We start from the raw sequence: 123,144 nt of genomic DNA, 5'->3' as shown, positions 1-123,144 counted from the left end.
GGGAGAGAGAGAGAGAGAGAGAGAGGGACAGAGGGAGGGAGATGGCTATTCAGAATAGCATTTAGGGAGACTATCTAGATAAGTTCATTTTTGACACGGGGTAAGATTTTTATCCAATAAAGAATTATATCAAAAATCTCATTCCTACCTTTTCTACCTTATATCCACCTCATGCTTGGGTATTGACTTCAACAAGAATTGAACCTTCTATTTCCTCACACCAATGGCAGAAGATGATACCACCATTTTTGCATAATTTTTGAATTTACACAAATAAAAACTAGAAAGTTTAATCATTGAGTGCTTGCTCGAATAGTACTTGGGCAAGAGATTGGATTGGGTTCTAGTTGGAATCGAATTCAAATGGCAAGGCCAGTATAAGATAGAAAAGATGAAGATTAGCCCCTCTTACTCTAAAAAAATAGTTTAATAAATATACCTTTTTAACATGATCAAATTTAATATACCTAAAGATCTTAACTCTTAGTTTCATTATTTAGGATTAATTATATAAAATCAATGAGATAGGTGATATATGTAATAGAAATAAGAGTGGATTGAATGAAGCGAAAAAGTGCTTCTAGAGTGTTAAATAACCAATGCATACATTGAAGAGAGAAAATTATATAAAATAATAATAAAGCTTACAAATTTATATGACTCCAAATATTGGATAATAAAGAGGTCATGTATACAAAGTGTGGAAGAAATAGAAATGTTGAGATGGAGATAGTAAAACTAGAAAAGATAGCTGAGAAATGAATATATTATAGAAATTGTCAAAGTTGCACAAATTATGAACAAAGTAATAAAAAATCGACTAGGATGGTATGTATGTATACAATGTAGATTTGAGAGTCTTCAATAAAAAATACTTTGGGTTGTGTTAAAGGTGAAGGTAAAAAATGGAAATATCCAAGATAATATAAATAGAGCTTGTGAGAAAAATACGGAGAAGCTTAAAATAACGTTAAAGATGATCATCGATAGAAATATTTGACAAATGATGATCCACAAAGAAAATTCCAAATAGTTGAAAAAAGGATTGGGTGGTTGTATGGTCACTATTCTATAATTATTATAATATTGTTAAGGATACCAACTATTGTAGTTTCTATAATTATTATAACATTGTTAAGGACACCAACCATTGTAGTTTACAAAGTCTTTGAGGATTCTCAACTAAGAGTCTAAGACCTGCGATCGAATCCCACCCACACCTCAATTTTAGTGGGTGTTTCCTTCAAAAATAATTATTATAAAAATAATACAATAATGTTCTTTGAAGCTATATTTGCAAAATTTTTAAAGGACGAACCCCTATTTGGGCACACAGCATAGGCTAGGGATGATATAAAAGTAGAAACTTTATTAATTTTACAAAGTTGTAAGCATTCTTTATTAAGGTTTGAAATTATGTAAGGAGTATAATTACTTAAAAGTACACTACAACTACGATGATATCCTAAAGAGGAAGGAAACTCATCCAACAATGTCGGTGCGGCTTGATCAATTGAAGAAAAACAACAAAAAAATAACTTAAAAGCTCATAAAGTGATGGGTACAAGAAATCAAAAATAAAGTCATCTATCTTTTACTTCAACTTAGTATTGAATTTAAATAGCTATTATGGAGCAGTGAGATATGATCCAAAAATAGCAACAAAAAAAAACTCATAGTTCATAAAAAATGAAGAAAAAAATTATAATTAAATTTACTTGCATTTTACTTAAAATACATGTAAAACCTAGCACTCAATATATCTTGTTGCTGGAAATTGGACCCGGGGGCGACCGTTGGCTGGAAGGGGGAGGCTCCGCTGCCTGAGTGGCGGACGGCGGCTTGTCGGCGAGCTGCGTCTTCCCAGAGGCCTGCAAGAAGCCGGTGGCCGGGCAGTCCGGCGCCGGCCCTCCGATGCTTAAGTCAGCAAGAAGTCTATATGAGGAAGGAGGGGGGAGCGAGAGAGAGATTAGAGCCAGAGGGAGAGAGCCTCCTCCTGTGAGTGGAGAAATCTTCCTTTTATAGGGAGGGCCGGATTACCTGTGACTGTGACAGAGCAGGTCATACGTTTGCTCAATTGGCCATTAATGCTCGATCATGTAAGTCAATGCTATCATTGTACGAAATCAGGCCGGAGCCTTAAGCCATCGAAGAGTCATGCCATCATTTGAAGGCATGCGTATCTGCCGTAAGAGGCTCGGTGTCCGTAGGTGATGGAGGCCATACACTTTAATTGTTGAGTGAATCAAGTGTCTGCGCAGCCCATACGCATTAATTGATGGCAAACGCAAGACGTAACCCTTTGATCGTCTGGAGAGGAGATAACTTCAAGCTAAAGGGGGTCTGCTCGGTCGGCCCCCGCTCGGGGGGTCTGCTCGGTCGGCCCCTGCTCGGGGGGTCTGCTCGGTCGGCCCCTGCTCGGGGGTCTGCTCACCGAACTACGGCGATGTTTTTTCCCCCTAACACTACCCCCCGACTTCCGAGCTCGAGCTGCTCGGGAGTTCGAGCGCGGAAGTAGTTTAGGTTTATATGTGAGGGAATTTTGAATTATCGCGCGTTTCAAGGCGCCTTAAATAGGCGGCGACTCTCCCTCTCCGAAAATGTTTTATCAGGGTACCCTTCCGCTTTCCGAAGCGTCCTCGCGTCGTGGGCTCATGATGAGACCACACGATCCGACGAGACGCTTCTGTGTTCGAGGTGTCGGTTCGAATTGAGTGCGGCTCTTTAATTCTGAGTGGACGCGTGTCACGATCTGGGCGGAGAGCAGCGCTTTGCTCCGCAAATCTGGGTCGTCGGAGGAGGGTATATATATATACATATCCCTCAGGTCGTTCTTCCTGCTTTCTCCTTCCTATTTTCCTCCTAGTCTGAAGTAACCGTTCTCCGGCGAACTTCCGACAGGTTTTTTCTTTATTTGTTCGGAGTCTCTCCTTCCTCTCCCTTTCTTTTCTTTTGCAATGGGGTCCGGTCCGAACGACTTTGGGTCCACCATGACTGAGGTCGAGGTCGAGGTCGAGATAGCCGAGGAATGGTTTTTTCCTTGGCGGGGGTTCCGCTTGGAACCCGCCGGACCGGGGGATCGAGTATCGAACCCCCCGGAGGGTCGGATCGGAGTGTACCGGGAGGCACTCTGGGCCGGCCTACGGTTCCCCCTCCATGGGTTCTTGAACGAGCTGCTCACGGAGTACCAGCTGGTCCCGGCACAGCTCGCTCCGAACGCATGGAGGACGATCGTCGGGTTCCTATCGCTATGTTTGGCGTACGGAATCCCGACCTCGGTCAACGTTTTTCGGCGGCTTTTCATGTTAAAGTCGAATCTGGGAGACGGAGAGTGGCTTTACGTCGCCCTCCGGGCGGGTCGGCCACTCTTCCACGGTGCTCCATCGTCCATTCATGACTGGAAGAAGAAGTTTTTCTTCTTGGGTTCTGAGCGGACGTGGGGGTTCGACCCCAGGTGGAGGCCGTGCCGACTCAGGGCCGTTAACAAAACCCCTAGGCTTTCCACGCGCGAGCAGGGAGCCCTTGACGCCGTTCGCAGCCTCGGGGATGGAATTCTCCTAAACGGCCTCATAAGCGAGGACGCTTTGGTGAACGTGGGCCTGAGCTCGGCGCGTCCTCATGGTAAGGGTGAAAGTAAGAAGCCTTAATCTTCTCTTCTTTTTCTTTTTTTTTAATCTTTTGATACTTCGAGTCTCACCCTGCTTGTCTTTGCAGATATCGCAAAAATGGTTACCAAGAGCGAAGTTATGTACGCTCGGTACAGGAAGAGAGCGGCCGAGCTCGGAGGGGAGCCGCTCGAGCCCAAAAAGAAGGCGAAGGTCGCTCCCCGAGTCGACCCTCCCGAGGCCGCTAAGGGGGGAGGTTCGAGCTCCGAGCCCGGAGGCTCGGGTGGGGCGACCCTGGCGCTCCCGTGCCCGGCGCCTATCTCCCGAGTTCCTGATCGGCCTCCTGTCCGACCCGAGGGCTCGGCGTCCGAGCCGGGATGCGGCCAAGGGGCTGCAAAGCCAGAAGCGGCGGGGGCCGGCCTTCCCGACCCGGCGAGGGATCAAGAGCGACGATCCTATGTCGTGGAGTGGACACTATTCGAGGACGATTCGGCCCTCGAAAATATTGAAACAGCGCGGCAACTTTTTCGAGTCGCGCTCCTTCCGGCCGACAGGGCGGGGATTCAGGCCATGAGCCAGAATCAGTTCTTGGACTCGGCCCGCTTCTCTGCAATTCGGGTAAGTTTTTGTTCGGTATTTTCTTCGCACAATTTTTTGTTCCCTTGGCCTAACTTTTGTTTTGTTTACAGCATCTCCACGAGACCGAGACCCTGATCGCCCTCAACGCGGACTACCGAGATCGGGCTCGTCGGAGTTCGCAAGCGCGGGAGGCGGCCGAGAAGAGGGTGGCGGAGCTCGAGAAGAAAGTGGCAGAGCTCGAGCTTCATAAGAAGGAGCTCTTGCTCAGAGTAGGCGCCGGAGAAGACGAAGTCAAACTTCTGTCGATGGTGTTTGATGAAGAGAAGGCCGCTCATGCTCTGGCTAGATCAGAGCTGCGGGCCGCCGAGGCTCGCCTGGCCGAGGCGCGGTCCCTGCTCGTCGCCCGCGAGCAGGCTATAAGGAGCGCGGAGCTCAAGGCCGAGGAGCTCCAAGCTCGGCTTGGAGCCTAGGAGGAGGAGGCCCAAGAGCGGGCTCGGAGCGCTGTTCAGCTTTTCCGAGAGTCGGAAGAATTCCGGGAGCTGCTCGAGGAGGAAGCTGTGAACGGCCTCGTTCAAGGGTTCACTGACTTCCGGAATCAACTGCGCCGGCTTTGCCCCGACTTCGATCTCGACCTACTTCAGCCCGGAGCCGGGGTCGAGGGCCTTGAGGCGGAGTCGGCTGAGGCGACTGGGGGGGCTCTGGAGGCCACTAAGGAAACTGCTCGGGGAGGCGCTTCCGAAGCCATGTCCGAGGGGACCGAGGTCGGCAAACCCGGAGCTGCTGCCGAAAGGGCCGAGGTCGAAGTCGAGCACGGGGAGGTCCCGGCTGAAGACGTCGCGGCAACCGCCCCTTAAATTTATACTCATTTTGTAAGAGGTCGGCCCGCGTCTATCGCGCGGCCGAACCTTAATTTTGTACTTGGCCTCTGGGCCTTTAAATGAAATACTTTTCCCGACTTCTTAGACGTTAGTCCGAGCCACCAAGGCATTTTAGATCGGACTCGGACTTGCCGAGCGCCTAAATTTAGATGCAGTTTCGCAATCGTAAGGCCCGGGGCCCTAGCTAGGTAGCATCTTGCTTTAATCATGGGACCTCGAGCTCGGGACCAAACTTTACCGAGCGGCCGCAAAACCGAGCTAAGGTTTAAGTAGACGCGTTTGACCAGACTTCTGGCTGAGGACCCCGCTATCAGTCGAGGTATTCATCAAGGATATAAGAATGAACGGAGCATGCGTATCGAGCAAGGCGGGTGCTATCGCGGCGTACCTTTTCGGGGCTATATGCCTCGTGCCGCGAATGTCCATGGAGAACGGCCCCGAGCTTAGTCCAAGGCACGGGGTCGTAACTTTTGTTGCCCAGATAGACAACCCAAGAGGGGGGGGGGGTGAATTGGGTTTTAAAATAATTTTGCAATTAAAACATTGTGGATGACTAATTAATGCTTTACCAAGATGATTAATTAATTGCTATGTGCTGTGAATGAAATGAGAGTAAAAGAAAGAGACAAACAATCACAAACACAAGGCTTTTATAGTGGTTCGGAGCTAACCCTTGCTCCTACGTCCACTCCCCAAGTCTCACTTGGGAATTCATTATAACCCCTTGGATTACAGCCGGTTGTTTTACAAGCTCACAACCAAACTTGTTGTTTTACGAGCTCACAACGAACTCGGTCGGTTTTTCCTGGCTCACCGACTAGAACCACCCCGATTGTTTTTCCGGGATCACAATCGAACCCTTACATGTTGGTTTTACACTCGGCTCACCAACCAACCTCTACACCCTTGATTCAATCCCCCGATTGAACCAAGCAAAGACAAGATGGAAATAATGACAACAAACAGAAAAACAGAGCTTCTCAAAAGCAGATAAATAACAATATAAACTAGAGAGAAGTTAAGAGCCCTCAAACACGTTTGAGTTGGAGTAGAGTAGGGCTTCTTGAACTTCGGGTCTCCTCTTGAATGTCTGGTCGACTTGAATGCAGGAGGAGATCTCTTTCAATGTTTGGGAAGAGGTAGTTGGATGGAGTTATGGCGCTCTTCCCTCTTTTCGTTGAAAAACCACTTGCAGAGAATGAATGCTTGATTACTTTGAATGGAATGGTGTGTCTCTACCTTGCTACAGTCCTCTGTGGCTATTTAAGCCATCCCCCACGGAAACTAGCCGTTAGACACCTTTTTCTGCCCGTTCTGCACACTCTGCACAACCTGACAATATGTCCGTTGGGGGTCGGAGTCGACTCGCGCGATCAGGAGTCGACTCGGCTGTAGCGGGAGTCGACTCATGCTTTTCTGGAGTTGACTCAGCAACTGTTCCGGGTTTGAATTAAAGTAGCCTCTTCGACTGGGAGTCGACTCGTCTTGACCCGGAGTCGACTCGCCAACTTCTGGAGCTGACTTGGCATTTTCGGAGTCGGCTCATCTCATGAAATCCATGGAGCTAATTTTCAACTTGGCCCACTCGAGTCGACTCGACAATCCTGGGAGTCGACTCGGCGCTCAGAGCCCGAACTCCCGATCTTCTGTCTTTTGGCTCGTCCAGTCTTGGAGTCGACTCGAATTTTCCCGGAGTCGACTCGGCTCTCAGTTTCCGAAACATAGCCTTCTGCCTTTTTGGTGTAGCGCTGCCTTGGAGTCGACTCGAGCTGTCTGGGAGTCAACTCGGCTCTCAGAGACAGTAAATCGGTCTTCTGTCTTTTTGGGGTCGCGCTGTCTCGGAGTCGACTCGCGTATTGCGGGAGTCGACTCGAATCTCAGAGTCCGAAAACTCCTCTCTGACTTTTTGCCTTGTGTACCACTGAGAGTCAACTCTCGCTTTCTTTGGAGTCGACCTGTTAACCATCGGAGTCGACTCGCGTTCCACAGGAGTCGACTCGAATCTCAGGGTCGAAAATCGCTCTCTGACTTTTCTGTCTATAACTCCTTGGAGTCGACTCATACTACTCCGGAGTCGACTCGGTAAACATCGGAGTCGACTCGCGCACTTCAAGAGTCGACTCGCTGACAGGTTTTGAGTTGATGATTTCTGCTCGTCTGTCTGTTCTCAGTCGGAGTCGACTCGTAATGATCCGGAGTCGACTCGAGCCCGTGCCAGTGATTCTGATACGCTTGGAGTCGACTCGTAATACTCTGGAGTCGACTCGAGTCTCAGACTTTGGTTCAAACTGACTTCTTAACTTATCCAACATATTATGAACCAAGTCTAGAAACACTTTAGACAAGATTTTCACTGAAACACTCAATTGAATTCATTAGTAAACAAGAGATATACTCAGATACTTTGAGCTCATCAAAATCAAATAGAGTTATGATCAATCACTCCACAATCTCCCTCTTTTTGATGATGACAAAACATTGAGTATATGTAAAGTGAATTGCTCAATAAACAAGGAAATAAAATCCATAAATGAATTCAAGTGTCTGGTTATTTGATTTATCCAATCTTGAAAGGTGTGAAACAATAAATTTTGGAGTTAAGGCTCCCCCTTTCATTTGGAATTATATAAGCCTTCATATCATGCAATCAATTGTTTGGCTTATATATATTTAATGATTTAGCTTTCTTAAAAATTCAGATTCTCCCCCTCAACATATACATTCAACTTCGTTTTGATTCTCTGAATTTCCTTTTAATGCATTGAAGTTTTTGAACTGAAATTTTTGGTTTTTAGAGGGAAAATCTGACAATTTGTTCTTGAGTTGGATTCAACTAATCTCCGAATATCCCTTGAATAGATTCTGGAGATTACTCCATTAGGAGCCCCAACAGAGAGATAATGAGCCTCGAGGTACCAAATCCACTAAGAACAAATTATGTTTGAATTCTCATTATTCTTTTTATGTTGATTCCATTTACATATCTGTTAAGTATTTCTCCCTCTTTTTGTCATCATATCAAAAAGGAGGTAAGCAGAACAAACAATCACTTAGAGATCAAAGTGCACACAATTGAAGAGAATATGTCTACTCATTGTATTGATGTGTATGTAAATACATTTGAGAATACAATAAGTAAAGCAAAAAAAGTACATGTCAAAATAACACAAAATGATCTAAGGCTTCCTCGAGGAGGATGCGGCTCCTCCTCTCGAGGATGTGGCTCCTCCTCTCGAGGATGTGGCTCCTCCTCTCAATCTGTTCTGCTCCATGAGGAGGGTGACCGCATCTGTAACATGCCCAAGCTGAGAGATAATGGACGAAGTGGCCCTGCTATGTGTAGTGGAGAGCTCGGTCACCGACTTCTGAAGTGCGTCCAGCTTGTCGATGAGCACGTTCGACAAGCGCTCGGCCCCCTGAGTAGTGGTGCTCATGTCCTTCCGGATGTCATCGCGCATCTTCCGAGTGATGCCCGTGACCTCACTCATACTGGAGAATTGAGCCTGGATCAGGCTCCGGACGTTGTAAATCTCTTTCCGTACATGGGCCGTCATCTCAGTCACGGCTGTCAAGGAAGGGACCAACGCTGACGAAGGTGCAGGAGTGGGAGCAGGCACTGAACCCCGGAGCTCCCGAAGTAGATCATCTCGCAGATCTCGGACAATCTCCTGCCGCAACTCCCGGAGCTGCTCAGGAGCGATCCGGACCTCCATGACCTGAGGAGCTGAGGAGGAGGGTCCGGCTGAGGTGGTAGGAGCAGAAGTGGAGGGAAAGTCAGGATAATCTGAGTCTGGCTCAGGACTAGGGGAATGTCTGGTGGTATGTGTGGAGGTGGAAGACTTCCTAACCCAGGTCCCCTCTACCTTCCGAAACCCCATCCTGTGTAGGGTCCCCGGACGCATGCGATCTGTCCATCGCAATGCGCGAGAGGGTTCCCCCTCAGGAATGGGAATCTCGGCCTCCCTAAACAAAAGGGTGAACATCATGCCGTAGGGGAGGGTGAGCCTAGGTCTATCTAGTGGCTCACATAGATATCTAAAAATAAGTTTTGGGAAGTTGACTGGGGTGTCCTGGAGAATATAGAACATAAGGGCGAGGTCCCTCTCAGAAACAAAGTCGAAGCGCCCAGTCTTCGGGAAGAGGGACCTAGACAGGATGCTCAGGAGGATCCGCACCTCAACTGGAAGTGAGCTAGCGGATACCTCATCCAAGGGGGACTGGGGTGGATGCCCTAGAATGGCCGTAAGGGCCTCAGTCCTATCCTCAGGGTGTGCGGGTGCCACCCCAACTTGGGGAAGATGGAGGACCTGAGCAATGATATCCTCCGAAATGAATAATGGGACACCGGCTACCGTGCCCTCTATACCCCCATCGCCCCTATGGACGGTACCGTAGAACTCCCTAACTAGTCCAGGGTATGTGGAGAGATCTAAGGTGAGGAAATACTCTAAGCCCTGGGCCCTAAGTCTCTCTCCTATCGTAAAGCCCTCCCGGGAGAGATAGTCGAAATCGACGTATCTCCCGGTGGAGACCGCCTTCCCGGCGCACGGCCTCGAGGGAACCGCCCTCGGCGGGGAACGAGCCGGAGGTTGTGGCCTCGCGGGATCGTTCCGAGCCTTGGAACGTCGCTCGGTGCCGGTTGCGGGTTGGGGCCTCTTCCGGCTTGGGACAACGGTTTTACGAGGCATGGTCGACCTAGAATGGAGTAAAACGCTAATGGATGGTGAAAGGTCGACGGGAAAAGGCTTAGGGACGGCCGGAGACGATCTAGGAGTCGGCTCTAGGGTTTTGAACAGTGGCGGCGGTGAAAATAAGTGTTTTCTAAACGATGGAGTTAGGGTTAAAAAGTCGGATCCCGACTGCGAGTCGACTCCAAAATAGGCGCGAGTCGACTCTCCTTATGTGCCTGTTAACCTCGAGTCGACTCCCGTCTGTATGCGAGTCGACTCCCCCTCTGCTGCCATCGATCTCGAGTCGACTCTCGCAAATGCGCGAGTCGACTCCCCCTTACGAGCCGACTCTGAAACTTGCTCGAGTCGTCTCGAACTCTGGCACACACCTAAAAATCATGCTATGTTCGTGCCGAATGAGGGAAAATCACTAAATTATGATCTAATTTGATGATCATTGAAACGAAACTCTATATTAATCACAATCTAATCATCAAAATCAAATGAATCTAGTGGAAAATATCACTAGGATGGATCAATCACTCCTAATCCCCTCCTAAGCACACTAAATCTCTCTTTACTTAGGAGTTTTGTAAAAATGTCAGCTAATTGATCATCAGTACAAATAAATTGTAGTGACACATCACCATTCAGTACATGATCTCTTATGAAGTGATGTCTTATCTCAATATGTTTAGTTCTTGAATGCTGAATTGGATTCTTAGTTAGATTAATGGCACTTGTATTATCACAATTAATGGGTATTTTATCTTGTTTGATGCCATAATCTTCTAATTGTTGTTTGATCCATAAGATTTGAGCACAACAACTCCCGGCTGCAACATATTCAGCTTCAGCAGTAGATAATGCAACCGAGTTTTGTTTCTTGCTAAACCATGAGATTAAGTTTTCTCCTAGAAATTGACAAGACCCGCTGGTACTTTTTCTATCAAGTTTACATCCAGCAAAGTCTGAATCTGTGTATCCTATTAATTTTAGGCTAGATTCTTTAGAATACCATAAACCTATATTCTTAGTTCCTATTAGGTATTTAAAGATTCTCTTAACTGCAATTAGATGTGATTCCTTAGGATTAGACTGATATCTAGCACACATGCAAACACTAAACATGATATCAGGTCTACTTGCAGTAAGATACAATAAAGATCCTATCATACCTCTATATAGTTTCTGATCTACAGATTTACCTGATTCATCTTGGTCTAATTTGCATGATGAGCTCATGGGGGTGCTGATTGACTTGTTCCCCTCCATATCAAACTTTTTAAGCATCTCCTTAATATATTTGGCTTGATTGATGAAGATGCCTCCTTCAGACTGTTTGATTTGAAGCCCGAGGAAGTAGTTCAGCTCTCCCATCATGCTCATCTCAAATTCACTCTGCATCAAATCAGCAAATTCTTCGCAGAGGCGATTGTTAGTAGCACCGAAAATAATATCATCAACGTAAATCTGCACTAATAACATATCTTTGCTTTGCTTTTTCAGAAATAGTGTTGTATCTACATTACCCCTAGAGAACTCATGTTCTAATAGGAATTTGCTAAGTCTTTCATACCATGCTCTAGGTGCTTGTTTCAAACCATAAAGTGCTTTGTTCAATTTATAAACATGATTAGGGTATTGATGATTTTCAAAACCAGGGGGTTGTTCTACATATACCTCCTCATTAATATACCCATTTAAAAATGCACTTTTTACATCCATTTGAAATAGTTTGAAGTCCTTAGAGCATGCATATGCTAATAATAATCTAATAGCCTCAAGTCTAGCTACAGGAGCAAAGGTTTCATCAAAATCTATACCTTCTTCTTGATTATAGCTCTTTGCTACTAGTCTAGCCTTATTCCTTATGACAATTCCATTTTCATCAAGTTTATTTTTATAAATCCATTTGGTACCTATAATTGGATATTCAGAAGGTCTTTCAACTAGATTCCATACTTTGTTTCTAGTAAATTGGTTTAATTCTTCTTGCATTGCATTTATCCAATTTACATCTTTTTCAGCTTCTTCTATGCGTTTAGGCTCAAAATGTGAAACGAAAGCTAGATGATTGTTTAAGTTCCTAAGGGATGCTCTAGTCCTAATAGGTTGAGATGGATCATCTAGAATTAATTCCTTAGGATGCCCGTGAGCATACCTCCAAGCTTTAGTTAGCCCATGATCTACTATAGTCTCTTGGCTTGATGATGCATCTTCAATTAATTTTTGACTGTTATCTTGTAATTTAATCTCGTCAATCTTTTCTTCAAGAATTTTCGTATCATCATCAAAATTAACTCTCTTATTAGAAGAGATATCGCTAGAATCATCGAAGACAACATGTATGGATTCTTCTATAACTAGGGTTCTTTTATTAAAGACTCTATATGCTTTACTAGTTGTAGAGTACCCTAAGAATATTCCCTCATCAGATTTAGAATCAAATTTTCCTAGATTATCTTTCCCATTATTATGAACAAAATACCTACATCCAAAGATATGAAAATAGTTTACCTTTGGTTTTCTGTTTTTCCAAAGTTCATAAGGTGTTTTCTTTATAATAGGTCTCAATAAAACTCTATTTAATATATGACAAGAAGTATTAATGGCTTCTCCCCAAAAGTACTTAGGGAGGTTACTTTCACATAACATAGTTCTAGCCATTTTCTCTAGAGTTCTATTTTTCCTCTCCACAACTCCATTTTGTTGTGGTGTCCTAGGTGCAGAAAAATTGTGTGTTATCCCCTTTTTACTACAAAACTCATCAAATAAATGATTTTCGAATTCGGTACCATGGTCACTTCTAATAGCTATTACTGAAGTATCTCTAGCATTGGTTACTTCTTTATGAAATTTCTTGAAAACTGAAAAAGCTTGATCCTTATGAGCTAAGAACATGACCCAAGTGTATCTAGAATAATCATCTACAATAACTAGACCATATTTATTTCCACCTAGGCTTGTGGTTCTAGTTGGTCCGAATAGGTCCATGTGTAGTAGTTCTAGAGGTCTAGAGGTTGAGACACAATTTATAGATTTAAAGGAGTTCTTTGATTGTTTGCCAAATTGACATGCTTCACATATTTTATTCTTTTCAAACTTTAATTTTGGCAAACCTATCACCGAATCTCTTTTAACTAGTTTAGATATTGTGTCCATGCTTGCATGACCTAACTTATGGTGCCATAACCAACTAGCATCATTGTCCTTAGTTTCATTAACAACTAAGCATGGGTTGTGTTTGGCAAGATCCTCAAGGTCTACAACATACACATTTCCACGTCTTATTCCTTTAAAAACTAAACTATTGTCATTTGGGTTTGTTACGATGCATAGTGATGGTTTAAACATAACATCATAACCTTTATCACATAATTGACTAATGCTTAATAAATTATGCTTAAGACCGTCAACATATCTAACATTATCAATAAAAGTAGAAGGGGTAATTTGTACTTTACCTATACCAATGATGTGACCTTGGTTGTTGTCTCCAAAAGTCACAGCACCTCCCTTCTTAGCTTCAAGGGTGAAGAATTGATCCTTGTCACCCGTCATGTGTCTTGAACAGCCACTATCCAAGTACCAGCAATTTTTGTTGACCTTAGCTGCAAGACACTCCTACACAAGCAGATCATATAATTTTAGGTACCCAAGTTTTCTTGGGTCCTTCATGGTTAGTCATGTTGGTTCCTTTTGGAACCCATATCCTTTTGATTTTTCTTTTAGTTTTTCCTTTCCCATAGTCACATACATTTGCTTTATGTCCTACAGTTCCACAACAAAAACAGGTTATTTTCTTAATTTTACTTTCTCCTGCTTTAACAAAGAAGTTACTAAGAAGTTTTTGCTTGTTTTTAGGTTTGTATCCTAGACCTGCTCTATTGAATACAGCTCGTTGACTATTAAGTATCATATTTAATTTTTCAGAACTATATGTAAATTTTTCAACCAAGGGTTTGTATTTCTCAAGTTCTTTAGTTAGTGTCTGTTTTTCTGCTTTTAGATCATTTAGTTCTTTTGTGATACTCTCATTTATATGTTTATAGTTTTTGGGTTCTAATGTTTCTTTGTTCAGCCTTTCATTTTCTTTAGTTAAGGTATTATTCTTTTGTATCAAGATTTGGTTACTTGTTTTAAGTTCTGCATTTTCTTTGGTGATACAATGCTTATCCTTAACTAACTTATCGTATTTATGTAGGTAAGATTGATTAGCTATTTTTAGTTCTTTATTCTTAAGATTTATGGCCTTATATTCAATCATTAATTCATTAAATGCATCATACAATTCATCAAAGGTAAAATCGAGATGCGTGTTGGATGTTACCTCATTTTCATTGGCCATGAAACAGAAATTGGCCTTTTCTTCTTGTTCCTCATCCGATGATGAAGATGATGCATCGGAGTCCGATAAGGTGGTGACAAGGGCTTTCTTCTTCTTGTACTTGCTGCCCTTCTTTAGTAAGGGACACTCAGCTCTGATGTGCCCCGGCTTCTTGCACTCATAACACCCAATCCCCTCATTTTCCCTTTCCTTACCTTTATCCTTGCGATAGGAATTTGAGGGGCCTCTCCTTTGATGATAGGACTTCTTGTGGTTGATGAATTTTTTGAACTTGCGCACAAGAAGAGCCTCATCATCATCTCCCTCATGATCTTATTCTTCACTGCTGCTACTGCAAGACAAATCTTTGTTAGATGATGTAGATTTGAGAGCTATTACCCTTTTTCTTATGGGAGGACTCTTCTTCGCTGTGCTGCTTTATTGTTAGCTCGTGAGTCATTAGGGATCCAAGGAGCTCTTCAAGTGGAAGCTTGTTCAAGTCTTTAGCTTCTTGGATTGCCGTCACCTTGGCTTTCCATGACCTTGGTAGACAGCGAAGAATTTTCCTGACAAGATCACTGTTAGTATAGTTTTTGCCAAGGCTTTTTAGGCCATTGACAATGTCAGTAAACCTAGTGAACATGCTAGTGATTGTCTCATTAGAATCCATCTTAAATAGTTCATACTTATGAACTAATATATTTATTTTGGACTCTTTGACTTGATTCGTGCTCTCATGGGTCACTTCAAGTCTGTCCCAAATCTCTTTTGCAGAATTGCAAGTAGAGACTCTATTGAATTCATTCCTATCTAATGCACAGTAAAGCACATTCATTGCTTTAGAATTGAGTTGTGCATTTCTCATGTCATATTCATCCCAATCCTTTTCTAGTTTAGGTACAGTGACACCCTCTACATAGATGGATGGGATGTATGGTCCATTTACTACAATGGTCCACATCTCATAGTCTTGGGCTTGGATGAATATTCTCATCCTAGCCTTCCAATATGAGTAGTCGGATCCATTAAAGAATGGGGGTCTTTGGGTGGACTGACCCTCAATGTGGGAAGATCCAAATGGGGTTGTCATTTTGATCTTTTACTCTTAGGGTAGAAGAGTTTAGGCTCTGATACCACTTGTTGCCCAGATAGACAACCCAAGAGGGGGGGGGTGAATTGGGTTTTAAAATAATTTTGCAATTAAAACATTGTGGATGACTAATTAATGCTTTACCAAGATGATTAATTAATTGCTATGTGCTGTGAATGAAATGAGAGTAAAAGAAAGAGACAAACAATCACAAACACAAGGCTTTTATAGTGGTTCGGAGCTAACCCTTGCTCCTACGTCCACTCCCCAAGTCTCACTTGGGAATTCATTATAACCCCTTGGATTACAGCCGGTTGTTTTACAAGCTCACAACCAAACTTGTTGTTTTACGAGCTCACAACGAACTCGGTCGGTTTTTCCTGGCTCACCGACTAGAACCACCCCGATTGTTTTTCCGGGATCACAATCGAACCCTTACATGTTGGTTTTACACTCGGCTCACCAACCAACCTCTACACCCTTGATTCAATCCCCCGATTGAACCAAGCAAAGACAAGATGGAAATAATGACAACAAACAGAAAAACAGAGCTTCTCAAAAGCAGATAAATAACAATATAAACTAGAGAGAAGTTAAGAGCCCTCAAACACGTTTGAGTTGGAGTAGAGTAGGGCTTCTTGAACTTCGGGTCTCCTCTTGAATGTCTGGTCGACTTGAATGCAGGAGGAGATCTCTTTCAATGTTTGGGAAGAGGTAGTTGGATGGAGTTATGGCGCTCTTCCCTCTTTTCGTTGAAAAACCACTTGCAGAGAATGAATGCTTGATTACTTTGAATGGAATGGTGTGTCTCTACCTTGCTACAGTCCTCTGTGGCTATTTAAGCCATCCCCCACGGAAACTAGCCGTTAGACACCTTTTTCTGCCCGTTCTGCACACTCTGCACAACCTGACAATATGTCCGTTGGGGGTCGGAGTCGACTCGCGCGATCAGGAGTCGACTCGGCTGTAGCGGGAGTCGACTCATGCTTTTCTGGAGTCGACTCAGCAACTGTTCCGGGTTTGAATTAAAGTAGCCTCTTCGACTGGGAGTCGACTCGTCTTGACTCGGAGTCGACTCGCCAACTTATGGAGCTGACTTGGCATTTTCGGAGTCGGCTCATCTCATGAAATCCAAGGAGCTAATTTTCAACTTGGCCCACTCGAGTCGACTCGACAATCCTGGGAGTCGACTCGGCGCTCAGAGCCCGAACTCCCGATCTTCTGTCTTTTGGCTCGTCTAGTCTTGGAGTCGACTCGAATTTCTCCGGAGTCGACTCGGCTCTCAGTTTCCGAAACATAGCCTTCTGCCTTTTTGGTGTAGCGCTGCCTTGGAGTCGACTCGAGCTGTCTGGGAGTCGACTCGGCTCTCAAAGACAGTAAATCGGTCTTCTGTCTTTTTGGGGTCGTGCTGTCTCGGAGTCGACTCGCGTATTGCGGGAGTCGACTCGAATCTCAGAGTCCGAAAACTCCTCTCTGACTTTTTGCCTTGTGTACCACTGAGAGTCGACTCTCGCTTTCTTTGGAGTCGACCTGTCAACCATCGGAGTCGACTCGCGTTCCACAGGAGTCGACTCGAATCTCAGGGTCGAAAATCGCTCTCTGACTTTTCTGTCTGTAACTCCTTGGAGTCGACTCATACTACTCCGGAGTCGACTCGGTAAACATCGGAGTCGACTCGCGCACTTCAGGAGTCGACTCGCTGACAGGTTTTGAGTTGATGCTTTCTGCTCGTCTGTCTGTTCTCAGTCCGAGTCGACTCGTAATGATCCGGAGTCGACTCGAGCCCGTGCCAGTGATTCTGATACGCTTGGAGTCGACTCGTAATACTCTGGAGTCGACTCGAGTCTCAGACTTTGGTTCAAACTGACTTCTTAACTTATCCAACATATTATGAACCAACTCTAGAAACACTTTAGACTTATGATCAATCACTCCACAACTTTCGAGCTTGCACACGGAGCGACCACGATTCAGGATGCATAGATCACTTGGGCCTGACATCGGGACCAAGTGTTGATAGCCGGCGAGGATGAGCCGAGCCCGAAGGCTAATGGAGAGAGACGAGCTTAATGGTTGGAGATCGAGCCGAACTCTGCCTGATGGAGATCGAGCCGAGCACGATAGTCGATGGGGATCGAGCCGAGCTCGATAGGTGATGGAGATCGAGCCGAGCTCGATGGTCGATGGAGATCGAGCCGAGCTCGATAGGTGATGGAGATCGAGCCGAGCTCGATGTCTGATGGAGATCGAGCCGAGCTCGATAGATGATGATCGAGCCGGGCTCGATGGTCAATGGAGGTCGAGCCGAGCTCGATAGGTGATGGAGATCGAGCCGAGCTCGATGCCTGATGGAGATCGAGCCGAGCTCGATGGTCGATGGAGATCGAGCCGAGCTCGATAGGTGATGGAGATCGAGCCGAGCTCGATGTCTGATGGAGATCGAGCCGAGCTCGATAGATGATGATCGAGCCGGGCTCGATGGTCGATGGAGGTCGAGCCGAGCTCGATAGGTGATGGAGATCGAGCCGAGCTCGATGCCTGATGGAGATCGAGCCGAGCTCGATGGTCGATGGAGATCGAGCCGAGCTCGATAGGTGTTGGAGATCGAGCCGAGCCCGATGTCTGATGGAGATCGAGCCGAGCCCGATGGTCGATGGAGATCGAGCCGAGCTCGATAGATGATGGAGATCGAGCCGGGCTCGATGGTCGATGGAGGTCGAGCCGAGCTCGATAGGTGATGGAGATCGAGCCGAGCCCGATGGTCGATGGAGATCGAGCCGAGCTCGATAGGTGATGGAGATCGAGTCGGGCTCGATGGTCGATGGAGGTCGAGCCGAGCTCGATAGGTGATGGAGATCGAGCCGAGCTTGATGCCTGATGGAGATCGAGCCGAGCTCGATAGGTGATGGAGATCGAGCCGAGCTCGATGTCTGATGGAGATCGAGCCGAGCTCGATGTCTGATGGAGATCGAGCCGAGCTTGATGGTCGATGGAGATCGAGCCGAGCTCGATAGATGATGATCGAGCCGGGCTCGATGGTCGATGGAGATATTGGCGTTCCGAATTTTGCTGCGGTGCCCGGCTTTGCTCGGTTCTATTTGCATCCGAGCAGGGGCGAATATATGAGCTGGGCCGGGTCGCCTGGAAGTATGTAGACACCAGGAAAAATTTAGCAGAGTTAGAACAATTGCAAATGAGATTTACAATTGGTACGGAGGACCCTTCGGGGCATTATTGGTAGTACACCCGAAGGTTTTCGGAGCTCCAACTTCGTGGAATGGGAGTCCCGTCAAGGGATTTTAGTTTATAGGCTCCGGGTCGCTGGACACGCGCGATCCGGTAGGGTCCTTCCCAGTTCGGGGCCAGCTTCCCTTGCTCGGTTGGCTGGGAGGCTTCCGCCTTTCTGAGAATGAGGTCCCCCTCTTTGAAGGATTTGATCTTGACTCTGGCGTTGTAGTACTGCGCCGTCCTTTGCTGGTACTTTGCCATGCGAACTCGGGCGGCTTCTCTTACTTCCTCGACTAAGTCAAGATTATTTCTGAGCTGCGAGGAGCTGGAGCTGGCATCAAAATGTTCTACCCTCGAAGAAGGGAGCCCGATCTCCAGGGGAATGACGGCTTCTGTCCCGTACGTCAAATTGAAGGGAGTTTCACCGGAGGGCACCCGGAATGTGGTCCGGTAGGCCCACAGGATGTTGTACAGGTCTTCAACCCACTGTCCTTTGGACTGATCGAGCCTGGCCTTGAGCCCCTGCAAGATGGTTCGATTTGTTACCTCGGTTTCTCCATTTGTTTGTGGATGTGCGACCGAGGTGAAGCGGTGGTCGATGTCAAGTTCGGAGCAGAATTTCCTGAAACGGGCGTTGTCGAACTGACGACCGTTATCTGATATAAGGAATCGAGGGAGCCCGAACCTGCAAATGATCGACTTCCAGACGAAGTCCCGCATCTTTTGCTCGGTGATCCGGGCAAGCGGCTCGGCCTCCACCCACTTCGTAAAATAGTCGATGGGGGAAAGGGCGAGAGGGTTTTCCATTCAGTCCTTTCTGAACTCACTGATTGCACTTTTTGGTAATGGAGCTATGGGCGACATTGAGAGAAAACTCGACTACTTTGAACCTGAAACTAGGGCTGATACGACAAGTGGAATAGCCGAAGAAAGAGCGGCAGAAGGCCTAGTACCACCAGTGCGACAACTATAAACTTCCTTTGTCCGGTCGCCAAAGGGAATGGTCCCAAGATGTCGATTCCCCACTGGGCAAATGGCCAGGGGGAACTGATCGAGGTTAGCAGGGCCGAGGGTCGTCGTTGGATGTTGGCATTCCTCTGACACCGGTCGCACCTCTGGACGAAGCCCAGGGTATTCTTCTGGAGCGTCGGCCAGTAGTATCCTTGGCGCAGAATCTTGTGCACCAATGCTCGTCCCCCCATATGGCTTCCACAAATTCCCTCGTGGACTTCGCGCATTGCATATTCCACCTCGGATGGGCGGAGGCACCTGAGGAGGGGAGAGGTAAAAGACCTCCGATAGAGTTTACCTCCGTACAATGTGTACCGGGCGGCCAAGCGCTTGACCCGGCGAGCCTCGCGTTCGTCGCTGGGGAGGACTTCATCTCGCAAATAGTTGACGAGCCCATCCATCCAGCTCGGCTCAACCTCGATGCAAAGGGCCGGCTCGGGCTCCTCCGTGCTGGGTCTTTGGAGATACTCCAGCGCTGCTGCCTTCGGAAGTTCGCTCATGCGGGAGGACGCCAGCTTTGATAGTTGATCTGCTCTGAAGTTCTCCATTCTGGCGATGTGTTGGATGTGGAAGGAGTTCAGAGCCGAGGCGAGATCCCGCACCTTCCGAAAATATTCCTGCATAGTGGGCTCTCTGGCCTCAAAATCACCCAAGATTTGGTTCACGACCAACTGGGAGTCACTGAAGGCCCTTAGGTCCTTCACTCCCAGCTCCTTGGCCAACTTGAGCCCGGCGACAAGTGCTTCGTACTCTGCTGCATTGTTGGAGGTGGGGAATTCGAAGCGCAAAGCCTGCTCGGCGACCACTCCATCTGGACTGGTGAGGACGAGGCCTGCTCCGCTACCCCCCGAGTTCGAAGAGCCATCAACATGCAAGGTCCATGTCGAGCTCGGAATCTGCTCCACCGGCGCTGGCTCGAGCTCAGGCTCGTCCGGCACGGTGCACTCGACTATGAAGTCGGCGAGTGCCTGTGCCTTGATCGCCGGCCTGGGTCGATACTCGAGGTCGAACTCCCCAAGCTCGATAGCCCACTTGGTGACTTGTCCGGCTCGATCTGATCGCTGCAGGATCTGCTTCACCGGTTGGTCGGTCAGCATGACCACCGTGTGAGCTTGAAAATAGGGCCGGAGCCTCCGGGCTGAGACGACCAAGGCGTAGGCGGTCTTCTCCAGCTTGGAGTATCGGGTCTCAGCACCCCTCAAGACCCGGCTTGTATAATATACCGGCTTCTAGAGCTTGCTCTCCTCCCGGACCAGGACCGAGCTCACTGCTACAGGGGAAACAGCTAAGTACAAGTAGAGGAGCTCACCCTGCTGAGGCTTTGTGAGCAGGGGAGGAGAGGCGAGGAGATGCTTGAGCTCCTCAAAGGCTTGCTGACATTGGGCCGACCATAGGAAGTCTTTCGGCTTCTTGAGGGCCGCAAAGAACGGGAGGCAGCGCTCGGCCGATCGGGAGACGAATCTTCCGAGGGCTGCGACCCGGCCCATAAGCCGCTGCACTTCCTTTACTGTCCTTGGCGGCGTCATCTCCTGGAGCACTCGGATTTTCTCGGGGTTGGCCTCGATTCCCCGCTGAGAGATCACGAAGCCAAGAAACTTGCCCGAGGTGACTCCGAATGCACATTTGGCCGGATTGAGTTTCATTTGGTACCTTCGGAGTATGGAGAATGCTTCGCTGAGGTCAGTCACATGGTCTTGCGCCATTTTGCTCTTTACTAACATGTCGTCTACATAGACCTCCATGTTTCGACCTATTGATCTTTGAAGATTCGACTGACCAGCCTCTGATAAGTCGCACCAGCATTCTTTAAGCCGAAGGGCATCACTTTGTAACAATAGGTGCCCCCATCAGTGATGAAGGCCGTCTTTTCCTCATCCTCCGGCGCCATCCGGATTTGGTTGTATCCGGAAAAGGCGTCCATGAATGTCAGCAGCTCGTGTCCCGAGGTGGAGTCCACGAGCCGGTCAATGCTAGGGAGTGGGAAGCTGTCTTTCGGGCAGACCTTGTTCAGGTCGGTGTAGTCCACGCACATGCGCCATTTTCCGCTGGCCTTTTTGACGAGGACCACGTTGGCGAGCCACTCCGGATAGGATATCTCCCGGATGAAGCCAGCCTCGAGGAGTTTGTCAACCTCCTCAGCTATCGCTCGTTGTCGCTCTGGAGCGGCACTTCGCTTTTTTTGCCGCACGGGCTTGCTGGGGTTCACTTGGAGTCGGTGGACCGCGACCTCCGGATCTATCCCCGGCATGTCTGTTGGCGACCAGGCGAAGACGTCCGCGTTGTCCCGCAGGAAGTTAATGAGGCGATCCCTCTCGCGAGCGTCAAGGCCGGAGCCGACCTGCACGGTTAGCTCGGGAAAATTTTCTTGGAGGGGAACTCGAATGAGCAGCTCACCAGGCTCCACCCGATTCTTCTGCGGGCCGACCCGCGCCTCTAAGGTTTCGGCCAGGAGTTCGTCTTTCGTTGTGGTCGATGCCTCGGCCGGCTGCCTTGCCTCATGGGTCGCCATGTAGCACCGTCTGGCTACCATCTGGTCTCCACGAACTTCGCCGTCCCCTTGGCTGGTGGGGAACCGCATGAGCAAGTGGCGGGTTGAGACTATGGCTCAAAGAGCGTTGAGTCCTGGTCGCCCGAGAATGGCATTGTAAGCCGAGGGCAGGCGCACCACGAGGAAATTCATCTTCACGGTGCTCTCTCGGGGGGCGAGTCCGACCGTGACCAGAAGGTTGACCTCACCCTCTACTGGGACCGAGTCCCCAGTGAAGCCGACCAGCGGGGCGTTCATCCTCCGCAGTTGATTTCCCGTCATTCCCATTCTGGAATAGGCATCAAAATACAAAACGTTCGCCGAGCTTCCATTATCAATCAAAACACGCTTTACATCAAATTTGTTCGCAACCATGGAGACGACCACGGCATCGTCATGGGGAGTTTCAACTCCCTTCAGGTCCTCATTTGAGAATGAGATGGCCTCCGAGGCGCACAAGCGTTTTGGGGTGGTTCCCTCTGGAGCTCCTCCAGCCGAGGCCCTGCCTCGGATGGTGTTGATGGTGCCGGCGATGGGCCTGTTGGCATTTGGATCTTCGGACTGTGGGGGATTCTCCACTGGCCTTCCTGCGGGCCGGTTCCGCACGAACCGGTCAAGCACTCCTCGGCGAATGAGTGCTTCAATCTCGTCGCGGAGCTGGAAGCACTCCTCCGTATCATGGCCGTGGTCTCGGTGGAAGCGGCAGTACTTCCGGAGGTTTCGCCAGGCCCCGGGATCCCGCCTCGGGGGCGGGGGTCGGAAGTAGTCCCGGTCCTCGATCTCCATGAGGATCTCGGTCCGGGGAGCAGTGAGGGGAGTGTAATTTTCGTACCTCCCGTTAGGTGTGCGGGGCCGTTGTGGTGGCCTCGGGCGAGAAGGGGATCTCTGCCGAGGCGGTCCTTGCAGCCGGGGTAGGTGCTTCAGGCGAGGCGGGCGCTCGGCTCGGTGCGGGGACGGGCTTCTAGGGCGGCTGCGGTCCTCGCGACGCCTTTTCTGTTTCTTAGAAGTCTGCTCGACCCCGCTCCGCCTAAAAGCCACCGCTTCCTCGGCTTTTGCGTACTTTCGCACCCGAACCAACATCTCCGTGAAGTCAGCGGGGAAATTCTTCTTGATGGAGAAGAGGAATCTATAAGACCGGGCCCCAGTCTTTAGTACCGACATGGCGATTGACTGGTCGAGCTCCCAGACCTCCCATGTCGCAGCAGTGAAACGGTCCAGGTAGTCCCTGAGAGATTCTCCCTCCTTTTGCTTTATGTCGAGGAGGGAGTCGGAGGTCCGCCGCTGGGGTCGGCTGGCAGCAAAGGTGCTGGCAAACTGCCTGCCGAGCTGTTCGAAGGAGGAGACGGTGCTAGGCTTTAGCCCAGTGAACCAGAGCCGGGCCGCTCCTCGGAGTGTCGCTGGAAAGGCTTTACAGAGCAGGGCCTCCGAGGCTCCCTGCAGGGCCATTAAGGCCCGATAGCTTTCCAGGTGGTCGAGAGGGTCGGTCCTGCCGCTGTAGGGCTCCACTTGGGGCATCTTGAACCTTGGCGGGACCGGCTCATCTTCGATTTGCTGGGAGAAGGGGGATCTCGTGGTGAATTCAAAGTCACCATCGCGTCCCATCTTCCTGCCACGGAGCACCTCAATCTGACGCTCCAGGTTCTCGACTTTCTTGTCGAGCTCATCACTTGGAGGGACCGCCGCGGCGGTCCGCCCCGGCGCAAGTTGTCCTGGGACTGACTCGGCTTCTGACGGCTGTGGCCAGTCTCCAGGACCCCTCACCGGGTGTTCCCCTCAGGGGGAGGCCGGAACACGGTGATCTTGGCTTGGGAGAGGCGGTCCACTCGCAGGGAGCGCCGGTTGAACTGGGGCCGGAGGGGGCGGCACCGTCGGGACGCCCCTGGGTTGCAGGCCCTGGATAGCAGCGGCCAAAGCCTGAACCTGCTGTACCAGGGCATCGAACTGCTCCGGCCGAACTTGGGGAGCCGGGTCTTCCGGAGGTGGCGAGTTCTGGACAGAGTGTCCAGGGCTTGGTGGAGGACGTCGGGAGGCATTGGAAGCTCCCTTGCTTCTCAGTTTCATGGTCGCGACTCGGTCCCTTCCTCTAGCGCCAACTGTTGCTGGAAATTGGACCCGGGGGCGACCGTTGGCTGGAAGGGGGAGGCTCCGCTGCCTGAGTGGCGGACGGCGGCTTGTCGGCGAGCTGCGTCTTCCCAGAGGCCTGCAAGAAGCCGGTGGCCGGGCAGTCCGGCGCCGGCCCTCCGATGCTTAAGTCAGCAAGAAGTCTATATGAGGAAGGAGGGGGGAGCGAGAGAGAGATTAGAGCCAGAGGGAGAGAGCCTCCTCCTGTGAGTGGAGAAATCTTCCTTTTATAGAGAGGGCCGGATTACCTGTGACTGTGACAGAGCAGGTCGTACGTTTGCTCAATTGGCCATTAATGCTTGATCATGTAAGTCAATGCTATCATTGTACGAAATCAGGCCGGAGCCTTAAGCCATCGAAGAGTCATGCCATCATTTGAAGGCATGCGTATCTGCCGTAAGAGGCTCGGTGTCCGTAGGTGATGGAGGCCATACACTTTAATTGTTGAGTGAATCAGGTGTCTGCGCAACCCATACGCATTAATTGATGGCAAACGCAAGACGTAACCCTTTGATCGTCTGGAGAGGAGATAACTTCAAGCTAAAGGGGGTCTGCTCGGTCGGCCCCCGCTCGGGGAGTCTGCTCGGTCGGCCCCTGCTCGGGGGGTCTGCTCGGTCGGCCCCTGCTCGGGGGGGTCTGCTCACTGAACTACGGCGATGTTTTTTTCCCCTAACATATCTATATTCATTCATAGTGAGAAAGAAGTGAGATCTTACAAATATTTTCTTTTTAAAAAAAAGAAAAATCTCTACAAACATGAAATGAAAAGGGAAATAAAATCAAACAATCTATTCATGGTTCGATTTTGCAATCAATGGGGATTTGATGAAATCGATGATCGATTATAATGTTAAATGTCCAACATCAAATGTTCCATTCTATCTTTGGCTAAACTCGGTGATGCTAGCTCTATATAAGCCATGTATGTATTATATGAGAAAGAGAATATTCTAAATTTTAAAACATTCTTCTACAGATACAATCTCTCAAGTTTTTGGACAAAAACATCCTTTGATAATTAATTGAGCATATACTGATCTTTATTATTGATAATCTTAAGAGTTAATCATGAAAGTAATATATTAAACCTCTCTCACATTTATATGTTTTTAAATGGCATCCTTCTGCAAACAAATTAATTGTCTATTTCTATATGTGGAAGGAAAATTTGATCCTTATCTCAACATGTTAAAATCATTTCAACTCGAAGAACCAGAGAAGGGCACATCATGGCGTGTGTATATGATAGCATTAATCTTTTTTTAAAAAAGAAAAGTATAAATCTAATCTTTGTCTCCTTGATTCTTTTTCATGATTCCACTTTTGCAAATTGGCTAATTGGTAAAGTTGGCATGCTACTAATGACTTGGGGTCAAATCCCGCCTTCATCTAATCCTAGTTCAAAGGAAAAGGACCTTTTTTTGTAGCATGAACCATAATTGAAGTATATATTTTAGTTACTAAACCTTTCATCTTCACCATGGATAAATAATATTTATTGGTCTTGTTATTAAGAGAAATTGGAGGAGGATTATCCTAGCTATACACATAAGAAATCAAGAGATCTAACATCTGCCAAGGCCTGATGCATCACCTTACAAGTGAAATCATGGATCCACCAACTTGCAAAGTTGCATGGAATGTTAGTAAGACAATTAGTAGCCTTAGTGCCCTTCCCAAGAATGTGAGAACCATGGAAATTGGTGCAACCGGCCCTCATGTGCTTGAGACTTCTGAGATACCCATGAGCTGAACCATGTTGGCATTTATCCAGCTTATTATAGCGCTTGAATCACCATCAACCCACAATCTGAAAGGGTGGAAAGTTGACAATGCCACAGTGATAGCCTTCACACTGCCTGTAGCTCTCAACTAATGGAACCGAACTAGCTTCAAGTAATTGCTTTAGCCTGACCATCATCCTTTAGGGCTTTGTTAAAATTAACCTTATAAAACCCTGGTTGTAGGAGAATGGCGAGAGCAATGGAGCACCACCAAATAAAGCACCCAGGATGTCGTGGTTGACATGTATGATACTCGAAATATTCTAAGGCAAGAGAGTGAGCAAAGCGGACTAAATGTTGATAGAGAGATATATCTAAACATAAAATAATTTGATATGTACCAAAAAAAAAACAAGTAATTTGATCATATATTTAAACATTTAATCCATGATTTTGGCCATGCACTGCACATGCTTGGTTTTTAGTTTCATGATTTGTTTCCTAACCTACTTTTTTTTGAAGTCAAAACCTTTCTCTTCCGGGATTACAGGAATAGAACACTCAATCTCCTGCCCGCCAAGTGACGAGATAATACCATCCGAGCTAGCACTCGGTAGTTCTCTCACAAGAATGAGTACAAAAGATTCTAAAAAATCTTATGATATATGAATTATGACAAAAATGATAGATTCTAATTCTCTATCAAAAATACTTCATTACAATCATATTTTTAAGATCAATTACATGTATTTTTTTTTCCTAGCAACGGATCAATCTGGACTTTAAACATGGCATTTTCAGGAAGGTCTCATCTAAATCTTTGTCCTCGCACTAACATGATTTTCACATAAATCACAAATAGTGTAGAGCATCAAACCCCACCACAGAGAGCTTTCTTTAAAGCAAAAGACCTAACCCAGGTCCAAGTGATGTTTGTCGGCGGTGCTTCGATGATATTCTCCTCGCTCAAGAACTCCTTCAATTCAAAATACCAGCAATACTAAGCTACCAGTGAAGTATTTCATTATTGTCAAGCATGACATTCTATCGCCTTCTCAGCAAAAGCATGACATTCTATGGAAGCTCTGCCACATGCTAAGATTAAAGCTTTGCCCATATGGAGAGCAATTGGGCAAAATGGCACCAGATCATTTGGCCAAAACACAGTTTCTTCAGATGCTCTGAGAATGTATTATATATGCTAAGTGGCCAAGATTGATTTACCTTCAACTTTGAACAATATTTTGACCATCATTTATGACCTGCTTCCATATTGTTCCCCATATACATTTCTGGTCATCAAAATTATGCATTGAATATCGTAAAGAATTGCAAAAGAACGAAGGTGAATGAATTTTATAGGACAGGTTAGGCTACTGATCCTCTGAGCCTCTAGTATCACAACCTAATTCGAAGGTTTTAATTGACAATAATTAAATTGCACATCTGATTGATGTCCTTATATAACATACCATGTTACAACTTATGAAACCTTTGTCGCAGCCACACTACTTGATTGCGAGCTTGCAATCCTCAGCAACAGATGTGGTGGGAGGAAAGATGGAATAACCAATGCCAGCACCAGACAGAGGAGACCTGCAATAGCTACCAACCAAGCATCATGTGGAATCCCGAGCATTAATTCATCACACACTGCAAAAAGAAAAGAATATTACAACAAAAAATAAAAGCAAGAAATTCCAAGGTGTATAAATTGCAAATTCTCCGCGTTGATCCTCTACAAAAAGAAAAAGAATATTACTACAATTAGCAAGGAGACTTTAAGAGGGGTAATCTTATAAATGAAAGAAAAGTCAAGGTCATTTTTCCCAGATTTAAATGGCTCTCTGTTTGCATTCAGCCAGCAAATACAAAAACATTTTACACTATAAAACATTTGGAAACAGTATCCTAATGGAACTATGCATGTGTGAACCCCCTACTCCCCCCCCCCACCCCAAAAAAAAAAAAAAAAAGAAGACCACCCATTCCACCAAATAATACCAGTATAGTACATATTTAGTAGGAGTTCAGTATATAAATGATAGAAGAGGGTTGGCCTTGGTGCGACAGTAAGTTTGCTTTACTGTGAGTTGAGTGTCGTGGGTTTAAAACACAGAAACAGCCTTTTTGCATGGGGTAAGGCTATGTATATCTAACCCTTCTCAGGCTCTATAACGGTAAGAGTCTCATGCATTGGCACACCTTTTTTCCTATAAATCATATAGAAACAAGTGATAAATTGTTTTACTGCTTTGATAACACAAAATAACCAATTGAGCCAACAGCATCTTGTGATGACACCTATGATCAGTGTCGCATGCTCTCAGTAGAAATGTACGCACTAGTTTACCTTCTCATTTCTTCCAAAACCACATTATGTTATATCTAGAATTTCATCTGCATCACTTTGGACTTTTTGTTTCCTCTTGCTCAATTAGTACCATTTTCACTTTCTCCTTCGTTAACAAGTTGCATTGAACTCAATCAAGAACACCTTGTTTATTGGAAATTACATATACACCAAGCAGTGAAGGCTAAAGCATCACCGGACAGCACCAGCTTCATCTGTAAGTGATTCGAGAACATCTTTGCTGGAACATCCTGAAAAAATCAAAGGCTTTGTGGAATACCATACCCTTCCCAGCTAAGTTACCAACTAATATGAATTACGAAGCATCTCTGTTTCTTCCAATTATTGTTCACCTAGCTTCATTTATGTGATGGGCCATAAGGATATTTTCAAGTCCAGTTCTTGATTGCCCAATCAATTTAATTTTACTCATAGAACAAGCTTTACAGGGTTCTCAATCAGTGAAGTTATTTGGCCACCGAAGATTGTAAGAAATATGACTTTAGCAACATAACCCTTGGCGAGATTGATTACTAACCTATACGATTCACTTATAAAAGTATCAGCAGCACTCGTGCAGACTCAATTAACTCTAAAGACCACATGAGCTAGTTTGTAACTATTTTAAGTTTTTAACCTTAGGCATGTCTCTTAAGGTTTACATCATGCTGTTCAATCAACCCTAGATGCTGCAGCTTGGTTGTTTTAATAAACTGACATAGCAGATAATGGCAAATTAAAACTTTGTGACTACTATGCAAATTAGTTAGCTCTCCAGTCAAAGCACCTCGGTTTTCCTCCACCATCTAGAAAAAATGAAAGTTTTGCTTCAAATACATGACCTGTTGATTTCTTTAGTTTCATCATTATCTTGGTTCACATCTGTCCTACTTTATCCTTCAAGTCCAGTAAAGCATATTTTGTTCTGTCCCTTTTCACTGAGTATCTCATTAAAGAATTTAAGTGACGATAGTCAGACTAACAAGAATTACTATTAATCTTCCAATTAAGATAAACATTTGGCAGATTGAATATCATAAAGTTTATCAAATTCCAATAATTTGAGAGTCTTCTAGTAGTGCTAAATTGATTTTCATTTTTTTGGTACTAGGTTCTTTCAAGGTACAATTGAGATTTATATCTTTTAATAGCCCTCTCTGTGCTGCCCGTATTTTCAGAGGTTAATCTTCAAATTGATTATCAGTAAACCGAATCTTTCATGTTAAAATGAATTGGGATTCCTTACGGGTATATCCCTTTGTGTTTGCTTCAATTTTACAAAATTATATAATATAAACAAAGAATCATAGTTTCACAATTCAGAACCCTACTGTATATGAAGCCTATTGGATTCAAAAATTAGAAATCCATGAGATAGTATTACTTGTTCAAATTTCTCATGCCACCATTTGGATGTTCGCTTATGTGTAGAAAATACAGCAATCTACACACTCTGTATTCCTTGATGCATATTTAAAAAATATCTTTCAGATTCAACACAACTTTCTTCATCCTACTCTCTACTAGGAAATATAGTTTTTTCATCCATTTGATGGATCCTTTGGTCATAAAGGGATGCAAACACAATTAACAGATAGATGGTGGTTCTCCTGATAACACGATAATAGGTATCTTAAAGATTAATGTTTTTGTGCTCCATAAATCCCTAATCTACTGATCTACCCATGTAATTTTCATCAAAACAATTTGTTCTGATTATTCTACAATATTTATTTTCAGGCCTTAGTCATATTTAGGAGGTAAATCCAATGAAACTTCTTTTGAAATATGGAATTCCAGTGTGGTGGCAACCTTCCAAAAGTTGGTGCCCTCAAGGAATTCAAGGATTTAACACCCATATAAGTTATAGGTCCATTTTTTGTCAAATAGTTGGAAAAATCTGAAGTGTATTATTTAGTCCAGTTTACGTCTCTATGGTCGGGGATCAGGCATATGTTTGCCTTCAGGTGTACCAGTAATTTCATCTGGAGTACTTTATATATCTTACCCTTCATATTTTATCAACGAATATTGCATCTCTTGATACAAATGTAGTATCGATCCGTTTCACATTTCATAAACTGAACTGTTTCAGGCAAGGCCCAACATACACATATACAGATGGTTTTGATTCTTACTTTTGGCTGGTGGAACACCTATCTGGATCAGACTGTCTCTTAAGAATCTTAGGTCGAGTATCCTCTATTCCCAAGCTTTATAATGTGCTCAAATGAAACTAGATAAGCTACTTGCTCACCTTCCTTAATCTTATTGGATGACATGATTTATTATGTCCCGAATGCTTATTTCCCTGTCAGCGACCACATTAGATCGGGATTGGGTGTATAAATAAGACATGGTTTAACAGACAACGGCAACGTCCTTGTAAGGGGTGATGATTATTGATATACATTCCCCTACTAGAATAAAAATGCCATGATATTTCTGCTTAGCAGGTCCTCACACAAGCCTTAATAGATTGGAATTTGTCTAAAGTTTCATTCATACTATGAATTAAGTATTGAACAATTTTTCTTTTGGTGATTATGTACAAATGTAATGAATTGTCGAGAAGTTCCTCTACTTATCATCTTGACGATTGCTATTTTCTTTTATGATTAGTTTAAAAAGAAATGGAGTTTTGATGTTTTGATTTATAAATTCGATTGAGTTTGAATTTTAAGTCCATATCTATTGATCTTCATAATATATTTGTGCTCAACATTCTAGAGACTCATGCCAAACCTCACATTGTTTCTACAATGGAAAAAAAAACAACAAAGAACAATGATAGTTACATTTGACAATAGTGTTCAGCAAACTAGCAAACTATACAATATATATCTCATCCTTCTTGCCAGAAATAAACACACATACACACACATATGCATATATTATTCAAAAAAGAAGTCTGCCTTGATTATTGCAACCACATTGGATAAAATTAACTCATAACCAAGACCTGCGAAGTTTCTTTCTAAATCTAATACATGATATACTTGGTGAAGAGAGAGAAATCTTTCGGAAATAAATGTAAGCTCCATGCTGCCTTCTTCCAGAACTCATCATGATAAGTTTCAATTATTACTACACCTTTCCCTCTGTGACCTGGTAGGTTGAACATAGAGATGTGAAGATCAATTTAACTTTAGCAACAATATCAACCTCCCTATCAATGTATCAAAATTCTAGGTGAATCACATGGTTAATGATTTCAAATTATTCATTAGGTATGATGGTTCTACTCTCCATAGTCATGTCATTAACCTAAGAGGCATGGATATTGGACGGATTGCTTGACTATTCACCTTCAAGTATATGGCTACATTTCTAGGAAGAAAGTGATCAAGTTTCCCAAAGTTATAGCATGCCGTCCAAGTTATATTGTTTTAAAAATTTTAGCTTGGGTTTAGAAGATTAAAAAAAAAAATCTTCTGTTGAAGGGAGTCAGCTTGGAGTCAAAATTTTCTTCACAATATAACCAAACAATTATTTAGTTATCAGAATGTACGGGTTTGAAAGTTCTACTTATATGCTAAGGGAGGTTGTCGGATCATCAAAAATCACTCTTCTCATAAAGGTATTGCATGCTAATGGTATGTCATGACATGCCACTGCTTAGACACCCTACCAGATTTATGTGCCAAGCACTAGCTGCAACTGGTACATCACAAGTGCTGAACTGGAAAAACAGGAGCATGATACATACCGTGCTGTATCTTACAAGCCTACTGACATTTTAATCCATGATTGAAGTTCCTACAGGGAAGAACTGACTCGTTTATGAGCATTCAGATAGGTATGACTTTAGCAATGATTCTAACAGTAAAAGATTACTGTTCATGTACTTGTTCAAGCACAAAATCAATTTTCACAATTTACAAATCAAAATGTCCCATCTACAATATGCTTCATTGTTATCCCTTGTTTTCCTGCCCATAATTCCTTTCTAGAGTCAGCAGCACAACCTGAGCCAAAAAGATTAGCTTGGTGCTTAGAGATCCCACATTGACAAAGAAAATTATGTTGCACAAAGTTCCCATGCTGACTCGACACTTTGAACTAGATTTCACCTTCCACTTTTTGAGGGGGATTCTGGTAATAACACATAATTACTTGGAGGGGGTTAGCCAGTAATGCATGTTTTGCAACTAATTTTAAAGGTCTCTTCAAGAAATCCAAAGCTTTTATTCCAACGTCAATGTTATACAATCTTTATAAGAGCTAGAAACATACGAGACAAAGAAAGTGGGTTAAACAACTTTTTCGAATTGTCCAAGATTGTCCTCTGAGATTGTTGCATGAACATTAACATCTGCAGGCATGCAATGTTTTAGAGGAAGCTAGAAAAAACAGTAATAGAAATAATTGACAAATGCATAAAAGGCCTGGTGATCACCGGCCATGGACCTTAGTACTAGGAATGCGCCTTTCAAGTTGAGGTAAAGTGTAACAGGAAGAGCGAACATGGAGAACAGATTCTCCAAGTTCAGACATTCCGACAAAAAGAGGAGGCAAGAAAGCTGAAGAAACAGATCGAGTAGATCTTAAAGTGCTGCCCGGTGTTCAAAAAAACAAAACATTTCATCTTATCTGACAATGGCAAAAAATAAATTTTGCTCCCCCTCAAAAATATTCTCTTTTTTAGCTAGTTAGATAGCTCCAACAAGACTCAAGAGATCAGTATAACTTTCATTGACAATATCTTCCCCACCTTTTCAAAATCCATATGACAAGAACTACATTGCATAACTCTCATCTCACCCAAGTTAGCCCGAACACATTTAAGTTTCATAGAAGCTAGAGAACATGCAATCATATGAATAACAAGAATCAAATACAAGTCAGCAATATGCTATATTCCTATTGCCCTGTCCGTTCATTTCAATAATAAGAGCAAAAGAAAGCAAACAAATACACAATGACGCATCCGAAATGCACAAAAACAGGAGCAATCCACCGCTTACCAATATTAAAGACCGCCAGTTCCCTCTCCTTCAAATTTGGCTTCGCCACAAACCCCTCGGCCTCCACAGTCACAATAACATACACCTACACGCAGATCATAAATCCTCCGAACATTTCACACCAAACCAAACACATCAATCATCCACAAAAACCGAATACCAACCGGCCTATGACCGTCGGCCTTGAAAATTAGCTTCTCGGTGTTGAGCAATCTCCGGTTCTTGCGCAACCAAAGCTCCGATTCACCAGTCTTCAATTGAATAGAAAATCTAGCAGGAATCTATCATTACCAGCTTAGCGCAATGTCAGTGACTTCAGAGTCATGGAAAAATCAGAAGCATGAACTCGATGGGGCAAAGGATCATACAGAAAGCGGGTAAGAAATCTTCACTTCATACCAAGCGGATTCCCTGAGGCCCCGCAGCTCATAAATGCGCTGGCCCATGTGTAAGGGCAGAGGGTCGTTCTTGATCTCATCTCCAACGGTCAATGCCTTTATGTCTGCACTGAAATCGTCAAGGAATGGAGTCAGACACACATACAGAGAGAGAGAGAGAGAGAGAGAGAGAGAGAGAGAGAGAGATGAAGGATAAGGAATTAAAGGGTGGGTGGGAAACGGACCCGAGAGGAAGAGGGAGAGATAGAGAGGCGGTGAAGAAGAGGCAGTGGAGGAAGAGGAGAGCGGGCCATGGCGGATAAGCCATTGGGAAGGGCGCCGAGAGAGAGAGAGTCAGAGAGAGAGAGAGAAAGAGTGAGAGAAGGGTTGGATCCGAATATCCGATTTGTGAGGCCCCACTGCGTTGTGAATCGTGATCGGTGCAACGAAAGTGCTTCGCTGGAATCGCAGAAACTCGAGAATCTGGTCGAAGGTTTTGATAGAAAGGAAGAGAGTGCTTTTTTTTTTTTAATAATTTTTTATTTTTTATTTTTTTTTAGAGAAAGGCCTTGAAGCAAGAGGGTAGAGGTTTGTTTAGCTATTCATATTCTTTTAGAACTAATATTTTTATTTTTTAAAAACATAATTTTATTACTTTAAGAAAAGCTTATTTTAATTTTTTTTAAAGAAAAACATGATTTTTTACTTCAATCACCAACTCTACAATTATCTTCATCACACTTTCACTATAACTATTGCTATATTGTTACCGTCTCGCTGCAACCAGCACCGTCATCATAATTCTTACCACATTTGCTATACTATTGCCATCACGGTCTTTAGCATATTATTGCTGCCATTCCTCCAAACAATACAACCATTTTCATCACTATTACCGTTATTTCGTCAGCCATACTATGCTTATATTTTTAAAATAATTAACTATACCAAATATTTTTATATTTCTAAAAATTAAGAAAATAAAAATAAAATTATTATTTTTTTGGTTATGGAACGAGAAAAAAAATGAAAGTAATAGTAATGAACATCTTAGTTTGTTGTTAATGTCCTAGATATTAGTTTTAGGTAGATGATTTATAAGGACTGCAAAGATCTAATTTTTGATCATCAACTATTAATGTACTGCAGGACGACTAAATTAATGGAGCATGTGCTAATGAATGAGTGCATAGACTGTGGGACATGTACTTGATGGATCTTATTCAATCATCAGTCTTTTTATTATATAGGTAATTAATGGTGAATAGAAAAATTGGGCTTTTCCAAAATAAAAATCAATCTCTAAAATAAATCTCACACACACATATATATATATACACAGATATACAGACGTGTGCATGATAGCATGGTTACAAGTGGCCATAATTTATAGGGTGAGTTTTATATATACTACCAAACCTCAAGGTCAAACATGTATGAGACAGATTGCATATACTATCCATCTCCATGGAAAGATCCAAGAAAAATTAAACTATCAATCATGTGCGAGGATGCGTTATAATAGCTGATAAGATCATCGTCATTAATTTATACTCCATCATGATCGATGATATACAACCCAAACATTGGCTTCTATTTTTGGAGGAGCACGGTGTGCAACCACCACCATTTTCATCGAGAAATTGAAATGATACATAAGAGAATACAAATAAATAAGAGAGAGAAGAAAAGAAAAAAATGGGAGAGAAAAGTGCAACCAATATATATATATATTGAATGGAACTAATTATATGTTATATTTGTTCTTTTTGCAAATCAACTTTAATGAGCTGCATATAATTGCAACTTTCTGGGTTTGTTGTTAGCAAAGCATTCTCTCTTGCCATCTCATAAATTAGGATTATCGTAAATTTTCACACAAGTGTGGGGTCTCACCATGCATTTGGATGCACATGAGTTTGGTACCATACAAGACAAACGAAAAAAGGACATAGGAAAAGAGGAGTAAGGTGTTTGCAAAAGAAAAGAGAGGTAAGGTGACTGAATCAGATTTAATTGCATGACACCATCTTGCTTTGTCACAATGAATTTGTTCAATTGGTGGATTAGATAGAGTGAAGGACTCTATTTTGAAATTATAATTTTGGTTCACTCTATCAATTAGCATGAGAACATTAACCACAATTCGGCACGAGTACATCACTGCTATAAATTCACTAATGACATATAATTTGCTTGCTTAATTTAGTATAAATTCTCCATCTATTGCACATTCCTTTGTCCCAATAGTTGGTAGTTAAGTGGCACTACCAGGCTATTGGGGTAGATCATATGAAATTACTAATCTATTAGGCTTAGATAATTCGCTAAGTTCTCCTTTATGTCCACCTGAAGCTTCATTTTTTCCTTGGAATACCAAAATGCCAGCACTTGCTGCATTTTAAAAAGGAGAGTCCAAGTGTAGTGGGGTGAAAAGGAGCTATTACTTTTAACGTCTCCTTATTTTTTCTACCAATTCTCCTCCAAAATAATCTATTGTATATAGAAGGCGTCATGTAATTAGTGGTTCTCTTTAGTTGTAGGATTAATGTGTAGTTGTCGTGAGTTATAAAAGATCTCAAAGACATGCATGAAAAGCTACACATCCGATTGATATAGAAATATAGAAGCTGAAGCAATTAAAATCCTAATAGATGCAATTTTATTAAACGGAGAAAAGGTATCAAAACAGCCAAAATCTTCTATTTTGGTAAAACCTTTAGCTACCAATCTTGTTTTAAACTTATTTATAGAACTATCTATTCTTAATTTCTTTCTAAACATCTATTTACAGCCTATAGGTTTGCACCCTTCATGTAGATCAACAAGAACTCAAGTTCCATTATTCATTAAAAGATTTCATTTCATTATTAATAGCTTTTTTCCAAAATATAGAGTCTATTGAATTAATTGCATATCTATAATACTTAGGATCATCTTCTACCAAAGAGATATAAAAATCATTTCCATAATTCTTTTCATTTCTTTGTCTTTTATTTCTTTTGGGTTCTTTTAAATTTGAGGAATTAGTATTTTCACTAATATCCTTTATATTAGAATTGCTACCAAAAAATAGATTAGAAAGATTAAAAGATCTATTAACTTTACTTTTAAGAGGTATAATATTTTCAAAGAAAACAATATCTTTAGAACCTATTACAATATTTATATCAATTCCATTAATTTCTAATTTTATGATCATAATTCAATAAGCAGTAGTATTTTGAGAATATCCTATAAATACCCCATCTATTGTTTAGGATCTAATTTTCTCGTCTTAGTTTTTTGAATTTTAACCTTGGCTAAACGCCCCCATGTTTTAAGATGATTCAAATTAGATTTTCTACTTTTCCACAACTCAAAAGGTGTTAGGTCATAATCTTTGTGGAGAATCGTATTAAGGATATAATAAGTAGATAGAAGAGCTTCCCTCCGTAAATTAAAAGATACAGTAGAACTGGTAGTCATAGAGTTAACTATATCTTTTGTTTCAGCCACTCCATTAGACTAGGACTAATAAGGTGAGGTAATTTCATGAACGATACCATTTGTTTTACAAATATTATTAAGCTCATTTAAGGTATATTCTCCTCCTCTATTTGATCTAAAAATTTTAATTTTTTTATTAAATTGATTTTTAACTTTACTGTTATAAATCATATATTTATTTGAAGCTTCATCTTTTATTCTAATAAAAAATAAAACTATATTTAGAAAATCATTTATAATTTTTGTAAACTATTAGTGATATTAAATCTTTCTTATTTAGTAATTTTGACATGAAGGATCTAGAACCAGCCGTTGTAATCCTAGAAATTAAATTGATAAGATCATCTCAAAGGATTACTATTACACAAGCATATTATATAGAAAAAATGTTAAATAAATTTGATAAGTTTAATTGTAAATCCCACCTTATGATCATAGTGTAAAATTGAGTAAAAAATGGGGGTAAACCAATGACACAATTAAAGAGCTCAAAGTCCAATATACTTAGTAAATATACTTGTTCTCCTAATGCACAATAATGGAAAGTACTTGATAGAGTAAGATATTTAAAATAGACTATGTTTTATGGTATTCACTGTATTGGTTATCCAGCTATATCAGAAGAATGTAGTGATGCCAATTGAATTGCCGATTCAAAGAGCTCAAAGTCCACTACTAGATATGTGTTTACACTTGGTGGAACCACTATAGCTTAGAAACGAGCAAAACAAACTTATATATCACATTCCTCTATGGAATCAGAGATGATTGCACTTGACAGTACCCGACTGCATGCATAATGGCTTAAAAGCTTGTCAACCGTCGCTTATAGAGAAACCAGTTCCTGCGGTATCCATACAATGTGACAATCAAGTGACTTTAGCCCCAAGCAAAAGTACTCTAATAAACCTAAGAGACACATACGTGTGAGACTAAAGATATTATAGTACCTTCAAAAATATGGAGTAATAGCATTGGAGTATATAAGATCTGGTAAGAATATAGCAAATCCACTAACCAAAGGACCCGCGAGAAGGTAAGTTATGGAATTAATGAAGAGAATGGGACTAATGCCCATTAATTGGTCATCCATTAATGGCAACCTAACCTTAATGATTGGAGATCCCAAGAAAAAGGTTCAATAGATACTAAGTTGTTTTAGGATGGTAGAAGAAGCACAATATAATTAGGAGATAATTACTCCATAGTCCTATTCTAGCTAAAGTGCTTTTCAAAGCAACAACAAGGGGAAGAATAGTTATCTTTAATGAGTCCTTGGCTAATTGTGCTGGATGTTCATCTATTGCAGACACTTGTGAAGTACTTACCTATGAGATTGGGTTAGCTCTAGAGTACTCATAAATCCAAGATATTAGTGCAAGGCCAAAAAGTATTAATCCAAATAGATTTGATAATAACCAATACTATATGTGTGGCACGTGAAATTGCATTAAAAATTCTAGTTCAAGCTTCTGTTTGCTACGGTCTCTACTGATGATATGGATAAAAGAGAATATGGATAAAAGAGGAAGGAATAAGAAATTTAGTGACCAATATTTTAGAAAATTAAGCTAATTCTAAAAAAATATTTTAATTTATATCAAACCATTAAACATTGGTCAAGATATTTATTATATCGTATAGAGAATATTTTAGAAAATATTTTAGAAAATAAACCCAGATCTCGGTCGAGATGTTGACCAAGGAGCGAATCTTGTAACAAAGTTTTCCTTTGCAAACAATGACAGCACTAAAAAGGGGCAAATTTCCATTTAAAAAGAAAAAGGGACATATGACCGTTTGCTTTTAAATCCTGGTGCAAAAAGTAGTGCCATTAGCCTCGGTAGCCATAAAAAGGTTTGACAGACTTCCAAAAGTTCAAAAGGAGGCTTAATCCGCTGTTTATTCATTCCACCGCCTCCTCATGCACGCATATGAGAAAGGCATTTGACATGGATGATCATCCTTGGGTCAAAGATGGTATAGATGGTCAGATTACTATATTTGGTTGTATCCTAATAATTTTATGAAAATTTTTAATTGCTCAAACATAGCATGCCACAATAATTTTAGGTCATTAAAAATTAAATTACTTTGAGATAAAAATCATCAGTAATCTAGAATTATTTTTTTGATCTAAATCTATTTGGATCACTAATCGCCGCAACAATAAAATTTTATGAACTATTGGAAAGAATTCTATTACATTTTTTTTTGGGTACAACGGCAGCTCATATGCGCCGGATATGGGTACAACCAACAAAATCAGAAAAGAGCAAATAACACAAAGACTGGGGCACAAACGCATGGTCACCCCAAATGAATCCTTATGAGTGGTGGGCCACAAATGAGGCCACCCAGTCGGCTGCGTTGTTTGCCTTCCTGTAGACGTGTGTGGCCCATGAGAGGCCATTCTCGTCTAAAAAGCTACGAACATCACGTAGCATCAAACTCAAACTCATGTTGAGACACGGCCCCAGATCCACTCTATCACCATGGCCGAGTCTCCCTCAAATACAATGCGGTCCGCACCTAGCAGCCGCCTTGCATTGATGACTCCCTCTCATGCAGCCCTAAGCTCAACACATACCACAGACATGTCAAAAATCCGCTGGCCTCCCGCCGCAATCAGTCTGGTCTCGTGATCCCTAATGATAAACCCAACACCTCTAGTACAACCTTCCTCATCGACACTGCCGTCAAAATTCACCCGAAGAAAATTAGGAGGTGGGGGCTCCCAAAAGATCTGTACGGTTCTGGACGCTACAGGAACGAATGGAGAACCCTAGATTTCTCTAACTGTCCCAAAGGATGACGGCATCGCGACACGAGAGATCTCCTCCATATGAAGAATGGCCCTATCCGCAACCGACCTCAGATGTACTATGCTATCTACATTGATTCTTTCCTTAGGACAGCGCAACTCAAAATCCAGAGACGGCGACCCAATGCATCTCACTCATCTCATGCGTGCCATCTATTCCCCTACTAGTTAATTAATCATCTAATTATCTAATCAAATTAATCCATTATAAATACTCAAACAATAGAAGAAGCTAAATAGACTATATCTCAACATCCGTTTCTCCCTGTTCCCTTCAATTTTTTTTTTTGAAATCTTATTACTTAATTAACTCGTATCTATAATCTAACACTTTTGGGCCGTTCTTTGTTCATCTCCATCTAATCTGTCTTGTCTTTATATTTGTCTTAACTCCTCTTTATTGCAGCATGACGGACCTTGCAAGGTGTCACCTGTGGCTCTTTACGTAGACTTCAAACCTGCGAGTCCAATGCCTCCATGGCTCTCGAAAAGGGCGCGTGTATTCTTAGTCGGTGGGTACGTGTCCATGTGAAATAGGTATGCTGTTCGGTGCTGGATAGCAGATGGTGTGATTCAACGGTCGGTGTCGCCTGTGTTCGTGTGCTTTGGTTTTTCCTTCTTCCAAACGCCTTTGTAAGCTCTTCTTCGTTCTTTCCTCCTTTGCCTAATATATTCATTAAAATATATATATATATAATTTTTTTTAAAAAAGCCAACCTTAAACGGCTGGCTTTCCTCTTTAGTTCCTCACTCCCCTTCTCCCCTCCTTCCTTATTCGGGGAAAAAATTATTGGGAATTAGGGTTAGGGTTTGGAGATTTTTAGTCTTGTTTCCCTTCGATTTCTCTACTCCAGCTTTGCCGAATTTGACTGGAATCCAGTTAGGGTGAGGGTTTGGGACCGGTTGGGGCTCCGATTTCTTCCACCGATCCCCGATTCTTTTATCCGGGGGGGGGGGGGGGGGGAAGTAGCGGGAGCCGGGACGATGAGGAGATCGAAGCTGGACGTGATGCTTTCCCTCAGCCGGCAGCGATCACTCCAAGTCCTCCTCGCCCTGGCGCTCCTCTATGTTGCTGTCGTTTTCTTCTTCGAGTTCCCTTTTCTCTCCCGCTGGATCGCCGGCGGGGGCGGGGTCATCGGCGGTGGGGACGCTATGACGCGTGTTCGCCACCTCGACATCGAGGAGGCGACGGAGGAGAGGTCCGCCCCCGCAAGACCATCCAGGGGCTCCTTCCGGCTCCCACAGTCTTCCGGCCCCATCCACCCCCGCCCGCCTGCCGATCGCCGGCGTCACCTTCGGTCCCTCATCGTCTCAAGCCTTAACTTCGTGGAATTCAACGCCACTGGTCGCGGCCCTATCTCGGAGCTGCACAAGTCTGCGAGGGACGCGTGGGAGGTCGGGTCGAAGCTGTTGATTGAGCTAAAGTCGGCGCCTTTGTTACCGCCGCCGGCGTCGTCGGAGGGGAATCGGACGGACGAGAGCTGCCCGCACTCGATCGTACTGACGGGGGCCGAGTTCCAGGAGCGTGGGAGGGTGATGGTGCTCCCCTGCGGGCTGACGCTGGGGTCCCACATCACTCTGGTGGCGAAACCGTATCAGGCCCACCCGGAGTATGACCCCAAGATAACGATTCTGAATGACGGGGATCAACCGATCATGGTGTCGCAGTTCATGATGGAGCTGCAGGGGCTGAAGACGGTCGACGGCGAGGACCCTCCGAGGATCCTCCACTTCAACCCTCGGTTGAAGGGGGACTGGAGCGGGAAGCCGGTGATAGAACAGAATACTTGCTACCGCATGCAATGGGGTGCGGCTCAGCGGTGCGAGGGGTGGAAGTCTAGGGCCGATGAGGAGACTGGTACGTTGGCAAAGCCTTTACTTTTAGCTAAATTTTAGAGTCCAATTACTGAATTCTACTTTATTTTACACACTGAATTATCTAATTGTAGAAAAAAAATCCAAATCTTTGTTCAATACAGGCTTTCATATTTGCTTTTTGAAGAAGGGAGTAATCGTTTTTCTTCAATCAGAGTGCTGATTTTTAAGATTTAAAATTTTCCAGGGTGGCTTGTAATATTTTTCAATTCAAATGTGGGGACTGTCATTTCTAGCAGTAATAACTTTCCTCATCTTGTTGACTGGCCTGAGAAGAAAAATCTGTTCGAATAAAGCCCTGATTTTGTTTTTTTCAAAGATAAACAAATCCCTTTCTCTTGGTGAATTGGGTGTTTTAATTCTGCATCTATCATGGGAAGTCATATATATTTCCTATAGAAATACCGGTAACATCTAAGTTGCTTGTCTCGACAGTTGATGGGCTGGTAAAGTGTGAAAAGTGGATTCGCGATGATGATAACCATTCAGAGGAGTCAAAGACAACTTGGTGGTTAAACCGTTTGATTGGTAGGACAAAGAAGGTTTCCATCGACTGGCCATACCCATTTGTAGAAGATAAGTTGTTTGTCCTTACTCTTAGTGCTGGTTTAGAAGGTTATCACGTCAATGTTGATGGGAGGCATGTAACTTCTTTCCCGTACCGCACTGTAAGTTGTGCTTTCAAAATCCCTGGTGTTTGATGTTCTCTGGCTTTGACAAGATGCGTTAGTTGTTATTTTACAGTCTATGCTATTGGACACAGGGCTTTGTTCTTGAAGATGCAACTGGCCTGTCATTGATTGGGGACCTTGACATCCAATCTATATTTGCTGGTTCATTGCCTACATCACATCCTAGTTATGCTCCGCAGAGGCATTTGGAGTGGTTGCCTGAATGGCGGGCCCTTTCACTTTCTGAAGGTCCTGTCGAACTGTTTATTGGCATCCTTTCTGCTGGCAACCATTTTGCAGAGCGTATGGCTGTGAGGAAGTCATGGATGTCTGCCATTAGAAAATCATCAAATGTTGTGGCTCGATTTTTTGTTGCATTGGTAAATTTTAAACCTGTTATTGCAATGCTTCTCACTTTTCTGTTTCTGCTTTACAAACATTAGTTTATTGAAACTTTGTTTCTGACAGAATGGAAGAAGGGAAGTAAATATGGAGTTGAAGAAGGAGGCAGAGTTCTTTGGTGACATTGTTATAGTGCCTTTTATGGATAGCTATGATCTTGTGGTTTTGAAGACCATTGCCATATGTGAGTATGGGGTATGTATTATGTATTAAAATTTTGTTGCTTCAATGACGCTCAATTGCCCGCCTCCCCTACAAAAAAAGTCTCTTCCAACTTTTATCTTGCTCATGCAGGTTCGTGCAGTATCTGCAAAGTATATAATGAAGTGCGATGATGACACCTTTGTTAGAGTTGATGCGGTAATGAATGAAGTCAAGAAAATCCCAAGTGGAAGAAGCCTGTATGTGGGAAATATAAATTACTACCACAAGCCCTTGCGAGAAGGGAAGTGGGCCGTGACATATGAGGTATATGTTCCTTACTAGCTGTACTAAATTTCTCCATTGTGTCTATTCTCATTTATCAGTTTACTTGAGAATCCTTTAGACACCCTGATGAGTTTATACAAAAGTTCTGTGTAACTGCTAATATAGAAACAAATAAAATCTCATTCTTGTTTTTCCTGTATCAGGTAATTACTTGTATCTTTGCTTTTGTCTCAGTTATAGATTTTTCAACTATTTTCATGAAAGAGTATGCTGATTGAAATGTGCTTCTTTAAGTTTAATGTTTTCCTGTTCTGGTATTTATTTGGGATAGGTGATTATTGATTAGGCAATAGGTCATGTAGATTTTTTGCCATTATGTGGTTCCTACAATTATTAGCTGCTGGTGTAAGTATCTTGTTATCGATGTCCCTTGTTGTCATGCACTTTTCTTGTTGAAAATAGAACTTTATCAATTTGAAATTCATGAATATGCTTTTCCATTTTCGAAATAATACATGTATGCCTTGAAAAGTCATTGGAGTAGATGTTGGATCAGCACCATTGATTCTTAACCAACAATTTGTTATATATATTCTCTAAAAGTATACATATTGTCTTCTCTTAAGCATTCTTTTCATCAAAGGTATGACAGCCCATCACTACTTGAGTCCTAACTAATAATAGCATTAGGGTTGCTAACGGCATTATATTCAGGTCATCATGATGCACAACTTGATTTAACTAAATGGGTTTGCAACTTTGGTTTGGTTTTTGCATATTAAAGTGCATATTGTCATATCAAGTTGTGAATATATTTGCTAATTACTATGTTATGGAAGATGTGGAATTGGGTATCACCACCATGATGATATAGAAAGTTAGAAACAATGCAAGACCCTGAAAACTAACATGTTGAGATGGGGAAGGGTGTACATCTATATGCTACTGCACATGTATGAGCAAATTGACTACTCATATAGGATAAATTTGCAACATTAATTTGTACGTCATTAGGCCATAAATTTCTTTATTTGGGCACACAGCATGACAAAAGGCAGCATTGCCAACATGATTAGATTCTCGATTTGGCTCCTGGGCTTACCACTCTGATAAATATTTTCTGGTTATCTGGCTATTGTATCTCAATACTTGTGTGACCATGCTTATGCATTTCATGACTCGTTATCCTTTGACTTGAGTGTTGCTTCATCACATTCTAGAATACAGATATGGGTGTTGGTCACAATGTTTCCAATACTGCATGTTTCACACAATGGTTAAAGCTGCATTTTTATCTTTTAGTGACATTGGTGTAATTTGTTCTCCATCTGTAACCATTATGTAACAATCAACCCTGTACTACTACTTGGGGTTAACTCTATGGATCCTCATTCTGTAGCTTATAAAAATATGGCGAGATACTGTATTCTAGAAAGATTCTTGTGCTTCCATAAGTCAAAAGGTTAAAAGGCTGAGAGGAGGCTCCAATGATTCACTAATGTGTCATAGATAGAGAAACCAAAACCAAAAATTCAAATATCAAGGATTGGTATGGTATTGATGGTTGCTGGTAGGTACAATCCCAGATGCAGCTCCGTACGTGTTGATATTGCCTTGATACAGCACAATCTGACACTATAGGGGCCTACTTTGCCTAACACGTTTGCCTGCCCCTAACATACTGGCTCATGGCTGGTACAGGGTTGATATGCAGGAGATTTCAGCATGTGGATGAAACAGAATTCAAGAAGTGTCTCTAGATGGATGTTTAAGTCAATTAGGCTCTTCTGGCCATTTATTCATTTGAACTGAAAGTTGAAAGGACAAAGTTAAGTTTCATGTTGATCTCGCCTCTCCATAGCATGTGGGTTATGAAATTTCAGGTCTCTAAAACTTGGGTTCTATTTTAACTTAATGTTATTTTTTATTTGGAAAGTGAAAAATTATTGCAACGATATTTGCTTATGTCAGCACATAAACTGTTCTTTTTATGATTTTTAACTTGCATTCCTTTTTTCCCTGGACCATGATGTTATATAACTTCTAACCTGATGTGGGATCTAAAAGCTGTTAATACTTTGACGAAGGAGGTGCAAAAGAAGAAGAGTCTATTAAAATGTGACCCCTGCATAGCATATGTTTTGTGAAATCTCATTATGCTTATATCTAGAACTTGGTTTGTATTTTTGTTACTTGTTCTTTCAAGATAAAAAAATGTAATTACATTTATGGACTTACCAGCTCGTGCATTTTTCTCTCCTTATGATGTAAAGTTACATCATTTTAGTTTATTTGATTTTTCTCTTGGACCATGATGTTTAACTTTTGAATCCATGCAGCTTGCGTTCAGCTAATTATGATGTACTCATATAGTGTGACATATTTTTGGAATATCTTTCATCAAAATATTCATATTCATCTATCTATAATTGAATTATATTAATGTCTTTATCTAATACTTAGATTTCTCTCACACGTTTGCAGTCTTTTGTGGCAACATCGTCCTACTTGTCAGTCACTGATCAATTTTCCTTGCATTATCATTGCTCCATTTAACAACATGCTGCAGTTTGTTCTAAAACTAATTTGATTCAGCTTGAAGAATGAGTCTGTGTATGGTGTGATTTTTATTAATTTATACTTTTTCTGTTGGAAGCAAAAATGCCAATTCTACCAGTTCCTAGTAATCAGCTAGCTAATTGTACTTGTCCAACATCTCAGTGTTCTAAAAATTTATATATCTTTGTCATCAATGCCACTAGATAAATGCATGTTATTTGTTCCTGAAAGACTTCAGCATCTCCCTTTTCAGGAATGGCCGGAAGAAGATTATCCACCATATGCAAATGGTCCTGGCTATGTCATTTCTTCTGATATCGCAAGCTTTATTGTGTCAGAGTTTGAGAAACAGAGGTTAAGGGTAAGCTTTTTTTATCTTCATGCTTTGGACATTCAGGAGCTGTTAATTTTTGTTAGCCAGGCTTAAGACTGGTTGCAACCAAATCTCATGTGTGTGCATAACGTTTTGCATCTGAGGGATGACCTTTGTGATGCCTATTTGAAATCAAAAGGCAAAGTGTCTCCTGTGTTTTATTGATTTCTTTACTATTTAGTCTATTAAACGTGCCCTCTTGCCTAGGAATATGGGTTTCTGTACTCACTGCACAGCTCTCTCTCTCTCTCTCTCTCTCTCTCTCTCTCTCTCTTCTTTTAAAGTTTTAGAACCTTTCTGGTTTCAATAATTGGTTTACTTGGTATGCCTTTGAAAAGTAACAAAAGAAGACAGAATTGTGTCCATGAAGAGTGAAATATCTTCCTTTTGGTGTCTTCTTGGTTTCTTTTGCCATATACATAAATTGGCATCAAGTCTAGTTCTCCCAGACTCTTTTAGGGATGTTTTTGCAAATGTTACTACTATACATGACGGTGATTAGGTTTTTTAACAAGAGATTGCATATGATGCAGCTGTTTAAAATGGAAGATGTGAGCATGGGCATGTGGGTCGAGAAGTTCAACACGACAAGACCTGTGGGATATGTCCATGACATTAAGTTTTGTCAATTTGGCTGCATAGATAATTACTACACGGCACACTACCAGTCCCCGCGGCAGATGATGTGTTTGTTGGACAAGTTGCAGACAGGGAAACCTCAGTGCTGCAACATGAGATGATACCGATGGGAGATAGCAGAGTAGAGGCAAAGATTTTGCAGTTCTAACAGCCATTGTACATTTGCTGACGATGATAGACATGGGGCTCGTTCAAGGATGCCTTTACAAATTCATTTATTATTTCTTCTTCTTCTTCTTCTTCTTCATCTTTTCTTTCATTTTGGTGGAGGAAGGTTGGTGGGGTGATGGAAGAACTACTCTGCTGCTTCTGTACATGTAAAGAACACAGAACACAGCTCTCGTTACTTCTGATGCCTCTGGTGGTCGTTCCCATGATTACGAACAACCCATCAGGAACAGAAGGGCAGTATGGCATCTCGTCTCAGAATTCTGCAATGTAATTTCTCAGCAGCACAAGCTAGAATGCGATGCTGCAATAACCACATTGGGTTTTGGTCCTCGATTCAATGCATAACTGGGAATGCAGAATTTTGGAAATTTATGGTCTAATCTGCATTTTTCTCATAAATAAGTCTGCACTTCCCTTTGTATTTCGGAACATCCAGGTCGTTCATGTCATCTGTGACCACCTAATTAGTAGTTTTATTTAGCTGCATTAGGATCATTCTAAATGCTCTCCTAGATATCGTAGGCAGGTGAGCTCTCGGTTCTTACACCGAGCACATCAGTTACCTGCACTTTTCGAAGAAATAATTGTATCCTTCAATCCAAATCTGCGGCGCCGAAGTGTAATACCGCACATCTAATACCAATCCATGCAGTATGAAAATGAGATTTTGTGAGCAAGTTCTGAGGTAAATGCCAAGTTAGCATTCTGGAAACCATATCTTTTACCTTCTTCTTTGCTTTCTGTTAAATCACTAACAGAATATGACTTATCTGAAAGCCAAAGTTTTTGTAATCTTTACCCTGTTTGTATGTTGACGGCCAGAGGACGTAGACTTCTGAATTACAGTTTTTTTTTTTTCTCTCGAATCTGATAACGTCAGAACCTTCCATTGTTTGTCTTCTTGTTTCCTTTTTCTTTTAAAATTTTTACTTGTTCGCATTCTCCTTCCTAGTCGTCTGGATTTACGTGCTATTTCATATTAAATTTCAGTCTATATTCGTAGCTTGTATGTCGTGGTCCTTCCTTCAAACCAAGTTCTCTCACCTTGGGGCCCACACAGCCCACCTTTTGCCCTGCAATGGCGCCGTACCCGTTTTTCACCCAATATTTCTGATCACCTTCTGCTTGTTTTCTCTCTTTTTCTCTGTCTTTTTTGTATTCCTTTTCTTCGTGCAGTATTTGTTGACTTAGATCTTCTTATTGTCAACCTACAAATTTATCACGTATGTTATCCTTAAGGTCTCAATCTTCTTGGAGGCTTGTACTTCTTCCTCTTTTTGCATCTTCTAGATTCAATAATTGATAGCAATATTGTTCTGCATTATTTTTAATGAAGAATTAATTCTTGGTATGAGGAATAAAGGAAATTATTGTCAGTCTAGAGTGGATTATGTACTCAAAATTTGCTGCAGTGAAAATAACCCCTTTTCCCTTGACTATGATACCCTACCATTGTCGAAGCATGTTAGATGGTGTGGTTCGCATGGTTGGTTGGAGAACAAGCACAAAATAAATGTAGAGAATATACTAGTTTTAATGCTTTAATGGAATTTATGATTATTTGGATTTTATCACAAAAGTCAAATTACTTTCTTACATTTTTACATATTTATATATTTATTAAAGGTAAAATGGTAATTGAAGAGAATATGGACAATTTTTTCCACAGTTTAATTATATTCTAACATTTTGATGAAATGCAAGGGTGTGTGTCTCATGGCAGTTTCGAACCCAATTTGTGGGTGCTTGGCAAGAAATTAGGAAGAGATTTCCTACTTTGGGAGATATTCCTCATTTATTTCGCAATCAAACACCATCTTGGGATTTGGTTGGTTGGGATTGGACATAGAGTCAATGGCTAAACTTTGAGTAATTTTATTTCGTGTGGCTAGAATGAACTCTCAAAAAATCTTAATCTAGCAGCATGAATGTTAGCCAGCAAAACATCAGCACTTTTAAATATAGTCAAGTATATTTATTATTTTTGCAAATATTATTTCTCGCCATTTTTGAAGCTACAACAGCAATCTCAAAACTAATTTTGGCCCCTTCCCCCCCCCCCCCCCCCCCCAAAAAAAACAAGGGAGGCCAAACGTAATTTGACATTGCTCAACTTTTCTCCTGAAAAAATGTTAAACGTAATCTGGATTCCGTGCAGACACAATCGCACTTGTTGGTAAAAGGTTTTGCCCAAAAACAATGGTTTTAGACTCCTCAATGGAAGTTAAGAAAAGGACACCGGGCCAGTGTAATACGCTGACAATTTAGAGTTCACATCATTAGTTCTCTCAATCACGGCTGCTACGCTAATCACGAATAGAAAAGAACTTGAACTCTTTGACAAATGCAATATATACTTTAGTTTAAAACTTATAAAGTTAAATGTGTTATAAAACAAGTATATATCTTCTGCCAAAAAGAGGAAAGTGTAACCTCCACTGCAGAGAGACACCATGGAGAGAATAATACTAGCGAAATCTAAAATAAATAAATAAATATAGGAGCAAATTGATGTAGCTTGTGCCTTTTTTTCATTAGCATGATAGCAACATGCGGTACTAGCTGATACCATGATGATAAATAAGTAAATAGTATAAATTAGTTGTTGGTAGATTTGTCTGGATTCACCAAGTATTTTCTTATATATAGAGATATCCGTAATTTCTTTTAATGCCTACCAATTTCTGAAGTGGTATTTAAGTAAAACCCATATATCACAAGTGTTAAAAAAAAATTTTCAACCGGACAATACCAAAGGAAAATGGAAGAATAGATTTTGAAACAACTCTTGTATTCTATCAATTTCTTTTCAATTTACCTAGATGTTATTGAAGAGAAAAGTTTTTACCTAGATGTATGAGGCAAAGTTTTAGACTCTTTGGAATTCTGCATGAAATTGGTGGGAGGACAGTGAGAAATTTTACTTTGCATGGCTAAAATGAACTCCCAAAGAGTCTAATCTAATAGTCATGAAGGCCTATCAGACATCATTCTGGTGGGTTTCTTTGGAAGAACCAAGCAGATATTCCTTACTTTCTTCGCTAACTTTCTTTTTTGATTTTATTGACCGCACTCCCATGTGTGTTGTGTGAGGCACTGGTGCACCAAGAAAAAAAAAAAGGGCCCATCAGAAGAACATTAGCATTTTCATCATTTTTGCTAATATTTCTGTCATCATTTGCAGGACTTCTCCACCAAGGTCAAAGCTACCGTTGGCCCTTTCAGTAGGCAAATAAAAATTGTATTCAAGTTGGTGGGTGTCGTCGTAGAATCACGAGAACTTCGAGATCTTATTAGAGGATGGCAACTTTGGATTGGTCTGATGGCTATATGGGCGCGTCCAGTGGCATGTGAACTAAAAAGTTTTGACGTTGGCATTGCTTAACGTAGTTTGGTACCCTTGCATTCATAATTTTCACTTGCGGGTCAAAGGTTTTGCCGAAGTCAGAATGAAAAGGATACTTGGTCCGCGAAGTACATGGACATCCGAAGTACATTTTATCCGAAGTAAATTTAGAGTTAACGTCATTAATTTACATTGCCTAAGGTCGAGGTGATTCTTTTGGGATTAGCTTTCTAGTTTCTAGAACTTTTTATCAAGTAAATGATCTGAAATAGGCTGCAAATTACATCTCATATTTCATACACTTGAAATATCTATATATGAAAGCTGGACAACCTCAAAAAATATACTGCCAACTTTATATATAACAACTCAGGACCTCACCCAAAATGGCTAATTGGAAGGTATTATTTGAATTACTTGATCCTATATAAGTACTTAAGATCTATCCAGCGAATAACTGATGTGAGACTAAATACACGCCTGCACGGATCCTCACATTATATCTCTTCTCTCATCTCTGTGGTGGGCACCTACAATATTTCCCTCTTTGGATGCATGTTAATTTTGTCCAATGAAAAGCTTGCAATAACTCTATCGATTTGATGCAATATCCAAGAGACTTGATTAACCTTGTTCAATACTGAAAAAAGATTAAAAAGAGAGCCATTTTTTTTCCACTATAATAATTTGTGTGTTATATAAAAGAGCCATTCACAAAGTGCCCATGCTTTAACAAAGAAAGATTTTTTTTTTTTAAACTATACGCAAAATAGAAATATCATTAGTTCTGACTAAGTTTTGGATGATTGAGATCCATATCAGTTTACTCATTACAAGATTAAATATATAGAAAAGGGTCGTATTAATGAAATCTAAAAAAAAAAGTTAAATTTAGAAAACAATATAGTATTTTTTTAAATGATGCATCTGCGAACTTTTTTTTAAAATATCTACTAATTTCCTAAACCGCTATTTCTACCGATAAACTAATTACATGAACTTGGGAGAATTTTCAAGGAGAGTGTTTACTTAAATTTTTTTCTATCAATTTTTTTTCCCAGCAGTTATTTTAAAAACAAAAAAAATAACTTTTCTGCCTCTCACGTGCACCACGTGTGACAGATTTTAGTTACGTGCGGCAAAATTGTGGACTTGTCCTACGCGGCAAAGGACGTCTTGTGTGTAACGTGGCAGCTGGCGAACTCTCGAGGAATCCAAACATCTCTTTATTTCAATTTTTTAATTTCCAATCAATCAATTCGGACAACGGAATGCTCCCTTCTGCCGCGTTGTATTCCCTATATTAAACTATTAAACTATTAAACTATTCCATATATTCTACTTATTTCCCCGTTATTATTATCGCCCACCACTATGGAAGCTGTCATCGAGCCCGGTCCACCTTTCTCCCAATATCCGGTCTAGCTTTCAAACTTCCAAAGCCAAGTCTACACGGTTTTATGAAATTTTCTTCATTGCTTTATAATTCAACCACCAGCTTTGGAAATAATAAAAAATAATGAACATAAAAGTTTTGGACAAAGATATCTTGCAAACGTTCACAAAAACGGATTCGTGTCGAGAGAGGCAGGAATTTATTGGGCATCTGTCGGCGTGGCAGGATTTTATTGGATCGTTCTTGTTGTTTGATGTTGTGTGTTTAGCACTGAATCTCACATGGTTGGTTTCCTTTTCTTCGTTGTCTTGTAAGAATACTAATAATAAGATTCACTTCAAATAAGAATTAAAAAAAAACGATCAATTAAATATTCGAAAAAGGCCGTCCTCAAACGGCTATTTTTTTCGCTTGTTTTTCTTCTCTCCTCCATTACTCTCCCCAGCTCCCTCTCAGCCTTCTCGTCGTCTGCCATTACTCCAAACTTCTAGTTTGGATTCGGATTAGGTTTAGGGCTGGGGTTTTCTTCGTGTTCTTCGGTCGATTCCAAGTTCCGATCTCCCAAATCCGATCAAATCTGGTTAAAAGATTGGATTTAAAAGATCGTTTTTTTTTACTTCCTTCCTTTATGCGCATCGAGAAGATGATCAGGAGAGTTGAGGATGTGGTCTCTTTCAGCCGGCAGAGATTTCTCCGTATCCTCCTCGCCCTGGCTCTTCTGTACCTCGGTTTCCTTCTCTTTTGGGAGCTCCCCTTCGTCGCCCGGCAACCCGGGCCGCCCAGCGGCGCCACAGGGTTCGTCCCTGGCGACGCCATGGCCCGCCTGCTCCCCCTCGACAGCGAGGAGGAGACCCAGGCGAGGTCCGCCCCCCTCCGCCCCTTCAAGCGCCCTCACCGGCTTCTCTCCCCATCCTCCGGCCCCCGCCGCCGGCGGCGGTCCCCCATCGTCTCCGGCCTAGTCTTCATGAACCCCAACGACACCAACCGCGGAGCCTTCTCGGAGCTCGACAAGGCGGCAAAGGACGCGTGGGAGGTCGGAAGGAGGCTCTTTGAGGAGCTGAAATCTGCTCCACCGTCGGCGGCGGTGCCGGAGGGGAATCGGGCGGAGGAGAGCTGCCCGCATTCGATCATGCTGTCAGGGGCGGAGTTCGAAGAGCGGGGGAGTCTGATGGTGCTCCCCTGCGGCCTGACGCTGGGCTCCCACATCACCGTGGTGGCGAGGCCCCGCCCGGCCCACGCCGAGTATGATCCAAAGATATCAACTTTAAAGGAAGGGGATCGGGCTGTCATGGTGTCGCAGTTCATGATGGAGCTCCAGGGGCTCAAGATCGTCGACGGAGAGGACCCACCGAGAATTCTCCACTTCAACCCCCGGTTGAAGGGAGATTGGAGTGGGAGGCCGGTCATCGAGCAGAACACTTGCTACCGCATGCAGTGGGGATTGGCGCAACGGTGCAACGGAGCAAAATCCAGAGCTGATGAGGAGACTGGTACGCCACAAAGTTCCCCATCTTTTACAAGCAAATTTATGCACCAAATTATCTAACTTTTGAAGCAAAACATTCAAATTTTCGAAAAAAGAGAGAGAATCCTGCTTTGTTGTAAAGCAAAGCAGGGGCTTTGAACTATAATTGGTGTGTGACTATAAATTTTGCAAGTAATAATTTTAAACATATACACATTTTGATTACATGAAGTTGTTTGGATTCTGAGTTTGATGTGTGGAGCTGCCTTCGCAGTTGATGGGATGGTGAAGTGCGAGAAGTGGATCCGTGAGGATGATGATAATCGGTCGGAGGAGTTGAAGACAATGTGGTGGTTGAACCGTTTGATCGGTCGGACCAAGAAAGTTTCTGTCGACTGGCCATATCCATTTGTGGAGGACAAGTTGTTTGTTCTAACTCTTGGTGCTGGTTTGGAAGGTTACCATGTCAATGTCAATGGGAGACATGTGACATCGTTTCCTTATCACACCGTGAGTTACAATTGACGCTTTCTAATTGAGCTTATTTGGCTTCTATGTTATGCAATCTTGGGTTCTTAGCTAATGTTCATGGTCTTGTTTTTCAGGGATTTGTACTTGAAGATGCAACTGGCCTGTCTTTGAATGGGGATCTCGATGTCCAGTCCATATTTGCTGCAGCATTGCCCACATCACATCCTAATTTTGCACCACAAAGGCATCTGGAAATGTCTGCTCAGTGGCAGGCTCCACCACTTCCTGATGAACCCGTCGAACTTTTCATCGGAATCCTTTCGGCAGGCAACCATTTTGCTGAGCGAATGGCTGTAAGGAAGTCATGGATGTCTGCAGTGAGGAAATCATCAAATGTTGTGGCTCGGTTTTTTGTTGCCCTGGTAACTTTTGGAGCTTCTTCAATGTGCTTCGAGTTGTTGCATTTGTAGTGTAGAAGTTCTAACTGATGCAAACATTGCGTGCAGCATGGAAGAAAGGAAGTGAATGTGGAGCTAAAGAAAGAGGCAGAATTCTTTGGGGACATTGTCATAGTGCCTTTTATGGATAACTATGATCTTGTTGTTTTGAAAACTGTTGCCATCTGTGAGTACGGGGTAAGTGAAGCTGCACTCTACTGAACTTTGAAATTCAGTTATTATGGTCAGAGTTTTGTTAAGTTTTTTAGCAGCGAATTATTGTTGAAACCCCTTCTCATGTTTTGTAACACAGGTTCACACAGTTTCTGCCAAGTATATAATGAAGTGCGATGATGATACATTTGTTAGAGTTGATTCAGTGATCAAGGAAGTGAAAAAAATTTCAGGTGATAGAACTCTGTATGTGGGAAACATGAATTACTACCACAGGCCCTTACGTAGCGGGAAATGGGCTGTGACAACTGAGGTATATATTTGCCACTGCTTGTTATTATGTCAAGGATTTGTCTCAAATTACACTTATGAAGTTTACTTTATGGACCTTTGTGAGAAACATATACCAGGTTCTGCATTACCAATAAGTTTATTACATCGACCCCAGTGTCCCTTTAAATTAGAAATATACAAGGTTCTGCATTTCTGATATTTGAAGAGGATATAAAGTCTTGTTCTTGTTGACTCTTTCTATTGGGCCTTCAAGTGACATTCCTTTTCTGCATTTGCCATGGTACCTTTTCCTTTTAATTCATGAATGATCTATGCTGTCTTTGTACTTTAAAATATTAGTATGTCTCATTTTTTAGTGTTATGTGCACTTCTTGGGATGTTAAGGCAAAGATTTGATCATGATTTCTGTTGCAATCTAGGTAAAGTAACCAAATTGTGTAAGGACCTGTCCGAGCGTGTGTTTAGTCCCACATCGGCTATGCATTGGGTAGATCTTGGGTTACTTATATAGGGCTAAGGAAATTAAATAATATCTACTGACTAGCCTTTTTAGGTGAGATCCTGAGTTGTTATAGATTGATCCTGCCATTGGAATGTATCTTCTTTGTCATGCTCTTATTTTTTAGTGTTATGTGCACATGTCACTTATTTGGTTTAGGTGTCTTATATGGGCAAAGCTTCTCTATATTTTGTTCATCAAAATTTATGACTTGAACATCCATGCTTCCCAAAACATTAATGCAGCCTGCCTTGATTACTGGTGCAGGCGCTGCTCATTATATTTATTCTTTGGTTATGTAGCCTTTACAAAATGTACATGTTGGCTGGCTGAATGTGTATGCATGCAAAAGAAATGTTAGTCTTCCTCAAAATAGGAGTACTTATTGACTAAAGTAATAGGATTTTTAAGTGCATCTTGTCCGAGATGAGATTTTTATCAATATCTGTTACCCTGTATTGGTATCCATTTTCTACATTTGCTGGCTGTATGAGGTTGAGTTACAGTCAACACAATTAACTATAACATGGTAGTTTAAAAGCATAATAGGTTCCCGTGATTTTGTATTTAAGACCTACTCTTCATATGATAGCATGGATTGAAGGATAAACGATTTGTTATTACGCCATTAAACTGCACGGCATATGCACCTAGTGGTGCATCACAACAGGATAGACTTGTAGCCAACAACTGTGGCATTGGCTTCAGAATACCATTGTACTCATCTACCATTTGTAGGTACTTGTCTGGTTTTATAGATATAAACAACCTGTTGATTAAATCACATTTTAAGAACTCACATATTGTGACATAAATGTTATCTTGTCACCAATATATGATTGCTAGTCTTGCTTGATAGACCTGCATGCCTCACAAATCATAGTCTATTATATGCGTCATCGAGATGATTTGTTTAGATGCAGTGGTCCTTGCTATGGCATATCATGTGATACCTCATCCATGATATCTAGTACTGGGGTTGTTCTTTCTTATTCTTTTCTTTTTCTTCGAAAGTAAGAAACTTAGTTTTGCATGTAATTAAATTGGCGGATCCCTTACTGTTTACTTATGCTTCAAAGCTTTTTTTTTTTTTTTATTTTTAATCTATGTTGTTTTGCTCTTAGTCTTTGCTGGTTGTTTGATGAATAGCATATAGGTGAAAAAAGCATCTCGTTTATCATCTCTTACTTCAGTTTCTGGAAGCAAGCTAGTTAGCAGTTTGTGGTGACCTTCTAAATGTTCAAGCATCCTTTTTAGTTTTTACTCTTTTCATCGCCACAACATCTAATAACACTGCATATGTGGATGAGCTTGATATATTCACATAACTTATGTTATTCACTGTGTATCATAGGTTTCTTATTGTCAACTTTTTGCAGCAGACTTGTTAGTATGACATCATTTTACTGTTCAGTTTTCATCTACTCTCATAACATGCGATTGTGCTAAAACACGATAATCTGGGATGCCATAGATGAAGTATGCTGATAACACTGTATCAATAGTGCAACCATATACGAATTCCTTTTTTGCTTTTTGAATGATTCACATTTTCTTTTTCAGGAGTGGCCGGAGGAAGTCTACCCACCATATGCTAATGGTCCTGGCTACGTCGTATCATCTGACATTGCCCGCTTTATCGTGTCTGAATTTGAGAGTCATACAGTGAGGGTAAGATCTGTTGGCTTGTTATTCATTCATTTATCCTTGCTTGGTAGGATAGTTGCCTCAATACATACGAGAACAGCTCATTTGGTGGAACCATCTTGCACATGGAGGGCTTAGCTCAGCTGAATCCATTTGGGATCAGAACTGGCAGTCCCTCTTTCAAGAGATGTTTTCATCTCTTCCATAACTGGCTAGGTTGTATGACGCATCTAAAACTAACACCAAAAGCAGATGAAGATCAAGTCAATGCAGTAAGGGGAAAGATTTTTTCCTATAATGGCCAATTTTTCTAGCAACGTTTTGACATCTTTCAATCTTTTGAACTGCATAAATATTGAGGACTATATAACTTGGCAACAAGGTTTCTGACAAGAGAACTGTGCATATTTTACAGCTATTTAAAATGGAAGATGTGAGCATGGGCATGTGGGTCGAGAAGTTCAACAGCTCAAGACCTGTCACATACCTCCACAATCTCAAGTTCTGCCAGTTTGGCTGCATAGATGATTACTACACTGCCCACTATCAGTCCCCTCGGCAGATGATCTGCCTGTGGGACAAGTTGCAAGCAGGAAAACCTCAGTGCTGCAATATGAGATGATACTGACGGGAACTGGCAGCACAGTGTAGCAAGTTTTTTGCAGTTTTAGTGGCACCTTACATGAGCAGGAAAACCTCAGTGCCGCAATATGGGATGATACTGATGGGAATTGGCAGCACAGCGTAGCAAGTTTTGCAGTTTTAGTGGCACCTTACATGAAATTAAGGCCTTCTTGGAGAATATGAATGGGTTGCCTCTTTAAGTTCATTCTTTAATTCTTTTATCCTAACTATGGGGGAGGCTGTTCAGTTGCTTGTCTGTATGTAAAGTGAACAAACAATAGCTCCTGCTGTGTATTTTGTTGGTGGGGTTGGTGACTATGAACACTCAAGGTTCACGAAAATATGGCAGCTCCCACTTCAAATTCCTTGTGTGCAAGTCGTGCGACAACCCCAATGCTATACTTCTTGTATGATCACATCTTGTCCAGATTCTTGATTGCTTTTTATACATCTTGTAAGGTACAAGATCAATGAGACGTGTTTATGCTTAATGATCACTTATTCCTTTTTGAGTTGTTTCGGAAATGGTTCCATCATGTATGACTGCTTCCATGTAAGAAATTTCTGCTGCACAAAACACTTGATTGCATTTGGGTGTTCGAAATTTTCAACAAATCTCATGCTCAAGCGTGCGGTTTGGCCTTTATGGGGGAAGAGCTGGCTGCAGGGTGTGATCAGATTACAGGCTTAGTTTAAGGTAGGTGTTGTGACCATCACTTCTACAGCCTGGAAAAAATTTTAAACAGGTTTGGCCTAATTGGTGAGCTCTGCACTTAACTGAGACATGGCTGCTTTGAATCTGGTATTCTATGCAAGCTTGGATTGTCAAATATTTTCCTTTGTTTATTAATATTTGCAAAACACTTTTCTCTTTGCACTAAAGTTTGCACCTGAACTGTAAAGCCTACATTACTGTTATTATAATTATTACTATACAAAGGCTTATTTGAACTTCTCTGTCTCCACGTCTAAATGAATTCACAACTCTCAGGACTCAGATATTTCCTTCTTTCTTTTCCTTCCGATCTCGTTTTTTTTTATCTTTCACTTTTCTGCAACTATCCAATATTTAGAACTTCTTTCCTTGCAGGTTCTAGTAATTTTTTGAGTCTCATAATGTTATATTTGTAACTTGTTCTATGTTAAAGGGCTGTGGCCTATGGGGATGCTGAATATATCTCTTGTGCATGTGAGAGTTGCTTTCTAGAGAAAGAGAAGAGAAAGGAAAAAAGGAGAGAGTCAAATGATGTGTTGCTTCTCAAATTTTAGATATTTTCTTACCTATGTTGTATTATGCAAACAAAGTTTTGAATTTTCAAATATTATATGTAATTTCCATTATTTTGTCAATATATTTTTAATTAATTTTAAAATGTTTTTATATTTCTAAAAAGATATTTAAATGGAGCCGTACTTGTTATTTCCTAAATAATCAATTCTTTAGTGTTGGTCTTCTTGGCATTCTTACAAAATAAATCAGGCCTTTACTTTTAATTCCTAAAAGACAATAATATCATTGAGAAAATAGTGGACATATAATGTGATTTTATAATTTATTGGAGTAAAATTCAGTAATACTTATTAGAAACTGCCTCACTATAAGGGTCTTCACTAGAAAATGGATTATTAGATATCATGAATTCGGCATAGTCTATAAACATGTTGTTATTGATTGCCAAGGAATACTAAAATTTTTATTATTTTTATCTTGCAAACTTTATTTTTATATCTTATTCTCTTTTTTGCCTAATGTGCATTGCATTTGTTGTTTTGATTTTTTGTTTTAATTTATATTTTACCCTGTTTGAATGTTGGGGTTGGTCGTCAGGGGGACCATTTCAATTCCATTATTTTTTAAATGTTCAGGACAATGTAAATCATCTTTTAGGGTGAATCTATTATCCTACAAGATGACGGATAATGAGATCGGTGGTCTCTCATGATCCCTTGAGTTTCTCCCTTCCATTGCTTCTTGTCACCAGCTTGAGTTTGTCCAACAAGCACCTTAATCAGATGTCCAAAGGGCTTTTTTTTTTTTTTGTTTGAGAAATATCTTGGGAATTTGTTGACCTCTTGATCCTTTCAACTTGTTTCTATGGACCTTGCCACCTATCTGATTGATAAGCTGGTTTTCCATCCAAACAGTCTCCTATCAAACTTGATACTCCAAGTAGGGGTGGCAATCGGGCTGAGTCGGATCGGATATGGATCGGGTTAAAAATTTATAAACCTAAACCTGACTTGTTTATTAAATAGGCTAAAAATTTAGATATGAATCCAGCCTATTTATTAAACAGGTAACATGATTCAACATGCATAATCTGTTTATTAAGCAGGTCAAGCAAGTTAAACGGGCTAAATAGGTTGAGTGGATTTTTACCAGGCTAAATAGAATTAAACGAGTTAAATAGATTAAGCGGGTTGGGTTATACATGATAAAAACAGGTTGAGCACATTTTAAATAGGTTAAATATACCTTAAATGTGTTAAATGGGTCAGATGTTTGAAACTCGAACCCGATCCAAATGTTAAACTGGTTAAACGGGTCGACCTATTTATGACCCGAAGCTATGTAGTCCAAACCCAAATTTGCTTATGGCAGGTTGAACATAGATCGGGTTGATGGATCCGATCACATTTTACCAGTCCTAACCTTAAGCCTTAAAACCATCTTTGATATGAGCGTGACCTGCAATAACCAATCCCCGTCAATCAATTTCTTCCTTTATGGTGTCTCTTCTTCTGAAAATCCTCCTCAACTAACTGCAGATACACCGGCTCCTGATGGGACCAATGTCGTGCAACATGGGTAGATATTTTGTTTGAGAAATATCTTGGGAATTTGTTGACCTCTTGATCCTTTCAACTTGTTTCTATGGACCTTGCCACCTATCTGATTGATAAGCTGGTTTTCCATCCAAACAGTCTCCTATCAAACTTGATACTCCAAGTAGGGGTGGCAATCGGGCTGAGTCGGATCGGATATGGATCGGGTTAAAAATTTATAAACCTAAACCTGACTTGTTTATTAAATAGGCTAAAAATTTAGATCTGAATCCAGCCTATTTACTAAACAGGTAACATGATTCAACATGCATAATCCGTTTATTAAGCAGGTCAAGCAAGTTAAACAAGCTAAATAGGTTAAGTGGATTTTTAACAGGCTAAATAGAATTAAACGAGTTAAATAGATTAAGTGGGTTGGGTTATACATGATAAAAACAGGTTGAGCACATTTTAAATAGGTTAAATATATCTTAAATGTGTTAAATGGGTTAAATGGGTCAGATGTTTGAAATTCGAACCCGACCCAAATGTTAAACTGGTTAAACGGGTCGACCTATTTATGACCCGAAGCTATGTAGTCCAAACCCAAATTTGCTTATGGCAGGTTGAACATAGATCGGGTTGATGGATCTGATCATATTTTACCAGCCCTAACTTCAAGCCTTAAAACCATATTTGATATGAGCGTGACCTGCGATAACCAATCCCAGTCAATCAATTTCTTCCTTCATGGTGTCTCTTCTTCTGAAAATCCTCCTCAACTAACTGCAGATACACCGGCTCCTGATGGGACCAATGTCGTGCAACATGTGATGAGGCTGGGGTTCTGTCTTGAGGCAATATTTTTCCAACTTTATGATGTATAAAAAGTTTGCCCCTGGTCGTTCTTCCATCTCAATATAGGAGTGCAGCATAATTTTTTTTTTCTAAGCCAAGTGCATTTTGAAGACTGCCTTGATTTGTGTTCTTGGCAACTTGACTTCATGCTATCGCTACCTCGCTAGTAAGGTAGATGGTGATATGCATGGCTTAGATTATCAATTGGCTGATTCACTTTGATTGCCAAAAAATATTTACCGAGTTCGGATCCACTGCCGTGCAAAAGTTGCACCGCAGAGTCCTATGGTACATAGATAGCCACCACATTATCCATTTCAAAGATGTAGGGCTCTTATTAATTCTTGGAATATGATGAGACATCATTAGTATGATACATGGTATGTCGTGGTGATGAAGATGAGCTATCCATCTCCGAGATGGATGTTGCGGCAACCATCTACAGTGGTACAGGATTCTGCAGTGCAAAAGTTGCATGACAGAGGATCCAAATTTATGTTTATCATCCTTCTTTGATGGAAATTTGAAATATTTTCTGGCACTTCCGTCTCTCCAAACTATCCATCATCTCTAGCTATATGGATGCATTGGTTAGCCAACTATGCTTCTATTTATGATGGACATCAATTTTGATGAGCTGGTTTCAGGGTTGGTCGAGTTCCTAGTTTTTTGATAGCAGCGGACCTAGTTCACCAATAAGATAAATGAAATTAAAAACATCTTTCTCACAAGTATCCATTAAGTTGGCTAGACTCTATCTTCTCTGTATCAAGTTAAACTTCTATTTTGTTAAAAAAAATAAAAGAGTCTAAAAAAGGAGAATGTTTAATAATATATGGAAAGGAACAAAAATCATATAGACTGGGCACTAGAGAATATTTTATAGAATGGGACCCTTGTTTTGCCATATTTTTCTAATGCACATCTTGAAGAGAAAACTCAAAAGTTAAATAAGAATAAGACTCTTGCTACCAACGGAGTCCATCAAACTCATAACTTTAGAAAAAAATAAATAGAAGATGATTAATTGCTTGGTATATATTATTTGGCAATGTAGTGTAAACTGATAAAAATTATATTCTGAAAACTGTATATCAATTTATCTGAAAGTATGTATTAGATCACTACTAGGTGTATATTAGATAAGCTTACAGTATATATCAGAAAGTCAACTTAATTTATGTATATATTAGTATGTATTACCGGCCATGTAGTATGTATTGGTAAATATAATATTCTAAAATCTATGTAATAATTTATTTGGATATGTGTATTAGGTTGCTAGATAACTAATTTGCTAAGTATGTATTATCTGACCATGTTGTACATCGATTTACCTAAACATGCGTATTAACTTGCTAAATAATTAATTTGCTTGGTGTATATTATTTAACCATATAATTTGTATATATATTTTTTTTGTTCCCTTCCTTCGTTTAGGTCCTCTCAATTGGTTAATGCCACCCACGTCTCTTGTACTATATACTCTATGTGGTGATCCAAACAGTTGATACGATCGCATCACTCTTGATACAAAAGCTAGCTAATTTTGTAGGTGATTTACTTCGTTGAATTTAAGGTCCGAATCGTGCATTTTATTATAGTGCCAAACTCCATGTTGGTGCATCAAAGAACCAACATTTCTCTATCCATCCACATCAACTGTCTAAATAAGCACATTGATTACAAGAAAAGGAGAAATCCTCCCTTTGCAATTAATGAAAGTTCAGTTCAACAACCCATTGAAAAAGCAACATAGGAAGAAAGTCGGGGATGAACGCCAATTGGAGCTACTTTCATGCTAAGGATTCTCGCGACAACAAAAATATTTATCCACTAGACCTAGGCCAAAGCTATGCCTTTAATTTCATCAAAATGGAAGATATTATTTAAATTTTTGGCAATTCAATCATAAATACCACAATTATCCTGTAGACAACCTCAACTAGACTTAGTTCTATAATATCCCCTACTCCATATACTTAGGGTCCACATTTGTAGCGACCTAAGACCTACATAAAGCAATGTCTCTGACTCCACAACGATCAACTTATAGATAGCCTCATATAATCTTCTGCTATAGTATCTCTTAGTTTATATAAACCATAGATGTGGCCTTGTACCTATGTGGGTCTTATTCCAATTCATAAGTGCATGGCCCTATTCAAAGTAGTCAAAGTAATCCACAATAGGCCTAGTAATCTTGTATCATGTACAAGAAGATTAAAAATGGACAAGTCTATACTTCTTACGTTACAAGAAAGACTTGCATGTTATTTTTTTTTGCTGAAAAAAAGGGGAAGGGGGGAGGAAGGGACAAGCTCACCCCCGCGTAGCAGTCTCCACTGGGCCCCCACCCCGCAAGAAGAATGTTCGATGCGGGCAGAAATGACCGTGTGTTGGGCACTCCGGCCGGTTTTACTCATACCTTCCCCATCCGTGGGCCCGGCTCGGTTATACCTTTGGGCTTCGGCACGAATACCACGTGTGAGTACATCACACATGGTACCACCGAGGCTACCAATAGAGCGATACGTCCTTTCAGACCCCGTGTCCGAGCAGGGAGCATTCGGTCTCCACAATTTAATCGACACCTGTGCGTTTCGAATTCGGAACCACTTGGTTGGAAGTAAGGCCACGCCTCGGTTACTGTTTGGAAAAGGATGGGCATCCATATTAGACTTTGAATTGGGCATTCTTAAAATCCCCATTCCGACTCATGAGGAAGAGAGTATACAAACGATCAACCAATATTCAATGCAATCATGCATCATGATGTCGACAAAGCATGGAAATCATGATTTCAGATCTTTTGGACGTTGATATTCTCAAAAAAAAAAACTCAGATTCCATATACCATCAAAATCACTGCAGATTACGGGGATCACAGACCTTGTGTATTCTGTTCATTTAAAAGCATGAGAAGCAATAGTGATGCAAGGTTGGGTGAATAGGTTTCACGAATGGGGAATGGGGTTGGGTGGTTGGTTGGCAGTTGAGATGAGGCAGCCACAAGTTGCACTGCCAATTAAACAGGTTTGGTGCCAACATTGGGGCCCATACCATTACCCAAGAATCAAACAAGAAGTTGATTGGTGCACTTGAGTTTTATCTAGGGTTTTGCTATAGTACACTTTACATGTTAGTGCAACAAATATAAGAAATAAACAAAAAAAGAAAATTACAAGTAAATTTATGTTGGCTGTTCATTTGAAATTGGAAGGCCAAGTTTTATTATCAATTAGTAATAGCAAGTTTCTAGTAGAAGTTCATGTGGCAATTATATATAACCATGTAAGGCATGTTTGGTTGGGCGGAGTTGGCCTCTGGAATGAGGATGGAATTCTATTTCCATTCCAATTCCGAAGGAGAATGGAATGCTTCAATTCTCTAAAATCCAATTCAGACTCTCATCTAGTATTCAAATTCCATTCCGATTTTAGCCACGAACAAAACACGTTGAGGAATATAGCCATTTTGTTTTCTATTCTAATTGATTCCAACTCTGATTCCGGTTCTTCTTCTGGTCGCTAACACGGCGCACCCCTAAGGTATCGAGGATGTCAAAGTTATACAGCTTTCTCAAGATTTGATTTGCCGTCTTTCTCTAATGTGTGATTTGAAAAGGTGCTGCAGGGATCCAGATGATGGCAATGAGGTTTGATTTTCAATAGCAACCATTTATATATTGTACGATTGAGTAGATTGGATATATTGTATATCGATCTATCTGTATAATACAAGGTACTGCTTAGTCATGAACTGTGGCACAACACACCTACAATTGCTGCTCAAGAATCACAACTCTCCAATTGAACTTGGAGCTATAAAGTATCCTAGATTTTTCAATATTTTCTCTACCATCTTAAATAATTTTTTTTTTTTTTAAATTGATATCTCAAATCCTAGTAATTTATCTCAACTTTGTTGTTGGCCAAGATTTTGAAATGTCCCCATATGTTTATCAGTCAGCCTGATCATATGGTTGATAAATCAACAAGAGATGGACAGGCATGCAAAGAGGATGGATTACAACTACCACCAATTATACCATGCAAACAAAATGTAGAAGGATTTTTTTTTTTCCTTTTTCTAATTTCATTGAGAAAATGAAGCTATCAAATTAAAACAAGAGTACAGAAGAGGGAGTAGTGTCCAAACATAGGGAAAAAAAGGGAACATTGCAGGCTCCACCAATTTGTTTTCATGAGCAAAACATGCACTAAATACTAGAAATTACATTAATCAAATATCGTAGCAAATAAAAGGGGGATTCTCGTAGTTTATTGTGATTACGTACTCAAAAAGCAAAATATTAGATACATGATGTCTATGAGCTGTTGAGATCTCTAGGATCCTATTGACGCAACCTACCTGATTTGCCCAATCCATTAATTGTACACCACGAAAACTAAACTGTGCACAGATTTCTTTACATCATTGTCCAGATTATGGTAATTAGCAACTAACTTTTAACTTCAGCAAATAATGTCACTATTCCATCTGCATCCTCCATGCAGGAATCCAAACTTTGAGTTCCTTCAAACCAAAAATCTGAATCAAATTGGCGACCTACCCAATTAAAGGGGTTAGTTTACCGTCATGTTGATGTTGTGATAAAAGATATGCCTGGTTGGTCCTACACCTATAGCAAAAAGAGCCCTGAAATCTTGAGGAAACAAAAAAAAGGTAGAATTAATTAATTCTCATTTTTTTTTTGAAGACAAACATCCACGGCCACATCTCTATCTCCTGTGCAAGACACTTCCTGTAGAAAATCGGACAAACATAAGCGGCTCCCCTGGTGTGTGGGGGGCCAGAAAGGCATTCATTCCAAGCCCCGAGAACACCCAAGCAAAGGATGTCTATAAATTGAACAGCCCTTATATTTTAACTCCGTGAAACAACAGCAGAAAACGATCCATTGCCGCCGACAGATCAAAAGAATGCAAAACATCCCATATTCAGTTCCAACAAACCCACAAGCTCATCTAAATCAGCAAACTACTATGTACCAGGGGACCAAATTCTGCTGCGATTAATTTCGTGTCTCGTTATTTACTCTAATTAAGAGTAGTGCTTCAATTTTAGGTAGTTATTTACTCTAATCAGTCATCAAGTATGGCAGTGAGTGGTCCTGCACTTGGTATCTAGTTGTCTATGTGCTACAAGTTGCAGTTGGTTTGGCTATGATTTGCATCTATAGTACTTATAACATGAGAAGAGATGGTGCAGCTATGCTTTCTGGGTCCATGGGTCTTGTTTGTATCTATGTTTATGGGTACGATGCTGCCATCTTGGTCTTATCTAAATCTCGCTCTCTTTATGGGTACAGCAGCTTGTGTCGAGAGCCCTCAATTAGATTCTAAAACATAATTTTTCGTTGTGACGTTGTCTATAATTTATTAGCACCTTAATATCATCAATGGAAAGTGATAAAAAAAAAAAACTACTTAATTTATCCTCTTTCCGTGGGATGAGTTAGCGCTAAAGACTCTCCGCCAATTTAGTCGAAATGGCATTTTTGAAATTTCAGAATGAAAATTAAGAATTTGGGAGGATTATACCATTAAATATTTCCTCTCACTTGACCAGAAGCATCCATGCCTCCTCCAATATACATTGTAATGAATACCCAACATTAGTATATACTAACATGGATGAACAAATGTTATTTCTTGCTGTTTCTGCTTTTAAGAGAAACAGAGAGAGTACACAAGACAAAAATAAAAATATATTCCCTGAATCGTATGAATAGTTAAAAATCTTTATCAAACAAGGATCTTAGTCACCCATGCTTCATTCTAGTTGATATAGATTGCACCAAAAGTTGGACAACAATGAAATTCTGAAGGGAGAATCGAGAGCGACAAAAATTGTAGGCAATTTGCACTCCCTTGATGTCCTGGCCCACCTTATATTCTGAAGTTTAATTCCCACAAACCAACTCTTGCCAACCTTTTCTCCGTAGCTTTCGGTTTCAGTCAGCAATGAAAAGGCTACAGAGAAGCACCAGCAAGTGTTAATCCAGCGTCCATCACAATATCATGACGAAATGAACGAGTTTGAGCTCCACTACAACATGATAAAAGTATTTGGCGATGATTCCTATAACGAGAGATGGCTCATGCAATGCTACCTTCCTCCTGGGAATAAACCCCACCCACCTCGATTGCTCCAAAGCCCACCTTGGCCTCGTCCATTTCTCAATTCTTATTATAAAACCCGAAGAAAATTGGCCACTTCCAACCGCCAACCAAACGTTCGCTCTCATGCACTTTATTGTATTCTCCTATTCCAATCCCCCTCCAACAGTACATATATTCCAAGTCTAGTGTGTCACACCATTCCAAAGGGATAGAAAAAGTAGTGCAAGTGCTGCAAGAGCCTCCTCCTCTCCGGAAACTAGAGCCGATTCTCCCAAGTCCAAAGCCTTTATCATATCGAAGTCACGACGGTTGAGATGAGCTTTGGGCCTTTTAAGACCATCGACAAGTGCACGTCGATCGGTCGTGACCGGCACACGGTGGTCGCCGACTTGGATGGCACGTTGCTCCGGGGACGCAGCTCCTTCCCCTACTTCGCCCTCGTTGCGTTCGAGATTGGTGGCATCCTAAGGCTCCTCTTCCTGCTCCTCGCCGCCCCTCTCGCAGGCATCTTATATTACTTCGTATCGGAGTCGGCTGGAATCAAGGTGCTCATATTTGCAACGCTCTCTGGGGTGAGAGTTGGCGATATCGAGTCGGTGGCGAGGGCGGTGCTCCCCAAGTTCTACTCCATGGACCTCCACCCTGAGTCATGGCGGGTGTTCTCGGCATGTGGGAAGAGGTGTGTGCTCACTGCGAATCCAAGGATCATGGTGGAGGCCTTCTTGAAGGAGTACTTGGGGGCTGACATGGTGATTGGGACCGAGATCGCCACTTACAAAGGCAGGGCGACGGGCTTCGTTCGCCGCCCCGGGGTTCTTGTTGGCGCTAACAAGGCTGCTGCTCTTCGCAAGGTATTCGGGGAGGCATCGCCGGAGATCGGATTGGGTGATCGGAAAACCGACTTCGCTTTCATGAATCTCTGTCAGGTCTGGTCCTCCATACTTGTTTATTAGGCATGAAAGGAGCTTGAAACTTAGTTGCAAGAAAAGCATGAACTCGTTCCCGTTTAGATATTCGATATCTCTATTTTTATGTCAACATAAAATAAGGGTCGTCGATATGATAAAGGAAGCACGAAACGCGTGCACCTACATGATTTCACAAGTTTTCATTTCATTCGCATGCTTCATTACGGGAAAAACTAGAGATTTTGAGCTTATTTTAAACACAACAGACGAGTTTAAACGTTGCATGCGATGTTGGTTTGTGGAACCAATATCCTTTAGGTTGAAATAATTGGTGCATGAGTAGAAACCACAGGAGGAGGGAGAACGGAGGCAACGTCACACTTTTGTATTTAGTAATAAACCATTGTATATATATATATATATATATATAAACCATTCATATTTTTGTTGTGAACAGCTAAGATCTTCTCTTCCAACCACATAATGACTTGATAAGCTACTTGAAAAACTACTTGTATATCTTTTTAGCTAAAAAAATTATCTTTAAATAAAAGTTCTAATTTGATTAAGCTGTATAAGATCCGAGATATGGAATGGCAATCCTCCCGTCACTTAGAATTTGAATCTTTCACCAGCGCACCTTATGGTCCAACTAAAAATTTCACCTTTCACACATCTCTCTCTCTCTCTCTCTCTCTCTCTCTCTCTCTGTTATGCCCCCATCACTCTTCCTGGCCTCTTCCTTTTTCAATGGACCTATCATGGACCTATCATGTCCATTCTCTAAGAAAATATAAAATATATAAATAAATCTAACTTATCCTTTTAGCTTAAGCTTTTGGGACAAAAAGTGATTTCAATATGGTACCAGAGCCAGTTCTGTTTCTCACCCACTCTCTCTTGCAACCTTTCTTTTTCTCGTCTTTGTTCCACATGCAATAGGGGCAAATAAGGTCCACTTGTACCTTTTTTTTTTTTTAGTGTGTGTGTGTGTTCGAAATGGTTACCAACTGAATTGATTAACCTGTTAAATATATTATTATATGCTTTATAAACTTAACAGTTGAGGTTTAAATATAGACAATAACTGCTACTAAGAAAAATGTATTGAAACAAAACTCATAATTTTTAATAAGTTGGAAAGTTTTCCTCTGTCGTATGCCATTGAAACAAAACTCATAAGAGAGCTGAAGGAACACAAATTGCAAGCATTTCATCATGAGAAAGATGTGAGAATAATTAATACTCAGTTCTTAATACAACCAGACAACCTAGTACATCACCTATCAATAACATACAATGACGTTCACCTATCAATAGAAGGTGATTGTATAGCGTCATGTGCACATCATACCATCATTGTTTGGCTGCGGCAGATGAATATCTGAACTGTCTTACCACAATAATAAAAAGGTAAAAAAAACATTGCATGGGTTCATGTCCAATTTTAATTGAAACTAGGCTCTCTTCCTAGCTTTTGAGTTTCGCCCATATCTAAATAAATGCCTGCAAATCGTTTGCCGCCATCACCATTTCTATAGGAGGGCTACCTGGTGCCGCACAAGCCGGACAGGGAGGCCGTGGCCCGGGACAAGCTGCCCAAGCCCATCGTCTTCCACGACGGCCGGCTGGTCCAGAAGCCGACGCCGCTCCTCGCCCTTCTCATCATCCTCTGGATCCCCGTCGGCTTCCTCCTCGCCTGCCTCCGCATCGCCGCCGGCGCTCTCCTTCCCATGCGCTTCGTCTACCACGCCTTCCGGGCCCTCGGCGTCCGCGTCATCGTCCGCGGCGTGCCCCCTCCCCCGGCCGAGAAGTCCCTCGCCCGCTCCGGCGTCCTCTTCATCTGCTCCCACCGCACCCTCCTCGACCCCATCTTCCTCTCCACCGCCCTCGGCCGCCCCATCGCCGCCGTCACCTACTCCGTCTCCCGCCTCTCCGAGTTCCTCTCCCCGATAAAGACCGTCCGCCTCACCCGCGACCGTGCCCGCGACGCCGCCATGATCAAGAAGCTCCTCGAGGAGGGGGACCTCGTCGTCTGCCCCGAGGGGACCACGTGCCGGGAGCCGTTCCTGCTCCGCTTCTCGGCGTTGTTCGCCGAGCTCACCGATCAGATCGTGCCGGTGGCGATGGCCAACCGGATGAGCATGTTCCACGGCACGACAGCCAGGGGGTGGAAGGGGATGGACCCCTTTTACTTCTTCATGAACCCGAGTCCGGCGTACGAGGTGACGTTCCTCAACAAGCTGCCGCCGAAGCTGACGTGCAGCGCCGGCAAGTCGAGCCACGAGGTGGCGAATTATACTCAGAGGCTGATAGCTGCGACCTTGTCATACCAGTGCACCAGCTTTACGAGGAAGGATAAGTATAAGGCGCTTGCGGGGAATGATGGAACGGTGGCTGAGAAGCCTAAGTTTGAGAAGGGAAAGGTGATGGGGTGTTAGCATCTTACATCGATGTCTTTTTTTGCTTAGCTATGGAACTGGACATGTTCTAATTGAACAACGATGGAGTCCCTGGTTGTTGAAGCTTAAGGTTAATTTGAACCAATAATTATTAAGAAGCACTTTCTCGTTAGTTAAGCTATGTTAGCATAATTTTAGGGATCACGTAATAATCTGCATCACTCATAATTTTTTTTTTTCATTAGCGTGATCCTGTATCAATCTATATTATTTTTCTTTGATCTTATTAGAATGATTTTAGAGATCACGTAACAACCTCTATCACCTATAACGTTTTTCTTTGTTAATGTGATCTTATATCAACCTATATATTTTTTTTTCTTATAGAGAGTATGTGCATGAGTATATATAACTTTTGAGATGTACTGAATGTAATGAAACAAAGAAATAAAATCACTTTCTGTTGCCTAAAGGTGCAGCCCCGGGGGGGGGGGTGAATGGGGTCTCTTTAAAAAATTAAAGTTAAAACGTGTGAAGAGTATGAGTTACAGTTATCTTATAGATTTAGCAATGGAAATATATATGATTGCACAAATACGACAGTGAATAAAATGAGGAAAGCAATCAGGAATATGCAAAGAAGAGGAAGAGAGAAAAACCACAAGCACAAACACCAAGGTTTATAGTGGTTCGGTGCACTCCCAGCACCTATGTCCACTCCTCAAGCCTTGCTTGAGATTTCACTATAATTCAGCAGATTACAAGTTTTCCTTTGCTGAATATTCCGGATTCAGCAACTTCCAATCGAGGCTTGGAAGAGCCTTTACAAGTTTCAAATCAATGAAACTGTTACAGCAATAATTAATCCAACTAAAAGAATGCTGTAACCAGAAAACTTAAAGCTTCAGAATATAAAGAGTGAAACAATAAAAATGAAGACCGAAGCTGATGAAGAGGTTTGCTGTGGAAGGATGTTCCAATGCTTAAACAACTGCTCTTCTCGATGCAGTGAGAAGATTCGATTGATTAAGAAGGTTTCAGATGGAATGCCAGTGAGGATGATGAACTGTTAAGCTTTTTCTTCTCTTTTTCTCAGTGGAAACCTTTTGTTTTTAATAGAATTTTTTTTCTTTTCTTCTTGTTTCCATTCTGAGGTTCCCTCGTATTTATAGATAAATTCTTCGGCGAAATTTGAATTTCTTTCTTCCCGTTCTGATGAGAATCTTTTTCTATTACAGAAGAAGACAAAAGTCGTTCAAAGCTTTCCGTTGTGGTCCCAGCAGTATAAGGGTCGACTCATGTAATTCAGGGTCGACTTATGTTCATTCTGGATCAGCACTTCAAGATGTTAAGAAGGCTTATGCTGTGATATCTTCAAAGGGTCGACTCTTTATCCTTAAAGGTTGGCTCATCTTCATCAGGAGTCGCCTCTTTAAATGCAAGGGCCGACTCATACTATAGTTTTTCGGCTGATGCTGAGACTGAGCAGGGGTCGACTCTTCAAACGCAAGGGTCGATGCTTCAATTTCGAGGGTCGACTCATTTTGAACAAGGGTCGACTCTTCAGATTTTGTCTCAGGCGATAAAAGCTTTTTGTCTAATTTGAATTACACAAGGGTCGACTCATGTTTTGCAAGGGTCGACTCATTAACTGTGCTGCTTGAGTAAAACATACCAGAATCAACTTAAACTTGTCCTTTTTGCTTAGGGGTTGACTCAAGTTTTTCAAACAAAAAATTTTAGACTTCATCTCTGATCTCCATGGATTAGTTAAGATCATTTTCTTTTAGAACATGTCCAATGAGATGTTTGCGAAGAACTTATGATTTTGCAGTGCTTCATTTCTTCTGATTTTTCTTGACTTATAAAACTTCACAATTAAACCAATGTCATTAGTACACAATATCATCTCAAGTGTTTTGTAATCATCAAAATTCACCCTTTAGGGTTGACAATCTCTCCCTTTTTGATGATGACAAAACCATTGAGTTAAAAAGAATTTTGCAATAAATTTCACAGCAATTATAAGAATTTTATAATGAAGTTAAGAGCAAATATGACATTCAGAGATATATGCATAATTTCAACAAGTTAAGGAGAAAAGTCTTCCCCTATCAATTACAAATATTTGATTATGCAGAGTTCTTGTTCTTCTTTTTTTTTTTAAATGTTTTTTGATAGCGCAGTATCATCATAATTTAAATCTCCCCTTATATATTATCTTTAGTGTAGAGATTTGTATTCTGAATTCTTTTCACATTTCTTATTTCTCATTTCTCATATTAGAATTCTTTTCATATTTCTCCCCCTTTTTGTCATCAACAAAATGAAGGAAGCTAAAAATAATATCTGATACCAACATGAAGGATTAGTTAAAGGTTTTGATATGTATCAGATGCAATATGTATCAGACCAGTATATAGACCAATAAAGACATATATTTCAAGAAAGGTAATCATTCATTGCATTGGGTAAATGAAGTACATCAGAAGATTACAATTTGTATCAATTGGTATCAGTCAGCATACAAGTGTGCCAAATAAACATGAAACTCAGCGTAGTACAGGTTATATTTTGCAAACATGGGATTCAGTCTAAGCTCAGGTTAGGTTCAGTCTAAGATCAGTCTAGGTTTAAGGTTTTGAAGATGAAGGTCCAGACTGATCTTCCTTTGGCTCTTCCATCAGCTTGTCAATTTTACTGTTTAGTGTAGTGATGGAGCCAGTGAGCTGAATGTGCTCTTTTTTCAATTCTTGTATATAGCCTTGAACAAAATTTCTTTGAATCCTAAGTTACTCTTCAATTGATGCTATTCTTCTTTGCTGATTAGCTGCAAGTTGCCTTAAACCTTGCAGGTCAGCTTTCACTTCTTGGGTCATGTTAGTGAGATGATGTACTTTGCTAAAACTGACTCCAAAATTAAGCAGTGCTGTAATGATGTTGTCCCCAATAGCTTTTAGCTGCCATTTCTCAAGTCTAAGTGGAGGATCTGATGGCCTTTGGATTGGAGGAGGTTGACTGACTGGAGGCTCTGTTGGAGGTGCTTGTGTAGGGATTCTTTTACCTTTAAGTGGTGTTGGAGTGTTGACCACTTTCATCTTGAATTCCTTTCCCTTTATGAGTCCATTTGCCCTCAATTTTGACAAATCCCATTCTTTTCAATGATTTGTCATTGTAGACATCAGAAGACAATAGTTTCTTCTTGGTCTCCCCTTCTAGATTTACATTAAAGTAACAGAAGACTTGAGCTAAGACCATACCATAAGGAAGTGTAGCTCCTTTTCTATGTCCTTGAGCTTCCATATATTTGATCATCAAGCAGGGTAGGTTCAGTGGGAGTCCTTATATAATATGGTGCATTACCAGTATATCCCTTTCTAAAACATGATCAAATTTTTCTATCTTCGGAAAGAATATTTTGTTGATCATGTGATGCAGCAAACGCATTTCAGCATTCAGTTGATTGGCACTGATTTCAATCCAATCTCCTGTGACTTCTCTATTCAGAATGGTACTTATCCCTTCATTCCTATTCTCTAGGTGATTTCTATTTTCTCTATCATTTGGAATCCGAAGGGTATCTCTAAGAATCTCTTCAGTAATTAAAATAGGGACATCTTTTACCTTGGACGAGATTTGTCCTTGTCCATACTGGCATTGTTGTAGAACTCTCGTACGATGTCTGGATAGGTTGGCACATTCAGTGAGCATAAGTGTTCCCAACCCATATCCTTTAGATTTTGGCCTAAAGGGAAATTTTCCTTTTCTAGAAACTCAAAATCCACTCTTCTTCCCGTGGATACATTTCTTATGAAGAGAGATCCTTGTTTCGAAACTGAGGATGGAGGTGACAAAGGGGCCATAATAGGTTGAGGCGGTGGTGTTACTTACCTTTGTGGATTCTCTGCCCGAGCCTTTGTTCTCCTCTCAGTTTGTGGAACGATGTTCTTTCTCTTTGGTCCGGATGTAACTTGCTTTATTCTCACCATTAGAAGATCAATCAGAACCTTGGAAAGATTTTCTTGGATTTTGGAGGTTTTTATTTGAAAGAGAGTTTGAGGACAAAAAGGCGCTCTACGGGGTATGAAACGTTTCAGATTCAACGTTTCAAAGAGAGAGAAAAATCCTTTTAGAATCCGTTTCGAATAGTTTTCACTTTAGTCGACTCATTCAACTCATGAGTCATCTCCTATAGACTAAGAGTCGACTCTTTTAACTTAAGAGTCGTCTCCTGTAAGTTAGGGGTCGACTCTTTTAACTTAAGAGTTGTCCCTTACTACATGAGTCGACTCCTCAGACTCATGAGTCGTCTCCTCAGACTGTTCAAGAGACAAAATCTTTTTGAATAAGATTTAAAACTCAATTGTAAACCACGGATCAAATCAACTAAAATTCAACCAATAATAGTCAATCAAAATACACAATTTATCATTCATAATCAGTCATCAAAATGGATCACAAATGCATAATTCACCTCTAAATTAACAAAATACTTCTTCATTAAGAGGTTTAGTAAAAATATTTGCAATTTATTTATTAGTATTTATAAATTTTATTTTTATATCCCCATTTTGAGTATGATCTCTTATGAAATGATGTCTGATTTCTATATGTTTAGATCTTAAGTGTTGTATGGGATTTTTAGTCAGATTTATGGCACTAGTGTTGTCACACCTTATAGGAATTTTATTTTGTTTTATGCCATAGTCCTTGAGTTATTGCTTAATTCACAGAATTTGAGCACATCAACTTCCTGCAGCAATATATTCAACCTCAGCTGTAGATAATGCTACATAATTTTGTTTCTTGCTAAACCAAGAAATTAAGTTTGTTCCAAGAAATTGATAAGTTCCACTTGTACTTTTTCTATCTAATTTACAACCAGCAAAATCAGCATCTGAATATCCAATTAAGTTAATTGTAGATGTCTTAGAATACCATAAGCCTAAGTGTTGTGTTCTTTTTAAGTATCTTAATATCCTTTTAACAACAATTAAGTGTGATTCTTTAGGATTTACTTGATATCTTGCACGCATACAAATACTATGCATTATATCAGGTCTACTTGCTGTAAGATAAAGTAAACATCCAATCATTCCTCTATACAGCTTTGAATCAAGGGATTTACTATGCTCATCTTTTTCTAATTTACAAGAGAGGCTCATAGGAGTACCTATTGATTTTGAATCTTCCATACCAAACTTCTTTAAAATTTTCTTTGCGTACTTGCTTTACCATATGAAGATTCCATCTCTTGTTTGCTTAATTTGGAGTCCAAGAAAGAAGTTGAGTTCATCCATCAAACTCATCTCGAACTTTGCATGAGCTTAGCAAATTCTTCACATAAACTTTCATTAGTAGCCCTAAATATAATATCATCAACATATATTTGAACAATTAGAATGTCAGCATTTTTCTTTTTAATAAACAGAGTTTTATCAACATTTCCTCTTGAAAAATTACTCTTTATTTAAAAGTTGCTTAGTCTATCATACCAAGCTCTAGGAGCTTGCTTCAAGCCATAAAGTGCTTTGTTCAATTTAAAGATATGATCTAAAAGTTTATGATTTTCAAATCCAGATGGCTGTTCTACATAAACTTCTTTTGTTATGAACCCATCTAGAAATGCACTTTTGATATCCATTTGAAATAATTTAAAATCCATGAAGCATGCAAATGCAAGTAATAGCCTAATAGCTTCAAGTCTAGCTACAGGTGCAAAAGTTTTATCAAAATCAATTTCTTCTTCTTGATTATATCCTTTTGCAACTAATCTAGCCTTATTTCTAATTACAATTCCATCTTCATTTAATTTATTTTTGAAAACCTATTTTGTTCCAATTACAGAAATATTTTCAGGCCTTCTAACCAAATTCCAAACATTATTTCTTTCAAATTGATTTAGTTTTTCTTGCATTGCCATTAACCAATTGTTATCATTTTCAGCCTCTTCAAAAGATTTTGGTTAAATTTGAGAAATAAATGCAAGGTGATTACAAACATCTCTAATAGAAGATCTAGTTTTAATGCCTTGAGAAGGATCACCAATTATTAAGTCTCTAGGATGAGTATGTGCATACCTCCATTCTTTTGGTAGACTAGTTTTACCTTTAAGCATTTGATCTTCTTCTCCTTAACTATCATCATGCTCTGAATTTTTAGATGCAGAAACATCCTTTAGGGTTAAGTCTTTGACTTGCTTATCGAGTTCTTCTACATCATCATCGAGATCTACATTTTTTCTTGAAGAAGGGTCATTAGATTCATCAAAGATAACATGTATTGACTCTTCTACGACTAGAGTTCACTTGTTAAATATTGTATATGCTTTGCTTGATGAAGAATATCCAAGAAAAATAGCTTCATCTGATTTTGAATCAAAATTTTCCAAGTTGTCCTTACCATTATTTAGAACAAAACAGATGCAACAAAAAATATGAAAGTATGAAAGATTTGTTTTCTTATTTTTCAAAAGTTCATAAGAAGTTTTATTTAGAATTAACCTAATAGTAACTCTATTAAAAATATGACAAGCTGTATTTATGGCTTCAGCCCAAAAATACTTAGGTAAGTCACTTTCACATAACATTGTTCTAGCCATTTCAGTAAGAGTTCTATTCTTTCTCTCTACAATACTATTTTATTATGGTATTTTTGGTGCAAAAAAGTAATGATCAATATCATTTTCAGTGTAGAAATTTTCAAAGTCATGATTTTCAAATTCAGTTCTATGATTACTTCTAATCTTGATGGTCTGCAGTCCATGTTTATTTGAAATCTTTTTTATACAGTTTAGTAAAAGCTGAAATTGTTTCACTTTTGTGTGCCAAAAATAAAATCCATATATATCTAGAAAAATCATCCACAATAACAAAGCCATAAAGTTTTCCACTTAGGCTTGCAGTCCTAGTTGGTCCAAATAAGTCCATGTGCAGAAGCTCTATGGGTCTAGTTGTGGAGACAATATTTTTAGATTTGAAAGAAGTTCTAGTCTGTTTTTCTAGTTGACATGCAGAGCAGATTTTATCCTTTTCAAATGATAATTTTGGCAAGCCGAAAACAAGTTCTTTTTGAATAAGTTTGGAAATTAAGTCCATGCTTGCATGAGCTAATTTTCGATGCCATAACCAGCTAGCTTTACTGTTTTTGGTTTTCATAGCTACCAAACAGTCCATGTTTTTTATGAGTATTTGATCTAAGTCAACCAAATACACATTTTGATGTCTATGTCTAGTTAGGAGAGGCAAAATATGATCCGACCCGTCAATCCGATCTGTATTCGACCCACCATAAACAGGTTGACCCGTTTAACCTGTTTATTAATTGGATCGGATACGGATTTTAGATGTCTAACCTATTTAACCCGTGTAACCCATTTAACTGTTGGGCTGATAGATAAGGGCCACAATCCACAAAGCCCAGGGTCGACCCAACTCCCCGCCTCAGCCCATTTTCTTTGCCTCGGCCCAACTCCCCGCTCAGCCCAATCTCAACGCGAGGTCCACCAGCCCTCCACTGTAGCACTGGCTTCACTGCTCCACCCATCCACCGTCCGCGACTTTAGATGGATGATGGATCTTTCAATTGAGACTTCTATGTAGTTAGGGTGAGGAGTGAGAACTTAGGGTTTGTGCGCCGGCGCTGCCCGAGCTCTATTCCCTCCCTCAGCGTCCCTCTCGACTCTCGAGTGTCTCCCCTCTCCTCTCCAGCTCTCCTTCGATGTCCGGACTCTTCGCCTCCCAAGCCCTCTCCTCCGGACCTTCGCCTTCGCCCTCTCCTCCCCCGTGCCGATAACTTCGGCCTCCCCGTCGACGGCAACCATGGCGGCTCGATGGGTCTTGGGATTTTTTTGGCTCCCGTCGCCTTCCCTCTCCCTTTTCCGTTCGAAGTCTTCCATGCGTGCGAGGTCGGATCCTCTGCTCTACCGAAGTAAGAAAGATCCATCTTTTCTTCTTTCTTCCCTTGATCTTTCCGCTTTTCTTTTCAGTTCTGATACGGATTCATCCCTTCCTGCGTTTATTTCTTCAATTTTTAAGGTTTTTTTTGTCGTTCTTGTTTCTATTGTGTTCTAGGTCATCGGTCGATGCAGGCTTTATAAGCGATTTATTTTGGTATAATATCTGGTTTTATTTTCTAGGTGAAGTTGATGATTTCAGTATCATTTTTTTGTTCTTCCGGCATTGGTTCTCCTAGAACCTAGATTCTGATATCTATTTTTTTCTCCCTTTTTTGTGGGCTTTCGACTATAATTTGATGTTAGGGTTTGGGGTTTACTTCATGTGGCAGAATATTTATGATGTATGCGTGATTGCGTGGTTGTGATTTTCAGTCATTTTAGTTAATTGGAATTTGTTGTTTAGCAAAGCATTCCTCTTTTGTTGCAGGAGCTTGTGACCGAGTTTCAGGGCACATCCAAAGAAGGTAATAGATGAGAAAGCCTTTTGTTTTTTTGTCATCTGGATTAAGCAACAGTGTATTGATGCTTTGTTGTTAGTTGTATAATAGAATCAGAACCAGTAAATGTGCCAGGCCAGTGCCTTCTTATCATTATTAATGTTCAGCTGGAAATGGATGAATCTTTATGAGGGTTTTTTTTTATTGCATATCTACAGTCATGTTTATTGCACATATCCACCTTAATATACTTATATTGGTCAGTTCTCAAACATTGTGAACTATGCTGCTGTTGATCTTTTTGTGTCCTTCCAGGCATGCCATGAAAATGTAATAATTATGCAATGCTGATAATTTTATCAGCACGAATTTCAGCACAACATGTCTTTGGTAGTGATGACCTCTAACAAACAAAATTTAGCGTTCTTCTTGAAATACAAAACAGAGCCATCATATTTTTCAATAGAAATTTGAATGGAGGACACTCAGATTTAACAGAATCCTAACCATCCATTTTTATTTTTTTCTGAACATCAGTGAGTCAGTTCCTTGTAGAAGCACGGGGTGTTTGATAATATTCTTGCAGTGCTTCATGGAAGAATAGCTTTCACCTCCTTCCTATCTACACCAAACACCTGAAACATAACAAGCTCAGTTTAATCATAATGTACCAATAGTTCTTTGCATAACACACCAATCATTATTCCTCCTAACCTACTACCTCATTCAATTTTCTTTGACAATTATCTGAGAACTGTTGTGTCATTTGAATCGGCTGCTTTTCAAATTATGTTTCCATTATCTTTTCAAATTATTTTCTTTGTAAAATGGTATTCTGATATAATTTTACATTATATGATATAGATGGATAAACAGTTCGTGAATATAGAGTTAGAGAGTGATGGTGATAGGGCAAATGAATCGACGCCCTTAGGTTCTAATACAGTTGTGTGCGACTCCACACATGGAAAATGTAAAAGAAAGTTGACTTCTCTTGTTTATCAATATTTTCATATAAATGAAGTAACTGAAAAATGCAGGTGTATAAAGTGTGGTGCAGAATATTCATTTGGTGGTAAGGCTGGGATCGGAAATCTGAAACGTCATATAGAGAATTGCAGAAAAAATCGTGACATAGGACAGATGATCTTATCACAAGCTCAAGGGTCCATATCAGTGTGTTCTACTAAGTTTAATCCTGACAAATTTTGTGAATTGCTAACACTTGCAATTATTAAGCATGATCTACCATTTCAGTTTGTTGAGTATGAAGGCATTAGATCTTTATTTGCTTATGTTCGTGAGGAGGCCAAGTTAGTATCAAGGAATACTGTAAAGGCTGATTTGTTGAAATTATATAAAAAGGAGAAGAAAAAATTAGTATTGTGGCTTCATTCAATTCCATCTAGAATAAGTTTAACTTCGGATTTGTGGACCTCCATTACTACCGATAGATATATGTTTAACTGCCCATTTTATTGATGATGAATGGGTGTGAGGATGATAATGTTATTTTGATGATTAACACAACCATTGAGGCCATATCAAATTAGAAATGTAAATTAACTCGATACATCATTGATAAATGGCACACCCTTGATACACTCATGATACATTAGGACTATATGGTCAGAACCACTCTCAAGAATTGATAAACGAGATAAAATTTGTAATAAAGAATGGTAGAAAGCTCAAGAATCCATTTTGGCAAAGTTTCACGTTAAAAATACCTAAAAGGGCAATTCGGTAATTTTTACTGTTAAGGGTATGAAACTCTATTGTGCCATGTATCGTAATTTGCTTGGAATATCATATTGTTGTTTCAATGTGCATAACTAACCTTCAAAGTGCAGAAAAATATGGTTAGAGTCGATCCCAATTAGTTTGGAGTCGACCCCGATACATTTGGCACGCCTTGGAACGAAGTGGCACGCCTTTGGAACACTTGGCACAGAGTAGGAGTCGACTCTAGAAGAGATGGAGTCGACCCTAGCACGTTTTAGAAACATTCTGGCACATTCTAGCACTTATGGCATGGATGAACAGCACTTGGGTCGACCCAAGTGAAAGTTGAGTCGACCCCATCTTCAAGCTTCAAGAAAACAAGTCTCTGAAATCTCTGAGAGGGTCGACCCCAATGGAACTTGAGTCGACCCCACCTTGAGTCGACCCAACCTTGAGTCGACCCAAAAAGAGTTGAGTCGACCCAAGTGAAGGAAGGCTGAAATACAAGATTCTATATTTTCTGAGAGGGCCGACCCAAGAAAAGCTTGAGCTGACCCAAGTCTGATGAACAGTGGTTTGGGTCGACCCAAGAAAAGTTTGGGTCGACCCAAGCACGGAAAGAAGCATAACGGCTAGTTGTGCAGAAGTGCTTCTTGGACTCCCAACGGCTATAAACGGCTAGTTTCTTCAATCCAACGGTCAGGAAGGACTATTTGGAGGTTGGAGAAGTATTTAAGAGGGAGTATTCATCAGAGGAAGCAAGCTTTAGAAAATACATCAAGTGCATTCAAGAGAGAACCCTAGCAAGGCAAGCTTCATTCAATTGCTTTATTCAAAGAGCCAAAAGGAAGTGGTTGAGCAGATTCCAAGAGACATTAAGAGCTCCACCAACCCTTGAAGAGTGAAGCAATCTTGACAAAGAAGAGAAGAGCCTTATTAAAGCGTAAACTATATTCTAAACTCTTCTTTGTAGCTCATAATTGTTTTATTTGCTCATTTAGGAGCTTTAGTTTCTTGTTATCTATTCTTATCGTAAAACCAACGGTGTAGGTTGTTGGTAAGCCCGTAAAACCAACGTAGGTTGTTGGTAAGCCCGTAAAACCAACGTAGGTTGTTGGTAAGCCCGTAAAACCAACGTAGGTTGTTGGTAAGCCCGTAAAACCAACGTATGTTATTGGTGAACCCGTAAAACCAATTGTGAAGGTTCATTGGTGAGCCTGTAAAACCAACATAGGTTTTTGGTGATCCTGAAAAACCAAAGTGTAAAGATTTTTGGATTGTGAGCCCGAAAAACAATCCAACTGTAATCTGCGGGATTATAGTGAATTTCCAAGGGATCGCTTGGGGAGTGGACGTAGGTGCTTAGGAGAGCACCGAACCACTATATTTCTTGTGTGTTTGCATTGTGTTTTGTCTTACTTTACTACAATTACTTACTCATCAATTAACTCGATTAAGGAATCAAAAAGTTAGAAAAACCAATTCACCCCCCCTCTTGGCTTGTCACCTTGGGCAACAAGTGGTATCAGAGCAGGTGCTCTATAATTCCTTGCCTTTTTGATTTTGACCTAACCGTCAAAGAACCAAAGATCATGACAACTCAAATAGATAGTTTTCTAGGAGAGGGACAGTTAATTGATCGACCTCCACTATTTAATGGCATAAACTACACACATTGGAAAGCACGCATGCGCATTTTCATTCAAGCACATGACTATAATTTATGGAGTATCATAGTCAACGGGCTACACACAAATACTAATCATGATAAGAAAATGGCTCAGCAAAATGCAAAAGCCATGAATATTCTATATTGTGCATTAGATAATAGTGAACTTAATAGCATATCTTTTTGCATAACTGCTAAGGAAATCTGGAATATGCTTGAAGGTAAATATGAATGCACTAACATTTTTAGTGAATCTGAAACTAGCTCTGAAGAAGAAGAGCAGCAAACTGAAATTAAAAATCCTTGCTTTATGGCACATGAAGATAAGGTATGTATTGGAACACAAAGTGATTTCTCATTCCAAGATAAAGTACATGCTGAAACTCAATCTGATTTTACATTTGATGAACTTCATGATGCTTTTTCTGATCTATACTTAGAATATAAGAAGCTTAGTTTAAAGAATAAAAAGCTAAATTAGAAAAATCTATCTCTTGCTGAAAGCTTTGATATAATTCAGAAAAATAATAAATTGCTTTCAGAAGACAATGAAAGGTTAACTAAAGAAGTTAACAAATTTAAGCTTATAGTTGAAAAATTTACTATCAGCTCTGAAAAGCTGAACTTAATGATAAATAATCAAAGAGCTGAATTTGAAAAGGATGGATTAGGATATCAATCTTGGTACACACAAAAATTTCTTAATGACATGTGTGTTAAATCCTCCACTATCTATCCTAAAACAGATTCTAATTTATCTGATGAACCTAATAGGCAAAAACAGAAAATTGTAAGTTTATCTACTACTCATGTTAAATATATGTTTGTTAAATTTAACAAGATGATGCAGAAATTCATTCCTTGTAATCCTAAAATCTGCAAGTCTATGGACAAAATAGCTATTAAGAAAATATGGGTTTCAAAAGGAACAATAATAGCTAACCTACAAGGACCCAAAAGAGCTTGGGTTCCTAAGTTGAAAATCTGAATATTTTCTGTAAGTGTGTCTAGCACTCAAGGCTCCAACAAAAGATGTTAATTTAGACATTGGGTGCTCTAGACATATATTAAAGAATGAAACTTAAAATATACTTAAGAAAAGTAATTAAAATGAAAAGAATAATGAAATTAGTAATCCTTGCATCTCATCATTCTCTTTGCCTTAGTATCTGATTAAAATATGAATTGCAGGTATTAATCAATTTTGTGATATAGGTAATATTTTTAAAAATATAATCAAATCACTTCATTTTATAGTATGCTTTACTTACTATTGGATAAGTTGCTAAATGATTAATCAATTTATTAAGAATAACTCTATGAATTCTCTATATGCTTGATTGAGAGTTTTTATCTATGGCATTATCTTCTATTAATTATAAACATAAGAATGTTTACTTGGTATATTTTTAAATATATGCATTAAGAATACTAAGATTAAAGAGACTAGTTCTGGCATATAAAATCAACTCATACTAGTATGGACTTAATCTCAAAAGACTTTGTCATTGGTTCACTTAGATTATTTTTTGCAAGGTCAAAGTTTGCTATGTATGTCATCTAGAAAAACAAACTAGAATCATTTCTAAATCTGAAAATATTGTTTTCACCTTTTAGCCTTTGAAAATTCTTCATAATAACTTATTTGGATCTCTAGGATTATGAACCTAGGAGATAAGCTTTTTGATGTTGTAATTATGGATAATTTCTCGAAGCTAACATTGGTTTGGTTCTTGGCACTTAAATTGAAATATTTTCTGCATTAGCACAAACTTACAAAAGGTTTCAAATGAAAAAAAAAAGGTTTGCAAACTGTGAAAGTATCATGGCACAGTTTTGAAAACCAATTTGTCAATAAGGTTTGCACAGAAAATGGTATTGAATACAATTATTTTTGCACCAAGAACACTATTGCATATAGGGGTTATAAAAATATAAAAATAGAACCTTTGTTGTATAAGGACAATGCTTTGTGATAGCAGTTGATTAATACTATCATCACAGCTTGTCATATTATAAGGTTTCTATTAAATCTATTTTTAAAGAAAACCCCATGTGAACTCATGAAAAACTGAAAATCAAATGGTGCATACCTTCATGTTTTTCAGTTATACATATTATGTTCTCAAGAATGAAATATATGCCAAATCTGATAAAACAAGTGTTTCTTTGGATATTACTCTTTAAGCAATGCATATAGAATATTCAATGAAAAGATACTAGTTGTAGAAATATCAATTTATATTATTCTTATTAAAACTAGATCTTTTATTGAGAATATAGTTTATCATTTTGATTCTATGTAACAATCTGAATTTTGATAGAAACAATTGTTTAAGATAATTTGATTAAAACTTAGCTAGCATGTCTCATTGATAATTATCTTAAGCAAATAGAATCTAAGCTAAATTGATTCTGAAAACAAAAAAATTGATTTGATCGAATCTTCCTATTGCCTCACATGCTTGTCCTTGAACCATTTTGGTTCATGAAACTATCTCTTTAGTTCAAGTGATATGTGCTTACTTATATTTAGGCAATCTCTTGAGTAAAGTGGCTCAATATTCAATTATTGTCATATCTTATGTTGAGTCATCTAGTTAAGAAATATGTTGTATGAATGTTTTGTATCTTGAAGAAACTAATGATTTTTCTTCAAGAAAGAAAAGAATTTTGTTAATAATGCAGAATCCTTGAGCAAGAAAATGAGAGATGTCAACTTGAAGGACACCTTCATGTAAGATACAATAAACATTCACATGCAAATAAAAAAGGGGACATTTTTCAGCCAAAAGTTTATACATAAGAAATCTAGTAGGTATTTGACTTGAAGAATGCAGAATGAATCGATAATTTTAATACCTCTCTCATAAATTAGCTGAGCAAAGTCAATAACTTAAATCTTATTGTGGCATGATTAAAGTATTTAATTATTAATTTCTTGATATCATGTCTATATATGTATTGATTGACTTATGCTTTTAGAAATTGTTTCATGATCTGTCCAAACTAAAATATATCTTTGCCTATATCATAACCATGAAATACACAAGTTTATGCTTAAAATTTTAACTTAAAATAACTTGTGAGAAGCTATGAATGCTTGAGCATAATTAGATTATTTTTCTTATTCTACTCTTTCATATAAATTACTTGAAATAATAAAAAGAAAGAGAGATAAAGAAAAGAAAATGAACATTATTTAAGAAAAGTATAAGCTAAGTAAAAGCAAATACTCCAATTTTAAGGAAAGGCAAAACAAAGATAATATATTCGGCATATTTGTGAGACTTGTGTGAGCATTCTTTTGGAAAAGATAAAATCAGTGCTAAATTGTATTTAAATAGAAGGAACTTTATATTGAAAAGAATTGATTTTAATCCTTGACATGCTTGCTCTTAATGTTTTAATATATGATGTTATGACTTAATGCATATTATGTTTTGCATGTGACATGATGTTTTGAATTATGTGTTTTCAATATTCAAATAACAAAGATCTTTTCTAAATATAATTTGTAATACTTCATGCCTAGATAATTTGATTGAAATATGTTGTTATCAACAACAAAATCATTTTGTTTTAGTGAATATATTCTGAAAAATAAAAAAAAATAATAATCTAAATTTGCAAATTAGGTAGAATGAATTATTTCTGAGTTATCCTTTATCTTGCCTAACATTGGTACATAATAAATTGCTCCAATTTGTACCAAAATTCAATATTAACTACAAAGATTCTGAATGTGCTCTGATGCGCTTGAAATATGTATTTTCAATCTTAATAACTTAAGATGAGCTACAATGTAGAAGATACATATCTCAAATTATAAATTTTGAAAGCCTCCTTGAAAACTCTTATGAAATTCAGAATATGGCCTAGTGAAAAAGTTTAAACTCCATATAAAATGCTTATATCTTTACATTTTTGTAATTTTCATTATATGCTTCAAAGATTGCATTATGCTGGAGAATAATTTACTATGATTCTTAGATAAAAACTACAGCTTAAAAAAATAGAATTAATTTTGATACCTTGGTTGTTTGCTCCAATACGCATCTGAAACATATCATTTTTTATCTTATAAGTGTACTGAAATTGGTCTAAATGATGTATTTTTCAATGATCTTGATTGCAAACAAATGGTTCTAAACATATGATGTTATTTTGATATTAAAAAGATTTATGGTGCTTCATATATACATTGCTGAAAAACTATGACTAAGAAATTAATATTTTGAATATACACTCCTGCATAATTAAATGCTTCTATCATTAAAAATAAAAGCTATTTTTAAGAAGAGAGTTAATGATCCTAAAGCTTAAAATATTTCAACTCACTTCAATAATTCTTATAGGAAAGAAAATGTAATTACTTTTGAAAGAAATTTGAGCTTCAAAAGAATTATTTTCTGATTAATATTTCCATACATATTCCAAAAAAAATAAGAGAAAATATAATTTATTCTTGAAAGATTAAAAAGAGTGATTGCTATAAATTTTGAAAAATTCTGGATCACTCTACATTCTTGATATTATAGAAGAACAAAAAAAAAAAGAGTTTGAAAGAAAATGCATCTTTTGAGGGGGAGCTTTAAATACTCAATCTCTTTATTGAAAATTATCTTCAAACTCTAAACTCTCAAATGGAATGATTAATTAAGGGGGAGAAAGAAAATTTCAGAGGAAGAGATCATATAGAACTTAATCGTATAAATTCGCATCTAAAGATGAGACAAAGAATACTAAATGTAAAGTGGTATTAAACTTTGTGCTTCATTGAATATCTTTTGAAAGTTGGATTTCCATCTATATTCATCGGTAAATCATTTATTTCTAAAAATTAATTGAAAAGGATTCCATCTGTCTTAGTATCGAAAATTTATCTTGGAATCTACTTATGAGTTCTTATTGGGTTGCACTTTAGTGTTTCAATCCTGAACCAATTCATTTTAATTGATTTTGATGCTATGATCTTTAAAGGAGTAAAATAAAGTCTTTAAAAGAGCTCTAAAAGAACTTTCAAAGTCTTGAATTTTATGTATCCTACATTGCATTAATTCATGTTTTGGTATCGATGCCCCAATACTTTTATATCATGAAAGAACTTTGAAGTCATTAAGAATTAAGGATTCAACATAATCTTATGTTTTTCGAGTATATAAGTTTTGATCTTTATCTGCTTTTATACTATATTCTGAAAATTAATTAGATTGCTCTCATTTTGCTATATACTTAATATATTTAAAAAAATATTGGATTTTCATTCGTGCCTTCTTTGAATATTATTCTTGATACTCCTTGAAATAACTTGAAAAAGATTCCATCTACACTTGATTTGAAAACTATCTTTGGAATCTATAATTAGAGATCTCTTTTGGCTCACATCTTAAATGTCTCATTTTTAAAGCCAAACTTTTTATCACTGATTTTGATGTGATCCAATCATAATTTTAAAACTATCTTAATTGGCTCTGATCTATACTCATTATCTTGCCCTGACAGTATTGCCTTGAGTCACATAATTCATATTCTTGCAATAATTTGGCATGCACTGAATGAAATATTGTCTTGTGCTTAATATTTCATTATTTTGCAATCGTTTTGATATTGTCAAAAAGAAAAAGAAATATCTGAGTATATGCTCATAATGCTTTATGTTTTGAATTGAATATCAATCAGCTTAGATTGAAATATGTTGATTATGTTAAAGCTGATTAACTCTAAAGCATTATCATGAAGTATGTTCTTAAAGTATCTCCCAGACTTTGTATTTGTTTTGACTTATATTTGCTCTTGTGGTAGTTTGTATTTCTTCTCTAAAACATAGTGCTTTTGGCATAGACAATGTTTCTCTTGATCTTTGTGATTGTCATTACAATGCTATCCATTTCATTATTATTCATTCTTTTTGATGATAACAAAAAGGGAGAGAAAATATAAGGAAGAAACTAGAAGCAAATTCTATAAGAAAAACAGTATAGGAAAGAAAATATAAAAGGTATATATTATATACTTAAGGGGGAGACATGTGACAAAAAGAAAATCTAAATTCTGGCACATAATCATAGAGATTTTTCTTGCCTCGATACATGTGACAAAAAGAAAATCTAAATTCTGGCATATAATCATAGAGATTTTTCTTGCCTCGATACATGACTTGAAACTCTTGCTTTGACACAAACTTTCGAAAATTTTGTCTTAATGAAATACAAGAGTAAGGGGGAGCAAAGCTAAAACTCATTTGGCATCCATTTGGATAGGATAGGGGGAGTTTTTGGTTTATTTATACAAACTCTAAATAAGACTACTTTGAAACTCTTGAACCAAAAGTACTTTATGAATGTTAAATCTAACTTTTCATATGAATGCCAATTTGCTTACACTCAATATTTTGTAATCATCAAAAAGGGGGAGATTGAGGATGATAATGTTATTTTGATGATTAACACAACCATTGAGGCCATATCAAATTAGAAATGCAAATTAACTCGATACATCATTGATAAATGGCACACCCTTGATACACTCATGATACATTAGGACTATATAGTCAGAACCACTCTCAAGAATTGATAAACGAGATAAAATTTGTAATAGAGAATGGTAGAAAGCTCAGGAATCCATTTTGGCAAAGTTTCACGTTAAAAATACCTAAAAGGGCAATTCGGTAATTTTCACTGTTAAGGGTATGAAACTCTATTGTGCCATGTATCGTAATTTGCTTGGAATATCATATTGTTGTTTCAATGTGCATAACTAACCTTCAAAGTGCAGAAAAATATGGTTAGAGCGACCCCAATTAGTTTGGAGTCGACCCCGATACATTTGGCACGCCTTGGAACGAAGTGGCACGCCTTTGGAACACTTGGCACAGAGTAGGAGTCGACCCTAGAAGAGATGGAGTCGACCCTAGCATGTTTTAGAAACATTCTGGCACATTCTAGCACTTATGGCACGGATGAATAGCACTTGGGTCGACCCAAGTGAAAGTTGAGTCGACCCCATCTTCAAGCTTCAAGAAAATAAGTCTCTGGAATCTCTGAGAGGGTCGACCCCATTGGAACTTGAGTCGACCCCACCTTGAGTCGACCTAACCTTGAGTCGACCCAACCTTGAGTCGACCCAAAAAGAGTTGAGTCGACCCAAATGAAGGAAGGCTGAAATACAAGGTTCTGTATTTTTTGAGAGGGCCGACCCAAGAAAAGCTTGAGCATGGCTATAAACGGCTAGTTTCTTCAATCCAACGGTCAGGAAGGACTATTTAGAGGTTGGAGAAGTATTTAATAGGGAGTATTCATCAGAGGAAGCAAGCTTTAGAAAATACATCAAGTGCATTCAAGAGAGAACCCTAGCAAGGCAAGCTTCATTCAATTGCTTCATTCAAAGAGCCAAAAGGAAGTGGTTGAGCAGATTCCAAGAGACATTAAGAGCTCCACCAACCCTTGAAGAGTGAAGCAATCTTGACAAAGAAGAGAAGAGCCTTATTAAAGCGATAACTATATTCTAAACTCTTCTTTGTAGCTTATAATTGTTTTATTTGCTCATTTAGGAGCTTTAGTTTCTTGTTATCTATTCTTGTCGTAAAACCAACAGTGTAGGTTGTTGGTAAGCCCGTAAAACCAACGTAGGTTGTTGGTAAGCCCGTAAAACCAACGTAGGTTGTTGGTAAGCCCGTAAAACCAACATAGGTTGTTGGTAAATCCGTAAAACCAACGTAGGTTGTTGGTAAGCCCGTAAAACCAACGTAGGTTGTTGGTGAACCCTTAAAACCAATTGTGAAGGTTCGTTGGTGAGTCCGTAAAACCAACATAGGTTTTTGGTGATCCCGAAAAACCAAAGTGTAAAGGTTTTTGGATTGTGAGCCCGAAAAACAATCCAACTGTAATCTGCGGGATTATAGTGAATTTCCAAGGGGTCGCTTGGGGAGTGGACGCAGGTGCTTAGAAGAGCACCGAACCACTATATTTCTTGTGTGTTTGCATTGTGTTTTGTCTTACTTTACTACAATTACTTACTCATCAATTAACTCGATTAAGGAATCAAAAAGTTAGAAAAACCAATTCACCCCCCCTCTTGGCTTGTCACCTTGGGCAACAGGGTGTTACAAAAGAAAGTTTTTAACTTTCGCTTCATGCCTCCGCCACATAATGGCATATCTTTATGTGAAACAATTTATAGTTTGTTGATTGATTGGGGGATTGAAAAGAAATTGTATTGCATGACTTTAGATAATGCATCGGTAAATGATGTTTTTGTTGACATGCAAAGATCCAACTTAATTTGAATAATGCACTTTACTCAGATGGTGAATTCTTTCATGTCCAATGTTGTGCTCATATTCTTAACTTAATTGTACAAGAGGGATTAAAGGAGATAGATGAACCCATCTCTAAAGTTCGTGAAAGTATTAAATATGTGAGAGGTTCACAAGTTCGGAAACAAAAATTTTTGGAATGTGTTAGACAAGTTTCTTTGGACAGTAAAAAAGGCTTAAGGCAAGATGTTCCTACAAGATGGAATTCAACCTTTTTGATGCTAGATAGTGTTCTCTTTTACCGTCGTGCCTTTCTTCATTTGAAATTAAGTGACTCTAATTACAAGCATTGTCCATCTGAAGAGGAGTGGGGTAAAGTTGAGAAGATTAGCAAGTTGTTGAGTGTTTTCTATGATGCTACTTTAGTATTCTCCGGAGCTAAATATCCTACATCAAACTTATATTTTCCTCAAGTTTTCTTGATTGAGCTTACTTTAAGGCAAGAGATTCAGAGTGCAGATGCTTTCATACAAAGAATGACACGGCAGATGTATCAAAAATTTGAATAGTATTGGTCGGATCATAGCTTAATCTTGGCCATGACAGTTATTTTGGATCCTCGGTACAAATTTCAGTTTGTGGATTACTGTTATAAGAAGTTGAATGGGTATGGTTCTACTGAGAGCATGTACATCCGTGATTGTATGTTTTCTCTCTTTAATCAGTATATGCTTGCTTCTTCTAAAACTCCAACTGCTAGCACATCAACTCATGGAGATGTAGAGACCGGTACATCTTCTGAAACTTTCGAAGCATTTAGAAAAGCAGATGCTTTTAAGGTGATATAATTTTTTTTAATCTAAAATAAATGTATTGTACTTGTATATGGTATTGTTTCTTATAAATAACTCATTCCTTTTTTTCAATAATGTAGGATTTTGATACATTTGAAAGATTTGATTTTGTGACTACTGCACAGAAGTCTCAATTGGAATTATATTTGGATGAGCCTAGTGTTGATAGGATGTCCGATTTGGATATCCTTGATTTTTGGAAAATCAAACCGTCTCATTATCCTCAACTTTCTCTTATGGCACGTGATATTCTAACTATTCCAATATCTACGGTCGCCTCTGAATCTGCTTTTAGTATCGGTGGGCAAGTACTTGATAAGTATCGTAGTGCTCTTAAACCGGATATTGCTGAGGCCTTGATTTGTACTCGAGATTGGGTGTTTGAAAAAAAAGGTATATGTTTTATCAATTATATTTCTATTATTTTTTGAGTAAATTTATTATTAATTATTGCAATATTTCAATGTAGATGTTGAGGAGGCCGAGTTAGATGAGATTGTAGAAGATGTCATAAACTCAAGTTTCTACAATGAAACTCAATCAACTCAATGCTCGGCCAATGTTGAATCCAATTCCTAATGAGATGAATCATGATCATGGATACTACTTTTTGGTTTTGGTTTAAATATGGATGTTGTTATAGTTTGGGACTTTTTTTAGTTTTTCTTTGACTATGGATGCTCCTTTTTTGATTTTTTTGTTGTCATTGGACTTATGGAATTATGGACCTTATGGCCAATGTGGTTTCCTTTGATATTTATAGCTATTTGGTAGTTTCTTTTGCTAGATTCTATGCAATGCTGTTTTTATTTTTATTCAATAATAGTCTAACTCTTCTTGGGGTAAGTTTTCTGAATTCCTTGAAAGTAGAAAATCTGATTTGTACCAAAACAGAAGTGAAGAGATTGTAAGTTTTTCAGACATTGCAGTGTGGTAAGTTAGTACCTCTTTTGTATGCTTGTATGCTCAGCATGTTGTGGAGGTAAAAAATGTTGATGCTTGTATGCATAAGTTTCAGAAATATATAGTACTTATCAAAACCAATTTTCTGGTAGATGTCTGCAGCAGCATTTACCAAAGGGCTTGTTGATTTGGAGGGTCAATTAACTCTAATTCTGGTTCGTTTTCAGTTTTTTTTTGTATTTTTCATTGTAAATTATTGATAATAGTTTATTAGTTTTACTTTTATCTATCTTTTTCTGTCCTTTAGGTTTCAAAGTTTCACTGGTTAGTAAAGACTCTTCTATGCTGGATGGACTAGAAGATGCTAGCACTGAGATGGATGAAGCAAAGGTTTGTTTTCTAATATAGATATGCTGATTAGTTGGACCAACATGTTTATCAAAGATGAAAAATCACTGATATTTGGACCATCATGTTTATCAAAGATGAAAAGTCACCTATTGATATTATCTTGCACGGTTGTTTTGCGCTGTTGCCCTGAGAGTATTGTCTTCACTGCCGTCTAATGTATTAGCCATTGAATTGCTGGCATGTGCAACTGCAAAAGTGCAAATCATCCAAACTCAGAATTGTGCTGGAATCTGAAAATTGACATAGTATCTCATTTCCAATTATCTCTTTTATTTTTTGGTGTTGGCCTAGTCTAATGAATTTGAATTCAGGGCCTGGTTGTTCTTCTATTGGCTTTGGAGAGGCAGAGAAACTTGGACCTTGCTTAATGCAAAAAGGTGCACCAAGACTTTAACAGGGGACTTGCAAAAAGGTATGCAAAAAGGAACTTGGACCTTGCTTAATGAACAGGGGAGATGCAATTTGCAGCAACAAAATATTATACTAATGCTTGATTATGCTAATGCTTGATTATGTCTTCTGCAGGCCAGAGAAAATAGGGCTTGACTATATGAATGTTGAAGCACTAAAAAAATGAACAAAAACAAGAAGCTGGTCAAAATGCTTGCTAAAAAGAACCATGCTTTCCTAGCATCAGAGGTGATTATTTATATTAATATTTGTTATATGTCAAGCAGATAGTATTTTTGGGCTATTCCATATGTAAATTTGGATGATTTGACTTGTATTCCTTGTCTTTGTAAAGATTAAATGCTTTTTGAATATTGCTGGTATTAGATGAATGAACAAATAACTTGTATTCCTTATGTTCAGCTTTTTGTAAAGATTGAATGCTTTTTTAACGTCAATGATGTTGGGACAAGATTTTTGTAATATTTTCTATATTTATCTTCTTTTTTTCTTGTGCTGCTTAAATGCTTAAATCTTAATGTATAAAACAGGTTGGGTCAGGTTGGGTTAGGCTAAGGCCTAAGGCTAAGAGCCTAAGAGGTGACCTATTTATTAAACATGTTTGGTTGGGCAGGTTAAACGGGTCGGGTTGGGCACGTTAAACAGGTCTAAACAGGTTAAACGGGTCAGGTTGGGCAAACAAGTTAAACAAGTCGGGTCGAGTTGGGCAAACAGGTTACTAGTTTACTAAACAAATTAAACGGATTGGGTCGGATTACCTGTTTATTAAACATTACAGGTTCAGGTTATAATTTTTGACCTATTTAATAAATAGTTTGGGTTCAGATTTATGATTTTCTGACCCGATGACCTTGTGATCCGACTCGTTTATGACCCGACCCGACCCGATTGCCACCCCTATGTCTAGTAAATACTACACCACTGTTATTAGTACTTGAAACTAGGCACATAGATAATTTAAAAGTCACAATATATCCTTTATCACGGAATTGACTAATACTTAGCAAATTATGTTTTAATCCATCTACCAATAAAACATTTTCAATAAAAATAGTTGGAGTAATCCGAATGTTACCAATACCAATAATTTTGCCTTTTCCATTATCACCAAAGGTAACCATTCCTCCATCTTTCTTTTTGAGGGACATGAATTGGGATTCATCCTCTGTCATGTGTCTAGAGCACCAACTGTCCAAATACCATTTTCTATTTGATGCTTGGGATGCTAGACACACCTGCAAAATAGAAATTTAATTCTTTGGTACCCAAGCTTTCTTGGATTCTTGAATGTTAGCAATGATAGTTCCCTTTGGAATACATATTTTCTTAATTGAAACATTGCTTACAAGTTTTTGGCTTTTAGGATTGCATGCAGTGTATTCTTGTTTCTGCTTATCTAACTTAAACAATGTAAATTTCGGTTGAACATAAGTTGGCTTTAGAAATATGTTCTTCAATGATTTCTGTTTATTCCAAGGATTATATCCTAAACCAGCTTTATCATAAACATGACTCTCTAAGATTAGATTTAATTTCTTAGAGCTTAGGATGAATTTATCTACTATAGGTCTTAGTTTTTCAAGTTCTTTAGCTAACTTCTGTTTTTCTTCATGCAGTTCCTTCTTATTATCGAGCATTTTCTTTGTCCAACAATTGGTTTTTAATCTTTAGCTCCTTATTCTTTAAACTAAGCTTTTTATATTCAATCATAAGCTCAGAAAAAGCATCTTGAAGTTCATCGAAAGTGAAATCATATTCAATATTTAAATATACCTCACTTTTGTGTGCCATTAGATACATATTTGCAGTTTCTTGTTGCTGTTCTTCTTCTCCAGAGCTGGATTCATCACTGTCACTCCAAGTAGCCAGCATAGCTTTCTTCTTTAACCTTTTCGGAGCCTTTTTTAATAGAGGACAATCTGTTCTGAAGTGTCCAAACTTTTTGCACTCATAACAAACATATTGCTCCTTATTTTCTTTGGTTTGCTCCCCCTTGATTACAAACCTTCTCTTGAAGTTTTCTTTATTTTTTCTAAAGATTTTTTTGAACCTTCTTGTAATCAGGGCTATTTCCTCACTATTATTAGTTTCAGAATCCTCGTTCTCATCTTCATGTAGAGTGGATTTAAGAGCAATGGTTCTGCGCTTCTTGGGTTCATCCTCCTCAAAGTTCTGTTTCATTGAGAGCTCATGAGTCATTAAGGAACCCAATAGTTGTTCCAGCGGGAGAGAGTTGAGATCTTTGGCTTCTTGAATGGCTGTGACCTTTGCTTTCCATGCTCTAGGAAGAGACCTAAGAATTTTTCGAACAAGATCACTGTTAGAGTAAGATCTACCAAGACTTTTCAGGCCATTAATAATATCAGCGAATCTAGTAAACATTTCAGTTATAGATTCACTATTTTTCATCATGAATAATTTATACTTATGCACCAGCATACTGATTTTAGATTCTTTAACCTGGTTAGTGCCTTCATGTGTAACTTCCAGCCTATCCCAGATTTTTTTAGTAGTCATGCAAATAGATATACGATTAAACTCATTTGCATCTAAAGAACAATAAAGAACATTCATGGCTTTTGCATTCAGCTAAGCCATTCTTTTATCATGGTCATCCCATTCAATGTCAGGTTTGAATAAGGTGATGCCATCAACAATTTTAGTTGGTCTGTGAGGTCCATTAACAATAACAGTCCATAAATCATAGTCAAGTGTTTAAATAAAAATTCGCATGCGTGCTTTCCAATAAGTAAAATTTGTGCCATTGAAAAGAGGTGGTCTGTTGGTATATTGCCCCTCGGCAACTGAGGATCCCATAGTGGCTGCCATGACCTTTAACTCTTGATTGTTAGATCAAAAAGTTACTGTGAGTACCAGGCTCTGATACCACTTGTTGCCTAGAGGTGCAACCCAATTGGGGGGGAGGGGGTGAATTGGGTCTCTTTAAAAATTTAAAGTTAAAACGTGTGAAGAGTACGAGTTACGGTTATCTTATAGATTTAGCAGCAGAAATATAATTGCATAAATACGATAGTGAATAAAATGAGGAAAGCAATCAGAAATATGCAAAGGAGAGGAAGAGAGAAAAACCACAAGCACAAACACCAAGGTTTATAGTGGTTCGGTGCACTCCCAGCGCCTACGTCCACTCCTCAAGCCTTGCTTGAGATTTTACTATAATCCAGCAGATTACAGCCTGATTGTTTTTCGGGCTCATAATCAAAACCCAGTTGGTTTTCCCAGGTAACCAACCGAAAACCTTTTGTTTTTCGGGATCACAAACAACCCAGTTGGTTTTCAGATAAACCAACCAAAAACTTTACACCGTTTGTTTTTTCGGGCTCACAAACAACCCAGTTGGTTTTCAGACAAACCAACTAAAATTTTTTCACCGTTTGTTTTTTTGGGCTCACAAACAACCCAGTTGGTTTTCAGATAAACCAACCAAAAACTTTTTTCTTGCTGAATATTTCCGATTCAGCAACTTCCAATCGAGGCTTGGAAGAGCCTTTACAAGTTTCAAATTAATAAAACTGTTACAGCAACAATTAATCCAACTAAAAGAATGCTGTAACCAGAAAACTTAAAGCTTAAGAATATAAAGAGTGAAACAATAAAAATAAAGATTGAAGCTAATGAAAAGGTTTGCTATGGAAGGATGTTCCAATGCTTAAACATCTGCTCTTCTCGATGCAGTGAGAAGATTCAACTGATTTCCTCACGGAAGAAGGTTTCAGATGGAATGCTGGTGAGGATGATGAACTGTTAAGCTTTTTCTTCTCTTTTTCTCAGTGGAAACCTTTTGTTTTCAATAGAATATTTTTCCTTTTCTTCTTGTTTTCATTCTGAGGTTTCCTCATATTTATAGACAAATTTTTTGGCAGGATTTGAATTTCTTTCTTTCCGTTCTGATGAGAATCATTTTCTGTTACAGAAGAAGACAAAAGTCATTCAAAGCTTTCCGTTGTGGTCCCAACAGTACAAGGGTCGACTCATGTAACTCAAGGGTCGACTCATGTTCATTCTGTATTGGCACTTCAATATGTTGAGAAGGCTTATGCTGTGATATCTTCAAAGGGTTGACTCTTTATCCTTAAGGGTCGGCTAATCTTCATCAAGAGTCACCTTTTTAAATGCAAGGGTCGACTCATACTATAGTTTTTCGGCTAACGCTGAGACTGAGCAGAGGTCGACTTTTCAAACGCAAGGGTCGACTTTTCAATTTTGGGGGTCGACTCATTTTGAACGAGGGTCGACTCTTCAGACTTTGTCTCAGGCGATAAAAACTTTCTGTCTAATTTGAACTACACAAGGGTCGACTCATGTTTTGGGGGGGGTCGACTCATTAACTGTGCTGCTTGAGTAAAACATACCAGATTCAACTTAAACTTGTCCTTTTTGCTTAGGGGTTGACTCAAGTTTTTCAAACAGAAAATTTTAGACTTCATCTCTGATCTCCATAGATTAGTTAAGATCATTTTCTTTTAGAACATGTCCAATGAGATGTTTGCGAAGAATTTATGATTTTGCAGTGCTTTATTTCTTTTGATTTTTTTTGACTTATAAAACTTCACAATTAAGCCAATGTCATTAGTACACAATATCATCTCAAGTGTTTTGTAATCATCAAAATTCATCCTTTAGGTGCATTCCCAGCACCTACGTCCACTCCTCAAGCCTTGCTTGAGATTTTACTATAATCTAGCAGATTACAGCCTGAGTGTTTTCCGGGCTCACAATCAAAATCCAGTTGGTTTTCCAAGGTAACCAACTGAAAACCTTTTGTTTTTCAGGATCACAAACAATCCAATTGGTTTTCAGATAAACCAACCAAAAATTTTACACCGTTTGTTTTTTCGGGCTCACAAACAACCCAGTTGGTTTTCAGACAAACCAACTAAAAATTTTTCACCGTTTGTTTTCTTGGGCTCACAAACAACCCAGTTGGTTTTCAGATAAACCAAGCAAAAACTTTTTTCTTGCTGAATATTCCTAATCCAGCAACTTCCAATCGAGGCTTGGAAGAGCCTTTACAAGTTTCAAATCAATGAAACTATTGCAGCAACAATTAATCCAACTAAAAGAATGCTGTAACCAAAAAACTTAAAGCTTCATAATATAAAGAGTGAAACAATAAAAATGAAGATTGAAGCTAATGAAGAGGTTTGCTATGGAAGGATGTTCCAATGCTTAAACAGCTGCTCTTCTCGATGCAGTGAGAAAATTCGACTGATTTCCTCACGAAAGAAGGTTTCAGATGGAATGCCGGTGAGGATGATGATCTGTTAAGCTTTTTCTTCTCTTTTTCTCAGTGGAAACCTTTTGTTTTCAATAGAATCTTTTTCCTTTTCTTCTTGTTTTCATTCTGAGGTTTCCTCGTATTTATAGACAAATTCTTTGGTGGGATTTGAATTTCTTTCTTTCCATTCTGATGAGAATCTTTTTCTGTTACAGAAGAAGACAAAAGTCGTTTAAAGCTTTCCGTTATGGTCCCAACAGTACAAGGGCCGACTCATGTTCATTCTGTATCGGCACTTCAAGATGTTGAGAAGGCTTATGCTGTGATATCTTCAAAGAGTCGACTCATTATCCTTAAGGGTCGGCTCATCTTCATCAAGAGTCACCTCTTTAAATGCAAGGGTCGACTCATACTATAGTTTTTCGGCTAAAGTTGAGACTGAGCAGGGGTCGACTCTTCAAACGCAAGGGTCGACTCTTCAATTTTGGGGGTCGACTCATTTTGAACAAGGATCGACTCTTCAGACTTTGTCTCGGGCGATAAAAACTTTCTGTCTAATTTGAACTACACAAGGGTCGACTCATTGACTATGCTGTTTGAATAAAACATACCAGAATCAACTTAAACTTGTCAAGTTTTTCAAACAGAAAACTTTAGACTTCATCTCTGATCTCCATAGATTAGTTAAGATCATTTTCTTTTAGAACATGTCCAATGAAATGTTTGAGAAGAACTTATGATTTTGCAGTGCTTCATTTCTTTTGATTTTTTTTGACTTATAAAACTTCACAATTAAGCCAATGTCATTAGTACACAATATCATCTCAAGTGTTTTGTAATTATCAAAATTCATCCTTTAGGGTTGACACTTTTTCCTCTCTTTTCTCTTATTTTCTTCTTCTTGCAAATATTTTAACATGATATTAGAGCTACAGATCATCTAATCTTCGGCCACCATCTCATCCATCTTTGCTCTATTTGTCGTTTCTATGTCTAGAAGTTTTGAAAACCCCCATTGCTGATCTATTGATCTTTATTCTTGGGTGAATCAATACTCGAAGATCCTCTATTTTTTGGTAGATCCATAGATTCTTCCCCCCCTCAGATCTTCTATGTTTTAGTAAATCAACATTCGAAGATCTCATATTGCTTAGTAGATCTGCATATCCTCTATTTCTAGCAGATTAATGCCCCGAAGATCTTTTGTTTTCTAATGTATTCGTAGCTCCTTTCCACCTCTTTTCTCCTCAGATTAAGATTTTTGGTTGTCTATCCTCACCCTCGCTCGGCTCCTTTCTCTCTATCTCCGATTTCATTTGCTACCTTTGACTCCTTCACCATCCAGTTCGAGGTCTCTTGCTCCTCTTCTATAGTGCCTCTATCTACAAGAATCATTGACCTTCAATTACCTTCTCTCTAAGACCCTGTTTGGGAGCTTTTGGAGAGCCAAAAAGCACTTTCTAAACCTCCAAAAGTACTTTCGGATAAAAAATGATGTTTGGTAAAAATTTTGGGAAGCTGTTTTAGCTTTTCTAGAAAATTGAAAACAACTTTTTGGAAGAAGCTCTCTATTTTGGAGCTTTCCGAAAATGCTGTTTTTAGCTTTTCTAGAAAGCTGAAAATGCTGTTTTCAACTTTGTCGGAAAGCTATTTTTTTGACCAAAATACCCCCATTTAAATCTTACTTTTTTCTTCCAAAACTCTCATCCCGCCTCTTCCTCCTCACCCATCCCTCTTCCTCTCCCCCTCTATCTTCTTCTTCCTCTCAACGCCGCCGCCTCTGTTTCTTCTTCCTCTTTTCTTTTTTTTCATTTTATTTTAGGAGCTCGTGGCTGCCCACGGTGGCAGGCACCATGCCGGCCACCACCCATGGCCATCGACCCCTCTGCAGGTGGCTCACCCATCCCTCTCCTTCTCCCTCTCTATCTTCTTCTTCCTCTCAACGCCGCCGCCTCTGCCACCCGTGGCGCGCGGCCGGCCTGTGGAGCGGCCAGGCTCGGCCGTGGGGTGGCCGGGCCTCTGCCATCTGCGGGATTGCAGCGTCCTAGCCGCGGGACTGGGGAAGCGAGACGCAGCGAAGCCCCCATGGCGGCTGGTCGTGGGGCTTCGTTGCGTTGCGTCCTGCCGCCGGCCATGGCAAGCTGTGGCCACGGCCGGGCCCCCTTCCGCTGCCTGGCCCCCTCCTAGGCCCCCTCTCGTGGCCTGACCCCCTTCCACGGCCACCGCTGCCTGGCCCCCTTCCGATGCCGCCGGCCTCGCGGGAGGGTAAGAAAGGAGAAGAAGGGAAGAGTACATATTATATTTTATTATGTTTTGTTGTATAATACTAGTAATGTTCTTTATGGTCATTTTGTCACACAAAAGTACTTTTTCAGTTTGTTTACTAAACACATATTAAAGTGCCACAACACTTTAGAAATATAGTTACCAAACAGCAAACAACTTTTTATAAACGCTTTACTTCAGACAGCTCTACTTCTAACAACTCTACTTCCAAAAGCTCTACTGCCAACAACCTCCCAAACAGGGCCTCTGTCCTCATTGCAACTACCATCTTCTATGTGTCTTCTCGCTACCACATCATTAGATAAGTCAATCAGCCATATCAACTGATACGCCAATCTGTCACGTTAGTCAGATATCAACACACACTACTTTTCTATGTTAGTCATGTTAGTGGGCATATTAGTCTATTGCATTAGTTAACTACATCAGCATTACCAAGCACATCAGTTTGCTACATTAGCTTTTTGATCTGCCGCATCAATTTCTAAGCTACTATGCCAGCTTCTGTTCTGCCATATATATTGTCACATCAGTTTGCCATATCGACTTCTGAGTTGCTATATCAACTCCTAATCTACTACATCAGCTTATGGGCTGCTATAATAGCTTGTGTTCTACCACATCAGATTCTGTGATGCTATTTAGCTCTTGATCTACCACTATATTAGCCTCCGAGCTGCTATGTTAGCTCCTAGTCTATCACATCAGATTCTGTGCTGCTACTTCAGCTCTTAATATAGTATACTAGTTTTTGGGCACATTCACGATTTAGTTTTCAAATCCAAGTAGGTACCTACAGTACCATCTTGAGTTTGAGGAAGGATGTTAGCATAATTTTAGCGATCACACAACAACCTACATCACCCATAATTTTTTTTCTATATTTGTGTGATTCTGTATCAACCTATATTATTTTTTTTTTGTCAGCATGATCTTGTTAGAGTGATTTTAAGGATCATGTAATAACCTGTATCACCTATAATATTTTTCTTTGTTAGCGTGATCCTATATCAGCTTATATTATTTTTTTTATAGAGAGTCTATACCCAAGTTGTTACGGGGGAACTAAGCCGCCATGCCCCACGTGACCGGCACGCGCGCCCAGGAAGACTACGACTGCCCTTTGATCCAGCGCTCCGACCCCGAGTCGGACATCCTCGGCTCCGCAGCCCGACCCCGAGTCGGCTGCCCTTTGATCCAGCGCTCCGACCCCGAGTCGGACATCCTCGGCTCCGCAGCCCGACCCCGAGTCGGCTGCCCTTTGATCCAGCGCTCCGACCCCGAGTCGGACATCCTCGGCTCCGCAGCCCGACCCCGAGTCGGCTGCCCTTTGATCCAGCAATCCGACCCCGAGTCGGATATCCTCGGCTCCGCAGCCCGACCCCGAGTCGGCTGCCCCTTGATCCAGCGCTCCGACCCCGAGTCGGAGATCTCTTGATAACGACAGGCTATTCCCCAGAGGCACGCCGCGGCCTCCTGCTCCACTACTCCCTGCAACGGCTGTATCCGATGCTGCTCCACGATCTCCTGCATCAGCCGTACAAAGCGGAGCCCCACTATGCCCTGACGTGGCCGTACCCGGTGCTGCTCCACGACGCCCTGTAACGGCCATGTCAGTGGCCACACCATCGTGCCCCACGATAACGAACCCCCCTGAGAGACCCCCCAGCCAGGTATATATGCGGCTGGGGGGAGAAAGGGGGGGGTGAGCAATATCTCCCAGAGCACTCTCTTACTTGCGATTATCACCTCTCCTCCTCCTCCAATCTCCTCTGACTTGACCGTCGGAGGGCCATCACCACCCTGGTGGTGGTGCAAGGCTTGTTTGCAGGTTTCTTGGCGGAAGGTGGAGCGCAACCAACACCAACCAAGACAACTCAGACGGAACCCCGTTCACACCGCAGTGCCAATCGTTCTCGGTTTGGACCACCAGCAACAGTTGGCGCTAGAGGAAGGGTCGAATCTTAGAACGATCGTAATGGCACGGCGAGGTGGTCGTGGAGCTTCCAATGCTTCCAGTCGCGGAGCCTCTCGCGCCTCCGGCCGGGAGGCTGCTGCGTCCCCAACGCACTCTCAGCAGCACTCCACCGCCCCTTCTCCCATTCAGACGGTCGAAGCTGCTCAGTTCGACCAGCTAGCCCAGCAGGTTCGCACCCTCGCGGAGGCAGTGCAGAATCTGCAGGGTGTGATCTCTCGGGTGCCGCAACGGGCTCAGGAGCCGTTGCCCCCCGAGCACTCGCCTCTTCCTCACAACCCGCGCTCCTTCCTCTCCCATGGAGAGGAGCGCCGGCGCGAGGAGGATTCTCGAGTGCGGTCCATTCTGCCAGGACCTTCTCATCGGAGCTGTGCGGGGTACGAGAGGCGGACCCGGGCGCGTTCTCAGACACCCCAGTCCTCGAGGGGCCCGCACTCCAGTCGGTCCCCCTCGCGCCGCTCCTTGTCCCCCACCCACCGGTCGCGCTCCCTGGACCGGCGGGTGGACGATCTCCACAGACAACTCCAGGTCCTGAAGGGCCACTCCAAAGATCCCTTCGCTGACTTGGAGATCTCCTCCCAGCCGGTGCTTGCCTCGAGGATCCTGCGGACCCCGAACCCGCCGGGGTTCAAAATGCCGGCGATCGAACCCTACGACGGGGCGGCGGACCCGCGGGACCACGTGGAGAGTTTCAGGACTCTTATGCTCCTCCATGGAGCATCGGATCCGCTCCTCTGCAAGGCCTTCCCGGCGACCCTCCGTGGCCCGGCAAGGGCATGGTTCGCCGGCCTGGAGGCTAACTCCATCCAGTCCTTCGACCAGTTCACCCGCTTCTTCATCAGCCATTTCGCCGTCAGTAGCAGGCGGCGACTGGTCTCCGACTCCCTCTTTGATGTCCGGCAAAACGAGGGAGAAAGCCTGCGGGATTATCTCACCCGCTTCAACAAGGCTACACTGGAGGTCCGGAACCTGAGCCAGGAAGTGGCTCTCTCAGCCCTGAAGCGTGGCTTCTGGAAGGGCAGACTCACCTTCTCCCTGGACAAACGCCTGCCGCGGAGCTTCCCGGAGCTGTTATCTCGGGCAAACCAGTATGCAGACGCCGAGGAGGCAGCCTCCCACCGGAACAAGGAGGCCGCCGAGGCCCCTCTGAAGCCCGGGAAGAAAAGGCGAAAAGAGGCACCCCAGAGGAGGAGCCCGACGCCTCAACGCCGGCGCAGAAGCCCGTCACCAGCAAGGAACCACGGCGCCACACGCCCTCGTTCTCCGCACCGACGCTTCAACCGGTACACCCCACTCCTGGCCCCCCGGGCCCAGATCCTCATGGAGGTCAAGGGGCGGGAGGACCTCCCGGTCCCGAGGCAGATGAAGAAGATCCCTGGGAGGAGGCCTTCTCGGGCGTACTGTGAGTACCACCGAGACCACGGCCACGATACCGAAGACTGCTTCCAGCTTCGGGACGAGATCGAGGCTCTCATTCGCCGAGGGCGTCTCGGTCGATATGTAAACGACCGACGTCCCCCGGCAGACCCGCGTCCGGCCGACCCGGCCCCTCAGGAGCCTCGGGAGCAGAATCGACCCGTTGCGGGAGTGATCCACACCATCACTGGGGGCTGCTCTCGGCCCGTGAGGAACGCAGGGGGCTCGGCGGGAGCATCAGGAGTGGCCGTCGCGAAGAGGCAGCGGGTCGGAAATGTAATCACTTTTTGTGATGAAGATGTAAAGGGGGTTCAGACTCCCCACGATGACGCCATGGTGATCTCTCTCACTATGGCGAACTATGATGTAAGGCGTGTTCTTGTGGATAGTGGAAGCTCAGCTGATATTTTGTATTACGAGGCCTTCCAAAAGATGAGCTTGTCCCGACAATTGTTGCACAAAACATCCACCCCCCTCATAGGATTCACTGGAGACGCTATCTCGGCCGAAGGTGTCATTGAGCTGCCTGTGACTGCGGGCGTTGCACCCGCAGAAGCCACGGTGCGACTCGGGTTCTTGGTCGTCCGTGTCCCCTCGGCCTACAACGCTATCCTCGGACGACCCGGACTGAACGCCCTTCGCGCGGTGGTTTCTACCTACCATTTGCTCATGCGGTTCCCCACGGCGGCCGGGATTGGAGAGGTCCGAGGTGACCAACCAACCGCACGGCAGTGTTTCCTAGCAACTCTCAAAGGGAAGAAGCCCATGGAGGCCCTAAGCGTCGAGTCCCTTGACGCCAGAGACGAAGTGGCCTTGCGGCACGGGGAGCCGGCCGAGGGCGTAATCGAAGTTCCCCTTAAAGAAGGCCGCCCGGACCGCACGGTCCGGGTCGGTGCCAACCTCGACTTGGAAGCTCGGCTCCGGTTAGTGGAATTCCTCCGAGCCAATGCTGATGTGTTTGCCTGGTCGGCGGCCGATGTACCTGGGATCGACCCGGAGGTCATTTCTCACGCCCTCAACGTCGACCCGACCCACCGACCAGTAAAGCAAAAGAAGAGACACTGTCCCCCGGATCGGATCCGGGTGGTCGACCAGGAGGTAGACAAACTCTTGGAGGCAGGTTTCATAAGGGAAGTGAACTACCCCGAGTGGCTGGCAAACGTCGTACTTGTCCGGAAGGCGAGCGGGAAGTGGAGGATGTGCATCGACTACACCGACCTGAACAAGGCGTGCCCCAAGGATAGCTTTCCGCTTCCGCGAATAGACCAACTGGTCGACGCGACTTCCGGATATCAGCTGCTGTCTTTCATGGACGCCTTCTCCGGCTACAACCAAATAATGATGGCTCCACAGGACGAGGAGAAAACGGCCTTCATAACAGACAGGGGGCTGTACTGTTACAAGGTAATGCCCTTCGGTCTGAAGAACGCTGGCGCTACTTACCAGCGCCTCGTCAATAAAATCTTCAAGGAGCAGATCGGCCGGAACATGGAGGTGTACGTAGACGATATGCTGGTAAAGAGCCGCCATGCGGATCAGCACATTGCGGATCTGGAGGAGACCTTCGCCACCTTGCGGAAGTTTCGTATGAAGCTAAACCCAGCGAAGTGCGCCTTTGGTGCTTCGGCCGGGAGGTTCCTCGGCTTCATTGTCAACCAGCGGGGGATCGAGGCCAACCCGGACAAAATCAAGGCCATCCAAGATATGTCCCCTCCGACCAAAGTGAAGGAGGTTCAGGAGCTCGCTGGAAGGGTCGCCGCGCTCGGACGATTTGTGGCAAAATCGGCCGAACGCTGCCAACCGTTCTTCAAGGTGTTGAAGCGCCCGAAAGACTTCCTCTGGACGGCTGAATGTCAAGTGGCGTTCGACCAGCTCAAGGAGTACATGGCGTCTCCTCCCCTGCTGTCCAAGCCGCAAGAGGGGGAGATGCTCTACCTTTACCTGGCGGTCTCCCCAACCGCAGTCAGCGCAGTACTGGTTCGGGAAGAGGCAAAACTTCAGAAGCCCGTGTACTACGCCAGCCGAGTCCTCCGGGATGCCGAGACGCGGTACACGAAGGCTGAAAAGATCGCCTTCGCGCTGCTGACTGCGACCAGGAGGCTTCGCCCCTATTTCCAGGCTCATTCTGTCACCCTTTTGACCGATCAACCACTGCGGCAGATCCTCAGCAATCCTGAGAATGCGGGACGGCTGGTGAAGTGGGCAGTAGAACTTGGTGAGTTCGACATCCGCTACCAGCCCCGACCCGCCATCAAGGCCCAGGTGCTCGCGGACTTTCTCGCTGAGTGCACTGTGCAGGAGGCGGAACCTAGGCCGCCGGAAACACCCAGCCTCGATCTCCCGATCTGGACGCTCCACATTGACGGGTCGTCGAACCCTGAAGGTGGAGGGGCTGGGCTGGTCCTTACCAATCCCGATGGAGTGATAGCCGAGTATGCCTTGAGGTTCGGATTTCCAGTGACCAACAATGAGGCGGAGTACGAGGCCCTAGTCACGGGACTCAAACTCGCCAAGGAGCTCGGCATCCGGCGTCTGAAGGTCTTCACCGACTCCCAGCTGGTGGTCGGGCAGGTTCGAGGGGAGTTCGAGGCACGGAGCCCGACCATGCAGAGCTACGTCCGGAAGGTGCAAGCACTCATTCCCGACCTCGGCAGTATTGACATTCAGCAGGTCCCAAGGAGCGAAAATGCTAGGGCCGACAGGTTGTCCCGCTTGGTGGGCGCTGAGGCACACAACTTGTCAAGGGCGATATACCTGGAGACCCTAGATGCCCCGAGCATCGGCGAGGCTGAAGCGGTAATGGCAATTGATCCGGAACCATCTTGGATGGACCCGCTTGTAGCTTACCTCGCCGAAGGGATCCTCCCCGAAGATGAAGATCAAGCTCGGCGACTTGTTATGAAGTCCGCCCACTACGTACTCTATGAAGGGAGGCTGTATCGGACCTCGTTCACCGCCCCCCTCTTAAGGTGCCTCCGCCCTTCGGAAGCGGCTTACGCCCTCAGCGAAATCCACGAAAGCATCTGCGGATCGCACCTGGGGGCTAGGTCCCTGGCACATAAGATCATGAGGCAAGGCTACTATTGGCCGACCTTATTGGAAGACTCAAAGGATCACGTACGGAAATGCGACGCCTGCCAGCGCCACGCCAACATCCAGAGAGTCCCCTCTGTTCCCTTGGCGCCAATCACCGCCCCCTGGCCCTTTGCACAGTGGGGAATGGATATCCTCGGACCATTCCCCATCGCTTCGGCCCAGCGGAAATTTTTGATTGTCGCCATCGACTACTTCACCAAGTGGGTGGAGGCAGAGCCACTGGCCACCATCACGGAGGCGCAAGTCCGGAAGTTCGTAAAGAAGAACATCATTGTCCGATTTGGGGTACCTCGGGTCCTCATCTCGGATAACGGTCGACAGTTTGATAACAAGCATTTCCGAGACTTCTGCGAGGAGTTCGGGATCGAACATCGGTTCACGTCCGTGTCGCATCCCCAAACCAACGGCGAGGCCGAGGTCACAAATCGGACAATCCTCCAAGGTATCAAAGCGCGGATCGGACGGACGGGGCAAGCTTGGGTCGAGGAACTCGAGAATGTCCTTTGGGCGTATCGGACCACGCATCGGACTCCTACCGGGGAGACGCCTTTCAGCCTAACCTATGGTACGGAAGCCGTTGTCCCCGTAGAGCTCGGACTTCCCTCACCTCGGGTAGCCGCACACCGACCCGAGGCCAACTCGGAGCAACTCCGAGGGAACCTGGATCTCTTGGAAGAAGCAAGGGAAATGGCGCAGGTTCGGATGGCAATGTATCAGCGGAGGGTGGCCCGATATTACAACTCCAAAGTCCGACCGAAGCTTTTCAGAATTGGAGATCTGGTGCTGAGGCGAGCTAAGGCATCTCAACCTACGGAAGGTGGGAAGCTAGCGCCGAATTGGGAAGGCCCGTATAAAGTTCGTTGGGTAAACCGACCTGGCTCCTACCAGTTGGAAGCCCTAGATGGCCGAGAAATTCCAAGGGGCTGGAATTCCGCTAACCTGCGGATGTATTACCAGTAGAACAACAAGGCCAGAAAGACAATTTGAAAAGGTGCAACACTTTTCATTTCAATAATTTCTGGTTACAATGGCGTGCTCGTGTGATTACAAGGAATTCCCAGAGGGGAATTAGGGAGTAAAGAAAGCAAAGAAGAGGTGGAGAATCCGTGGAGCTGAGGACCGAGGATCCCAAACCCTCAACCCAAAGCAGCTGCAATCCCACCGGAAGTGGGTGCTTCTAACCGGAGGCGCCATCCAGCACCTCACCAAAAAGACGAGGAGCCGCCGCAGAAGAAGCTCCCGCTGCCCCCAGGAGAACGCCGCCTCCAAAGGATATTCCCATCCTCCCCAGTGATAGGAAAGAGAAGGAATTCGAGGGGGAAGAGCATATGGAGGCGCGGCCCCGGACTGAGCGTCTGGTGCAGAGCTCAATCGGGAGGCTGAACTTCAAGGAGGGGAGATGTGATCCCGGATGAAACGCCTAGAGCGGAGTTCCGCCGGGAAGACCCTCCTTGTTGATCCCAGATGAAACGGCTAGTTGGCTGAAGTCGCAAGGGGAGCGCCTCCCCTTTCCTTCAACAGGAGTCTCTCAGTCATATGCCGAGGAGGAGGTCCGCGATCCATGGCAACCTGAACAGCTCCGGCTTGGCAAACTCCATCGTACCTGCACCTGTATTTATAGCCAAACTGCGGCCCCCTGGTCGTTCCGATGCGGGTGGCTCCAATAAATGCAGGCGCATTGAAACCGGAGCCGTTCCGGCTCCCGAGGCGTATCTCCCCGCGATTTCCTAAGCGTCATTCTCCTTAAACCGCATTCTTTGTGCAGGACAATCCGGGTGTCATGTACCCCTAGGTCCACATATCTCCGCTCGCGCCCAGGCCGGATCCTCCTCGAAGAACCCGCGTATCGCGGCCGCTCAACTAACACTCCTCGCAAGCAGCAGCTGGCGATCCGATTTCCCAGGTAACGCATTAATTAGCGTTTAATGCCCTTCTCGTGTTCCCCCAGGCAACGCTTAGAGAAAAGGAGAAACATGATCGCGGCTGGCCACGGAGAAACCCCGTCGGGCAGCGAGCGACAAGCGCACGACCAGCGAGCGGAATTTTCCGAGGCTCGGCCCTCGGATGCCTGGCTAGCCCGATGATCATCTCGGGAGAAGACTAGCCGGAAGCTCCGACCGGTCGCCTCGGCTCGCGCCAGCCTTGGCCGACCAACGAGTGGAATTTCCTGAGGCTTGACAACCCTCGGATGCCAGGCTAACCCGACGATCATCCCGGGAGCAGATTAGCCTGAAGCCCCGACCGGTCGCCTCGGCTTGCGCCAGCCTTGGCCGACCAACGAGCGGAATTTCCTGAGGCTTGACGGCCCTCGGATGCCTGGCTAGCCCGATGATCATCCCGGGAGCAGACTAGCCGGAAGCCCCGACCGGTCGCCTCGGCTTGCGCCAGCCTTGGCCGACCAACGAGTGGAAGGTCCCGAGGCTCGGCCCTCGGATGCCTGGCTAGCCCGATGATCATCCCGGGAGCAGACTAGCCGGAAGCCCCGACCGGTCGCCTCGGCTTGCGCCAGCCTTGGCCGACCAACGAGTGGAAGGTCCCGAGGCTCGGCCCTCGGATGCCAGGCTAACCCGACGACCATCCCGGGAGCAGACTAGCCTGAAGCCCCGACCGGTCGCCTCGGCTTGCGCCAGCCTTGGCCGACCAACGAGTGGAAGGTCCCGAGGCTCGGCCCTCGGATGCCTGGCTAGCCCGATGATCATCCCGGGAGCAGACTAGCCGGAAGCCCCGACCGGTCGCCTCGGCTTGCGCCAGCCTTGGCCGACCAACGAGTGGAAGGTCCCGAGGCTCGGCCCTCGGATGCCAGGCTAACCCGACGACCATCCCGGGAGCAGACTAGCCTGAAGCCCCGACCGGTCGCCTCGGCTTGCGCCAGCCTTGGCCGACCAACGAGTGGAATGTCCCGAGGCTCGGCCCTCGGATGCCAGGCTAACCCGATGATCATCCCGGGAGCAGACTAGCCTGAAGCCCCGACCGGTCGCCTCGGCCCGCGCCAGCCTTGGCCGACCAACGAGTGGAATTTCCTGAGGCTTGACAACCCTCGGATGCCAGGCTAACCCGATGATCATCCCGGGAGCAGACTAGCCTGAAGCCCCGACCGGTCGCCTCGGCTTGCGCCAGCCTTGGCCGACCAACGAGCGGAATTTCCTGAGGCTTGACGGCCCTCGGATGCCAGGCTAACCCGACGACCATCCCGGGAGCAGACTAGCCTGAAGCCCCGACCGGTCGCCTCGGCTTGCGCCAGCCTTGGCCGACCAACGAGTGGAATGTCCCGAGGCTCGGCCCTCGGATGCCAGGCTAACCCGATGATCATCCCGGGAGCAGACTAGCCTGAAGCCCCGACCGGTCGCCTCGGCCCGCGCCAGCCTTGGCCGACCAACGAGTGGAATTTCCTGAGGCCTAACCCTCGGATGCCTGGCTTAGCGCCGGAAGAATTTCCTGAGGCCTAACCCTCGGATGCCTGGCTTAGCGCCGGAAGAATTTCCTGAGGCCTAACCCTCGGATGCCTGGCTTGGCGCCGGAAGAATTTTCTGAGGCCTAACCCTCGGATGCCTGGCTTAGCGCCGGAAGAATTTCCCGAGGCCTAACCCTCGGATGCCTGGCTTAGCGCCGGAAGAATTTCCTGAGGCCCAACCCTCGGATGCCTGGCTTAGCGCCGGAAGAGTTTCCTGAGGCCTAACCCTCGGATGCCTGGCCTAGCGCCGGAAGAATTTCGGGAGCCAGGAGTCAGCAAGACGAGTGAAATGTCCCGAGGCTCGGCCCTCGGATGCCAGGCTAACCCGATGATCATCCCGGGAGCAGACTAGCCTGAAGCCCCGACCGGTCGCCTCGGCCCGCGCCAGCCTTGGCCGACCAACGAGTGGAATTTCCTGAGGCCTAACCCTCGGATGCCTGGCTTAGCGCCGGAAGAATTTCCTGAGGCCTAACCCTCGGATGCCTGGCTTAGCGCCGGAAGAATTTCCTGAGGCCTAACCCTCGGATGCCTGGCTTGGCGCCGGAAGAATTTCCTGAGGCCTAACCCTCGGATGCCTGGCTTGGCGCCGGAAGAATTTTCTGAGGCCTAACCCTCGGATGCCTGGCTTAGCGCCGGAAGAATTTCCCGAGGCCTAACCCTCGGATGCCTGGCTTAGCGCCGGAAGAATTTCCTGAGGCCCAACCCTCGGATGCCTGGCTTAGCGCCGGAAGAGTTTCCTGAGGCCTAACCCTCGGATGCCTGGCCTAGCGCCGGAAGAATTTCGGGAGCCAGGAGTCAGCAAGACGCTACCGAGAGTTAAAAGAAAAAGAAGGACGAAGGCGAGATGAAGAAACATTCAACTTGCATTAATTTTCATTGTTTCAGGGCCGAGGCCCATACAATTTGGCAAAACCCCGGTATACAAAAAAAAAAAAGAAGACAACGAAAGGTACAAGAGGTCAGCTTGGAGGAACTCCCGGGTCGGGAACGTCGGGCTCGTCCGCAGGAGGTAGGGAAGCAGCAGGAGAACCAGCAGGCAATGGCGCCGGAGAGGAGTCGAGAAGGGAAATCTCGCTCAGGTCAACTTCGGGGTACTTAGCCGACACCCTTGCCAGGCCCTCCTCGAAGCCTAAGATAAAGGCTTCGGCCCCCGCGTCCGACGCGTCACGGACAAACTCGTCGGACTGACGATAGGTCTGTACTGCCTCCGACATATCATGAGCGAACTCGGCGGACTGGCGATAAGCCTCTACCGCCTGACGCCCGATTTCCGCACTCCTCTCGGCCAGCGCCGCCTCTGCCCGCTCCATAATCTGGGCTTTCGCCTCCAAGACCTTCGCCACAATCCGGCCTTCCGCCTCGGTGGAGACCCTCAGCAGCTCAGCCCGAGCCTCCTTGTGCTTCGCCTCGGCAGCAATGCGAGCAGCCTCAGCCTCCGTCAGGCGCGAATGAAGCTCCTGATCGCTCGCACGGGACTTCTCCAAGGCCGACTCCAATTCGCCCAGCTTAGCTTCAAGAGACCGGATTCGGTTGCGGGCGTTGTCGGCTGACCGCTGGGCCTTCTCCCACCTCTTCCGGTAGTCGGCAGCCTTCCGGGACTGCTTCTCGGCCCGCTCATCCGCCTTCTTGACCTCGCCCTCGAGACCCGAGGCAACCTTGAGCTGCTCCTGAGCCTCCAACAGTTGCTTCTCGAGGGCAGCAAAGCCGAGTGCCCGCTCTTCGGCCTCCCGGAGCCTCGCCTCGAAGTCCCCGGTCGTCCTGCCTGCCACAGCCTGGCCTCCCTTTTCCACTGCTTTCAGCCGGTCCTCGGCCTTCGCCAGAAGCCCCGCCTGTTCCTTGTAGCACTCCTCCAGACGGATCATGTACTGGGCGAGCTAAGAAATAGGAAAAATAAGGGAGTCAGGCGGAGAATAACAGAGCCAATAAATGGTGAAAAGCGGCCAGAAGAACACTCACCGACATGAGACAGACACAGCTGGCAGCCCCAACGTCAGAGACCTTCAACTCCCGGACCCGCCGACGGTCCTTCTCCAGCAGCACTGTTTCGATGAGATTTCGGGCGCCATCGGTAGTGAAGGCAGACCCCGATTTCTCCCCGGAGCCGGACGGTGGTTCTGCAGCCTTACCCCTATCCATCGCCTGGGGAAGAGTCCGGCCGATCGCGCTCGGGGCGGGGGTCACCCCAGGAATTGATAGGGTCCCGCTCGGTCGGGGCCTCGGCGCGTCCCTCCTCGAGTCATCAGGAGCCGACCGAGTCGAAGGCCGGGTCGGGGACCGATCACGTCCGACCCGTCCGTCTCGGGCAGGCTCGGATGATACCTCCGGAGTAGCGGCAATCTTACCACCGGAGGGCTGATACAGCGTCAGCTGCCGGTCCGTGCCCACGATGTCTCCCTGATCGGTGGGCCCGGACTCGTCGGTCGGTGTCGGAGGCACCTCCTTACGGGACTTCTTCGCCGGTGGGGCCCCGCTCGGGAGAGCTCGTTTCCTCCTCTGGGCTGCTTCCAGCAGGGACGCCCTACCAACAGCCTTTGTCTTCACCGACCGCATGACGTCGTCGATCTCTGCAAGAAGGACGGGATAGTCGGAGACGGAGAAACCAAAGGAAAGAACGGGACGAAAGAAGGGAAAAAGTCAAGAAAGAATCGATGGCGGACTCACGGTCGGTGGGGACCGAGCTCAGACCGACATTCACCAAAGTATCCTCGGAAATAAGGCGGGCCACCGGGGGGAGCTGGCCCTCGGCAACCAACCCCTTCAAGGCGGCCAAGCCATCGGACTCCTCCCTTGACAGTCTCGATAGGCCGATTGGAGACTTCATCGGGGTCTCCCAGGTCGCCCTGATTTCCCAAGAGGGATCTGCATCAACAAAAAAGAAGCGCTCCTTCCATTTGTGAATGGAGGTAGGAGCCTCCTTGACAAGGCCGCATCCTCGCCGCGCTGCGAAGCACCACCACCCTTTGTCCTGGGGGTGGCCGCTCAGGCTGTAGAACTCCCAAAAAACATTCAGGGTGGCGGGGATCTCGTGCATACGGCAGAGAACCTGGAAGACCGTCAGGGCCTGCCACGAGTTCGGCACCAGTTGCGTCGGTGCCACTCTTAAACCCCGTAGCACCTGCATGACCAAGTCCGAAGGGGGAAAGCGGAACCCGGCCTGGAGAATGCCCTCATTGATGGCGATCTTCCCTGGAGGAGGATGGGACATCCTCTCCTCAGGCCCCGGGAGCGTGGCGTTGCAGGCCTCGGGAAGGTGGTACCGAGCCACGAGTCTGTCTAAGTCTGTGGCGACCAGCTCCGACTTAATTTGGTCTGCTCTCACTTCGCCCATTCCTAATGGCCAATAAACCTACGGTCAGGACGGGGACAGGAAGGGGGGAAAGACCGGAGTGACTGGAGCACACTAGTATAAGAGGGGAAAGTATGGAGAGCCCTAAGTAGAAGAATGGGGAAAACTCACCGAAAAAGAGGTAAGAACGGCTCCGAGAGCGCCAAAGGAGAAACAAGTGAACAGTCCGACGGCAGCAACAGCAGCGCAAAGGGGAAACTTGAAAATATCTGTAAAGAAGAAGACGGACGGGGAAATGCCCCCGATTAAATAGGCGGAAAGGCAAGTGACGCCTCGATGACGCCAGAGGACGCCTGGCTGCCGAAGGGTCGCTCGCGCCCCAAAGGCGAATCGACACCATTAGGGAAGGATGTCCGCCGAAATCCTCAGACTGCCAGGTTAGCAATAACCGCCATACGCCATAAAAAGGGCGGGGAGCTCGAAGCGCGCGCGCCTCTCCGAGGAACGGCGGCAATCCCGAAACATCACTCCCTTCACCTGTTCCCCTTCTGGTTCCAGGCTCGGAAGTGGGGGGCTACTGTTACGGGGGAACTAAGCCGCCATGCCCCACGTGACCGGCACGCGCGCCCAGGAAGACTACGGCTGCCCTTTGATCCAGCGCTCCGACCCCGAGTCGGACATCCTCGGCTCCGCAGCCCGACCCCGAGTCGGCTGCCCTTTGATCCAGCGCTCCGACCCCGAGTCGGACATCCTCGGCTCCGCAGCCCGACCCCGAGTCGGCTGCCCTTTGATCCAGCAATCCGACCCCGAGTCGGATATCCTCGGCTCCGCAGCCCGACCCCGAGTCGGCTGCCCCTTGATCCAGCGCTCCGACCCCGAGTCGGAGATCTCTTGATAACGACAGGCTATTCCCCAGAGGCACGCCGCGGCCTCCTGCTCCACTACTCCCTGCAACGGCTGTATCCGATGCTGCTCCACGATCTCCTGCATCAGCCGTACAAAGCGGAGCCCCACTATGCCCTGACGTGGCCGTACCCGGTGCTGCTCCACGACGCCCTGTAACGGCCATGTCAGTGGCCACACCATCGTGCCCCACGATAACGAACCCCCCTGAGAGACCCCCCAGCCAGGTATATATGCGGCTGGGGGGAGAAAGGGGGGGGTGAGCAATATCTCCCAGAGCACTCTCTTACTTGCGATTATCACCTTTCCTCCTCCTCCAATCTCCTCTGACTTGACCGTCGGAGGGCCATCACCACCCTGGTGGTGGTGCAAGGCTTGTTTGCAGGTTTCTTGGCGGAAGGTGGAGCGCAACCAACACCAACCAAGACAACTCAGACGGAACCCCGTTCACACCGCAGTGCCAATCGTTCTCGGTTTGGACCACCAGCAACAGTATATATGACTTCTGAGATGTATTAAATGCAATGGAATAGAGAAATAAAATCACTTTTTTCTTATTTTTCTCTTCTTTTGCAAATATTTTAACAAGCTAGGAGACACTTAAATGAAATTATAACCATGGTGAATGAATGTTAGCAAAAATATTTGTGATGCTTGAATGGATGATCACAAAAGTTTCTAACATTTGATTAACTTTAACATGAAAACATGATATATAAGAAAAATCTAAAACTGCAGAGATTAAGCATTGTCATGGATCGTGCTCCTTCTAGATTAATCATGAATTATCCAAACAAATAGTATGAAGGAAATACGAGTTTTTAAAGATGGCAAGTAAAAGAAAAGAATCATTATATAACCCCTTTCTTTGATTTTTAAAGTTTTATTTTTCTTAGGGAAAGGTTTGTCACGGCCCGAACCCACCACATAGGTCCAATTATAAAATATAATGATCGCACACTCCCTAGAAAAGAATTCTAGAGAATATGCTAGGCTTGAAAATTTATCACAACCTCAATATCCTTGAACAAAAATGAACTCAATTCATAACGAACAACAAAATTGGTCCAATATTAAAATTTAATCATTCAACCAGTAAGAAACAACAAAGCTCATACAAATAACATACACATAAGTTCTCATTATTATCTTTTCAAAAAAGTATATATGTGTCAAGACCCCCGCCCCGCTTTCGGCGGGCCGCCGCGACGGTCCTAGGGTACGGGTAGGCATAAGGCCACCAGTTACCAAGTAGAACCCTACTACCAATCAATTATCAATAAATTCTGAAAAATTTTGGCATGATGCATACACAAAATGATCATCTTTCCTATGGTGACCTATCAGGATTATCTCAATACATACAACAATACTACCTGTCAGGGCAGTAATCATATAATCTGTCACATAATGAACCTTGACAATATATATCAATACATCATCACAGGCATATAACTCATCTGTATAAAAATCTGGTTCCCATTCCATCCATGGTCAAACCCATATCCACAGTAGGATCTATGATTGTAACTGTACACTATATACAACAGAAGGTTTATAATACACCAAAAGGTATAAACCTCTATCTACATTATACTATGGAGCGGCACAGCTAGCAGGCAATCTCTAACCTTGCTCCTCTCTATACAACATTTGTTCTGTAATAAAAATATCAAACTGGAGAGTGAGTATATGAAAACTCAGAGAGTGGAGTAGAGAGTACTATGCACATGAGATAAGATATAATCATGGCTCGAGATGAAATCTCAAGATCAATAACAAGATGAACATGAACTCAACATAGAGAATATGGAGTAAATCATCAATATCACCACAATTACAATCAACTCATCTGGAGCACATATGGAATAATCAAGTAAATATATATGCTACTCACGAATATGCTCGGCAGATTATAATGCTGGAACATACAAATCGAGTGTCAATATACTGAAACATTGATAAATAGCTATCGGGAGGTGGGTCTTACGCCCCAGGCGAACCACAACAACTTCCTACTGTCATATACATGCATAGAATATGACACCACACCAATATGTAAATCAGGGTATCAATATGCGAAGTCATCACTAGATAGCTTTCGGGAGGTGGGTCTTACGCCTCAGGCGGACCACAACAACTCCCTACAATCACATTCATATGCAGAATAAGACACCACACTGATAATACAAATACTGGCCAGTATCTAGAACAGAAATCCATATAAACATCTCATATCTATATACTAAATGGCACCTCGCGGGAATTCTACATCCGCGGAAAGCCATACTGCACCTCGTGGGGTCTTACTATGCCCGGCGGCAAGCAGAATATAAGTCCTAGGACCGGCCGATCCTACGCCTAGGGCCGTGTCCGCCTAGAAAGGGACTGGGCTCCGCCCACCCAGAAGGCTACTATGTGCACACAGGCCGATGTCTTACCCCATCGACTATAGGTGTCCTGTAGATACTGCCAAGCCATGCATAAATTTCATAATGCACCCTCCCAGTACTCTACTAAAGAGGAGTATAATCAAGACTACCACTCACTCGACCACGATCCAATCATAAACTAACATCAGGGTTGGGACTGAAGAGTCAAGGGAGTGCAATGCAACTCAATATACCATGAGAAGGGCTCTACAAGTCTTTGAAATAGAGAAAATAAAATCAATTTACAAAAGAAGTCATTTTACAATTCGGAACAAATTTAATTACTCATCTATCCCTCGTAATTCCTCTCAATGTTTCCTCAAATGCATGTACAGAATAATCAAGCATGAAGAACAAAACATAGAGGAATCTACCACAATAATTAATCAATAAGTTCAGATAGAATCAAGTCACACTTGGCAACATTTATGAAAATGAATAAGGAATATGCTCATGGTGCAAAGTACAAACTCCCACTCACCTGTCAATCCGGCACAACTCTGATACACCTCCAAAAATCTACAATAGGCAGCAGGGGACTTCCTCCTCTTGTTCCCTAGCTTCTTGCCCAACTGATACATGCATTTACAATACATTTAGTCTTGTATCAACGGCCATAATCTACGTGCCAATCATAATATAGAAAACTTTAATTGATTCAACTCCCTCCCCATTTTCTAAATCCTTTTCTTTTTCTCTTTTTCATATCAATAAATCTTCCCCTTATATGTATTATGATGCAAAAGCATCACACACACACACCTTAGGCCACTGCTATAGGGTCAAGATGCGAGAAAGAGTCAAAATCTTCCTTCACTAAAAATTTCACTGAGGCGTGAGTCGACCCCAACCACAGAGCCACAAAACTTTATTTTCTGGACTCTCAGAGTGAGTCGACCCCTAACCTCGTGAGTTGATCCCTCTAAGGCATGAGTCGACCCCAATCTGCCCCGAGTCGACTCCAGTTGACCTCAAGTCGACTTCGGCACATTTTGAGGCGACTCCCACCATTTTCTCACTTTTTTTCATCTCGGATGAACAGCAATCCGGACTGACAGCAGATTACTTCATCCCAATTTTGATCCACTTTCCAAACTTCAAATTTTATGAAATTTTTACCTAACATTCTACACTTATAGATGTTTCCAGAGAGATAACATGCATCACCATCGAAGGCCGATTGAACCCCGAAATAATTCACCGAAGTTGGGACTTCGACATAGTTTTTCCGCAGTGCCGAAAAAACTTGTCGAAATCCAATTCTTCCTCTTTTAACCACCTCTACAACCCTTATCGGACCCCTCTAGACTACATCCACCTTTTGTATAGCCTAATTTTATCAAAAGACTAGGTAGGGATGGGTTACCTTTTTCTCTTCGAAAAATCGAGATCTTTGCGTAGAGGGGAAGGAGATCTATGCTTTTTCCTTCAGTTGGCAGCGCAACCGGAGCTCCCTTCCCTTCTTCTTTCTTCTTTCTTCTTCTTCTTCCTCCTCTTCTTTTCCTTTCTTTTCTTCTTCTTCTTTTCCTTCTCTCTGTCACCGCCTGAGACTCCCTTTCCTCCTCTGTTTCATCCCACAGATACAGCACTAACCCATGAATTAAGTCACATCAAGCACTATTCATCCTTTGTTTAATATTATTAAATTTCCATTTTGCCCCTAACACTTCAACATATCTACTGTTATGCCATTAACTTTTGATTCCTTCCGATTTTACCCTTACCACTTCAACGCATCTACAACTATGCCATTATCTTTTGATTCCTTCCAATTTTATCCCTTATATCAATTTTAAAAGACTATTCTATCCTTTTTTTTATATATAAAAATTTTGGGGGTTATTACATCCTCCCCCCTTATATAAAATTCATCTTCGAATTTAAAAGAGTAAATTATCTGATTACTCAAAGAGGTGAGGGCATTTGCTCTTTATACTTTGCTCCGACTTCCAAATGCATTCTTCAACATTGTGCCGGTGCCATTGGACCTTCACCATACGTATTTTCTTATTACTTAGCTTCCTGATCCGAGTATCAAAGATAGCTACCGAAAGCTCTTCATAAGAAAGGTCTCCCTCTACTGTAACTTCCTGCACTGGTAGCACATGGGATGGATCCGACACATACTTCCGGAGCATAGATACATGAAATACTGAATGCACATGGCTGAGGTTTGGAGGCAGTGCTAATCTGTAAGATACATTGCCAACCTTGTCTAATATCTCAAAGGGGCCAATGTATCGGGGACTAAGCTTGCACCTCTTTCCAAACCTCATTACTCCTTTCATAGGAGAGATCTTTAAGAAAACATGATCCCCCGTGCCAAACTGCACATCTCTCCTTCTGACATCTGCGTAGCTCTTCTGCCTACTAAACATTGTCCTCAACCTTTCCTGTATCACTAACACCTTTTCTGATCAGTGCATCTACCACAACATTAGCTTTTCTCGGATGTGAGTAGAGCAGCAATACTACCAGAAGTTTTTCAACTTGGTGTATCTACCTCAACATTAGCTTTTTTCGGGGAGTAGTGTATAGACAAGGCATAATTTTTATCAATTCCAATCATCTTCCCTATCTCATATTGAGTTCCTTCTGGGTAAAAAGGTATTTTAAACTTTTATGATCCGTATACACCTTACAAGATTCATCAATGCGGAACAGAAGGTATTTGTTCTTTATTGTTACCTTATCAATCCTCGATAACCGATACATAACCTCAAACTTCCATCTTTCTTCTTTACAAACAATACTAGAGCTCCCTAAGGTGACACACTAAGTCAAATGAAGCTTTTATCAAATAGATCTTGCAACTGCTCCTTTAATTATTTTGTTTCAACTGAGCCATTCTATAGGGGTTTTTGAAGATTGGTGTGGTATTGGAAATCAAATCAATTGCAAATCCAATCTCTCTTTCTGGTGGCTAACCAGGAAGATCTTCTGAAAAAACATCAGGGTAATCATTCATTACTGGAATATCCTCCAATTTGGTCTCCTTTCAGGTATCCATTACACAGGCTAAATAAGTCTTACACTCCTTTCTTAATGCCTTCCTAATTTTCAGGGCAGAAATTAAATGTAATGATGAATTACATTACATAGGTGCATCGCTTTGAAAGAAGAACCCTGGTTCTTTAAATATCTAGAATATCACTCTTTTACTGTAGCAATCAACATGAGTGTGGTACTGAGACATCCAACCTATTTCCAAAATGATGTCAAAGTCTTGCATGTCAAGTTATAAAAGATTTGTCACTAACTCTCCTACCCCTATTTGAATTATGCAATTCTTGCACTAATGTCATATCATGATTAATCTGAGAATCAACAGTATTCATCTTCTCTTATTAACAAAAGTCTTCATTATTGAAAAATCTAGTCTCCCATCACAGTCAATATTTTTGACCAATCTAAATTGACTCAATCCACTATACTTTTGCTGCACAACTCTGATCAATATTCTCCAAATTTATTAATTGACTTTATATCAAAATACAAATCTTGATTGTAAACTGAATGATATAAAATTTTATCTTAAGTAGAGCCAAAAAAGAATTCTTAAGTCTCATCCCCAAATATATCTTATTGAGTTGTAAATGACTCATAAAATAACATACAAAAAATCCTATGCTCCATAGTATAATTCTATACTTAATCCTGACTCACCCTATTGCTCTGACAGGACTCTTCTTAACCTTTGCTCTGATACCACTTCTGTCACGACCCCTGCCCCGCTTCCGGCGGGCCACCACGACGGTCCTAGGGTGCGGGTAAGCATAAGGCCACCAGCCACCACGTAAAATCCTACTACCTATCAATCATCAATAAATTCTGAAAAATTTTGGCATGATGCATGCACAAAATGATCACCTTTCCTATTGTGACCTGTCAGGATTATCTCAATACATACAACAACACTATCTGTTAGGGCAGCAATCACATAATCTGTCACATAATGAACCTGGACAATATATATCAATACATCATCACAGGCATATAACTCATCTGTATAAATATCTGGTTTCCATTCCATCCATGGTCAAACCCATATCCACAACAGGATCTATGACTGTAACTATACACTATATACAACAGAAGGTTTATAATACACCAAAAGGTATAAATCTCTATCTACATTATACTATGGAGCGGCACAGCTAGCAGGCAATCTCTAACCCTACTCTTCTCTATACAACATCTGTCCTGCAACAAAAATATCAAACTGGGGAGTGAGTATATGAATACTCAGTGAGTGGAGTAGAGAGTACTATGCACATGAGACAAGATATAATCATGGCTTGAAATTTCAAGATCAATAACAAGATGAATATGAACTCAACATAGAGAATATGGAGTAAATCATCAATATCACCACAATCACAATCAACTCATCTGGAGCACATATGGAATAATCAAGTAAATATATATGCTACTCATGAATATGCTCGATAGATCATAATGCTGGAACATACAAATCGGATGTCAATATGCTGAAATATTGATAAATAGCTATCGGAAGGTGGATCTTACGCCCTAGGTGAACCACAACAACTTCCTACTGCCATATGCATGCATAAAATATGACACCACACCAATATGTAAATCAGGGTATCAATATACGAAGTCATCACTAGACAACTGTCGGGAGGTAGGTCTTACGCCCCAGGCGAACCACAACAACTTCCTACAATCGCATGCATATGCAGAATAAGACACCACACTGATAATACAAATATTGGCCAGTATCCAGAATAGAAATCCATAGAAACATCTCACATCTATATACTAAACGGCACCTCGCAGGAATTCTACATCCGCAGAAAGCCATACTGCACCTCTCGGGGTCTTACTATGCCCGGCGGCAAGCAGAATATAAGTCGTAAGACCGGTCGATCCTACGCGTAGGGCCGTGTCCTCCCTAGGAAGGGACTGGGCTCTGCCCACCTAGAAGGCTACTATGTGCACACAGGCCGATGTCTAACCCCATCGACAATAGGTGTCCTGTAGATACTGCTAAGCCATGCATAAATGCCATAATGCACCCTCTCAATACTCTACTAAAGAGGAGTATAATCAAGACTACCACTCACTCGACCACGACCCAATCATAAACTAACATCAGGGTTGGAAATGAAGAGTCAAGGGAGTGCAATGCAACTCAATATACCATGAGAAGGGCTCTACAAGTCTTTGAAATAGAGAAAATAAAATCAATTTACAAAAAAAGTCATTTCACAATTCGGAACCAATTTAATTACTCATCTATCCCTCGTAATTCCTCTCAATATTTTCTCAAATGCATGTACAGAATAATCAAGCATGGAGAACAAAACATAGAGGAATCTACCACAACAATTAATTAATAAGTTCAGGTGGAATCAAGTCACACTTGGTAACATTCATGAAAATGAATAAGGAATGTGCTCATGGTGCAAAGTACAAACTTCCACTCACCTGTCAATCCGGTACAGCCCTGATACACCTCCAAAATCTACAGTAGGCAGTAGGGGACTTCCTCCTCTTGTTCCCTAGCTTCTTGCCCAACTGATACATGCATTTACACATTTAGTCTTGTATCAAGGGCCATAATCTACGTGCCAATCATAATATAGAAAACTTTAATTGATTCAACTCTCCCCTTTCTAAATCCTTTTCTTTTTCTCTTTTTTCTATCAATAAATCTTTTCCTTATATGTATTATGATGCAAAAGCATCACACACACACCTTAGGCCACTGCTATAGGGTCAAGGTGTGAGAAAGAGTTAAAATCCTCCTTCACTAAAAATTTCACTGAGGCGTGAGCCGACTCAAACCTCATGAGTCGACCCCGACCACAGAGCCGCAAAACTTCATTTTCTGGACTCTCAGAGAGAGTCGACCCCCAACCTTGTGAGTCAACCCCTCTGAGGCATGAGTCGACCCCAATCTGCCCCAAGTCGACTCCAGTTGACCTCGAGTCGACTCCGGCACGTTTTGAGGCGACTCCCACCATTTTCTCACTTTTTTTCATCTCGGGTGAATAGTAATCCGGACTGACAGCGGGTTACTTCATCCCGATTTTGATCCACTTTTCAAACTCCAAATTTTATGAAATTTTTACCTAATAT

General features: G+C 42.0%; 5 protein-coding genes across 15 annotated transcripts; 3 read left to right on the top strand and 2 right to left on the bottom strand.

The window, feature by feature from the left end:
- Positions 1 to 19,276: 19,276 nt before the first annotated feature.
- On the bottom strand, positions 19,277 to 20,488 carry LOC149768495 (uncharacterized). The gene is made up of 2 exons (XM_089928992.1): positions 20,236 to 20,488; positions 19,277 to 20,145 (listed from the first exon to the last, which is right to left on the bottom strand). The coding sequence occupies exons 1-2, from the start codon at positions 20,486 to 20,488 to the stop codon at positions 19,277 to 19,279; spliced, it is 1,122 nt and encodes a 373-aa protein (XP_089785118.1).
- A 5,922-nt stretch (positions 20,489 to 26,410) lies between these two features.
- On the bottom strand, positions 26,411 to 33,842 carry LOC103697113 (uncharacterized). 9 transcript variants are annotated; one of them, XR_016403460.1, is made up of 7 exons: positions 33,706 to 33,842; positions 33,452 to 33,590; positions 33,248 to 33,364; positions 33,084 to 33,168; positions 27,236 to 27,416; positions 26,988 to 27,055; positions 26,411 to 26,739 (listed from the first exon to the last, which is right to left on the bottom strand). XR_016403460.1 is itself a non-coding variant. In XM_089930432.1 (6 exons), exons 1-5 carry the CDS (start codon positions 33,786 to 33,788, stop codon positions 27,247 to 27,249), a joined length of 594 nt encoding a protein of 197 aa, XP_089786558.1. In that variant the 5' UTR covers positions 33,789 to 33,842; the 3' UTR covers positions 26,411 to 27,055; positions 27,236 to 27,246. The 9 variants fall into 9 exon arrangements, 8 of the variants coding, with proteins under 8 accessions (XP_089786558.1, XP_089786559.1, XP_089786560.1 ...); XM_089930432.1 differs by having other exon boundaries at positions 26,411 to 27,055; XM_089930433.1 differs by having other exon boundaries at positions 26,411 to 27,025.
- A 6,558-nt stretch (positions 33,843 to 40,400) lies between these two features.
- Positions 40,401 to 47,260, top strand: LOC103697112 (hydroxyproline O-galactosyltransferase GALT6-like). Its single transcript, XM_008778904.5, has 7 exons — positions 40,401 to 41,631; positions 42,084 to 42,316; positions 42,412 to 42,699; positions 42,788 to 42,916; positions 43,016 to 43,189; positions 45,963 to 46,070; positions 46,616 to 47,260. The coding sequence occupies exons 1-7, from the start codon at positions 40,758 to 40,760 to the stop codon at positions 46,820 to 46,822; spliced, it is 2,013 nt and encodes a 670-aa protein (XP_008777126.3). The 5' UTR covers positions 40,401 to 40,757; the 3' UTR covers positions 46,823 to 47,260.
- Positions 47,261 to 52,044: 4,784 nt separating this feature from the next.
- LOC103697111 (hydroxyproline O-galactosyltransferase GALT6-like) lies at positions 52,045 to 57,822 on the top strand. The gene is made up of 7 exons (XM_008778902.6): positions 52,045 to 53,124; positions 53,374 to 53,609; positions 53,705 to 53,992; positions 54,077 to 54,205; positions 54,321 to 54,494; positions 56,538 to 56,645; positions 57,037 to 57,822. The coding sequence occupies exons 1-7, from the start codon at positions 52,263 to 52,265 to the stop codon at positions 57,241 to 57,243; spliced, it is 2,004 nt and encodes a 667-aa protein (XP_008777124.3). The 5' UTR covers positions 52,045 to 52,262; the 3' UTR covers positions 57,244 to 57,822.
- An 8,845-nt stretch (positions 57,823 to 66,667) lies between these two features.
- LOC103697110 (glycerol-3-phosphate acyltransferase RAM2-like) lies at positions 66,668 to 93,026 on the top strand. Of its 3 annotated transcripts, none has more exons than XR_016403372.1 (5): positions 66,668 to 67,944; positions 69,468 to 70,352; positions 78,713 to 78,749; positions 91,099 to 91,212; positions 91,308 to 91,434. XR_016403372.1 is itself a non-coding variant. In XM_088720954.2 (5 exons), the coding sequence occupies exons 1-5, from the start codon at positions 67,333 to 67,335 to the stop codon at positions 92,907 to 92,909; spliced, it is 1,674 nt and encodes a 557-aa protein (XP_088577080.2). In that variant the 5' UTR covers positions 66,669 to 67,332; the 3' UTR covers positions 92,910 to 93,026. The 3 variants fall into 3 exon arrangements, 2 of the variants coding, with proteins under 2 accessions (XP_088577080.2, XP_008777122.3); XM_088720954.2 differs by lacking the exons at positions 91,099 to 91,212; positions 91,308 to 91,434 and adding exons at positions 92,438 to 92,520; positions 92,853 to 93,026 and having other exon boundaries at positions 66,669 to 67,944; XM_008778900.5 differs by lacking the exons at positions 78,713 to 78,749; positions 91,099 to 91,212; positions 91,308 to 91,434 and having other exon boundaries at positions 66,669 to 67,944; positions 69,468 to 70,500.
- The last annotated feature ends 30,118 nt before the right edge of the window (positions 93,027 to 123,144 follow it).

This window comes from Phoenix dactylifera, chromosome 1, assembly GCF_051530095.1.
Source record: "Phoenix dactylifera cultivar Ajwa chromosome 1, Ajwa_hap1_PhDact_Kaust_v1.1, whole genome shotgun sequence".
Classification (NCBI taxonomy): Eukaryota; Viridiplantae; Streptophyta; class Magnoliopsida; order Arecales; family Arecaceae; genus Phoenix; species Phoenix dactylifera.
The sequence above is the reverse complement of the archived record's forward strand: the minus strand, read 5'-3'. Positions and strand labels throughout refer to the sequence as shown.

Excerpts from the sequence above, each read along its gene's own strand:
- LOC103697112 (XM_008778904.5), top strand. The coding sequence starts at position 40,758 with ATGAGGAGATCGAAGCTGGACGTGATGCTTTCCCTCAGCCGGCAGCGA. Across the intron at positions 43,190-45,962 it reads AGTGGGCCGTGACATATGAG|GAATGGCCGGAAGAAGATTA; the intron begins GTATATGTTCCT and ends CTCCCTTTTCAG. Across the intron at positions 46,071-46,615 it reads TTGAGAAACAGAGGTTAAGG|CTGTTTAAAATGGAAGATGT; the intron begins GTAAGCTTTTTT and ends CATATGATGCAG.
- LOC149768495 (XM_089928992.1), bottom strand. The coding sequence starts at position 20,488 with ATGCTGACCGACCAACCGGTGAAGCAGATCCTGCAGCGATCAGATCGA. Across the intron at positions 20,146-20,235 it reads TGGCTCTTCGAACTCGGGGG|CAGAGTACGAAGCACTTGTC; the intron begins GTAGCGGAGCAG and ends CCAACAATGCAG.
- LOC103697111 (XM_008778902.6), top strand. The coding sequence starts at position 52,263 with ATGCGCATCGAGAAGATGATCAGGAGAGTTGAGGATGTGGTCTCTTTC. Across the intron at positions 53,610-53,704 it reads CATCGTTTCCTTATCACACC|GGATTTGTACTTGAAGATGC; the intron begins GTGAGTTACAAT and ends CTTGTTTTTCAG. Across the intron at positions 54,495-56,537 it reads AATGGGCTGTGACAACTGAG|GAGTGGCCGGAGGAAGTCTA; the intron begins GTATATATTTGC and ends TTTCTTTTTCAG.
- LOC103697110 (XM_088720954.2), top strand. The coding sequence starts at position 67,333 with ATGAGCTTTGGGCCTTTTAAGACCATCGACAAGTGCACGTCGATCGGT. Across the intron at positions 70,353-78,712 it reads CTAAGTTTGAGAAGGGAAAG|GAGCTTGTGACCGAGTTTCA; the intron begins GTGATGGGGTGT and ends CTTTTGTTGCAG. Across the intron at positions 92,521-92,852 it reads CTGAGATGGATGAAGCAAAG|GGCCTGGTTGTTCTTCTATT; the intron begins GTTTGTTTTCTA and ends ATTTGAATTCAG.
- LOC103697113 (XM_089930431.1), bottom strand. The coding sequence starts at position 33,788 with ATGGCTTATCCGCCATGGCCCGCTCTCCTCTTCCTCCACTGCCTCTTC. Across the intron at positions 33,591-33,705 it reads TCTCTCCCTCTTCCTCTCGG|TGCAGACATAAAGGCATTGA; the intron begins GTCCGTTTCCCA and ends TGACGATTTCAG. Across the intron at positions 33,169-33,247 it reads AGGCCGACGGTCATAGGCCG|GTGTATGTTATTGTGACTGT; the intron begins GTTGGTATTCGG and ends ATCTGCGTGTAG.